At 40.1% G+C, this 122,308-nt stretch overlaps 1 protein-coding gene across 6 annotated transcripts; it reads left to right on the forward strand.

The window, feature by feature from the left end:
* The first annotated feature begins 1,471 nt into the window (after positions 1-1,471).
* On the forward strand, positions 1,472-117,961 carry runx1t1 (RUNX1 partner transcriptional co-repressor 1). 6 transcript variants are annotated; one of them, XM_055219773.2, is made up of 11 exons: positions 1,472-1,789; positions 79,581-79,718; positions 81,530-81,771; positions 84,598-84,687; positions 87,568-87,749; positions 94,327-94,577; positions 96,080-96,177; positions 96,796-96,997; positions 97,438-97,506; positions 111,766-111,956; positions 114,451-117,961. In XM_055219773.2, the coding sequence occupies exons 2-11, from the start codon at positions 79,604-79,606 to the stop codon at positions 114,727-114,729; spliced, it is 1,719 nt and encodes a 572-aa protein (XP_055075748.1). In that variant the 5' UTR covers positions 1,472-1,789; positions 79,581-79,603; the 3' UTR covers positions 114,730-117,961. The 6 variants fall into 6 exon arrangements, with proteins under 6 accessions (XP_055075748.1, XP_055075747.1, XP_055075744.1 ...); XM_055219772.2 differs by lacking the exon at positions 1,472-1,789 and adding an exon at positions 46,736-47,167; XM_055219769.2 differs by lacking the exon at positions 1,472-1,789 and adding an exon at positions 59,267-59,286 and having other exon boundaries at positions 111,769-111,956.
* Positions 117,962-122,308: the final 4,347 nt, after the last annotated feature.

The following is a 122,308-nucleotide window of genomic DNA, read 5'->3' on the forward strand; positions in this document are numbered from 1 at the left end:
CACCTTTCATTCTGTCATTTTTTTACTATTCTCCTAATTTCTGTATCAATTCTATTGGAAGCTGTCTCACCTTTTCTTCTGACTTCACATTTATAATTGGTTGGCTTTGCAAAACTACTGCTACGTACACACCAAACGCGGGGCATCGGTTTACTCGCTCTAGATTAGTCGCAGGATTTAACTTCATGTCATGCGAATTTTTTGCACAAGTTTTTATTTATTAACTTGGGCGAAGACGCGTTTGAGGCGAATAGTGCATGTTTTCGTGGTAAACAAAATCTACTTCACCGTGTAAAGTCCGCCCCAACGTTTCTGATTGGTGCCGCGATTTCGACGGATTAGAAATGGGCTTTGCCATACTTACTTGTAGAGCAAATCTAAATTTGCCGGAAGTTGTCTGGATTTTCCCAGGCTATCATTTTCAGCTCCTCTAGAGTTAAACATTTGATTTTTACCATTTTGAAATCCATTCAGCCGATCTTCGGGTCTGGCTGTACCACTTTTAGCATAGCTTATAGCATAATACATTGAATCTGATTAGACCATTAGCATCATGCTAAAAATAATCAAAGAGTTTCTATATTTTTCCTATTTAAAACTTGACTCTTCTGCAGTTAGATTGTGTACTAAGACCGACGGAAAATTAAAAGTTGCAATTTTTAGGCAGAAGTGGCTAGGAACTATACTCTCATTCTGGCGTAATAATCAAGGACTTTGCTGCTGTACCATGGCTGTAGTAGGTGCAATGATATGACGCAGTGCCCGAAAGTAGTCCCCTTGGTTACTTTCAATAGCAGGGGACTATAGAGGGTATGCACGTGACGTCAGCTTCAGTGAATTTGACTGCGGCTAAGCCCACTGAGTGGCAAAAGACAGAGCGGCAGAATGAGTGTACTGTGTGAAATCAGCAAAAACACAATGAAAACGCGTCGAAATGGAAAACAGCTGATGTGCGATAGACTGTACTAACAGACTAACAAGAATTTGGAGCTATAGTTTTACAGACTGCCAAAAAACACAGAAAGAAGAAATAAATTGATTGTTCATGCCAACGTCCACAGACCACAGGTGGGTTGACAAGTTGCTAGGGTCACTATCAAGCAGAGGTTTTACTTTCTACTAAAGTATTTGTATTTTATCTGTGTTTTTCTTTAGAAAACATACATTCCACCTCTGCTATCAAAACCAACTAAATTCAATTAAAGCTGATAATAGTCAGTTTTACTGGCATTTTGGCAGCAGTCGCTATGAAAACCAGCCATTTTGTTGAACGTTTGCCACTCAACAGGACGAGTTCCGGCACGGTCACGTGGAAAAGTGACGTCAATACATACCTTCTATTTTCAGGCACTGCGTAATATCATTGCAATTTATTTGTTAACATTAGTTAATGCATTAGCTAACATTCGTGTTAATTTCAGCATTTCATAAATTTATGATCATTTTATAAAGCTTCTTTCCTCAGATTTTGAAAAACATAAGGGTCGTTAAAAAAATTACTGTTGCTGTTTCTGTTTGCTGAATATTTGCTACCATTCCAGGACAAAATGATCCCTGTGTGGCAGAAGAGGCGGGTTTGCCAGCCCGATGAAGTAGCAGCCGTGACTTCAGTGCAGTGACATTGACCTCTAGAAAGTTCCTCTTTTGTCCCGGGCATCAACGGTGTGCCAAGGCTGCAGTCTGTGCCCTGTGAGCTGGCACCGCCAGCAGGCTGGAGATAGAAAAGGGTGGCACAAGCCATCTGGGATATCTCCAGGAGACGCACGGCAAGCCTCACACTCATCAGCAGGTTTGAATTTGCACCATAATCACAAACAGATGCTCTCTTCTTCCTCCACCGCCCTCCTTCTGCCTGCTTTCTTCTCTCGGTTTGGCTCAGTGTGAAACCTTTGACCTTCACCGTATTCAGAGGAAAGCCTGACCTGATCGAAGGAAGAGAGGCAGAACATTTTTTTATGTATTTCATGTATAAACCAACACAATCTATTTGATGTTATCTTTCTTTTTATCTCTCTGACCGTGCGACCCGCTTCCTATGTTAGTTTCATGTTTTAGTTTTATGTGTACCTTCAGTCCTCTTGATCTCATTCAGCTCTCATGCAGCTCTGAGGAAATTGTTTTTGTTTTTGGCCTGAGAAAGAAAAATGGTAAATAATACTGTAAAAATGGTCAAAGATGTACTTATTATTTACTTAGATGTGCTTTCTTCTTCTTAAAGTTGTTTTTATTTTATTTTCCTTTTTTTACTTGACATTTAACAACCTACAACATTTTTTCAATTATATGCCTCTTGCTTTCATGGTATACATTTGCATGTTGGATCTTCCATATAGGAAAGCACAAAACATTTTGTACCATGATATTGTCTACAGCATGTCAACAGTAGAATAATGTGTCTATCAGCTGAAGGCCATCTCATCGGCTGCATCCATTATTAAACCTAACTTTAATTAACATGGCAGTAATCTGGGTTTGTGGCTTTTGATACAGGCACAATGTTTTGACACTCAATACAAACTTCCCAGTGTGTCATATTGAAGGCCTGGTTTGGCTTAAGGGAACTCAAATTGGGGTTACCATGGTAACACATTCATATCCAAAGGCAAAATAAGAAGAAATATACAACAGATTTGGATATTTTTAAATATAAACACTCCGAAATGGTTTGCTTTATCCCAGTTTGCATACTTACAGTATGTTATGCCATAAAAGTAAGTACTGTTTATGTTATGGGAAAGAATATACATTTCAGTGCGTCGCAAAAGTAAGTACTGGGACATATCAACCCAATCTCACGGAAATTTGTGTTATAGTCACAAAACTTAGGATTAATTCATTCGTGCAATTGACATGAATTCTGCTGTGTTTGTGACCCTGGAACACTAATGTCTTTTTCGTGGCACACAGCACGAATTTTTAGAAAATGTTTTTATTTATAGTGTAATTTTACATCTTGTTTTCTCACCGCCTTGTCCCATGTTCTACCACCGTCGCTTAGGGTTAGGGTTATAATCACTTTCTACGACATCCTAAACCAAACCCCAACTCTAACCCTAACTCCAAGCGAGAATTTTTTAAAGTTTTAAAAGCGGATGAAAAACATGTAGAAACCAATGCAAAATTACATCATAACACAAACCCTGAATCTAACCCTAACCCTAAGCAACAATGATTTAAAAATAGGAAAAACAATGAGAAAAAAAAATAAAATGACACGATATAGAAAGCCAGAAATTCGTGCTGTTTGCCACAAAAAAGACATTCGTGCTCCAGGGGCACAAAAAACAGTGGAAATTTGTGTCAATAGCATGATTAAATTAATAAAAAATTTCATGACTATAAAACAACTTGTCGTGAGATAGGGTAGGACATATAATGTTGAATGATGACCACTGTTGACTACACTGCAAAAAATTATTTTCAAGAAAAACATGTCTTAGTATTTTTATCTTGTTTTCAGTAAAAATATCTAAAAATTCTTAAATTAAGATGCATTTTCTTGATGAGCAAAACGACCAAATAAAATAAATTTAAGCAAAAAAGTAAGCAAATTTTCATGAATTTAGTGTTTAAGAAAATGTTAAAGATTTTTTTCTTACCCCATTGGCAGATTATTTTGCTTGTTTTATGCACAAAATCAATTAAATTTGATATATTTGGACTAAAAACAAAAATTACTATCTTGGGACGTTTAGCACATAAAGAAAATGCATCCCAATTTAAGAATCATCACATATATTCACTGAAAACAAAACAAAAATACTAAGACATTTTTTTCTTGAAAATCATTTTTTGCAGAAGACATTGTGATCATTAACACATCAAAACATCAAAATACAACCACATCTTGTATTTCACCTTTTTTCTTAATTTAGTGTTTGTCATGTTTTATGTTCTAGCCTATATAATTTGACAAATAATGCTCAATGGGAGGGGCTTGCTCTACACAAAGTCATGTGACAAGTAATCTGTCCGCATGCGCATTAGCTAAAACGACCTTGAAATTTGATGTCTAATTGTTGGTCAGAAATATGTGCCAAATGTTGCAAACATGGCCGCCTAGTGAAGCGAATTCCCTTAATGGGCTTTGTTAACTTCAGGCGTTGACCTGCACTTCGAATTTTCACCAGGAATAGTCGACCATCTGGATACAGGAAACACATTTTAAAATACTACAATTTGAGACACACTCATTATAATTTCAAATACTATTTAGGATGAAAACTATGCAAATTGGGACACAGGGGTTGTGTGTGATTTCACACTTTAATAAATCAAAAAGATAAACTTCCACCAGACAATAAAAGGAGACTGCTGTTCAGTGACACTCACCTGCCATAAAATATGCAGAGTAAACACAGCTGCAAATTTGTTCGGTGTGCTTCCACGTCTCTTATTCAGCTTGTCTTTGCAATGTGACATTCATAATTTTGTATTCACGGTTTCCCTTTAGCTGTTAATTGGCGTAATAAGTTTTTGGATATTCTTTTTCGTATTTCCCATGTGATGATTGAAAAATATGGTAATTGGAGGTTTGATGTTCTTACAGTAGGTGGGCTGTATCTACTGTATAGACCAGACAAAATCTGACTTTATAATACATTTCCCATGCTAATTTCTATTTCTTAAATACTGTTGTTGCATGATACGCATTCAGAAGAGCCATGATGGCCACCAAAGCTCAATAAAGCCACTCAGCTATCTCGTGTGCCCCACCCTGCCAGCTACCGTAATCGTGTTAATTCACTTCTTCTAGCCTTATGTCCAGTCGCTCAGCCGTTGCCACATGGGTTTTATTGATCCAGCAACTTCTGTGGTCAATGTAGCAGCAAACCTGGCTGCCTGGCCGGCCTAATGCAGTCAATAATTGCCCGCGAAATGGCCGATGCAGTCGAGACAACTTCATCAGGCGTGGGGCCGAGGGGCTGTAGTGAGGTGAGGTCTGGAGGGATCGAGGAGGTGGAGAGGAGCTGGCACGTTTCAGCAAGGCACAGAACACCATCAGTGGCTCCCAGGGGCCAGGGATTAATGATTTGTGTCTTTCCGCTACAGTGGCACATTGTGCCGGCGCCACAGATAAAAATCCTCCCTCCCCCTCAACATCTGGCACCGACCCCGCCGTACTGCATTAGATGGGCTCGCAGTGGCAGCTCCTCTTCTTTCACCCGCTAGCTTTCCTTGCCAGGGCTGTGGTTAACCAGGCCATGCTCTGGAAGAGGGCACTTACCAGGAATGCACTCTGCTTATTTTTTCGCTGACTGGTTTCACAGACTTCTAGGGTACTATTAAGTGTATCTACTTAAATGCGCAGCAGATGTTGTCTAAAAAAATCGTAGTCTCATGTTTTCATCCTTTATTTATGTAATATAAATTATATATTTGGGCAGTGTTGGCGGTAACGCATTACAAGTAACGTGCATTACGTAATAATATTACTTTTCTAAAGTAACGAGTAAAGTAACGCATTACTTTATAAATGTACACATTAATATTTGAGCTACTTTTTTTGTGATGGAAATATGCAATTTCTGTCTTCTCAGTGATAAAAACACCTGCAAGGCCTAAAATAGATCAAGCCTCAGCCAAGTAAGAAAATGTAATGCAAAAGTAACTTAAAAGTAATGTACATATTCATTTCCATGAAATGTAACTAAGTAAAGCAATTAGTTACTTTTTTGTGGAGTATGTGATTTCCGGAGGACGCATGCGAAATCCTGGCCAGGACACGTCCAGCGAAAAGGCACGAACGGCCACCCTATAGTAGCCTACTTTAACATATTCTGAGTAAGGTCATGTCAAAGATTGAAATTAATGTAAAATCAATGACTCAAATCAAACTTGCTCCTAATCTCAGGGTCGCAAATACAAATACATTTCAAAAGCAAATAGTCATACTCCGTAGTACATGTCTGCCTCCAACAAGGACCGAGATTTCTGAAGCACTTCAAAGTCAAATCAAAACGTGATGAGACACTGCTTTTGTCGCCTGGTTATTCAAAAAGTGTTTAAGGTTACACCATGGGGCATTTTGTCCTTGTAAGACGTATCGATTCATTTCTCAGTTGCTTAGTAACCGCAGTAATAACATCTTTTAAGCAGCCAGCCAATTATTTTTCTGATTTCATGATGGCATGATGAAGAGGCTTGTTTACGAGTGGCATTGCTAAATTAAAAAGAAAGAAGAATAATTAATCACATTGAAAGAATTAAAGCTCACCATTTATGTTGATAAACACTTTAAAATGACTGTGAATGCACGTTGGCATGAGCATTCATTAATAAAGATGTAAAGGTCTGTTGCAGACAAACATTAAAGCTTCGGTATGTGAGGGTCAGATGGTGCTCTTGTATTAAAAATGAAAATATCAATAGAATTTGACTCTAAAACATCAGAATGTCCAAGAATGCCACAATTTATTTCTCTTTAATTCACAGCTAGTTTTGAACCTCCACATTTTAATTTGTCCATTTTGTTTAAATATATTTGCCACCTCTGCACTAAATATTTTCTTTTAATTTGTCATATTTTTGAGGAAAGGTAGAAAAACATTCCTAAAGTAGCGTGCAGTAAGTAGTCACTGCTAATGCAATGCTCTGTCAATTGAGCTGGAAGACTATATAGCCTAAATTTCTTAGAAACTCTGAATGAAACTGCACTGCAAAAAATTTGCTGTAATTATGCAGCTGGTTGCCAGTAACTTACTGTAGAAGATAAAGACTGATAATGTTTCATGCTCATTTAACTTTAAACAAACTGTTGCCAGTAAATAACATAAATGTAAAATCTACAGTAAGTTACTGGCAGCTAGTTGCCAGTAATACCCAGTAATACTGTAATTTCTACAGAAATGTTTTACAGTGTGAGTAACTTCCTGAGAAAAGGCAGTATTAGACTTTCACTAAGGGCTCTATCATACACCCGGCGCAATGTGCGACGCAAGTGTCTTTTGCTAGTTTCGACCGGCGCAATTATCATTTCCACGTTTAGCGCCACATTGTTTAAATAGCAATGCTTTTGCGTCCAATTGTGCGCTCATGGGCGTTCTGGTCTTAAAATGAGTTGTGTTCAGGCGCATTGTTGGCGCGTTGCTATTTTGAGGCAACTAAAATAGACTATGCCATTGACCAACAAAAACCTGCTCTAAAGTCAATGGCGCAATATTGTTTTCGTTATTTAATGAGCACGTTAGAAATATGCGCCTATAAACGGGACAACAACGCGGGTTTGCTTATCACACACTTGGATGCGCAGCAGCACAAAAACACTTTTAAATATGAGAAATTAAATGGATTAAAATGTAAAAGATTATTATTGAGTCTCTTGGACATAAATGAGGACCAATTATGAAACATTAGAAGGTGCTGCTTCACCGGTAGCCTGGAAAGTAAATACGTGCTTTGCTTTAAACATGCATCTATTTTAAATGTTTTTTTTAAATGCTATCACACTGATTTATTGTATATGATGACTTTGTACCTGTGTATATGTTGTGACGATAACCATATTTTAAAAAATGCTTTTATGCTTTAAAAAAACGGCTCTAAGCACGTTTGTAAATTCTTTATCTCTTGTTTGTTACAAATAAAGTTTTTTTAGAGTACAAACCTTTTCTTGCATATTTGCAAATTATTTTATGAGGTTACAATGATTATGTAGGATATCAATACATTTAAAGCAATTAAAAGCCTGCTATTTTTACTTCCATGGCTGAAGAAAACGGCTTTTAAAGGTTTTAATAAAAAAAAAAAAAAAAATTCAATACAAATAAAAACAACACAATTTTTTAACATTAATCTTAAACTGCTGGTCTTCTTCCTCCACTTAGTTTTTCGGTTCATTAATTCTGCTTTCTAAATAGGGATTAGGCATGGCGCCAGGCGCAACTTGCTTTTAAAGGGGATGAAAGTTGAGACTCTCATTGGTTTTTTGCATGTTACGCCCAAAACACACCCATTACTAATTACGAAAATAGGAACAACCCGTTTAGACCGTGCGTCGTACGCTTCAGACCATGGACTTAGATCATTAATAGGGCCCTATATGTTTATCATGACCAAAATAACTTAAAATAATACAAAAAATTAATTGTAATGTTGTGACCGGCCAATCAGAATTAAGCATTTTAGAGTGCCCTGTAAAAAAAGTGGAGAATTGTTTAATTGTTAATATTATTCACATTATCATCCTTCGAATTCACTCAATAAGTGGCTATAATATAAATTATATTTATATCTAGTGTAAAACTCTCTTGACAGTAAAAAAAACCTTGAGGAGGATGGGGGGTGCCACGGGTCTTCTGCGTCACGTGGAGCGTATGGGGTGGGGACGCTGCGCTCCATGAGCACGAGGTTCGGGGGTGATTAGTCTCCGGTGCATTCCCGTTGATACGCCGCGTTTGACAGATCTGCACCCGGCGCGCTATGGAGGAACGTGCCGCAGATGGCGTAATTAGAGGAAGCTGAGCCAGGGTGTGAAATTTATCTTTGATCAGCACCTTCTCGCCAGATTGTCATCTATGTTAATATGATGATAGCAGAGCTGAGATAGATGGAAACGCCTCGGCAGCCCGAGGTGGGAGTGTGTCCCTGCTCATCTCGATCGGATCTTAATTCTTTGTTCTCCACACGAAAAATAGCCTACAGCAATCCATTCAGACCTTAAGCTCTCCTTTAAAAGCCGTAACACTGTGATTATAGACACCTGTGCTTTTGAGTTGATACATCATTTGTAAAGTCGACTACGGCGCAACCGAGAATAAATACACTTTCGTTCTCTATTCAGTTCTGCTTGACTGAACTCACGCAAATAGTCTGTCAGGTATTGAGAAGAATATTAATAGCACAACAAAGACAATGTGTTTGCAAGACAGCGTTATTTAAACAGTTTTTCAATAGAGACAGAGACTTCTTTCATGCTTCGGGGCCATTTACACAACATTCATGTTTTTAAACAAAAAATAATTTTTTTAGTTTTGATCTTTCGGCTCGGTTGGGGCCTAAAAACGCAAATGCAAATATGTAGTAAAAGTGCAAGATTTGAAAGGATTTCATGCAAATGTGTTTTGTGTTCAGACATCGTGCGACTTTCTTTTTTTAGTTGGGAGCCCATGTCATAAGGAAACCTGTAGGTGAGGAGAGCAAAGGGGCTCTTGGAGATGTTTGGCCCCGGGCCCTGCTCGTTGGCCCATCAGGGAGTTGGGTGGGAGTCTGGGGAGCGGAGGAGAGAATGGTTTGAAGGACCAGGAAATGCAGCTTTAGGGTCCTGTCACAGATGAGGTCCACGCTCAGCTTTCATCTGAACGAGCCATTAAGTGTAATGACGTGTAGGTGTAATGGAATGTGCCTGTAACATCTGCGCTGAGAGAGAGAGAGAGACAGAGATAGAGAAGGAGAGAAAGGACAATGTTAATAGATTTGCAGATACACTGTAGGGAGAACAAAAGATTTTTTTCCTTCTTCTGCTTTATTGCTCCAAGGTCCATCTGGTGCCTGTGCAAGTGTGTGTTTTTGTATATGTGCAAGCGTTTGTGTGTGGATACTGTGTTTGTTGATTTCAGAGACTATACAAATCTATACAAATATTATTTACATGTTTGTAGATGTTTGTACTTGTTCAATACTGTATGTGCATTTGAAAAAATGTGGTTATTAAGATAACCTTTAATACTAAGGGTTAGGGAACAAAATTGTAACTATTTTATAAACAATAGTAATATAATATTCCTAAAAAGATTAGTTAAAGGAACAGTATATGTAAGAAATTTATATCAATGAATCATAAAATGGCCCTGATATGTCACTAAACATTAAGAAATCATTTTCATTTCAAATACGTATATCACTGACAACAGTGATCCGGCCAGGATATAGTCATTTAAAAAGTGGAGTTGCAGCCCTCAAATGATGTTTATGTTGTCATTTTGTGTATTGGCCACCAGTTGTGTGATTGCAGTACCAGTTTTGGCCACAATCCTACATACTGTTCCTTTAAAGCAATATTTCACTTAAATATAAAGATTTTCTCCTAATTTACTCCTACTTACTACCTCAATGGCCATCCTAGATGTATTTGACTTTATATTAAAATCCTGTCATTTTACAGTATGTTTTTTACATGGGCTCCAGTGTTTTTAAATAAATCCAACATGATCTCACAGAAAGTCGCGTTAAAGGTGCAGTGTGTAAATTATAGCAGCATCTAGTGGTGAGGTTGCGAATTGCAACCAATGGCTCAGTCCACTCAGTCCGCCTTGCTTTTGAAATGCATAGAGAAGCTAGGGTAGCCAACACCGGAAAAACATGTTATCGTTGGAAACAACTCAGTAAAAAAGTTTGTCCGTTAAGGGCTTCTGTAGAAACATGGCGTCACAAAATGGCGACTTCCACGTAAGGGGACCCTCTGTGTATGTAGATAATAACGTCTCATTCTAAGGTAATAAACACATAACGGTTCATTATAAAAAGGTCTTTATACACCCCTGATAATATAGTTTTGTATATTATTTTGCATTTCTGTCAAGAGATCCTTCTAAAAATTACACACTGTACCTTTAAAGTCACACATAATTTGTGTCCATGGCACGAAATTCATTTTTTTTTCATGCCTTGAGCACAAATGTCTTTTTTGTGACACTCGCACAAATTTCTATAAATAGTTTCTCGTGTGTGCGTCACGACTTTCTTTTTCGTGACATTTTATGTATTGTTTTCTCATATTTTTCCTATTTTTAAATCAGTTAGATTTGGGGTTTGGAGTAGGATAGACTTTTATGTATTGGTTTCTACATGTTTTCTTCCGCTTTTAAAACTATTAAAATTTTATTACATTTTGTGTGACTAGTCACAAGACATAAGATTCAAACCATTGAGATAGACAGTCAAATAGATTCAAAGTTACACCACCATATTTTAATTTACCAAGCCAATCTCTATGTTAACATACAGTATATGCAACATTGAATGCTAAATAAGCTTGAAATATAAATTATTTTCCCACACAAATTGTATTGTTTCGCTTCAGAAGACATATATTAACCCACTCTGGTATTTTTTCCTTTAATAATGAATTTTGGTGCATTTTGCAGCTTCGCCATATTGACGTCCGTATAGTGTAATTATGTATTTTTTATATAATATTGTAATATAATATATTTTAATATAATATTTTAATATAATATAAAATATTATATTATAATAATATAATGGTATTAAAGGAAGTCATATCTATTGTGAAATGGTATGAGGGTGAGTAAATAATGAATTTTCATATTTGGGTAAACTATCCCTTTAATTTTTTATCCAGCATTTATTTTTATATCATTTTCGAGTTACACCAAAAGGCTGCGACATGGTCTTCTCCACTCCTCCATGTTATCTGACGATAAGTAAATGTTGTGATGCTGAAGCACACTGACAGCTTGTTTAACGGCTCCTTGTGTTTGTGAATGCTCCGTATATACAAATCCAGCTCGCTCCCTGGTGTGTGCGCGTTTGAGCACTCACATGACCCCGCTCATCATTGAGATACTGGGCCGCAGCCAAAACGCCCACCCCGGAGCCAGCTCATAATAAGTAATAATGCGATATTTGCTTTCATGCCTTAAGCGGGTGGAATGTTTGGACCTCCCATTTAGACACAACAGGAATTTGGCACATAATGTGCACAGGTGCACTGAGAGCGAGAGAGGAAAAAAATCCATTTCAACATCTGTGTCAGTGGCTGTTGCTATCTCCCTAAAAACGGTGAGAAGCGGCTTTAAATAGCTACGAGAGTTGGTGCCCGGCCAAGCATGTGTGCCCTGATCGCAGAGGTTTAACAGGAAGCCGTGCAGGATTATATTTACCATAGCAGTTATTAGATTGCATTTAGGGGGGCTGCTTTTATCTCAGGCCGCCTTAAAATCTCAGATTAACTCATTTTTCAGCATGCTTAAAAGTGATCTAAAGACATTGAATGCAGTAAGATATCTAAGGTTTAAATCCTCCCTCTGCCACTCTAATACAGGACTTTAAAGTTTGTTACACTAAGTGTTAACCCAACAGCAATATTCGGAAAGCAGCGCTGCCTCACACACATATGCCACAGATGGTTTCTCCAATTCTTTATCTTTTATCTCAGCCCCCTTAAATTAACTTATTTTCGGCATACTTAAAAGTTTGTGATTTAAACCAGTAGTTCTCAAACTTTTTTGACGTGTACCCCCTTGTGTATGATGCCTCCCTTCATGCCCCCCCCCAAGTAAAAATTATGACATAAAATATTACAAAACTTAAAATTTCAATTAAATTAAACAAAACATATACAATGTAGTGCTGTTGGTTAGTTAGAATTTATAATAATTATGATCTAAACACATCGACTGCAGTAAGATATCTGAGGTGTAAATCCTCCCTTGCCAATCTAATACAGGACTTTAAAGTTTGTTACACTAAGTGTTATCCCAACAGAAATATTCGGAAAGCAGCGCAGCCAGCGTTGCTTCACACAAAGATGCCACAGATCTAATTCTCTTTATTTAATCTGAACACTTTCCAGGGGAAATTTCTATTGCTCAGATGTTGCTCTTTCATACCTCATGAGATTTGATGGAATTGTGTTTTAGTTGTGTTTCATTTAAGTATCAACTTAAGTCTTAGATGTTTTTTCTAAGATTGCTTGGGAGAAATAAAATAGTGACAAATAAAACAATTGTTAAAATACGTGTAGAGTATGAAGCTTTAAAATAAGCGTATACTGTATAGTAAAATCATGTGGATTTAGTTACGTTTGATGAGAAACTTTTGAGTTCATATTAAAATCTTCATTGATATTGCAGACTTCACAAATCTGAGCTTAATTTTGTTTAAAAAATCCAGATAATTTACTCACCACCATGTCATCCAAAATGTTGATGTCTTTCTTTGTTCAGTCGAGAGGAGATTGTGTTTTTTGGGGAGAACATTCCAGGATTTTTCTGGTTTTGGTGGACTTTAATGGACCCCAACACTTGAAAGATCTCAAAAGAGGCATAAGGGTCTTATCTAGCAAAACGATCGTCATTTTTGGCAAGAAAAATAAAAAATATGCCCTTTTAAACCCCAATTTCCCGTCTTTCTCAGGTCCTGTGACGGGCCAGCGTGACCTCACGTAATACGTCATCACGTCAAGAGGTCAAAGATGACATATCGAAACTACGCCCCAGTGTTTACAAGTGTGGAGAAAGAGGACCGTCCTGAAGTTGTTGTATGTGATATGATACTAATTAATGTCTTTGTGTCAGTTTATTGTTTAAAATGGTCAGCAAATGTGCATTTCATATATGTAACACGTGAGCTTTCACACAGCCAGAGGAAGAAGAGAATTTGTGGTTTAAAAGTGCATGTGTTTTATTTTTCTTGCCAAAAATGACAATCGTTTCGCTAGATAAGACCCTAATGCCTCGTTTGGGATCGTTTAGTTCATTGAAGCTGCGTTGAAACTGCAATTTTAAACTGCATTAAAACTGTTACGTGTTGGTGTCCATTAAAATGAAAAAAATCCTGGAATGCTTTCCTCAAAAAACATAATTTCCTCTAACCAGAACAAAGAAATACATCAACATTTTAGATGACATGGTGGTGAGTAAATTATCTGGATTTTTCCAGAAAATGTACTAATCCTATAAGGGTGGACATGCCCCCCACCCTCCGAATAATAAGAAACTTCGATTTTTTTATACATATAAATTTATAGCCGTGGATGTTTTGTTCCCCCCACAATGTTCAAGATGTGGTTACGGCCTTGATGATTTGTGACATTAAGATATCTTCTGAATCTCTAATGGAGGCTTTTTTTAGATTTCTGGCTTTTATCTCAGTAGAAATGTCTGAGAAGCAGGCGCGGAGCTATGGGCGGGCCGATTGACAGCTGGCCCGCCCAATCAGAAATGTAAAAAATACTACTCTGTATAGTTAGACATGTATACTACTTTATGTGGTGTAATTTATCTATTGCATGTTATGTTAAAAACAGTAAAATTATAAGTAAGCCTGATAACTATTTAAAAACTATTAAAGCAGTTGAATGTTGCGTTATAATGAAATATTCCCGAGCAGCTTTCAGCCATGATCTTGAGAACTTTTTTTGCAAGCAAGTAGAAAACGTATTTTGAATAACAACACGTTATAAATATGTGCTGCGCGCTTTCCTCTCAATAACATAAACACACAACAAATATGACAGCGGGGTAAAAAATAGAAAGAAAACATCTGATCATAGTGATGTTGTTTGATATAGCGATATAGCAGCACTATAAGTCACGCCACGTTTATTGCTACACTTTATAAAATATAGCCTATTGCTTTTAAGCAACAAATAGCCTATCATAACAACCTATAAGCCTACTGTGTATTTGAGACATTAATTTAAGAAATGCATTAAAGCAGAAAGACGTAGGCTGCGGAAATATAGTGGGTTCACTTCAATCCACACCACAGACGTTCTTGGTTTGCTTTTTATTTATTAAATCGAGGCAATTGTTTGATCAAACATTGATTAATATTAAGATACAATTTATACAAAACGAAATTCACTTTAAAGAAAGTCTTTCTACAAAACAAACCTCGCAAAATCGCTTGCCCGACGTCCATTACGGGCTATGGCGTATTCCTGTCGGGCTAAAAAAAATGATGCGCCTTGGCCGTCGGGCGGAGGAAAAAATATTGTAATGTGTTTGCATTCTCTCAGATTTAGTTAGGTAATTATGTTGTATGTAATTCGGCGTCATCTTGTTAGCCATTACTATCCTCACTAACAAGTGAAACTGTCAGGAAATGAAGTGAAAGCATTAAATCCATTATTCCTTTCGTTCACGTCTGATATGCGCGCTCCTCGACTCCGCTCTTCACGAGTAGGCTTGCTCTTGTGCTCATCAAAAAGTATATTAAATGTTTATTTATTTGTCATTTCGTTTAACCCCAGAGTCTAACATTATTCTAGCAATTCCCTTTTTCTTTCTTTATTTAGTAAGTTAACTTAAATATGTGAGAACGAAAATATATTTTTAGTGATTTGCATGAAGAGAATATGATGTTAGAAGCTTCATTTTAAGCATTTAGTAGCCGTATTTATTTAAACACTTTAATAGGTTATTTAAAAAAGTATAAGGTTTTTTTGGGTTCATTTATATTTCCTGTCACTGTGTGCAGGTTCTTTTTTGTAGGCTATGAGAGCCTAATATTTTTTTTACCAAAAAGGCTTAATAAATGTCACGTTGCATTACAATTTAAAGTATCAATAATGTCAAAAATGTGACGTGCAGTTCGGGTGTGTGTGTATGCTGTTTAAATTAGTGTTCTGAAGTTTTGACGAATTTTATAGACTTGTTATAGTTTCTTATTCAAAAGTGACACCCATAGATTCAGGCCCACCCGGACTTAATCCATGCCCACCCATATGTCACGTTCTGCATCCGCCACTGCTGAGAAGTAGGAGACTTAAGCAAAAAAATGTTGCTCTCCCGTTAATCTCATTGATGTTTAGGAAAATAATTGAGATTCTTAAGCGATCTCATCTGTGGTTTTCCTTTCTTTCACAATCACAACATAAATTGCAACCAAATGTGCTATTGTTATTGATAAAGTATATCTAATGACAAACATATTGTCAGTCGAGCAAGATTCTGACCTTTTTCACCTACGCCACATGAGCACAAACTCAGACAGAGTCTAAATCTTCAAATTTGCACTCTTTTTCCTCTCACTTTCTCTGTATATATCATCTTCTCCCATGCGACAGGGTTGCAGCTGAATCTAGACTGAAGCGTTGCCACGTTTAGACAGCAGTCTCTCTCTCTCTCTATTTCTTTCTTTTTCTCACCGCTGTGGATGTCCCTCTGTGAAGGTCCATATGCTCTGCAGCTGGTGTATAAGCATGTGTGCTTTGTGTGTGAATCAGTAAACTGTACTTTGTATGGAATGGGTAGACATTATGTTTTAGAAGAAAGTGTCATCACGTCTGAGAGATACCTAGTGTGATGTTTCCTTGGTATTTAAGTGTTTGACAACCTTTTGCACAAAGCTCCAGACGTGTTTCTTTGAATGCGACTTAGACTGTTCTTTTTGCTACTTTCAGCGATTATATGTGGTTTAGATCGAATAATTTACTTGGCTGTATTTCCGGTATGATCTCATTGCGTTTGCATAAAAAATGCACATATACGGTTTTGTACATTTGCGTGGGCACTGCATCGTGGCGTACCATAGCAATGTATCGCTAACAGTTAAACATTTTATGTTTAAGCAACATCATTTGTTTACAAATTAAAAGGTACGTTGATGAAAAGGACAGAATTAAAAAATTGAAGAGTATGGAGGCGGAGCCTATGGGGAAAGGTGTTTTTGATTGGACGGCTCACTGCAGAAACATGAATATTAATGTTCTCATATTATTATTTAGCAAATTGTTAATCTAATTTTTGTTTAAATCATCAAGGTAGGACTACTTTTGTAAGTGGAAGAATTTTTGTTACAGTAGGTGTAAAATATAAAATCTTTAAATATCACAAATCATGTAAAAATATGTTTATTTCACTGCTGTTAGGTTACCTAATAAAATTCCATAAATGTGTAATAAACGTTTTCCTATTTGTTTTTGCTAAAAAAATTCTTTTTAATGTAATTAAATGCATCCTATCAATAGTATTTGAGAAATATTTCTTTAATATTATGTTAGATGAATGTTTACCTTTTCATTCTCGCCTTCTTTTCTGTTAACATCCTCACATTTGCCAAGATGTATCAGACTGCTTATCGGTCATACCATTCATTAGACTGAGTTAAAAAAAAGACCATAAACCGTAGCTAAAAAGGTTTTGCTGAGCAAATGTTATGCGTGCCACTTCTTCCATCAAGGCTAGTTATTATTCAGCTTTCTGGCTAAGTGGCTGCCATTCTAAAAGCCCATCTTCACATGTAATGTATTACTGTAGAAAGCCAATCAGCCAATAAGAGAGGAGCGCTCATACGTCTCGTAGAAAGGTGTGATTTTTGAGTCGAAAATTGTGGCCTGTCAGTAAAAAAGGCTTTGCCGGGCTGTCGAGTCTTTGTGTTTTTGATTTTTGAAGCATTTGTTCCTTCACTGCAATGGAGGCTGCAGAACCGTCTTATGTTTCTGCAGCTTTCCCAGAGCCATAAATCTGCATAAACTCCACATCTTTAAAACTAGCTGTGTGAATAGCATTACTATTTGTTTAACCTTGAAATGATGTGCAGTAAACAACTGCATTTTTTAATCAAATGATATTAAATTAATCACTACATATAACTAAAGATTTACACCACAGAATTTATTACAGTACATCTGTATAGGTTAATTCTCCCATAATGCAGAATTGTTCTCTATGCACATACTGTGTGTATATAATATATAAACTCACCTAAAGGATTATTAGGAACACCATACTAATACTGTGTTTGACCCCCTTTCGCCTTCAGAACTGCCTTAATTCTAAGTGGCATTGATTTAACAAAGTACTGAAAGCATACTTTAGAAATGTTGGCCCATATTGATAGGATAGCATCTTACAGTTGATGGAATTTTGTGAGATGCACATCCAGGGCACGAAGCTCCTGTTCCACCACATCCCAAAAATGCTCTATTGGATTGAGATCTGGTGACTGTGGGGGCCATTTTAATACAGTGAATTCATTGTCATGTTCAAGAAACCAATTTGAAATGATTTGAGCTTTGTGACATGGTGCATTATCCTGCTAGAAATAGCCATCAGAGGATGGGTACATGGTGGTCATAAAGGGATGGACATGGTCAGAAACAATGCTCAGGTAGGCTGTGGCATTTAAACGATGCACAATTGGCACTAATGGGCCTAAAGTGTGCCAAGAAAACATCCCCCACACCATTACACCACCACCAGCAGCCTGCACAGTGGTAACAAGGCATGTTGGATCCATGTCCATCTGAATGTCTCAACAGAAATCGAGACTCATCAGACCAGGGAACATTTTTCCAGTCTTCAACTGTCCAATTTTGGTGAGCTCGTGCAAATTGTAGCTTCTTTTTCCTATTTGTAGTGGAGATGAGTGGTACCCGATGGGGTCTTCTGCTGTTGTAGCCCATCCGCCTCAAGGTTGTGCGTGTTGTGGCTTCACAAATGCTTTGCTGCATACCTCGGTTGTAACGAGTGGTTATTTCAGTCAAAGTTGCTCTTCTATCAGCTTGAATCAGTCGGGCCACTCTTCTCTGACCTCTAGCATTAACAAGGCATTTTCGCCCACATGACTGCCGCATACTGGATGTTTTTCCCTTTTCACCCCATTCTCTGTAAATCCTATAAATGGTTGTGCGTGAAAATCCCAGTAACTGAGCAGATTGTGAAATACTTAGACCGGCCCCATTGGCACCAACAACCATGCCACGCTCAAAATTGCTTAAATCATTTTTCTTTCCCATTCGAACATTCAGTTTGGAGTTCAGGAGATTGTCTTGACCAGGACCACACCCCTAAATGCATTGAAGCAACTGCCATGTGAGAGGCCCCCAGTGTGAGAACCACTGATTTAGTGGACACTCCAACTGAAGGGTGCAGCAATATCTACCAGGAGGTTGTTCAGGTTGTGTTTTTATTTTATTTACCATAATTTAAAAATTTTAAATGTAAGTCTTTTTTGGCATTTTTTAATTTAATAGCGAAAGACAGAACATAATTTGAGGACTGGACTAGAGTGATGATCACATGCACATTTCCAATTAAAATATATGTACTGTGTGCGATCTTCAGTGCACTTCAGGCCAGCGTCCAAACTGTGTTCTTATGTCTCCATGTGTTTGCTCAGCGTCCACAGGTGCTGGTGATGACCTTACATCTGTTTCCCCTTCCACTGCTCTATTTGGCACTCCCACTCTTCATAATACCATTAACCTGTCTGTCCTCACAGGGATCACTGTAATTTACTTTCTATTATTAAATTCTACTAATGCTAAGCAAAGGGGAACGAGCTTTGATTTTAATGAGGAAGCTGTTTTGAACGTGTCGGTTATATTCAGATATTTTCTTTTCTTCTTCAGGTTTTTCTCTCCTCTCAAGGCTGACGTGTATTAAAGCACGGCTCTTTTATATAGATTATTATGTTCACGGAGAATGAAAATATGAATTATGAAGATAAGGATTTGGAGGGAAATCATTTAACGTCACGGCACAAATGCGGAGCGAGGAAAGTTCTTCCAAACTAAGTATCCCAGTGAAGGCCAAATGTCACTCAGTATTTACGTGCGTGTGAAGTTAAAGAATTCGCCTGGGATAGCCTTGAATTACTCTAAGGTATTTTATATGTTGCTCGTGTATGAGGTGAGTTTAAAAGCGTGTGTGTATGAATTAATAAAGCTAAATTAAACCTGCGATTTCAAACACGAATAAAACTTCCACTTAACGCAAAATCGAAAGCAAAATATTAACAGTAAAATAAAACTTTGCTTTGTAAATCCGCTTGTTAACATGCATGCGCGTTGTCCCCTTCTTAACCAAACATCTCTTTTCAGAAACATCTGGTACACATTTAACGTTGTTCCTCCAGTGACACTAATAAAAACCACACACTACCATTCGTGCGCTTGCCAAGAAAAGGAGAAACTTTCAGATTATTTATTTGTTTTCCAAAGGAAACCAGCACTCACCAGTGTGGGGTCTGAGTCATGCCGCCTGTTTATTTGTAATGGGATCCTGTCTCAACACTGGATTAGATGTCATCTCTCCCAGTCCACAGTTCATCTGAGGAGTTGCATCACAAGAGCACATCATTGACACCGTTTACGGCATGCAGAGCGACTTGGAGACCAAAAACAAACACATCTATCTGAACCGATCCATAATAAAGCACCAACGACCCCCTCAAAAGCTGTTTTTCTTCTTGAAATCTGGTTTGTGTTACTCTCGCGTGGAACGACACAGAGAGAGTGTTATCTGCTTACAAGGGGATTCAAAGCCCAGCTGTTTTCTCTCCCTGTTTCAACTGCTTTTGGACGTCGTCTGAGGGAAAACATCTTGATCCGTTTTATTTTTCTGTTATTTATGGATGGTTCTGTTCACTTCCATTACGTTCTGTTGAAGGGGAGAAATAATGGAAAGCATGGTCCTGCTACCCAGGTCTTCCAGTACAGTAAGCTCATTGTATTAAAAAACACCGTCATAGGCATCTCTAGCGTGTACGGCTCCTTTCAGGTAATTGCTCTCCTATTAGTTTCTGCCCGGTGCATCTGACAGATATGAATTGGATCTTGCCATGCAACCTGCTGATTAATGACATTTAAAATGGGCTCTTAATTGTTGGGGAAAAGTGTGAGGTGAAAGAGAGGAGTGATGTTCCCATCGGCACACCTGTGATTAGAGAGCATGAGGTGCGTGTGTCTGCCCTCCTCCACGGATACAGGAGGACGACCCTGGGGGGAGTCACGGAGCTCCTTGCGACCAATGGGAGGCTTGTTTGTGTTGAAGGAATAGTTCACCACAAAATGAAAAATATTACTTTTCTCGCCCTCGTGTCATTTCAAACCCATATTAAATTTTTAACATTTCGATCTGTTTCTCACACGAAGATATCGAAAGAATTGAAATATAGAGTACATATAGTGCATGAGTCAGCCACTGTTCTAATTCACTTTCATTATATAGTCATGAGAAGCCTGGATTTTCTTCAAAACAGGGGTAGGTAAATAATGATGCAATTTTTACTTTTGAGCAAGGCCGTTTCTAGGTATATAGGCAAACTAGGCGGCACCACTAGCTGCAGGGGCCACCAAAGAGCACATATACAGTACTGTGCAAAAGTCTTAGGCAACCACCACTAGCTTTGATGTTTTAGCAAAGTTTTAATGTCCATCCATATTTATTTTTCACTATTTTTCTAAAATACAAACAGAAAATACAGGAAATATGTACACAAAATTATAAACAAAACAATTTTCAGAACTAAATGTCTTCTTCAAGAATCAGTCAGTATTTAGTGGGACCTCTGTTGGCACGAAACACATCTTTAGATTTTTTGAGAAGTCCTGAAGTCATTCGATTAGAATTAGAAATTAGGATTTAATTTCATTTAGGTTTAAGAGATCCTGCAGCTGCCTGCTATTGTTCAAGTTAAAGGGGAGTTTACCCTAAATACTTGACACTTCAGCTTATATTTTATATTGTTTTTATTACCACATACAACTTTCCTATATTTTCTGGTTGTATTGTAATAAAGAGATTGAAAAATGATTATATATGATCGTTATACAATTGCAAAAACAACAAATCTAATGGTGGCCTAAGACTTTTGCACAGTACTGTACATTTTGTTTCCGTGACTTGAATGAGCACTGCAACAAAATATTTCACCAGCATCAGACAAAAGTTTATATGTGTGATTTGCCCAAAAGTATTGTAGACCACAGCTTTGTTTTCCTCTACTTTCCTCTGATTTACCACATATTTTTCATAATTGATATGTAATAATTATCAAACAATGCACTTGTGGCAATTTGCCCTTAAGGGAGGGGGGTCAACAGTACTTCATGCATTCTGACTTATTAACACTGTTTAAGAGTTAGGGCCAATCTCATTTCTCTGTCTTACCCCTTCCCCTTTGTCTTCGTCTTCCTCTTGCCCCTCGAAACCGAGTAAAGGGGAAAGGGGTAAGACAGATCGTTCGTCTAAAAAATGAGACACCACTCGATTACCGTTTGCGTCACCTTCCCTTGCCGCTGACTGGCTGCTATGTAAACAGACAAGCATTGACAAACAAAGATGATGCCGTTGTCTCAGGTTGTGGTATCGATTGCCTGAGCGGAGCTCAACAAATAGCGCATAACTTAGCTGCTAGCTAGCGCCTTAACTAGCGATTCAAAACAAAAACATTACAATTAAAACCGATTGAACATTTTATTAAAAGTATCATAAAACATGAGTGTCATAATATAATCTCAATTAAACTGCAGAAAATAACGTTACTTTCATTTGTGCGACTCCTTGACAGTTCGAAGTTCATCAATAAAACATCTTGATGCTGGCTCTCCTGAGATAACGTTTATCCCTCTCTTTCAAGTGTGGTCTTTATCACACTTCGTTTCAAGGGCTATGTATCCCTACGCCTTGGCCCTAGCCCTTGATCAAACTGAGAATTGAGACACCACTTCGCCTCACATGAACGCGCAAAACCGAGGTGAAGGGGTAAGGGGAAGGGTTAAGACAGAGAAATGAGACTCACCCTTATTTCCTCATGCTAAAAAAATGCAAAGTGTCAAAAAAGCAGTTAGACGTGTTACATAGTATTTCTGTGTCGAATGCACTTCGCCAGGCTTCGTACAAGTTTTAGAAAGTTTTTTCAATTATTGGTCCAGCTGACGTTTTAGGGATAAGCTATATGATCACTTGAAGAGTTTCGTTGCAAAACGAGATAACCACCGGCAACAAGGCAACGAGGGGGCGGGGTCAAGACTTAAGACAGGAGAGCTTGAGGCACACAAACACAGGCCACGGGACTCTCCACGCAAAACAAGACAACAGTGAGGGCTGCCATGACCCTGTCACATGAAACACATAAGACATACAGGGCTGACAGGATCATGACAGTGCCATTGCTTTGAAGAATCTTTTGAGCACCTTTATTTTTAAGAGAGCATACATTTAGCATACCTTTTTCACTTTGTATACATTCATGAATTAGCTACCTCGTAAAATACTTAAGAATTCCTGGGAGATCAGGCTGGGTTTTTTAACGCACACATCTGCAGGGCACGGAGAAGGAGGAATTTTATTAGCATGCACACGCGCACACACACCCATAATTAACCTGATGCTATGCACAGCTGGCCACCTCTACTCCTGCACCGCGGTAAGCGTGGGTGGCACGGCAGCAGCGCTAAATCAATCTGTGCTAATTGCAATGCCCTTCTGCATTCTGCCCCAGTCCCGAACCGCCAGCGCTACGCCAGCGGCCGCGGTCAGATGGCCATATTTCACCACCTCACATCATTTGAATTACAAGTGGACCACCAGAACCCACGTGCACCAAGATGATTGACACATTACAGTCTGAAACTACGACTCCACCTCGGTTTCCTGGAAGGCCGAGCGGCTGTCACTTAGTCTAATGATCAACTGTGCCGGTTCAATCTGAAGCACACCCAGAGCCAGGAATGGTTTTGTCATCAATAACGCCGAAGCCAGAACCCTGCAGCGAGCTCGGCATTGATGTTTCAGTTAAGTTTCAATGAAGAAATGTTATCTAGCAGCACGTCTGAAAGTTTGCATGCTGCATGACTACGGTAATGTAATTTCCACAACCGCACTACCTGCGAATTCTCCGGCCGGCGTATTTACGCATTCATAAGTCATGAAATGAAAACACAACAGGAAGCGTGGAGAACAGATGTGCCAAACCTTGCCGCGTGAATCATCGACAGAATACATCACACCTATAGGGCGCAATTTGAGAAAGCATCACATGATTCATTCATTCGGGTACATCCTCTAACGTCAATGTGCAATCAAAGGATATGCTCCTTGAGACATTATAGCTCTCATAAAACCTCTCGTCTCATTAGCCCGTGCCGCTAACAGCACAGAATATTCATATACGTGATTTTATAGAGCGCACGTGATCGGAAAGCGAATCTTTTGCCATCAATCACTCTTCCCCCTAACATGGTGACATTGGACCTGACCTTCCCGTGAAAGTTTCTGCATTGACCGAGACTTTCAACGTTATTACCAAAAAGGCCTCGTTACCCATTATCCCAAGGGGAAGATGGGGGATGCGTTCTGGTACGTGGAGAAATAAAGACATTTGGTGGGGGCGACCCCTTCCTCGCATGCTTGTGATTGAGCTATGGATTAAACAGCTGGAGGGGGGTCTCTGGAGACCAGTGAGAAAGACACTCTGCACTATAGCAGTAAAAATCCATCACACGTATTTCAATTGGCCCGGCAGCATTAATAGACAACACTGTTCTTTAATATTTGATGAACTGGCTGGTCGGGCCATCTAACGGTGAGGAGAAAAGGGTAATCAAGCAAAAGCTAATAGAGGAGAAAGAGCGATCCTGCCATCAATTTTTACCCTGACGGTAGGGCTAAATAAAATGAAAAACACAGCTACACGCATGAATACATATTATTCACATTCTGGCACAGGCGCTTGTATTGTACATTCATGCTTATAGGTTTGGCAAAGTAGTCACCCAAATTAGGCAGGGCACACGTAATTTGAAAAAATTATATATTTATTTTAAAAAGTGCACCGTTTTCAAGATGACGAACGAGTACGCGGGTATAACAGTGAACAAAAATAAACTCGTAAAGGTGAATAAACTGAAAGATATTGTTGAGATAATTTCTATTTTTCTGAAGTCTAATAATTTCCATGTTTCTGTCACCGGAGCTGCCAAAGGGGGGCTTTTCTGTAACCGCTGCAATTAGGGGAAGAGCAAACAAGGTATTGGCGAGGACCTGTGTCTCCATATGGAACCCATTCTAGCCCTGTACCCCTGTGCCTGTACGCTTCACAAGTGCTTACGTCCATTTGGTGAAATTTGTCAAAACTAATACGAAATCAAATTGATTCAAATGCTAACACATGTTCAGGAGACCCAACCGGCTATAGCACACGGGCAAACAGTGGCTGAAATGGTGCAGTAATTGTAGACAGAGGAATGAAGCACGCGTTAGGGTTGTTTGTTCTTGACATTGAATGATGAAAAGCCTTTGACATTTTGAACCCTGCAGGAATTATCTTATGTGTGAAGTTCAGGTTTGCAGTTCTTACGCATGGAGAAAGAAGTATTTGTTTGAAATCCCCATCAAAACAAAATGATAGTTATGTTGCTTTTAGTTTGTGTGTTAGCATTGAGTTTGTGTGTTAGCATTGAGTTTGTGTGTTAGCATTGAGTTTGTGTGTTAGCATTGAGTTTGTCTATTGTAGCATACAGTATATGCTAGTGTACTCCAAAAGGGGAATCGCACACCGGCCGTGCAGCTCTGCGTCGCACCCAAGTGTGAAGCCAAAATGTCTCGATTGCCCGCCAGTGATTGGTCCCAGTCCCAGGGACTTGAGACCAACTAAAAAAATTAATTACACTTTAACTATCTTTTTTCCGAAGATGGTTTCTGTCATTTACTGTAGTTTTTATCACGCTGATGTAAATTCAAAGGTTTGTTTTTAAAATAAGTTTTTTTTTATTTAGTTATTATTTAATTATATAAAAACGGTGGTGTCACGTCATGATTGACAGATGTGATATCGTGTGATATGCGCATTCTGCGAGAGCGAGGGCGGGGTCTTTACTTCCTGCTCACTCCAGCGCAGGACTGGTCCTAAAATCGCTTCTGCGCAGACTCAAGACCCAAGATGTCAGCGCTGTATCAGGACACTGGCGGCTTCACTTTTCACCAATGGAAGAGAGCGAACAAGCTTCGTCCATCTTTTTTTACAGTTTTATGGTCGCGCCACATCAAGTCATGTCTACGACAACTCGGAGGTATCGTAAACCAGAAGTGCACATTAAATAGCGCGACCTTCGTCAGATAGCGTCTACTTCAAAATGCTAACTATACGTTAGCTGCCAATGTTAATTGTTAGTGATTTTGGACAAATATGATGTTATTTAATGTTAAACTATGTGAGTGGTGCTGTGTGGCGCGACAGGGATTTGAGTAACTTCCTGAATCAAAGCTGGGCGGCACGGACAGGCGCCACCTGGCGGCGCCGGTGTGCGTATACTCATAGAAAGTGTGCGTATAGTACTCATAGAAAACAATGTGTTCGATTTTTTTAGAACTGCGCGGCGCTGAGCTGCGCGGCCGGTGTGCGACCCCCTTAAAGGTTGACGTCAAATTGTATGGAGGCTTGGATCCGGAAACCGAATTCCTTACGTCATGACTCAACAAGCAGATTGTTTCCCCAACCAAACTTTTGAAAAAACGATTTAAATAAAAGTTTGCGTTTCATTAAACACATGTGTGTGTGTGCTAAATGGATACAGTTGTTATTGCATCAGTATATCATTTTGTGACTGGAGGCTTGAGGTCTTGCTTAGTCTCCCGCAGCGAGTATCTGAGATTCAGCCCTGCCTTTAGGAGAAATCCACAGCATCGTCCTTTCAGGGAGTGTTTATGTAAACCAGGGCAAATTATTTCACCAATTACGGGGTCGCCGGGGTCAGCACAGCTTGGAAGGGAGGAAGGGAATCCAGGCCAGTTCGGGCCGCACGGAGAGGGGTTCAAAACATCTGCTGCAAAGGCAAAACGTGGATGAGGATCTGGAAAGCGAAACAGTCAAGCCACAAAAAGATACTTGCATTTTTAACTGATAAATCAAAGCAGAGGAGGATCTGCCAGCGGTACACAAAACGAACTGATTTTGATTCCAGGTGAGAGTGGGAGGAACAAAGGAAGAAGACAAGAAGCACAGTTAAAAAGTGAATTTTCCAGAAGAGTCGTTTTTCACTGTAATGAAATCAAGTTGACAAAACTAAAATGAAATCAGTACAATTACTGAGAAGTTTTATTCATTTATGCTTTTCTAAACATATTTTCTATGAAAAATATGTGCCATATAGAATTAAGAGTTAAAATATTGACAATGCCACACATAGACCTCAACGCTTTGTATATATCAATGATATGGAACAAATGCATCCCATCACTAGACTATAAGTTGCTAAACATAACAACAAAATCAACAACAGCAGTGTAAACAAAACTGGCAAACAGTCAACAATGCATCCGTATAAATTATTCATGCCGCAGTGGATGCTGGGAAGAGGGCGAATGGGACTGAACCACAAAACCTTTTTTCAGTGCAGGACTATTTGAACAAAGAAACCCATTAATCCTCGCCTGCTAAAGATAAACATTAAATGATAATAGAAAAGCAGCATAAATATAGATGTTCTGCAAAAAAAACCTGGAAAGCATTTTATACAAAGCAACTTACTGCTGTCAAGTTATACATCATGGCGTCTTACTTAGGAACAGTGGCGGCTCGTGACTGCTCATCCGAGGGGCGCAAATTTAAAACATGTTCGGAGTGTCATGTGTGATGCTTGCATAGACTGTAAAAAAAGATGGACGTAGTGTCCGTGACGTCACCCATTGGTTTCTGAGGTTCGTTTTTGAAGCTTAAGGAAGGCGTGGCCTGTCGTCGTCATCTTGTTTGTGCGTCATCGCGCATCACTCCCGGATATCCGAAAATGGGTAAAGAGGCGGGACCTGAGTGAAGCTAAGGTCACTGGTTGCTAAACCACGCCCCCCTAGCTCATTTCTAGTGGCTGCAGTGGCTGTTCATCCCTTACTAAAGTGGCCACGCCCTTAAATATGCAGAACTTTAAAGCTTAATATAATTTAAACGGATGAGTTACAAAAAAATTCACCCCCCTCACAGTTGTCATAAAGAGCAAACTTAGCTTTACAGACCAAAAACTATTTTTGTACCAGGCTGTAAACATATTTTTTTCTACTGTAAAGTTGGCCATTTTATCATAGGGGTCTATGGGAATTCACTCAGTTTTGGAGCCTGCCTCTAGTGGCCAGTCGATGAATTGCAGTTTAAGTCACTTCCGTATTGGCTTCATCAGAGAGATCGGAAGGTTGCCCCTCGGTTGCTTGTGTTTTCAAAATATGTGTTTGTTGCGTCATGTGAACCATGTACATCACGTGTTTTGTCAGAATAAGTGCCTGCTGCACATGCGTCAAAACAGTTTATGATAAAAGAGACACGCAAGACACTCCCTTAACAGTAAACTCTGATTACGCATGAGATTATGTGAGTATCTTGCAAACGCAGGCGTCTTTTTTATCATAAACCCAATAGATGCGTATGCAGCAGGCACTTATTTTGACGCGACACGTGATGCACATAAGTTCACTCGAAATTTTGAAATTACGTACCACACACATGTTGGGCTACATACATACTTCGCATCGAGCGACCCCCAAAAAAAAGAAGTTACCGGCTGCCACTGCTTAGGAATCGAACCCATGATCATGACATGATAGCACCATGCCTTTCATCTGAGCTATAGAAACATGGCTATTTTTTATGATTATTTAATGGTCTAAGGATTTTTTTCAAAGTGAGGTTGAACAAGATGGGGGTGGTGCGAGAACACAGAATAATACTCACTTCAAGTGGAATGATTGGTTTCTTGCCGCTTCAATGATCATATCCTTCCCTTTCTCTCTTCTGCTCCCTCTCAGCGGCGCTCGGAGAAAATGTGAGAACCAGATGTGGAGTCTTGACTGCAGATGTGCTCGCTTAGAGGCCAAGAAAACGCTAATCTCAGGACCTCGGAAACACGCACTCACGTGAACACACAAACACTTACAAACACAGATTTCTGAAGTCATCCCTCATTTTGAATTATTCATTTCGGAAATGATAATAGCACCACGCTTCAGTCTAATAAAGAGCGTCAGTCTTTCTGTAAAACCAGATTGTGCTCGCCACATTTTAGCTGCTTCCAGGAATCACAGGATTGGAAGACGCTGTGCGCTCCTTTATTTACTTAGCAGATGATAACCTCTTACCACACATACTCTCAACAGAGTTAAAAACATGCTCTTCTCTCTCCCGCAAACAGCCTAATGGGTTTAAATGCTCTCAAATATTAATGCGTGTCCTTCAGACGCTACAAGCCAAACCCATTATTATAACAAGCAGTGGCCTTGTGGACTGGGACAGTGCAGAAAGAGAACTCAATATTAATGAAATGAGTGCGAACGGTAGTTATAATGTTTAAGAGCATTGCTTTCAGATGACTATAGCTGTGCATTAAAAAAACAATGTGTTTCCCACTATATCCACTGGTGAAGTTATTACTGTTTGAGCATAAAACAAAGTGCTTCATGGGTAAAATGTAGAAGTTATACTGTACTGTACGACTTGCATTTTATATTCTGCTTTCATTCTATTTTCACTTATAACCCTGCACTTCACCAATTTGTGATGAAAACAGTACAGTATGAAAGGCAAAAGCGAAAAAATTAAATAAGATTTATTTTCCACAAACAGCTGTAAAATAAAAGAGAGGATAAGAAAAAGGGAAAATTGAGCTTTCCACACGGTTCTTCTCCTTCATTAGCATTCTATTCATTCTAATAAGTATTGATTGGGACACATTTGGCATGCAGTGTGCACCTTATGGTGCCTGGTGTGTGTGCGTATGTTTATAAGTGAGTCTTGATGTGCGCATGTTTGCGTGCGCGTGTGTCAGATTTGTGGCAGCTGTCAGCTGGTGTCTCCCCAGGATGAGCTCAGTACAGCACATCCCATCTCCAGGACCCTCTGACCCCTGCATTCTCACCAGGGACCAATAACACGTCTCTTGATTTAGTGCAGGGAGGTTACATAGTACTTATGTTTAATAAGCGGCACGCAGAGCTGAGCCTCCCTAGCAGGACTTTGGGGGTAATCACCTCATATTCATCTTAGGCTGGTTTGGGAAGGGAGGATCCACACATGCCTGGTAACATGCAGCCTATGGTGAGGAAACAAGCTCTTTACGTTATTGGATGTTTTATGATTTTGGTTGAAGAAAGTGATTGATGATCAATTACGGAAATGTGATTAATCAGATTTCATTCTTCATTTCCATGTGAGAGAAGGGTCTTTGAAATATACGCGTGCATGTGATTTGGATTTCTTTATTCTGTTAAACTGTTAAAAATGATAAATGATGGTATGCACACAGTTGACCATACCCTTTTACTTCCATAGTATGTATTTTTCCTACTATGGAAGTCAGTGAGTACTATTAACTGTGTGCTTACCATCATTTATCAAAATATCATCTTTTGTGTTATACAGAAAAACACTCATACAGGTTTAGAACACCATGACGGTGAATAAATAATGTTTGGGTGAACTATACCTTTATTGTGTAAATTAAGACTTAAACATTATTAATTTTTTATAAAATGCTTTAAAGTCCCAGTCAGACCCAGTATCGAAAATTACGATTTGTGCAGTGTCAAGTAGTTGTCCATCAATGTAAACAATGTGCAAAGTTGTTAACCCAATGTGGACTTTCGGTCTCGTGGCCTTAAATTGCGCGCACTCACTTAGTCTACGAGTCTGTAGGGTGTCCCATCTGTCATTTTTAAGCTTCGAAGTATGCTCATCAGCGCCCCCTTGATGCGGTCTTCGGCAAAGCTACATGCATGATTTCATCAAAGAATACAATATTAGAAAGCTTACTGTGGGTTCACACCATAGACTGTAAAAAAAGATGGACGACGACTGTTCGCTGTCTTCCATTGGTGAAAAGTGAAGCCGCCAGTTTCCCGATACGGTGCTGAAATCTTGGGTCTTGAGTCTGCGCAGTAGCGATTTTGGGAGCAGTCCTGCGCAGTAGTGAGCAGGAAGTAAAGCCGCGAAAGCAAGGCTCCGCCCTCGCAGAATGCGCATATCACACGATATCACAGCTGTCAATCATGACGTGACACCACCTTTTTTATATCATTAAATAACTAACTAAAAACAAACTTATTTTAAAAACAAACATTTGAATTTACATCAGCGTGATAAAGACTACAGTAAATGACAAAAAACAGCTTCGGAAAAAAAGATAATTGAAGTATAATTAAATTGTTTAGTTGGTCTCAAGTCCCAATGAATAACATGGGGAGGCGGGGTTTATGACCTATACTGGGATCAGTCACTGGGGGGCGAACGAGACATTTTGGCTTCACTTTTCAGGGCTTGCGCGGCACGCTTGGTTCACACCAGCCGCGTTTGAGTCGTCAAATTTGTGTCTACTGCGTCTAGTTTGCTGCTTGAACATTTTTTGTTTACTCGCTTCAAATTCTAGTCTTCGAGACATTTGCGCGGAAATTCGCGTTATGGGAGGGGCTTCTGCGACTCTGCTCGCTTCCTGTAATCATGTAACTACTAGAGCAAGCTCCTGCTTGGATAACGTGGCACGTTTTTCTGCCAAAGTTCAAAATTTTCAACTCGAGCGTTTTCGCGGCAACGCTCAATTAGTGCCATTCACGCGAACTGGACGCGCGAATTAGGCTGAATCGCGTCTACCGCGCTAAACGCCTCATTCAAGCCGCGAGACCTCCAGATGCGCGTCATCGCGTCTTCACATTGACTTAACATTAAAATCACTCGAGCTTGATGCCTCTACCGAGACTGGTGTGAATGCAGCATTAGAAATTTGGTCTGACGGGCACTTTAAAAGTTCTCAAAGACTTAATATGGCTAAAATCTGGTAGAAATGTAAACCTGAGAGGTTTGCTTGATTTTTATTATCAATTTAAAACTAAACTCTCTTAATAAATACATTACATTCTGCCTACATTATACAAAAATCAAACTATTAAATATTTTTCAGGCCTAAGGTCTTACTTATGTAATATAAGCAGTAATACATTCATAATGTAGCTTCATAAACATTACTAACCACCTGGTAGCACATGAAAATGTTGTAGATTCCCTCATCAGGTGTTGTCAAATGCAAAGACACATGTACATGCTTGTGTATCAGCTCTGCTGCCCCATGAAAACTCCCAAAGTCACCTTTCCCTGAAGCCCACGACAGAGAGGTGCAGGCTGATATGAGTGGTTGTCATACACTGGACAGTTTTGTACCGGTCACCTTGTCGCTCTTTTCAGGGAACATTTTCTTTATCCATGAGTGCTTGTGTTTGGCCTCAGGGAAACCTAATGATCCTCTGTCTCTTCTGGTCTGTCATGTCTACACCTCTCCAGAAACCACACATTCAATTCACCATTTCCAGTCTTCATGCTACAAAATCTCCTGACCTCTCCATGCCCTTGAAAAACATGGCATGTATGACAATGGCGAAGTACAGTACATTAAAAACTGCACTAAAGTAATTCCATTAAAAAAATATGTAATCTGTAATGATATTTTCTGTGATATATCTTGTGAATAAAAATCCAATTTCACTGTATGCCGAGAAAGAGAGACTTTTTTAGCTTTCTTTATTCTTTTCTTTTTTGTGTGGAGACAAAGAATAGTAAATGGGTAAGTGCCTTGAATTGCCGTTGTTAGCAGAGCTCAAATATGCAGATTTAAATGTGGTTATTACTACCATTCTGCTCATTTCAACTGTCGCTAACTGCACTTAATTAAATCAGATTGATTAGACCTTTTCTAGACGTCCCCCACAATCAAGTCATTATGACAAATACAGGAGTGGGTACAAACTCAGGGTCTCAGGACTTCTTTTACAGCAAATGTGCAGTCCTGGTGTCACCTTGTGCCACGGCAGACGAGACAAGCAAATGGGTACTTTCTTCTTTTGCCAGAAAAGATCCATAAACTGTCAAAAAAATGGTCCCTATAGCTGTCACTGGGGCGGTACACCTTTGAGTTCATGTTACATTCTAAAAAATGCTGGGTTATTTTTAACCCAGCATTGGGTCAAGAAGGGGACAAGCCCAGCAGCTGGGTTACAGTTATCCCCCCAAAAAATTATATTTGATGCAACAATGGGTTAAAATGACCCAGCATTTTGGGTTGAAACAACCCAGCATGTGTTAAATTACAACCCAGCATGCTGGGATCATCCCTTTTTGACCTATTATAGTATACCTATACAGTATATCTGTAGCTGTATGTATATTCTGTTAGATAAGATTTGCTAGATAAGATTTTAACCATGTCTTACTCTGTGTTCAGACTTTATATCCAAGTATTAAAAGAAAGATATTTCTGTGTAAATTTAAACATTTCTCCTATGATTTTCTCATATCTAAAGATCTGAATTATGTTTCCATAACTTAATAGCTCAATTTTCTTACTGTACCTGTGAACAGTTTGCATACATTTTTTCACAGTTAATCCTTAATCCACAGTTAAAACTTAATAGAGATAAAATCTAAATTGTGCAATTTTTTGCACTCTAAAAAATGCTGGGTTGTCTTAACCCATGGTTGGGTGAAAAGTAGACAATTTGGTTTAAATTAAAGGATTACTAAATTTTCCTAAAAAACAAATCCTAAAAATGTACCCACCCAATGTCACCCCCTTCAAAGGGCTCTAAATGATCCCAACCGAGGCATGAGGGTCTTATCTAGCAAAAATATGCACTTTTAAACCACAGCTTCTTGTCTTGCACCAGCCGTGTGTGGCACCAGCACGACCTCACGTAATGCGTCATCACGTCAAAAGGTCACGCATGACGTAATATTCGAAACTACCGCCCCAGTGTTTATAAATGTGGAGAAAGAGTGTGATGTTGTTGTATGTGAAATGATACATGAGACACCACATGTCTTTGTGTAAGTTTATTGTTTAAAATGATCTATAAATGTGAGTTTTACATATGTGACCTTATACGGTCACACGGCTGGTGCAAGACGAGAAGTTGTGGTTTAAAAGTGCATATTTTGTATTTTTCTTGCCAAAAATTACAATTGTTTTGCTTGATAAGACCCTTATGCCTTATTGGGGATCATTTAGAGTCCTTTGAAGCTGCGTTGAAACTGCAATTTTAAACTGCATTGAAACTGTAAATTGTTGGGGTCTAATAAAGTCTATTAAACTGAGAAACGTAATTTTTTCCCGACTGAACAAAGAAAAACATCAACATTTTGGATGACATGGGGGTTAGTAAATTATCAGGATTTATTTTTTTAAAGTGGAGTAATCATTTAACCTGGAAACTATTATTTTTTGACCAAACTACGTGCTGAAACATCCCAGCATTTTTTTTTTAATACTAATTCTTCCTCACCAACTGCTTGTCATAAGGAGACCACACCCAGCTTTTATCACCATTCATAAATTTCAGTTTATGTTATTGCATATTCTGTTTTATGAGGAAATTTGTGGTGTATCTGAAGAGCTCGCATGCAAAAGCCGCTAAATTCAGAAATACCAGTTTGTTGGCAGAATCGGTTAAACACCACAAAGATTTTTCGGCAAAGTGCACGAAAGAAGAATTGGATAAACAATGGTGCATGTACATCCGACGTTTACCAAAATATATTAGGATTTGACTGAATTTTTGAGACTTTTACCTTGATTCAGAAAAGACATTCCCTAAAAGTGAAATTACTGAATCTAAACATATGGCTGATAAAAAATGCTAATTTACAAGAAAACATGTCAGATGCACTTAGAGGGTTTTGCATCTGAACTCTTCATCTGTTCCTATAGCTTAACTGGTAGAGCATTGCATAGCAGAGCAAAGGTTGTTTGATTCTCAAGGAATACAAATACTATTAAATTAATAGTAAAGATTAAAGTTGCTTTAGATAAAAGCCTCTGCCAAATGTGTAAATGTAAATGCCTTTTATGTTGACTTAATGCATACAGACTGTCTGTCTACTGTATGACTTCATATGTAGACAAAATTCAGATCTTTTAAAAATTATTTTTATAAAAAAGCAAGCAATAAGAAAAAGCATTGTCTTCTGTGAAGTACATAACCTCAATATACACTGTATGATGAGTTTCACGTCTCCGAAATTAAGCTACTCTATACAATGCGTCAAATGCTTTCAAAGCGTGATAAAAATATAACATTTCTTATCTTATTTTCAAAAATGCATTCATTGTTATTTTCATGTAATCATAATGATTGCACGGGGCCATTTCAATACTTCGTTCTGAGCACTTTCGATGCAAACTGTTATTTTTGCACTAAGAGACTTTGAAGGACGTTTATTGTTCCCAAAATGAAAAACTCCCTCTGTTTCGGCATCCTTTCGAATTTATGATTAAACGTTAATGGTGAGGATATTGACAGGGCACTTTCAACAACAGCACGAAAGAAATGATGGGTTGGCTGATGCAGAGGGATAACAAAAATTCCCCCCTAGGAGTCGTTGAGTTAATATTGTTGCTGAAGTGTTTCTTTAGCTTTGATTGCAATTTTGAGAGGAAATTATCTCACTGGGAGGGTGGCATTGTCCAACTGTGAGTAGCGTTCACATTAATACAATCTCAGTCTCTCGCTGCCTCTTTCTTATGTTTTGTCCTATAGTCAGACTCTGATAACATCCAGTGTTGATGCCACTAGCTGTTGCATGCCTCGGATATTGACCGCATTCATAAATTGGGCTCTTTGTAGAAGCTCTTCCCTTATCTCCCTACTGCACAGCTCTTCGCCGCATGAAATGGCTTGATCTGCCAGACCAGAGAAAAAAAGCTATCAGATAAGAGTCAGAATGCTTCTCTCTTAATTCATTTATCTTGTATACCCAAAGCAATGTATGACTTCATTGTTTTTGTATATATGTGGGTGTACGCTTTCGTTGCCGAGAGTTGTGCTGTGCACTCAGTGTCATTGCAACCTTGGTCCGTAATGAACCTAAAGGCCTCAGTTGACAAGACCTTGCTTTATGATTAGGAATTCATTATTCACTCCTTTCTGCCCACCCTCCACTGCTTGGACAATAAAAGAGCGATCTATTTGTAAAAACGACTCTCTCAAAAGTGGCACGGACACTTGGCATTCATATTCATTTAATTACCGAGTGCATTATTACCTTCAAAGCATTTTCCACCCTTCTAACGTAATGGCTTTTCACTGATTCCCATGACATTTCCTTTCATAGACGGCTGCACCTCCAGAAATTGCTCAGTCTGTCTTTGACAGCTCCAGTCTCTTTGCTCACATGCCCGATCAGACAAATCATCCGTGTCTTAATTGCAACACTATCATGCTGACACAACCCGGCCGTACCACACCACCAGCAAAACCTTTTCACAGCATCACCTTCAGTTTTTGAGCTCTAAAACGATAACGTCACACGTCGTAGGCTTTGTGATAGCGGTCGCGTCACTAAAAGAACAATGCAAATCGGGAAACTTTATTGGTGTTGTATGCCATTAATCCACCATTCCAGCACAGTCATTTGAAATGAGTCACCTTTGTTGACTAGTACTTCATACTGCAGTCAGTGATGGTAATAAAAAAAGGACCCCGTGTATAAACAGTGCCCATTGGTCTTGTTAACACCAATAATAGTTTATAGCGTATTTTTCTCACAAATCAGTCTTTCTGTCCTCTTTTTAGCTGTTTTCAAATCCATTTTATAAAAGTGGGGGGAAGGTAAAGAGTGTGCAAATATAAACTATTTTTCCACCAGACAAGAGGCAGAAGATAAAGGCGTGTGATGGGCTAGAGATGAAGCATTTGTAAAGGTTAAGAAATGATCCGTGACAAAAAAGCTCTTCTCTACACAGTTAAAGCTTGACATTGGTTAATGGAGGAACAAGGACAGGAAGAAACATGCGGCTGCGGTTAGTAGCCCCATTTCTGAAAGCAAAATTTGCTTTTAACATTAGCATATAAAAATCGAATTTTGCTCTCATTGTAATTAATGCGGTATTTATGTAGCTTTGATGTAAGGGGTTTTGAAGAGTTTGATAGCACGAATTAAAGACTATGTCGTGTTCAAAGCTGATCAAATAAGTTATTAAGCAATCGCATGTACCAAAAATGGTTACTATATATCCGTATACATGCTATTAATCGCAGTTTTTAAATAACAGTACTTACTAATTAGTTAAGACACTCGTTTGATTTGTAGACATTGTTGCTCCTAGACACTTGAAGTGATGCCAAGCTTAAGTGGCTAAACAAATCCACATTCAAATCAAACAAAAGTTTGAATCTTCCACACATGGTAGTTACCATAGTTACAGCAACCGCTATCTTTATGACCCCATTCACACAGCATGTTAATCCCATAAAATTGCCAGCGTGCCTTCTGTGTGAACGCAAACACGTCCTGTAATTGTTTCTGGGATCGCTCCCGTAAAGGGAACCGTACGCGTACTGTGTGAATGAAAGAATGCCGGGGGTCTTGTAGTGAGGACACGTGTGTCATCGCAACAAAAAGTTGCTTTCAGGTGATATCATTCAGTTCTTTTGGGATTTTAAATGCAGATTAACATTCACAACAAAAATATGTCTCCAAACTGGAATGAGATTAGGAAGTTACTTAAGGTTACATTTTCACATGGGTCTTAATGAGCGTTTTACACTTTACGCGGCAACCGCAAGTGTTTTGTTCTTTATCAAAAAGAGACGTGCGGAAAGCGGCAAAACGGGGTTGGTTACAGAGCTCTGCTAAAAAACCAATAGACACCATAACAGAAATTCTATTGGTTTTATTGGTTCTAATGGAATATGGCCCAAAACACACTACAGTGTAGTGGTTTTAATGGTAAAAGCTAATGGTCCCTATTGGTATTTTAATGGAACCCATTAGAATTTTCTGTAATGGTTTTATTGTTTTTTTCAGCAGGGAGGTGAGGCGGAGTTGGTCCACACGCCTTGCCTGTGCACCCAAAAAAAAAACTGTCCCTAAGGACAGAGCACTTCACGGCAGGCGGCGTTGAAGATAAACATATTTGCACTAAATGCTGCACAAAACGCTTCCACTACACAAGAAAAGCTGTAGCCGTGCAGCGTTTCCGGCGCTTGCTGTGTACCGCGTGAAACGGCCTTACAGTACATTCACACGGGGCGTAAGCGTTAATGCTTCCCATTCACTTTCAATGGGTGACGTCATGCGTTGCCAACCTGAATTGTGGATCCGTCGACACCGCGTCACTGCCGTTGCTTGAAGCTGAAGTTTAACATTTCTCAACTTTTCAAGCAGCAATGCGTGCGTCAGCTAACTTTTCAGCAAATGCTTTCGCCCCAGGTGAATGTACCATTAAGCATTAACGCTTGACGAAAGGAGTGTCTGAAGCGTGGCCAACAGCCAATCACAGTGGCCGCAACAAATGCTTCGTTCTTCCATAAACGTAATTGGCTGACTCTGCCTTGGTTATTTGCATAAGGCGATCTGATTGGCTGACGCTCATGTTGACGCTTGAAAAGTTGAGAAATGTTCAACTTCTGCCGCGAGTTACAGCAATGCATGACATCACCCATTCAAAGTAAATAAGAAGCGTTAGCGCTTACGCCCCGTGTGAATATACCGTTACTATCCATGCTGAAACTGAGATTGACCAGCAACTTAATAGAACAGCATGTCATGGTCTCCTTTATAATCAAACAAGAAACGAAAAATGCATGCGCATAGTTTCTCGAGAGAGAAATTGTGACTAATAAGCAAATTTAAGACGTTGCGGATAAAATTCAGCAAATGCATGATTGCAAATACAAATCACGTCACGTCTTTAAAGCATCTTTACGGGATGTGTGTGAACGCACACACAGATTCCGAAAAAATCAAACATTGGCAGTGCGAATTAACCAAAATGAAATGATTCATGGATGATTTCCAGAGACATTTTCCTCTAATTTCTGTAATTTCTATGTGAAAATGGATTATTAGGTATTAACTAAAACCTGACTGAGCTATCACAAAATTTTTTGGATTACTCATTGATGAGAAACCCCAGATGCACAAAATCATGCCTTGAACCTTTATTGTGAACCATTCTGGTACCAAAGAGTGCAAATTAGTACATAAAATGTACATATTAATACCAAATGTATACATATCTGTACATAAATGGTCCTTTTAAAAGAGTACTGCCCCAGGGACAGCTAGGGACCATTTTTGACCATTTTATTCTGACAGTGTACATGTAATACAAGAAGTATAAAGAAACATTAAATACGTAGAATAATACTTAAAAAATGTATTTAAGTGATATAGATAAATATGTAAGTGGAAGAGTTAAAGGGAAATTCTGTCATAATTTTCTCATCCTCATGTTGTTTTTAACCTGTATTTTTTTATTTTTATTATTATTTATTTATTTATTTTGATGAACACAAAAGAAGATATTTGAATAAATGATGGTTAAGCAGACAGCTGTTTGTAACCATTGACTTCCATAGTAGGAAAAATAATTAAGATGGAATTCAATGGTGTACCATCAACTGTGTGCTTACGGTACCATAATTTATAAAAATATCTTCTTTTATGTTCATCAAAATAAACTGATACAGGTTTAAAACAACATGAGGGCGGGTAAATGATAACAGAATTTTTATTTTCGGGTTAACTATCCCTTTAAGTACAGATGTGCACATTACTGTAAGTTCTGTTAAGGGAAGGTTTGTGTTTATGTAGCGGGGTGGGAGTCTGGAACCTGAGTGGTGCCATGATGACCTTTTCCTTGCCACTTTTAGTGTTGTGACTTGACTGTGCTCATTAAAACCAGTGTAACGGACCATTCCCCCTAATTGTTTCTGTTGACAAATTAGTACTTGGGAGTCGGGCTGGAAGCTTCCAGCTAATGAGAGATCCATGGTATGACTATTTTACTGCAATTTGTGATGGAGAGAGAGATGCTTTGTTCTTACTGAGCTGCCCATGAATGGCACTTTTTAAGCCATTTTGACATAAAGATTGTTCCACTAGGAAGCCATTTTTATTATGCTTTTAGAAATAGTTCATTTTAGCCAATTTATTATATTAAGATGGTGGACAAAACAAGTAAATGTTGATTACTTAAATAAAGAACTAGTTGACCAAATATGAAAATCGTCATAGTTTATTCACCTTCATCTCATATAAGATGTATATGATATTTTATCTTCAGTTAAATACAGATGAATACATTTATATTAAAATGCGGTCATGTTACCTTATATAGGAGCCAGCAATTAAAGAAAAACACCACCGTTTTTCAATATTTTACTATGTTCTTACCTCAACTTAGATTAATTAATACATACCTATCTTTTTTCATTGCATGCACTTTTAATCTTTGTACAGCGCCTCATGAATGTGTTAGCATTTAGCCTAGCCCCATTTATTCCTATGGCTCCAAACAGGGATGAATTTATAAGCCACCAAACACTTCCATGTTTTCCCTATTTAAAAACAGTAGACTATCCTTGAACTTTATGGATACTCATTTTAACATACTATGATTTGGGACATACTAATTCAAATTTTTGTCCTCTATAGGTGAATGGTAAATATTTGTGTAGACGTGGTGCTCTTCAGATATTAGATTCATTGGTATTCAACACAGAAACCCTCATCTCTGCTTCTGCCGTGCCCTCACTCCGCTATACGCATGAAGTCACTCTGTCTTTCTCTCTCTCACATCCACCTGTTCTATGGTCCAGTGGAGGGCTGTGAATGCTATCAGGGGAGAGCGGGTGCGGTGCAACCCGCCTGGCTCTAGTCCATCACGGGTGCACTCAGGCTACTTTCCAAGCCTGCCAGAGCCCCGCCGCATCAGGGTCCCAGCTGCAGACCCAACTGCCGCATTACAGCATGACGGATGGCTTCATATCAGGTGTTTAAACCGATTGGCCGCTCCATCTGCTGAAGGATTTGGGAAGTCTGGAGTTCCCGAGTGATGAATGGCAAGAAGCGATGCTGCCAATCAGCCCTACCTTTGGCAGTGTCGTTTTTCTGCTCTTTCTCTTCCTCCTACCAAACAAGTGTTTAATTTTCCTTTTCATTGTTTTTATAAAACTCGTCTGTCTACCAGCAGGAAAAGCACTACAGTATGGTGAGTTTAATAGTAAAGTGTGGGAAGTCTCCAGATAGCAGCAGTCGGCTTGAGTGTCTGAACTGCACATGAATAATCTGCAAAGCTCATTTTATCCCAACGGCTACTGTGCATAACCACCATCACATTAAAGTCAGCCAGGGCTAGTTCTGCCTTACAGCCTTACATTAAATTACCATTTATCTTCTTAGCAGAGACTTTCTTACAAGTACTGCATGTAGACTTACACTGTTTAGATGGATATAGAACCAGATAAAATATGTGAAGGCTCTGTTTACACCTGGTAATAAGATGCGTTTTGGTCGACCGGATCACAAGTGAACTCTTTTGTCCACTTACGACCGCTTCTGTCCTGATTACTTCGAGGGGATGGTCTATGGACGAGTTGTTAAAACATGAGTGGGAGAAATGATGGGTTTACGTTGGCACGCACTAATATTCTGTCTGAGTCCGCTGCTTGTGCTGTTAATAAACATGCTGCACAATGTTTTGTACAAGTTTTTGTAAGGGCTGCTCTGAATTCTTAAATATTTCAGAGCAGCTGATGAAATAAGCTCGCACAACTTTCACACGCTTGCAAAATGAAACAAAAATAAAAAGTGGTGAGCCATCACTTTAGTTTTATCAATGATAGCCTAAATACCACTCAGAACATTGTGGGTTCGCGTTGGAAGTCAGGACCGATGGAAAAACATCACACATTGGGTCAGTAGGCGGATAGTAAATGACAGACTGATATCACGAAAAGTCGTGTTATAGTCACGTGTAATTTGATTATGTATTTGTGTCCATGGCACGAAATGCAGCTTTTTCTTTTTCGTGACACGCGCACAAATTTCTACAAATAGTTTCTTGTGTTTGTGGCACAACTTTCTTTTTCGTTTCATTTTATGTATTGTTTTCTCATTGCTTGGGGTTGGGGTTAGAATTACTTTTTTTTTTACATTTTTAGACATCCAAACCCGAACTCTAACCCCAACTCCAGGCAAGAATAGTTTTAAAAGTGGAAGAAAAACATGTAGAAACAAATACATAAAAGTAAATTCTAACCCAAACCCCAAATCTAACCCCAACCCCATGCGACAATGATCTAAAAATGGGGGGGGGGGAAACGAGAAAACAATAAATAAAATGAAACGAAAAATGAAGTCGTGCCACACATGAAAAAAAATTTATAGAAATTTGTGAGAGTGACACGAAAAAGACATTTGTGCTCAAGGCACAAAAAAAGCTGCATTTCGTGCCATGGACATGACTAAATTAATACAATTTTGCGTGACTATAACATGACTTTCCATGAAATCATGTTGGTAAATGGTCTTTTGTAGCGGTCCAAACAAATTCAATCATTTTAGCATTTAGCATCTACACCACAAAAGCAGTCCAGCTGAATACGTGTTTGACTACCACTGACAAGCTCAAAACATTTTACCTCCAATTTAAACCTCATTCACCCGTCCTCAAAAATAAAAGTTCAGTCTTTATTTCTTAACCCTCATGTCATTCAAAGCCTGTATGACATTCATTCTTCATAACAAGATATTTTGAGAAATGTCTCAGTGGTTTTGTGTCCATACAGCGGAGGTCAACAGTGGCCAATATTGTTTGGTTACCAAAATTATTCTTACTTTGTGTCCCACAAAAAAGAAAGTTATAGAGGATGATAATGATGAATGTTTCAAACTATACATTTCATACATGTCAATGATAATTTTTGTATGTGAACTTGGTCTGATACTAAGACTAAAAACTTTCCTTTCAATTATCTTTACTATACATACCCGTCTCTCCAACGACCTGACTTCATTCTGGCTAAAGTTTTGGAGTCTGGTTGGCTCTGCCCTGCTGAAAGGTGCTATAATTTTCTTGATCCAAAGAGCATCTCTCTTCACGATTGCCATTCAAAAGTAGCTTTATATTCTGCTGAATGTGCATTGCTTGCAATACATTTTATTATATATCACAGGGTGATTCTGTGCCAGCAACCCAGCAAGCCATTTTGCATTTAAAAGATGTCTAATAGCCTTCAAAACACAGCCCAGATATTTAGGCTAAAACAAAATCTGTAGCAAAATTGTCCTCAAATAAAGCAAAATTTAGGCACTCAGTGAACATTTAATAGACGTCTAACCATAGAGCAAAATTAAATAAACAAATGGAAACAAACGCTCCCTAATCAATGTTGACTTTGCTTACATGATGGAATATCATGCATGCCGCGAGTTATGCCGGCAAAAACAAATGTAAACCAAAGTTTATTTTGGCTAAGCAAGCTACTCATAGCCAGACTATATCGGGTCTACAGTAAACCCAGACTGTGAAATGATGGCAAATGCTCACTGGGAATTAACAATAAGTCACCACTGGTTTACAGTTTGGTCTACGTATTCACTTCATGAAATGTAACAACCACTTTTTACAATCCAGTGTTGAAAATACATCAGATTACAGATGTAAAAATGTTTTAATTTGAAAAAAAAAGTTATGAGATTAAAGCTGGCCAAGCCTGTAAACACAAGCTTAAAATGCTCCCTTGTTATAAAATTTTCAGGTTATTTACTTATATCCCTTTTCACAGTGCTGATGCATTTTTTATGTTGATGTCTTCTCCTGATGTAAACAAACACCTCTGTTCCAACAGTGGACTCTGGCTACCTTAATATTTGTCTAATTTGTGTGTGTTAGTGTGCACCGGGTGTCCTCATACGTACTTTGTGCCAGAGCGTGTGTGCGCTGCTGTTTATGCTCTCTCTGGCTCCTTAATTTGCCTTCTTTATAGACAGTAGGCTTCTCATGATGTGTGGGAAATCCATTTGACTGATAGCACTTCCAGTTGTTGAAACAAGACAGGTCCGGGTAAATCAATACACCGTCTTTCCTTCTCGTGGCACAGCAATGGGGACATATTTCAAAGTGCACGGTTCAAAAGACAGCGTAGAGTTGTGTGTGCGAGTTTTCGTATGTGTGTTTGTATATCTGTGACTGACAGGCAGGGCAACGTTACACTTCATATGTCTTGTCTGTCAGCTTTTATTGCCGATGGGAGTGGGGCTGGTGGAAGGCAGCGAGATGTGTTTTTCGCATGTGCACACTTCAAAAAGGATCGTACAGAGACCAGCACCCAGAGGACACCACTGATCCCACCAACTCTGGTTTTGAGAGACTTTTATATGTGCCACTTTGGACCGAACCTTACAGTAATCCCATGGGTATAATTGCTTGAATCTTGCTTCTCTTCCATATTTTCATTTACACAAAGAGGGGTCTGTTGCTTGACTTATTTGAGGAATTGCCTGTGGGAGTTTTAAAAAACAAGCAGTACATGTAACGACGAGAGCAGTGTGATTTATTGATTCATGTCGGGGCGGAGAAATGGGAAGGTGTGAAAAATCATTCGGTAATATACGGCCTTCTGACAAGAACTTGGTTGGAGAATGAGACAAAGCTTTGGAGAACAGCCCACCAATTACATTATCGCAAGGGAAGAAACGTTGTAGAAGAATGTCAGTTTCTTTCCACTTAGATTTTCCTCTTAAATTCAATAATATGCCGAGTAAACTGCCTGCTCCACTGCGGACCTGTGCAACCTCTTATTTAATGTTGTTGGTAGCTAAAAATACTGAATCGTATTTGAAAACAAGTCTAGTTTGGCAAGATCAGAGTATGTTGTAACTGGTTTAATGGAGTACTTTTTGTCCACCCACCTCATTTTAATGCTACCAGATAGTAACTTGATTGTTATTGTGTGAGCGTGTGTTTGCATGTATGCCACAGGTGGCTGACCGGTAGGTGGGGAAATGCAGGAAGTCTGCGTGGCCGTCTGTGTGTCAGTCCCAGCATGTTTTTCCCTCAGCCGAGGCGAGGTATCCTGTGTGTGTGCGGCCCATCGGCCAATGCGGCCAACTTTCAGGAACCCCAGCGGCAAAAACAGCACTGTGTGTTTCCTGGACTCTTGTGCTGTTATCAGTGGACACGACACCCGCTCGTGCCCCTGCAGGTTTCCTAAACCACCATCCTTTTGCCTCCGGTGTCAAGATGTTGCCCTGTGATTGCCACAAGAAGTGTTTCTCTAACACACACTGGGCACAAAAGAAATTGCATTGAATCATTGTGATAACAGAGGGTAGGTCTGTTTGTGCTGATTTGAGACGAACGTGTTTCATTCCAGTCAGCAGCTCGTAGACTCTTAAGTTGAGAGGAGTCACTGAGTTGTCTTTGTCTGAGAGGAACAAAGAGTCTGACCTGCACACCAAGAATTTTCTTAAAGGGATAGTTCGGCCAAAAATTATATTTAACCCATGATTTACTCACCCTCAAGCCGTCTGAGATGCATATGTTTATAATTTTTCAGACATTTTCACTTATTTTAGAAAATGTCCTAGATCTTTCAGTTTATAAAATATAAAGATATGGGGTCCACCTCCTTCAACTCCAAAACGTGCATCCATCCTTCGCCAAAGTAATCCATACAGCTCCAGGGTAATCTGTGCGGTTTTGTCATTTAAAACTTTATAATGAAAATAACTAGCTTAACGCCACCATCTTAGATGCCTCACCGTAGTGTGTGCACTTTTCATAGTGACGTATGACAAATGCGGAGGGCATTTATTTAATAAACTGAAAATGTGTTCGTCTAAAAATGTTGGACATGTGCATCTTGGAGGGCTTGAGGGTGAGTAAATCATGGGTTTAATATCATTTTGAGATATTTTGAGGCTCTTGGGAAAGGATGGTCCTGGGCTCCAGGTCCAGTGTTGGAGATTTGAAGTTGGTTGGCTGTCACTTTGTTTATTGAACCAGTTCTGTCACTAACGTTCATTGATCATGTGCATGCATTTTTATGCCTTTAGTACCAAAATATTTGCCTTTTTGAGCTGTATTACAGTAAACGCTGTTGTTCATTCTGATTATTTTAATATCTCAAAGTTACCTTTACTTAGCATGCAATAAAGGTTTGTAAAAGTGCAGTACTGTGCAAAAGTCTTAGGCCACCATGCCAGAATTAGATTTGTTGTTTTTGCAATGTTATAGTGATCATATATAATTGTTTTTCAGTCTCTTTAATACATTCAGAAAATACAGGAAATGTGTATATAGTATTAAAAACTGGAAGCATTGGTTTATGTATATTGTTGTGTTCCTGAAAAGTGTTGATTTGTATTTACAGCTGCCATCAAGTTACATTACAGCCCTGGCGTTTTCAGTATAAAGCTGTTACTGCAAATAATAACAAACCTAACAAATTATTTTTGATTTTGTACTGATAACTTCTTATTAAAGTAAAAATATGAATGTATTTTTTCAGAACACAAATATTTCTGTAGTGGGGCCAGTAATGTTAACCAGGCAAGTAAAAATCTAGTTGGATCAGCTGAAACAAATTCCTGTCTGTGTTCCAGATAGATGGACATCCTTCAATTGAACTATTCAAATGAGAACTTAAATTATGCTCAGTCTTTGCAACTGCATGAAAAAACATTTCATTTAAATGCCTGAAATAAGAGGAAAACATTGTTAAAGACATCATATTTTGGGATCGGGCCAAATTCATGTTCGTTGCCAGAATGATTTCATAATCGTGATCTTGTTGCAAATCCTTAGTGTAAAGTAAAATAAACCCCTTTGTAATAAACATAATATCTCACTTTAAGCATACAATTTATGGGTTGGGATGGGGTTAAAAGCTAGGTTGAAGAGAGGGAGTCTGCAACGCATTAACTTCATGAACGGCGTCTGTGTGTGAAAGAGGCTGTTATCATCGGGCTGTAAACGATGCTTCTGCTTTTCCTGGCTCGGCGGGCTGAGATGAAGTCCAGATGGTAGGGGAAGTGTTTGCCTTGAGTCACTGCAGGCTGAGAGAGAGATAGAGAGAGAGAGGGAGAGGGAGGAAAAGAGTGGAGAGAGAGAGAGAAAGAGAGAGGAAGGGAGTAGATAGATAGATAGATAGATAGATAGATAGATAGATAGATAGATATAGATAGATAGATAGATAGATAGATAGATAGATATAGATAGATAGATAGATAGATAGATAGATAGATAGATAGATAGATAGATAGATAGATAGATAGATAGATAGATAGATAGATAGATAGATAGATAGAGATAGAGATAGAGCAAAGCATTAAAACACTACGACAAACCGTCCCTGTTATTGAGATTGTCCTCTTCTCTCTAGTCTACAGAGCTTATTCCACATATCCACAAACCTGCACATGTTCAAACCCAGATGCCTGTTATCTTAATCCCCACCCACTTCTAGAACAAGCCCCGCCCACTCGGCACCTGGGTTTCCCGCCGAAGCTCGCCGACTAGAGGCAAAGTACCACAGCTTCTCCAGGCAACCGGGCGGACGTTAGAGGTTCTCCAGGAAAACAAACAGTCTTTATCTACCCTTCTCTATTCTCTCTAAATATTTCTGACTCTCGAAGCACTCCAGGATCAAACGTTTGATTTGTGTCGCATTGATTTTTTGTGACAGTTAAAGAGGAACGGAGCAGTAAATGAGTTGAGCTCGAGACACAGCATCCTCTCCGTCAGGTTGAGCTCACTGCCCTTCAGACGGGAGGTTTTCTGCGGCTCTGCACTGGAGTTTCACGGACACATTTTCTTCTTGGAAGTACACACAATAGACTGAGAATTTATTCATATATTTAATCGATCAGAGTCGAGGACAGGAAATTAATATTTCTCACACAACGCCGTTACGCATGGTGGGAATTTCTACTTCTTTTCAGTGTAAGTCGCTCACTTACTATCTTTCTTTTTTGATCGCAGATGTATTATGCTTAGATGTACTTTATGTAGTTCAGCTAAGTTATGCCTAGACATTTTATTAGGATGTTTAATTGCACATTCCGTGAATGACAAACATGTGCTATTTTCTTTCTTTCCTCTGCGAAAGAAAAAATATCACATGTAACTCGTTTATTTGCATATTGCTTATGATAATATTAACAACTTAAAGCAAATATCTCCAAGGATAGACATTTGAATAAAAAATACGTTTATACCTATAGATGTCTCATTTAGTCATTATTAGTTATGTGTTGTACTCTTATTGACGTACATGACGAAATACAGTTCAGACTATTTAACTTCTTTAATTTGTAAACAATGAAAATTAAACTTCTATGCAATGCGAGGTTTTATTACTTTTCTCTTATGTTCCGCGTATTTCATTTTCTCTGGGTTATCGTGTTATATAAAATCTTTCTCTTTTACAATTATCTGTCGTTTATTTTTCCTTCTAACGAAATAAACATATTGCGTCAGAGTAGTAATATTTAAGTCACACTTTGCCGTTGACTATAATACGCAAATTATTTGATATTTGATGTGTTTTTTTGAATTTGGTGGATAGTGGCTTAATTCACGTGTTCAGTAAAGTCTTAAGTGATTTTAAGTGATGCCGCGTCTTAAATTCACTATTTTATCTAAAATTAGGCTACTATAATTCATCGTTAAATTTATAGTTTATAGCCTAAAGTCTAGTCGTGGTTGAAGGTAAAACAAATATTTACATACAATCTTAATGTCATTTGTTGTCCGTGTTCAGTATCATTGCAGTTAAAACACGACAGTAATAGGGATTATTATACCGGTAGTTTAGATTTTACATTTAAAGTTGTAAACACATGTAAACATTTGTGAGGTGGGCAGAAAACCGTGACAGTTGTGACATAATAATGTACTTAGAACATCATCGTTGATTCATTCTTTGAGATTGTGACATCAAAATATATCGCAAAGATGTCAGTGACGTCACAGAGGATAAAGAATATGCTTTTAAAAACTGTGACGTCTCAAGTGACAAGACCATTTGACAGGTGTCACACTTGCTACAATAGATCGAGAAGCGTTTGATATTTATGACATCCAGATGGATCAAGAAGAATAGTTTAACAATTGTGACAGATCAGCTATTTCTATAAAGATTTTGTATTTGACCACTCTCCTGACAGGAGACTTAAGTCTTAAAAATTGTATGAGATTTTTGTGTATGTGTGTGTGCTGGGTGGGTAGATTTTTATTTCTCTTGTTCTCAGCGGTAGTCAGTATGTGTTTTTCAGACAACAAACCCTGAGGGATTTTGGAGAACTGCTGTTCTCTCTTTCTCGTGGCTTGTGTCGAGGAAGCAATGCCTGTGTCACATTAATGCAATTTGTTTATAATCAGTCATAGCTGATTCTAACACTAACATTCTCGTAAACAGATGTCCCTGTTTTAAAAAAGCCACCTTTCCTGTTATCGTCATAATGCAGTGCAGCTTTTCAATATGACCCTTATTCTTTTATGATAATATATATTTGCATAATTCAAAGTACTAGTCTTGCACTCATAAAATGGAGGCAAACATACACATCAGCAACGACACGCCAATAACCTATTAAACTGTCTGCTATGATCTGGTCATCATCTCAAGGTCTGTGCCCCACTGTCAACATGACATTTGAACCAAAAAGCAAGCGAGACTGCAGGTAGTGATTGTACCTTGATTAAAGGCAAGCATGGTGCATGATGGCTGGAGGTGAGGGTTGGGTGAGCCATAAGCATTGTGTTTATGTGTGAAGCCAGCATTAGCAGGCAGCAGCATCCTCTGGTTGTGGCCATCTGTGCAGCCACCAGCCTGCCTGCCTCACACCTGTTCCCCTCATCTCCTCTCCCACTGGCCTCACACGGGTCAAACGCATGAAACCAGACACTGCCACAGCATAATGAAGAGATGACTCGGCTACCCACACTAATACGCACAGCTGTGTGTGAGAGAGATATGGAAATGCTCATCCATTATTTTTCAGTTTACCAGGAAGGTGTTCGATTTTATTCATCTTATTAATTTCCTGTCATAGGATGTTTACTCGCATTGCTCCTCGCTTTCGTGCTAATGAAAATATTCTGTCTGTTATAGAGACGGCCTATAAATTCTTATTCTCATGCATCACTAGAAATTAAGCGTGACATGATAATAACCACGCGAGGGGAAATATGAATCTGTTTCTGTCACATTCATGAAAGACAATCGTTGCGTGTTTCCCTAATGGTTAATGTGTTTCTCATTTACCTGATACGCAGAGCAGCGTAAAACATTTGTAGTTAAGTGCTTATTGTGTATTTTAAATGATGAACAGCAGACGTTCTGGCCGAAAGCCAAGTGTGTTATCACGGCAGTATGTAACTCGTTTCATTAGTAATGACATTAACCTCATACATAAACTGGCAGATATTCTCACAAGGCACTTTCTGAAATACCCAGCATGTTTTCACAATGACTCTTTTTGCATGTTTAAAGCAAATAACAGCGATGCAGAATTCTTGCAGTAAGCAACTATTTGCCTATGTGCGCTAGAAAGGTATCAATTAACAGACAATATTTTTTAATGCATAAATTATATATATAACATAAAGCTATATATATATATATATATATATATATATATATATATATATATAATAAAACAGATAAAATTAAGAGGTACATATTCAAAATTACATATTGTTGTTATTTTAATTCCTTTCCATTGTAATATATATATATATATATATATATATATATATATATATATATATATATATATATATATATATATAATATTTAATGAGGGCGGCTGCTACATGCATACACACTCAGTATCTGGCTATAAAAAAGCAACATAAGTTTTTGGGGCTTTGTCTGGGCTGTAGATTTGACTCAACATGATTCTCCGCGAAGAACCGGCTAAATGATTGAGATGGCCGCCATCTCCCAGAATCTGCGCTTCAGATCGATAGGGGGCATAATGGCTACAAATTTTTCAACGAGAGGAATTTAGCGTGTGGTTATTGGATTTCATAAAGCATGCAAGCATAATGTGAGAGTGGAGGATGAGTGGTTTTTATTGTATTGTGGGGCTGGACTCATAATGAGATAATATAATGTCGAGCAGGGTGTGTAAGAATTTAAGGGGGACTTTTTTAGCCAAGACTAAAAGATTTTTGGTTATTAAATATGTGATCATTTAAAAGAATGTAGTCAGGTGTTGCTGATAGGGAAATTACTTTGTATCATGCAAATGCAATGGTTTAACTCCCTGCAACTGATGAATAATAAAAGAAATATGAATAAAGCAAAAAGTATTCAGGGCATGCAATCTTCAACAGCAGAATGCACTTGGCAAGCATTTGCTCAGAATTGAAGAATCTGTTTGAACCTGAGGAGTCATTGTGGTCCAGATCAGGGTTAACTAAACAAACCGCTTCACCAGCTGACAGGTGTCCAAGCTGCACAGCCTTGCTCACTATCTGCCTTGCTCTTTCTCTCTCTCTCTTTCACTTTCTAATCCCGAATTCACTTGCCAATTAACTTCTCTTTCTCTGCCTCTGTCTAACTCCAACACAGACTCTTTTGGATTCACATCCATCAGCCGCACACATACACACATAGTCACGCACACACTAAACTACCTCTCTGTCTTCTGTCTTTCTCACTGTGCTCGCTCACTCTCTCTCTCTTTCTCCCTCTGTTTATTTTCCTGCCTCCATCTGGACTAGGCTGATATTGTAATCGCCCTAATGCACATTGCCTTCCCCTTAGACACACACACAATGTGCCATCCTGACAAGCTCCTTTATATTTCAGATAAGCCGGGGATGTGTGTTTAATGAATACAAAGCCGCGGTGTGTCGCCGTGCACTCTGCCAGAAGGTAATCTTATTGAATAGGTGCTTTTCAGTGATGCAGAAGACGATAGCGGCTCGGGAGTGAAGATGTAACCTGTTATCTCGCGCCTCCTCTATTTTCCCGTCACAGAATTTACATTTAAAGATTAGCTGTAAAAGGGTAAAAGATTCAGGGTGGTGAAGGTGTCAGGATGAGTGTGTGTACGTTGAAGTGGGGGGGGGAGCGTGACTTTAGCAGGAAGAAGTGAAGGAGACAAAAAAAACAGGGTCTGTCATACAGGCTGTATCTGGCCTGCGTTTCAGCCTCGCGGCTGCACTATCTCTCTCCAGCCGCTCCCTGGGAACAGAGATTAGCACGTTGTTATCTGTAATTGGGTTTTGTCTGTGGATCCAGGGGCTGCCTTTTTGCCAAGGAGAAGGTGAGAATGGCACATGACCAACATTATGTATTGGCATATCAGTGTAAAGGCATGATTGATGGAGAATATGGAGTGTGTAATGGCTTCATTAGGGTTTACTTCTCTTTATGAGGTAACAATTGCTGAGGGATGGACTCAACCCTTGCAAGAAGTCTATAAAAGTCCTCCATAAAAAGGGGGCTTTGTGCTTGTGCAGCGGTCAATGACGAACTGCAAAAGAGACATCAGAAACGTTCTTTTGAGTGACATTTATTTCCCTTTTGTTAAGTTTATAGTTGCTGGTGGGTGGGTGTTATGATCGGAATCATATATCACTGGAGGCCTAGTATCTATATATCACCGTAATGCTATATATCATGATATAGACATGAAAAGACCTAGTTAGATACTTTACAGATTCTTAAAGGGGACATGTCACAATAATTTTTTAAGATTTCAAATAAATCTTTGGTGTCCCCAGAGCACATATATGAAGTTTTAGCTCAATATACCATATGGATAATTTATTATAGCATGTTAACATTGCCACTTTGTAGGTGTGTGCAAAAATGTGCCGTTTTGGGTGTGTCCTTTAAAACGCAAATGAGCAGATGAAGTGCAAACACTGATCACAATGATGGTGGTTTGATGCAATTCAAACCCAATTGTGCTGTGAATTATTTTCTCTCTTTCTTTCTCTCTGCACTAAATGGCAGTGCTGTGGTTGGATAGTGCAGATTAAGTGGGGTGGCCATTCGTGCCAGTTCTGCCAGACGCGTCCCGAACATGTTTTCGGTGCATTCTCCGGAGGTCGCGTTGCTCGACCGCATACGTCATCGAGGTTCTCACATTTCAGTTAAAATACATTAGAAAATTAAGATTTATTTCTTTTAAGACATACAACCATTTTAGTTTCATTCTTACCTTGAAATGTAACTGTTGCTTTTCTGAAATTGAACCTGAAATATTAAACCTTGATGACGTATGCTGTCGACCAACGCGACTTCCGGAGAATGCACCGAAAACATGGGAACTGGGATGAATGGCCACTCTAAGATTAAGGGGCGGTATTATTATAATAAGAGCTCCTTACGACATTATAAGGAGAGACAAATTTCAAATACCTATTTTTTCACGTGCTTGTAGAGAGTTGTAGAGAAAGTTACTGGGTTGATCTTTTTCACATTTTCTAGGTTAATAAAAGCACTGGGAACCCAATTATAGCACTTAAACATGGAAAACGTCAGATTTTCATGCCATTGCAAAAACTTCCTTTAACACTTGAGTTTTTTCTAACAAAATTTTAGATGACATGTGTTCAGGGTCCTGGTTGTTGAATTTTTAATGCACACCTATGCAAAGCAAACAGCATTTACATATAGCACTGACACTGTAAAGACAAACTGTTTTTGTAATTTATAGGATCGGAGTGGGAATCTGTCAGCCATATCTGTTCAGCGACTACATTTGATTCATGGTCCGCTCACGTCCATTAATTTTGATTTATGGATTCTGATATGTATTTATGAAAAGGGCACCCACTCGAGTGCAGTCTCTGCGGCCCAGTAAAGAGGAGTGTAATTAAGATTTGTTTTGAGCCTAGAGGCTCGACTTCTTCAAGGGCTATGGATCAATAGGCAGAGACAGTAGACCCCTGTGTGTTCACTACACATATTGACACGCTTAGTCAATTAGAGCTCCTGAGAAAAGGAGAAAGCAAGCATGCAGAAAGAACAAGATGGATTGGGAAGACTGTACTCGTGACTCACACATAAATGAAAAATAAGCTAGTATACCATTGTGTAACGCAGTGATTTTCCAAAGCACACAATGCCATATGGCGTGCATTCATTATAAAGTCTATAGATTCTTACACCGCTAGAGAAAATAACACCTGGTATTCTTCATAAACTGACTTTTTAAAAAAGCATACGTGTGTGTGTGTTTTATGTCTTTGAATTCGTTTAAATTGTATTGAGGCTATAGTTTGGGCTTCCTGTTGTTGGCAGTTAGTGTCACAGACACTGTGGTGGGACAATAGCTCTGTGGTGTAGCACGCTAGAAGATTGTGTTGTAGCTGAACGATCAGCAGGTGCCTTCGAGATAAACGCTCAGTGTCAATTATTTCTAGAAGAGGTGATTCATAAGTGCAGAAGTGGAGGAAGACAGAACGTTGGGAAGCAGGTAGAGAGAAACACGGACCGGGGCGGATGAACCTCTTGTTTTCAATGCGGCTTCACATAAAAGAGTCATTTTGTTAAACGTCCGTTGCATCTAAGCTTTTGTAAGCGATGAATGGAAGGGGCACCCCTGGCGCATTAAAAGTGTTTGTAGCTGCAAAACGAATGGAGAATTGCGCTGAATTACTTGACATTATCTCCCCATGTTACCATCATCATCATTTTGAAAGACCAAAGGAATCATTTTAACACAAAATATATGAATATATGAACACTGGAAACACCATAGAACAAGATGATAATGCACCGATTACTCGATTCATTCTTTAACAATAACCCCTGAATTAATAGAGCATCATTATAGGAAATCCAAAGTTAAGTTCTCCCCCCTGGGCATTTGTTTGCAGACTTTATAGAAGGTTCAAAATTAGCATGAACCTTGTCTCAGATCCTGTTTATAACCGAATGGATGCAAGCGTTTTTTTTTTACAGTTGGAAAGGAATTCACCCTGCCAGGAGCCATTCCTGGTCACTCAGGACTTCCTCCATTAGCAACAAGGCTCCACTGCACGCACATGACCACCGAATGAACCCACAATGGGCACTTTTGTAGACCTTAAGGTCTTCAGCTCCCTGTGAAATGAGATACTAAAAAGTGAAAAATCATCACATCTTCTCCAGGTCCAACGTAAAGGTTGAGTCTGGGTGATGCAGCATGGTTATTATGTGTTCTGCAAGAGTGGATCATTATGGATCGATAGGGTCTGATTTGAGGGGTCAGGAGAGAAAAGCAGTGATCTGTGTCACTTCGATTTTTGCACAGCATTTGTGTATCATTACATTTTTAATCTAAAAAATGAAATTCGCATGACGCCTGAGTTAAAAGAATATCAAATGATATGGAAAGGTTATATAGGTAGACAGTATATGCCAGAGTTGTGTAATGTCTTGTAATTGCACTCTGTAGTTGGTTAGCATAAATTCCTAATGAGGTTCAATTTGGCAGAGCCATTGTCACGTTGAAAAATGGCTGCCTAATGTATTTAAACGTATAAAGAGTATGGTATGGATTGAAATGGCACTGCGGTATTTCATTGCACTGTGGTTTCTTTCTGATTTATTCTTTCCAAAATACATTTCAGCGCCAGAGTTTTAAATAACTCCACATTGTGGCGAGAGGCGCAGCTATGGCAAGATCGAGACCACTCTTAAAATGGGAAGGGGTCTCATGGAGCAATAAAATGGCAGGGCGTATAAATCCATCTTGCCTTATAAGGTCACAACTGTTTTATGTTGTTTCTGGACAGTTGTGTGCCAGTAATTGTTCTCCCATCTGTATTAATGTGTCTTTATCAACATCTGGTTTTGTAAACTTCAGTAACAAGTATCTGTTATGTGTCAAGGGTTCCCGGTCCTGCTAGCCAGATTAGCCTAGCCTTGACTACCGCTCCGAGTGAACTGCCACATATGCTTGCCATTACTCCATACCATTCACAAAATGTAATAACTTTTCATGGGGAAAGATGTGTATGTGAATGTTTTTCTTCTCTTCACATTTTCCATAACTGTAAAGAATTATTTCGGTCTGGTTTTAATGTTCCCCCAGTGACTGGACAAATTACTGGCTCACAGGCCGTTCAGGGGTGCCCGAGTGAAACAGGAGTGGCTCCTCTCCCTTAGCGCAGCCCAGTGTGCACGTACCTTACAAAAACATTGCAAGTGTCGACACACGTAACGGACCGCTCACCTTCTGCAAAGCTCAGGGAAAGGCCTAGAAATGCTCGCACACTTGGCAACGATGCAAAATATGATCCTAATCTGCTATTTCCTCTTTGGCGGTATTAAATTGTCCACATAATAATTCACAGCTGCATTGGGATCAAATATAATAGTGCAGCTGCAGTTGGCGAATTTTAACTCTTTTTCACCATCTCTCCGTTGTTCAACCCCCACCTCTTCCCAGCACCATATGGGAGATGTCTCCACAGTCAGATGAAGGGGGTTTTGCGCGTCAGATATCGCACAGGGGTGTGTGTACTTGAAGCCACCTCGATGGATGGATTGTGTTGCAGTTGTCGTGTCCTCTCTCAATAGAGGGATTAGGAGCTTGTCACGGTTTCTTTCCCCTAAGACACATAATTCCAAACATTTCATTCCCCGGAGGCCTTATCGCAGCTAGGATCTGCATTGGCCAGGTCACGTCTGAGCGCTCACCCTTGTATAGACACATACAGCGCTAACACTAGGATCCAAAGACATCCTGAAGTGGTTTGCTACCATCAACGTGCGCAGCATGCTAGCGAGGAAGATAGCGCTAGTCACTGACAAGGGGCTTCATCCGGACACAGCCTCCCCAAGCACTTATTGCCAAAGAGATGATTTGTCATGCACAGCCTCGGGCTATTGCCTTTAATGACAGCGTAAATGGAAAGTCAGTGGCTGATTAGAGAGCATGCACACACACAGCATGCTTATTCAGATCTCACTTTCAGCTCCCGTCTGGTGCTCCCTGTCACTCCGCGCCAAGCACGACTCTCTTAAAAGGCCTCTTGCATCAGCTGAGCGCTGGAGGCGCCTGTATGTGTGTGCACAAGATGGATTAATGCTATAAACAGAGAGTTGGATTTATCTGCGATTGGCACCACATTTTTCTCCACGCAGGATTTGGAGCCCGAGAGGAGGAGAGAGCGGAGAATGCCTTTATTCTAAACAACTGTTTGTGAGTAATTAACATATGAAAGGAAGCTTACAGTCTGGCAAATCCCTGCACTTGTTTTCAATTATTTATCCACATTCTGGGAGGAGGGAGGTGGAGGTGGGTGTCGATCACAGGGGAAAGGTGGGGAGGGGGGTGGACTATCCAGAGCCATGAAAAGAGAAGTGATTTTTTCCCTAACACAACCAGAAGGGCCTCTGGGAATTTGGTATGAGACATGATGAGATGAAAATGGAGTTAAGCCGTCGAGTGGATTATGGGTAACACAGAGGGTCGATGACGGGCAGACAGTGAAACGGATTAAGAGTGGACCAGAATTCCAATGCCAGAAGCACACACAAAGTTCAGCACGATTATTGGATACATCTCAGCTTGTGTTTGCTATCACCCCGAGAGGACAATAGATTGATCTGACAGAATCGTACAGTAAAGTGATAAGTTTAAGCAGCAATACAATGGACCAGGGGCTACCTTAGCTGCTCTGACCAGGGTGGTTTACTGTAGCAAGGGAGGACAGACGCAGAAGAAAAAAAATAAAATTGGGATGGAATGAACTTTTCACAGGCATTTATCAAGGTGGGGCCTTCCTCTGTTCATCGATGCCACAGGCCTGAGATTGATGGGCAGGGCTTTGGTCCAAGAGGGTATCAGCACAGAGCAGGACCAGGTCTGGACACAAAAGAGGAAACCAGAAGGAGAAGGAAACCTGGGCGTCCCGTAAACGGGGAGAGAGAGGGAAGATTGAAAATGTTTCTGTGAGAGAGATTGAAATGCAGAGCTATTGAACAGACGTAAAGTCACTGTTCCAGATGCCACAAAATATAAAAGCATGAAGAAGTGAAGAAGAAAAACAAGGAATGAAACAGAAGGAGTCTGGCGCAGAAGTCTGAATAGATGCAAATCAGAAGGATCTTATTGTAGTGTAATGTAATGTGCAGATTTGCTTCAAATATGCATCGAGTAGATGAGCTGTACTGTTCACCCATAATCACCAGCTTTATTTATAAAAGGATTTGGGAAAATGGCATTATCACCTCATTTATGAGTAATGCAGCCTGTAATGTTTATAACATCAACATATTTTTTTTTTGTGTGTGTTAGCAATATATCCGCCTCAATAGGCTAGATTTCAGTAGACTAAAGCTTGGAGTATAGTCTGTTTTTACGTGTACGCGAACGTACGCACATGCATAGCCTTGCCAAGTATAGTTTATAGTTTAATTTGACAATGCGCATTGCAACAAGCAATGCATCTCCTGGGCGACATACTATATTGTGCTGTAGGCGCATGTGCGCCGTGTCTACGCGGGTTTTTAAAAAATCTGGCGGTGCACATACCGCCTAATCGGGATGAGGAAAATTGCGTCACGCACACTGTACACAGACCCTTGCGTACACATAAAAAAATGATTTAGTCATAGAAATGTAAAATTTGTAGTAGCACCATGTCGTTTTTCTTGCGTTCGATTTACTCCCGTTGTCCTCATTCTTGCAGATCTTTCTCGTTCAAAGCTTCTGCCTCTGTGAATCCTGTTCATTTCAAACTGCAACTTTGAAACGCCTGCCATTGATCTGTTCTCTGCATCTTGATCTCTTGAGTTTCGGCACAGCGTGTGCAGAAGAAATCAGATTTGTTTGATTTTTGTTTTTGTTCTTTTTCTGTAAAACAAGGATTGACGGTACACCAGCCACAGAATCTTTAATGCTTTCTATCACACAGGAATAATTGCGTTCATGTGGAATTACATTCACATGCGGCATTCCCATCACATGTCTGTGGTTGTCGTGTATACTGATTTGCTTTACTGCTGATGCAAGGGACAAGATGACTATCGAACATGAAACATTTAGGAGCTAAATTACTTTTGTAGATGCAGAATCATAGAAAAATTATTAAGTGGTGCAAAATGTTACCAGTGGCTTTAAGATTGTTGCAATTTTTTGTTGTTGTTGTCGCATTTGTAATGCAATCGGGAGCCATGCTAATGATGATGGGTTAAAATACAGATAAAGGCATATGTGAAATACAATGATATGAAATCAAATTAAATTAGTCTCTCATTAAATAATTGCTCAAATTAAATGTACATAAAATTGACAATAATTGACAATCACAAAATTGTCAAGTTATTTGGTAGATTTTGGAAATAATGCATAAAGAAACCACTATTATGTACACATATAGTCTTTCAAGTGTAACCTACAATACAGTAAATATATAAAGTAAACCCTCTTTTCCTCTCTTTTCATTTGATTATTTGCATTTCTTTTGTTAGATGGAAAGGGTGTTATATCCCTGGCTTTCCTCGGTTGATGGGAATGTGAAACCTGAATTGAGTCTCTGAGCCCCTGTTCTTCATTCTACCCCTTTTTCCTCCCGTCTCAATCTTTATGCCATCTGTGGATTTGATTTAGAGGCTAAGAGGCTTTCTGTGCAATGGACAAGTGATGTTAATAGTGCACATATGCCAGATGCCTGTTTAGGTTTTACGGCTCTGACATGAAACGATTTTGATTCGGGCGTTATTTCAGGCATAATTCATCCTCCATCAGTCGTTGTATATTTTATTAATAGTGCCGAGTTACTCTTCTCACACGCCGTCGTTTGTATCTCTCTATTTCTGTTCGTTTCTCATTCTCGTAGTGGTGGTAACTTTATTTAGCATGTACTACACACACACACACAATGCTCGTCGCTCTGCGCGCCTCTGCAGTTTGACAGGGCTGCTCACCTCTCAACATATCTGCAGTGTCCGTTGCCATGGCAACTGCAGCGGGCTGCTGGCGGTGCTCTGTGGTCGGAGGTGTGCTGAAGTAGAGCAGTGCTGACCGGAGGGATGCTCAGGGTCTGCATGGGACACACGGGGTCAGCGCTCCACAAAATTACTGCCCTTTGCCAGACAGGTGAATATTTCATGAGGGTGCTAGGGGTGTTTTCGCCATCTTATTCATGAGTGCAGAGTGTGGCTCATTAACTGGAGAACATTTGTGAAATTTGTGGCACTAGTACTCCTCAAGGGACTTTGTAATGTTTAGGAGATAGATGTAAGTGGATTTAGTGGACTTCCTGTAAACGTGTGCCTCTGAATAGGGATGAATGTACTGACTGATAACAATATTGGCTAGGATTATTTAGCTACTTGTCTTTTTTGTGTTGTATTTTTGCCTGAGGTTTGTTTTGGCAATTTTTATTAAACAGTTTCTGCCATTATATATGTGCGCGATGCGTAGTTGCATTTAATTTGAGCAGCATTATTTCATCCACCCTGCTTTTTAGATAACGTCATTTGTAACTGCTGCTTTGCTGAACTCAGATCAGTTATTGTGCCCGTTGGTTGTTTGTCATTGAGGTGCAAGAGTGTCGTGATTTGATGTTGTTGATGCCCTAGCCTGAGCTTGCGGAAGTCTGATAGTGGGACCAGCCACTCGACCAGGACAGTGGAGGTCAGACCGAAAGACCCCAACCCCCCCTCCGGGGCTTCCTACTTTAATTACCTGAGAAGCAAAACATCCCGACCCGCTGGTGGGGGGAGAGTGTGTGAACACGGGATATCTGTGCCGCACAGTCCCGCGGCAGCGACATCCTGCCCGGGGAGGCCGGGCCCTGTCCGTCCTGGTTCCTGACAGTAGGCTATCTCTGCCGGGCCCATGGTTCCTTCCATTCTAAAGGCCATTGTGTGGAGAAGGGCTGGGCCAGGAACGACTGGTTCCTGTTGGGCTCGATCTCTCGCTCAGCCAGCTCCGGTCTCACTGACAGATTCCTCCTGTTTTGTTTTGTTCCTCCTCTCTTTTTTGTGTTATTCAGTCACGAGGACATGGAAAGTAATAACAGAGTTGAGAAGAACTTGATTGTGTTTTTTTTTAGGTTTTTCTGTATTCCATCTACAATATGTTTGCATTACATAATTTAACATAAGCCGGGACAGCTGGCGTCCTCCCTCTCGAAAAAATAGATGAAACAGTTCTAAAGCAGTAACATAATTTTTTCCTTCAATGTGCTAGTGAATCTGTCAGTGCGCATCTGGACTTGCCTCCAAAAACCGAACGGCTCTCAATCAAGATTTAGAAACGTGCTAGACGGAGACGTAGGTGTGCGGGCGTTTTTGTTCGTTATCTAAATGCAAGACAGACACAATGAATCTGTCACTCTGTTTTTTGTATGTGTGTGTGTAAAGATGTATGAACTGAAGTATGTATTACTAGCACCACCTAGTGTGCAAACACTAAAGGATGAGCATCTGAAACTTCACATCCATCTCTCAGTTATTTCTAAGATGATGTTGTGTTAACAATCACTACAGTACATGCAGTATGTGCTTAATGAAACAGGCTCGTGTTTTCTGCAGCGAGGACAAACGGCTCAGTTGTCAGACAGGGGCAGGACCGAGCTGAGAGCAGAACTTGGTTACTGTCCAAATGAGGGGGCTGATTTGTGACCGACGACATGCTTTTCATGAATCAGCACAACTGTTGTGTCACTTTACTGCAATACAACTCAAACAAGCCACAAATTCAACAGCCCAATGGTAGTTATTCTTCACTGAAGGACATAACGTCCCACACAGCTTTTATAAGAGGGGATCATTCTGCCGTTGTGGGGTGCAGCGAAATAGGGACTCTTCAGACTTGGCAGTCATGATTAAGCTTGACTGGTGTTCGCTTTTGGAGCAGGCGTGCTGAAAAGGTGGAGTGGGAAAGTCATGAATAGCTGCAGAACACAGATCTGGCCTCAGCCCTTAGCCACAGCTTGCCCGGGGACTCAGGGACAGCAGAATGGACAGATGGCTCGGGAGTGGAGACACACACACACACACACACACACACACACACACACTTGTTTTGCCTTTTGCTCTTCTTTTTATGCAGGTCCATAACACTAAAGTACCTAAAAGCTACATGCATTGCCAACATTAATTCACATACCGTACACACACAGACATTGTCGAATAAATATTGATACATTTATTGATTTACATTTATGCATTTATAATATGCTTTTATTTAAATGTATATTCCTTATCAGCATGAATAATACCTGGGAATCAAACTTTGTGCTACTAGCCTAATACTATACCAGCTTGCCTACCTTTCAACTAACCACTTATTTGTTTGAACAAATACACTTACAATTGAGGATGACTTTTACTCTTCACATACTGTATGTTTATTAGTACTACTGTATGTGGTCTGCTATTTCAAAGTATTTTGCTGTGACTTTAGATATAAATAACAGACTGATCTCACGGAAAGTCGTGTTATAGTCGTGCAAAATTTGATTAATTTATTCATGTCCATTGCATGAAATTCAGCTTTTTTCATGCCTTGAGCATATGTCTTTTTCGTGTCACTCACACAAATTTCTATAAATAGTTTTCGTGTCCGTTGCACAACTTTCTTTTTCGTTTCATTTTATGTTCTTTTTTTATGTTTTTTTTTTCATTTTGTGTTCTTATTGTTTTTTCTTATTTTCTTACCATTGTCGCTTGGGTTAGGGATTATTATCACTTTCTGTTACATTTTTAGACATCCTAACCCAAACCCCAAATCTATCCCCATCCGACAATGATTTAAAAATAAGGGGGAAAAAAGAGAAAATAATACATAAAATGACACGAAAAAGAAAGTTTTTATAGATGGCTTCAGCAGTAACAACATAAACAAGCGGCTTTCGTGGTCAACACGTAACTTTCTGTAAACTACGGTAAGAATAAATAACAACAAACTACTTTAAACATAGTTTATTTATGTAATAAGCAAAATAAACAACACAGATTACATAGGAAACTAAAACATTTGTTATTTTCGATGAGGTATTTGTTAAAGAGTTCAGTTTAGCAACTAGTCAGACCATTAAAAGTCAGACCACGCATATCGTGTCAACGCACGTGCGTCCGATGAAACCGTCTATAGAGTGACACAAAAAAGACATTTGCGCTCAAGATGCGAAATAAGCTGAATTTCGTGCCATGGACACGAATAAATTAATCAAATTTTTGGTGACTATAACATGACTTTCCGTAAGATCATATTGATAAATAAATATGGCTATCAATGACAGCACAAGCATGGGAAAGAATTGATCCAAAGAAAATGTATTGCATTTTTTAATTTTCGGCATGTCAACCATGATCACACTGAACATGACATGAAAACATGACCACTCACTAAAGCTTAACTACTAACACAAAGTGAGTTGATTGCTTCCTCTATGTACGCTGCATGTGTTTGGAGCATCCTCATATGTTTTATGCTCTGTCTTCTTTTTCATGTTGTTACAAGGCGATTCATACTCTATTTTAGCAGCTGTGCCCTTTGGGGTTTCTGTCACAGACAACAACATACCGGCAGGTCTAATGACCATCTCTCTTTTCACAGTTCTTCTCTTCATCATTTTTCCTCTTTCTTTATTTCTTTCTGTCATATTGCTACCTCAGCCACCATGCGTATGAGTGGATCATCAGAAAGCTCTAATGGCTTCCAGCTGTGTGGAAAATCAGACCCTTTGGGTTGGGTTGAGCAGCAGACAATGCACAAAAAAACAGACTAATTTGGGCCTTTTTTGCTGCGTCAGAGGACCACAAAAGATACCGATCCAACGGTGTCACCCCCCAACATAGGTCAAGTGTGACTGAGTGCGTAAGGACACTACGTGTGTTCCCATTGGGACCCTAGCGTGGCATGAAAAGATCCTGCCAAAGTGGTACCTGCATCATTCATGAAGATTATAAGGCCAACATAAACAAGTCTGATATTACTAGTCCCTGGCTAGCTAAACTCTTGTGCCAGTGGATTTACCTCAACTCCCTGTTTCCTTCAACGGTATTGTCTTCTTCCAGCTTTTTCAGTCTGTTAATGCAGCCAACTCTTAAATCAGGTCTTTATCAGGCAAGGTTGGAAGTATAGTCAAGTATGGAAAAGACATAAACCTAAACATTTATTTGCAATGGTGCCAATAAAAGCAGCTATTTAGATGTACAGTTTAAAGACTGGTCATGATTCAATGAGTGGTCATGAAAATGTTGAGCTGACCATATAGTGGAAAATTTTCCTGCACACGTTATTGCAAAATATAAATAAAGCGAAGCAATCCTATTGTATGTGCTGATCTTGGATTTGTATACATTTCTGAAATAGTGGTGGTGGGCGTCAGTCGTGAGGTGTTTGAAAGAGGTGACTATCGTGTTGTTTTTCCCTATACCGCATAGTACAATTTGCCTTTTATGTGCTTGATAACTTCACCGCATTTTACTCTAGTATTTAAACCTGCAGGAACAAAGCAAATGAGGAAATTTAGCATTGTTACAGATTTGGTAATGTGTGTGATTCACAAGTGAATGCAACTGCCTCCAATTAAAATAAAATCACGTTCCAGTAGGTATTCCTTATTGTAGGTGGACGTTAAAGCATTCATTCTTGTTAGCTGGTGACTGAACATTTGAGGTACAATTATCCCAAGTACTGTGTTATTCCCATCATTGTCGGGATAGTGAATCTTAAAAACTGCCTTTGCCATTGAAATGCTTTCTTGCCAGCATTGTTTATCTCAGACTCGTATTTTATGCAACCCCCAGCGTGGAGAGACAGCCTACGCAGAAACAGAGACAAGGTAGAGCGTTAAAAAGAGAAAGAAAGAAAAATCTCTCTCTCTCCACCCCTCGTCGTCATCCTTCTGCTTTCCTCTCCCGAGTGTGTCCTCCACATGGAGCTCATCTGCTGTTTAAGGCGGCTGGGAGAAATGCCTTCAAGCTGACAGGGGCTGAAAGCCCAGACATATGTTAATCACATGCAGTGATGGCAGTCTGGGAGAGGAGAGAAAGAGAAAAACGGCAAATCTGAGAAAGGGAGCAAAAAAAAAAACGAGTGGTGGGTGGGGGAGCAGCACTCTAGAGACTTAAAACACAGCAGCCAAGGCAGATGCATGCCTTTGTTTGGACTCTCCAAATTGATTTTTCTTGTGTTTAATGAGGTTGTTCTCACCGCTGCTTGCAAAAAGAGGGTGGAGGGGCTGATGGATGCAGGCAGGACTGCGTGTGCCGTTGTTTTAAATGGAAAGCGGTCTAAATATATACATGACGTGGTTTTCTGATTGATGAATCGGGAGGGCTGATCATCTGGATATCTCGAACATGGGCAAAATGCTGTTCACCTCAGATCTATATTTTCATTTCATAGAAATGATGTAGGAAACTATGAACTGAATCTGGTTAAGCAGAAGCAGATGTGCGTGAACACAGATTGGCCGGGTGGCCGTAAGTGGGTTGTTTTTGTAAGACTGCTCTTAATTCAAAGCATATGAGTGGCTATAGATTTGGCGCACATTGACCTAAACTGCATATCTATCTATAGTATCTATCTATCTATCTATCTATCTATCTATCTATCTATCTATCTATCTATCTATCTATCTATCTATCTATCTATCTATCTATCTATCTATCTCCCATATCCCTCGCTCTCTTTCTCTCTCAAGCGCGCTGTTTTGTGTGGCTGCCGCACGTCAGCTGGGAGGGGTCAGCGGAGGAGGCGCGTGTTTCGCTTCTGCTCTAGCTGTCATTGTCTCAGTCCGCGGGTTCAGGGAGTGAGTGTGTGCGAGATAGTGCGAGGCCGCGGTGGCCACATGTGCCCTTTTAGTGCAGGGCATCCCTGGAAGCAGAGCGAGAGCCTGGTCTCTTTCTGTCCCACCAAGACTCTGAAAGGAGGCGGACAGGCAGCTTGACTCCCCAGGGTCCCGTGCCACCCCAGTGCCCCTCAAAAATCGACGGGAGCAAAGATTACAGGGAAACATACTGAAATAGAGAGATACCCTGGATTCTTTGATGTCCAAAGTGGCCCCATCGTCCTTGATGCCAGGTGAGATTGGCAAGCTTTGAATGTGTGTGACAGTGCCGTATGTACTGCATGACTGCACATAGCTGCACTCAACTTTAACTGTTGAAATAATTTGTTTGTTTTTTTGCTTGTTTGAATTGGTAAATTGATGAGTTATGTGTATGCCGAGTTAAAGAAAACTCATGCAGCCAGTCCATTCTGCACATACCTTGCATGCTTATTAAATCTTTTGTAGTACTTTATATCGTACTCTCGGGTCTGCTTAACACATTTTACCACAAATGTGTTAAACAAATTTCACCCAAAATCAGGACATTGTAAATATATGATATGTGTGAAATCTGGATACAGCTAAGGGCCTCTCTCTGATTGGCTAGTTGAATGGTACCTCTACTCGTCAGGTGTTTTCTACAGACAAATAAGTCAGATTAAGCTTATACAGAAACATTGTAAAGGATAAACAGGACAGGATCATGGAAGTGAAGCAGACTGAAAGAGAAGAAAATGAGAGAGGACAGTTGCAGAGGGCAGCTGGCGTGCTGTGTGCATGCAGGCTGCAGGGAGATCTCAGTGCTGCTCCTCACAGATGGTGTTGTGAGACAAGCTCTGTTGGCTCTGCTGCTCTCCTGTGTGCCATGGCCACTACATCTCTGCCAGCCAACCCGTCTGGTGCCACCTCTCCATATATGTACTCTCAAATCCTCGGTTGCTTTTTCTTTAAACTTACAAGTGTAACACAATGCTGTGGTGTGTTACAGCCGTAAACTCTCTGAGTTATCAAATTCAACTGACTTTTTACCTGTATGCATTTGGCAGGTGCTTTATTCTGAAATGAATAACATACAATATGTCTGTTCGCTGGGAATCAAACCCATGCACTGCTAACACAGTACTCTTCCAATTGAGCTACAGGAATACAATTACGTTCACTTCATACACTTTATCAATACATGTGTTCCCTGGGAATCGAACCCATGGCCTTGGCATGCTCTATGGATTGTTATAGATGATTGTATGTCTATTTGCATCTTAAATTGTGTTTGTTAATGTTGGCTTTTGTCTAAAGCACACGTTTATGAATCGTGTGTGCATGTGTAGAGTTGTTCTGGGAAGCTTTGGAGGAAGCAGCTGTAAGCGGGCGCGTGTGCCAGGTCAGGGACACTTGAGCAGAACTGACACTGGGTTATTTCGGACACCCATCTGCACTGGAGCTACCGTTCCTCCAGGCCGGCGCCACGGACAATCTGTTCACTCGCTGGCAGCGTGCCAAACACAGTGCCGTCCATCTGTGGCAGGGACCGAGGCTCCCGATGCTGAGCAGAGCCTGGCTCCTTCCTCCCCGCCTGTTGTTTTGTAGCTTTTTTGTATTGTTTTTGTACTGTATCTATAATGGGCTTGTTGCAGTACGCAGTATTTCACTGTGCTACTATGCTAATGTAATGAGATAAGGGTGTCTCAATAGTTTTGTAGCATTTTTGAGTATCTTTCTAATGCACTTTCTCCATTAGCAATATTCTGCCTGCGGGTTATACTACTGTAATGAGATAAAGGTCGCTTTCTTGTTAGCGAGAGTGTTTTCTTACAATACGTTTTATGTTCACAGTTCTCGATATTTTGCTGGCAGGTTATGGTACTGTAACAAGATAAAGGTCGTTCTCATGGGTAGTATGGAAACCTTTTGACCCGAGCTTAAGCATTAAAGACGGCCTCTCCAGAGTGTATTTAGTCATTAAGGAGCCACTCAGTGATGGCAGCCAATCGGTTGAGGGTGCAGGCATTGCCTGGAGCTACGCCTTAGTTCCCTGTACTGAAAGCCATTAGCAACTGTGGCCGATTCCACAGTCGTGCGCACACACTTACACGCGCACCGAAAAGCGTTCAGGGTGGAAGTGCCCTGACGTTAGGTCATACACCACCATCTCCTGCCTGCCAGATGTGACTCAAACCATTTTTAAGGTCTTGCGGAGGGAGAGAGACACATGGAGAGACAGTTTTTGTGTGTGTTTGCACGGTAATTGGAAAAGGGAGGTAGTTGTTTTCGGAATCTGGTTCTACTTAGCAATTCTCCATCCAGGACTGCGTTTCATAAATTGTCGACATATTTTTCTGCGCAGCAGACTTAACTCTCTCTAATTTTGAACACATGGCTTCTGTCATGTGATATTTTCAAAACACTTGCAGACAGAGGTCCCAACAGAAATAAACCGCCATTCTGCCGCCGGCTTTTTCTTTTTTCTCGAACCCACCCCCTTCCCACAGTTCCTGTCAGTTATTCTTTTATCACCGTGTTTTCAGTTGGCGAGGGGCAATATATTATTAGCTCACATTTTTGAGTGTAGTAAAATAGCGTTTTGTTGATGTAAAAAATGAGCCTCTTTATTATCTGTTGAAAATTGATTTGCCATCTATCGCCATTGGCTCGACTCGTCCTAGCATCAGAAACCTCGTCGCTCAATTGTTGCCAAGATGTCCTTTCTTTGCTGCTGTAGCCAGTAAGAATAAGTGGCTAAAATGAATAAAGTGAATAAGTGGATAAAGGCCTGCAATTTGCAGGTTCGAGTGGTGCTGAGGGCAATGAGCGGTGTGCACAGGTAATTGCGGTGTGCTTGTGCTGCAAGAGAGGGCTGGAGCTGTATATGGATATTGATGAAGCATCCAACATAAGTTCTCTATGTTCACTCTGGTTAGTGCTTTTTTGTCGGGGTGGTTAAGAAATGGGTGTTGGCATTTAAGTGAAGTGTTTTTAGTAAGCACCTTACTGTATGAAGTGCCAGATTTTTTTATGGTTTAAAGTTATGTTATGAATATTGATGCAAGTTGTCAAGGCCCAACTAGCAATGGTGCTAATGTGATCATTTCTAGTACAGTTAGATCATAAAAATTGCATGTTTTTGAAAATTCACTTTTAAAAACTCTAATAATCGTTTTTCGTTAACTTTTTAACTCTTTCGCCGCCAGCGTTTTTTTTTTTAAAGTTGCCAGCCAGCGCCAGCGTTTTTCATGATTTTCACAAACGTTTAAGGCCTTCCAGAAAATGTTCTTCTTTAAATATATAAACATACAATATACCAAATGAAAGAACAGACCCTCTGCTTTAAAAAAAAAAACAAAAAGCAGAGATAATTAATTTTTTGTGACGGACTTTTCATAGAGATCCCATTCAGAGTGATCTTTAAAACAGACACGGACATGCAGCCGCTTGCCATAGGGCAATACATCCGGGTTTAAAAAGTTGCGGAAGGGCGCCGATAATAGCAGTATTGCGGAAAGCCGGAAATACTCGTCATTGGCAGGGAAGCGTTTCTCCCAATCAAGAGAAAACCCTTCCCCGCCAATGACGAGTATTTCCGTATTTCCGCAATACCGCTATTATCCACCAGGCCCTTCCACAACTTTTTAAACCCTGAAGTATTGCCTTATGGCAAGCAGCTGCCTGTCCGTGTCTGTTTTAAAGATCGCTCTGAATGGGAACTCTATGAAAAGTCCGTCACAAAAATGGAATGATCTCTGCTTTTTGCTCAAAATGTGGTGTTTGTGCAGAAACCTACCCATATTCAAAAGCTGATTACAAAAGAACCACTGAAGGTAAAATGAAACGGGTTTTTTTGTTTGTTTGAAAGCAGAGGGTCTGTTCTTTCATTTGATATATTGTATGTTTATATATTTAAAGAAGAAAATTTTCTGGAAGGCATTAAACTTTGGTGAAAATCATGAAAAACTCTGGCGCTGGCTGGCAACTCGTCAATGGCAGAGAAAGAGTTAAAAAAAAGTCTGTAAAGTAAATACAGAATTTCTGTTACAGTTTTATAACATTTCTGAGATCAGGATTTTGGGGGCGGGCCTTAACTCATGGCTCGATGATGCACTGGAGCGACTGACCATGGCCCCGCCAATAACATAACAACTAGAGTGCCTTAGCATCAGTGGTTCGCCCGCTCAATCGCAAGCATCCATTTAAGTTTTAAAAGTATTTGAAAGTTGAAAGAGACTGCAACCTTCCCACAAGTGGGCGTGGTTTCAGCGCAGCCGCAGACTGTGGACACGCCCCTAGCATTTGAGAGCAAAGAACGTATATAACTTTATTTATTGCCTTTTGTATCATTTAAATTTGGCTGGTGGATAATAACACATTTTTCTGTGGTGTGACAAATATTTAATATTGCTTTATGCTGACTTTTATAAATAAAAAAACTATATATTTTCTTAAATTCTTCTTATGAAATGCTTTGAATGTCTAAATCGCTAAGCAATGCTATTCAGTAAGCAATGCAGCGATTTTCTCATTCTTTCATAGGCATTTTAGGCGAACCATAGTTGATAAATTAAAAAGCCATGAGCTATAAAAGTGCAACATTTACGCAATAAATCCATCGTTAGTTAGTTCTGAACGGCTTCTATGTAACATTCTGTTTATGTGAAGTTGTTTTCAGCAAACAAACTTTATTCAATGACAGAGTGTTTCTCATAGACCAAGTGCAAATCCCACGAGGATGCGTATGACTTTAACCTACACGCTGCTAATGAGGGACACAGTGAAAAACACAGCAGCGCTGGTGGAGAGCCAGTTAAAGCCATGTGTCTAGGTGCTGAGCCATATTGCATGTGCCGCCTTGCTCTGTTTCTCGCTCTCTTTCTTCCCACTTTTCAGCTGGCATCTGCTCATGCCAGGAAGCTGAGTGAGTCATTGACTTGAGAGTTGGACGAGTTTCATACTAGTGTTTGAGAGCTCTAATCTCAGTATGAAAGGCCTTTTATTGAAAAATGCTCTAATTCTGCCTCTCCAGATGAGAAGTTAGTAAATAATTATTTACTTTTTGTTCTGAGGATGCTGGAAATTGCTGTTACACTGCCAGTGTAATTGCACTGTTCCTTCAATTATGATCATCTGTTTGTGGATGAGGCAGGAGACTTTACAAGACATTACAAGTGTTTTTATGATTATTTTTTATATACGTTACTAGTGAGATTCCCTGTGAGGTCTTAAACTCTCGCAGCCTTCGAGGATTTATTATTTTCCTCATTTCTTTTTTCCCAATCTGGCAACAAGATGCAGCACAAATCTCTCTGATTTCAACGGATGCGCAATGACAACGTGAATCACTTTTATTGTTCTCCTACACTTGTTTTCTTCCTCTGTGCTTCATGTCAGTAGGGTCTTATTTCAACAGATGGTTAAAACAGACGTTGAGATAAATCCATTTCGAAGAAGAGGATGGAAAAAAGAAGGACTTCCACTCTTAAACGCTACATCTGTTTTATTGGTCAGTCCTTTTTTTCTTGAAGCAAGATCGTATTTTGAAATGGATCAGCAGATGGCTCCTGGGCCTTTCTATTTACTGCAGAAATGTTCTGTGTGCCCGCATTGGGAACAAGTTATATCACATTATGGTGCAAAGGTAAAACTAACAGTAACAGTGCCCACTCGTCAGTGTCCACTTAAGCTTGTATGACCGCCATCAGAGTGGGTAGATACAGTGTAGTGCGAAATCGCTTTCTGTTAAATGTTCCTGCTGTTGGTAACCGATGATGGCATTTACAGGTACATTTAAGAGGTGGAATGATTCATAAGTCTGTTGTAATCCAGGAATAACATCTCGTCTGGGCTAGGTGAGGAAAGAGCTGTAGGAAATGTGAAATCTCTTTAAATATCGTAGTGCACAGGTTGCTGGATGGATGGATGGGTTGGTTGTTAACTCTTGAGTAAGCACAGACTGATGCAGGTCCCTTCAGTGCCCGTCATTTGATGGGATGGAATGGAACGCTGGCACACCACCTGGCGCCGACCAAGTGGGGCTCGAGAAATAAACGCGCCTGGGGAGAGGCCTCGGAAACGGGGCTCGGAGAAAGAGAGAAGCGAGAAAGTCCGGTGGGAAGGGCTTTGTTGCAGGTAGAATGAGCAGAATAAATGTTGGGAATGAGTTTCAGAAAGGTGGGGGGCATCCATACATCTTCCCTGACAAGCAGGCGGGTTTCATGGGCCAAGCTCCTGCACCGTTCCATCTGGCAGAGATGATTGCATGGTGCATCGGCGTGCGCAAGTTCATAATGTATTCATACCACTACAGAGCTTTCTCCCCCAGTTCACCCTAAGCCTCGGATACCTGAGACGGCTTATGAATTCCAATTATCCGAGAAGTCTATGTGCTCTCTCTCTCTCTATGTCTCTTATGTTCTCCATTTTTAATGCACAGCAGGTCTGAAGCGCAGCATCTGGTTGTAATGCCACTGTCGTCATGTCTGTTCATCTCTCCCACAAGACATATTTGGTGAAAGGTGCTCTCTGTCTTTACTTCGTGACCCCGGTCTGATGAGCCAGAAGATTCACAGACGCCCCTCGGGTCAGACTAAAAGCAGCCATCTCTTTAGCATTAGCATGCATGGCTTCCCGTGTCTTTAGCACGTTAGTGGGCATGGCTTTTCTCTAAGGAGCAAAATGTATATCTTCTCACTTTAAAGCATATTCCTGTGGGGGAACTATCTCTGAACTTCCTGCAAGCACGTTACAGAAATAGTTTGATATAAGACTGAATCGTCTCAGCAGATTAGATCCCACGAAGCTTCTAAACTAACTCACTAAGTGAATAAGCAACTCTATCTCCTGTGTGGGAATGAATCTAGTTTCAGCTTTGCCATCTCACAATGACACAAAGCTAAGATGCATCACCGTGATCCGGATATTAAATTCATAACACATTTGCATGTGGGGAGAGGTGTATGAAAAAACATCCCGCGGGGAATCTAATACGCAACGTGAAAATGAATTAGATTATTCGTGACCTTATTTTCCTCGTGTGCTGCTTGTGTATATAGATGGTTATTTTAACCAGCCTGAAATGAGCTGAACATTATTGCCTGTGCAGTGAGTGATGTAATGGATATGTAAGACAAGCGCCTGCTTCAAACAGATATGGACGTGACAGACAATTTCAGGCACTTATGGTCACATTTGCACTGGAGAAGGTTTAAGCCATAGCGCATTTATGAAAGGAAGTGAACAGGCTAGTGCCAAAAAGATATGGGTTTTTGTATAACATGGGTTATGTTAATATGTACGGAGCCCCTAAGGGGACATGGAGCAAAAATTAAATAAAGTTTCGCGTGAAACTATCGTGTGCACACGTGAAACTATCGCATGCGCACGTGAAACTATCAAGTTTAGTTTCGCACGCGATAGTTTCACGTGAGCACACGAAACTAAACTTAGGGGCTCGGTAAATATGTGATTACGGGTGTTTTATTATAATATTACACCAGCCAAATATGTATTTATACTCTGATTCTCATTGCAGTTTAGCCTATATTCACTAGGGCTGAACGATACATTGAATTTTCATTGTCATCGCGATATGAACTTGCACGATGAACACATCGCAACAGACAGCCTTGACGCGATGAATGAAGGGAAAACGGTAAGCGCATGTAATAAACATTTGACCTATCACGTTTAGTCCTGAAGACATGGTTTGCGCGTTCATGCTATTAGGCCAGTCAGGGGAACCCCCAAGTCAGCTACGCTCAGATTGATTTGTGAGGTGTCAGTTGCGATGCTGTGCCTGTTAGCAAAAACGATGGCGGATGAAGGAGAGAAGAGTGAGGAAAATGTGTTGTCAGACGAAGACCTTGTGGTGAAAAGCAACAGCACTTCAGCTATATCATGGAATTATTTTGGATTTAGGAGAGATGACGCCGCAAACACAGGTACTGTGGAAGCGGTGATACACAAATTGCGTCTATTGCGCGCCCAAGTTCATTATTTCAAATGTAGGCGCGCCGTACAGTATGTGCGCTCTGGAAGCGCCGGGGTCGCGACTCGCACGCGGTGCGACGCGCTCGTTTTCCCCAGGCTTTTCAAAAACATTTTAACTTTTCAGAATGATTTATCGCAACTCACATCGTCATCGCAACATTAAACAATGTCACCGCACATCGCAATTTTTCCTCACATCGTGCAGCCCTAATATTCACTGTTAAGAAAAGTGATAAGTTTAGCCTGCTTGAAAACAACAGAGCAAAAACATAGTTGAAGACTAAAAATAATAATTTAATGTCTTTATACATTACTTTGTGAATACAACAGGTGCGTTCGGTCTTACTTGACTTCTGTGTCTGTGAGTGATACAGGGAGACCCAGGTACGTTCTGGCAAGATATTCACTACCACTGTCAGGTCATGAAAAATGACCAGGCGTGGAGTGAAGATGAGCGAGTCGGTGCTTTCTAATGCTCAGTTTGGCGTGCCGTTTAATGGCGATCCATATTACTCGAGAGCTCTTTTGAAAAGCAATAAAAGACCTTGCCGAACAGGAAAATGGAAAGCACTTCATCGTCCTTCCTGGGAGCCACATTAAATCTCTTGCTGCATCAATATCCATGGTGGCCCGCCTAATATTCATCTGTGCCGCCAGTCCGCCAATTTCCCGCTATGAAAGGCAAGGCAACTGCCAAACAAATGCACTCTGTGCGTTAACTCTGTACCGATTAACTTTATAAAATCAGGGTAGGATACATTTTCACAGTACGTTTTTGAGCCTGTTTAAAATGCAAAACTGCCACTTTTTCTGCACAGAGAAACTCATTTGAATTGAGTTATGAGTTATTTTTCCATTGCGTACAGTAAATGCACAGCCTATTGGGTTTAATGCTCTTGCTCAGTGTAATTTTAGTGGTGATGCTTTTGGCTTGGCTAATAGGAAATAAAATACATAAAAATTTTGACACGAGAGTATGTACCCTACTCAGCATACTACTGTATGTATGTAATACCTAGTTTTATTGTTATACTGGAACATAAATGAAGTGAGATTGCAATATAAAGAATAGAGAACAATACATTAGTCTTTCTTTTCTTCACAGCCAAAGATTTTATTTTGTGTGGAATTCATTCATCATGGTATAAAAGTGAGATGTATTACGGTGATTATTATTTCACTCAAACGCAGGATGTCATGCACTCTGGAAATGCAATGCTTTTAAGTCGTCCGCTATGTAATATTACAGCTGTAAGTAGTACTGAGAGGAATATAGAGTATAATGGATCTGTCATTGCTGTCCATGTGTGCTGCTGACAGATCCTAATGGAGGACCTTCCTAATTCATGCCATCTTTTCATATTTCATTTTGTTTCCTCGAGGCAGAATCTCTGCGTATAAGCCTTCATGACCATGTGTACAAGCCAACTTACACCTTTATTATTTATTTCTGTTTGTCAGGTAACAAGTGAGGATGATGTTTGCATGCTTCAGGGTTTTTTCTCTTTACTTGAGTCCCAGTCCAATCCCAAAAACATTGTATCCACATGTAAAATCACAAGTTGGTTTTATGCCGAGTCTGAGACCACAGTTGAATCAAAAGTCTGTTCCGTGGACCTTATCCATCTCAAACAATTAATATAATTTTCATATCAGTAAGTGATATTTTTCAATTATAACAAATTGACAGGCATATTGGTTTACAATAGATATTGCACTAAGGCTAGGGCTATTTTATTCATTTCAGACTCTTGCTGTGGCTCTTGTGAATTATAGTGCCTGGGCTTGTCACGTTGTTAACATTTAAAGGTAATAGCTGGCCCCATACTGAGATTTTTAATATTGAGCCAATCTACGTTGCTCAGTCTCGTCTCTTTCACCGGCTGGAGAATCTTTCCTTTTATCATTATATATTTGAAATGATATCATAGACAGAACACTGTATATAACAAAAATGATTATATGTCACCCTTTGACATCACCAGCATTGATTTACATTCTGGTCCTCTTATAATTAGTTCATTGGGATGCTGTTTATATATAGAAGAGTTCACCAGGAAAGATTTTTCAGTAATCAGAGAAAATAATAAGCTAATAGCTAAAGTTTGGTTGTGTGGCTCTGTGGCTGGGTAATTTAGGAAAGACTTCCAGAGTTTTTCTTTGTAGTGTGGGCCCTGGCTGCCCGTTTGGGTCTGTGGTTAATTGCGGAGATGATTGAAAGTGAGTGCATGGGGAAGCGGGAATGGGTCGGATTAAGCCTGCGCTGTTACATATGTTTAGGTTCTGGGACTTGCACGCATAAAGCCACAGTGGTCCCTAAGCCCATTCAACTTTTTTTTTATTTTATTTATTTATTTATACAAACTCCTCACTAGTCAAGAAAGTTGAAATGACTTGATAATTAAAAAAACAAAAATAGGTGCAGTAAGGAATTTTTTACAGTGTAGGAAAGGGGAGATATGCAGAGTAGAAATTTGTCTTCTCGGCATTCATGGTCAGATATGGCGAAACCACAGAGATCGTCTTTAAAAGGATAATTCACACAAAAAACTTCAGTGTTCAGCAAAACAAAAAAATGTGTTCAACATCCTGAAAGTAAGTAAATCATGACATAATTAAAATTTTTGGGTAACTATTCTTTTAAGAGCTTTAGATTAGTGGGACATCACCGTTGCTATTGTACATACACTTAAGGTTGATTTAAACAAACCATGTATCCTAAGTATCACTTTTGGCATAAAACACATCCTGCATCAGTTACGCTACAAATATAAATGATGCTTCAAATCACGTCGCTTATTGAGGACGGGTGCGCTATCACTTTTCTAAGCACTCAGATTTTCACCTGGCAGACAAATAAATGGGTAAAAAAATTGGTTTTTCATCTCTTGAGTAAAAATATAGTTACTATTGCTAATTCCAGGATATTTTACTTACTACTACAGTGCTTAATGAATAAAATAATTACAGGCAATATAAAGACTTGAAGGACCCTATTTTAACGATTTAAGTGCAGGGTCTAAAAGTCCACTTTTGCTAATTTAACGATGGGAAAATGGTTTGTGCGCCTAGCGCAGTCTAAAAGGGTTGTTTCTATTCTCGTAATGAGTAATGTAGGGCCCTATAAAACCCGTTTTATTTTTTCCCAACTTCCGTTTTATTTTTTCCCAAATTCCGTTTTCTCTATTTAAATTTTTCCAAATTCCATTTTATCCGTTTTAATTTTTGGAAATTATATTTTTTACCCTTTACTTTTATTTTAGTTATAAAAAGAGTGTGCCTTTAATGTTAATGATTAAAATGTAAATGATTTGGGGGAAAAACTGGATAACAGAATTACTTAATGACTATAAAAGATGCATTTACACATGCACATACACACGCACACGCGCGCACGCACACACACAACTCAATTCAATGCATTGTTTTTTAGTGTTGTTGCAGGAGGCTACAACAAGGTGTCAAAGCAGTGGTGCCTTCAGAAGTGCCTTAAACACATCAATCCAGCGGATCGCGATCCATATTTTATACACAATCGCTTGAAATGCATATAACTTTACAAACATACACAGGATAGTGGTCTGACTTAGGACAGCATGAGCACGCAGCTCATTGCACGGGCGAGCGAAAGAGAGACAGAGAGCGGCGCCATGATGCAGATGATTATATTTTAAATGCGAGGGATAGTTAGTTTGCCTCAGCTCGCTTGAAATGCATAAAACTGAACAAATACATGAGGATTTGTGTTCGCACTTCGGACAGATGCGTGAGCGCGGGCAAGTGAGAGGTACAGTGATGATCACAGACATGGATGAGAGAGTGCATGTATCTTTGCGCTCACCGTGAACAGAGTGTTGACTAAACTTCCAAAATAACAGTTCTACGGTCACATAAAAGTCATGTGAGACCTGCTCGGAACTAAGTGCTTAGCGTCGAATTTTTTAATTTTTTCGCTGACGAAAGCAGAGTCGTGGAGAGCCGCTTCACCATGGTTTCAGTGTTTTGGAGGGGGTCTGAAATGACGGGAGGGGGCGTGTTGCCCAGATTTACTTCCCCCGGTCTGCATTTCCCCCAGACATACGTTCGTCTCCCACACAAAAACATAATTTTATTCAAAATATGTAAAATTCCGCAAAATTCCGCGTTAATACTAGATTCCGTGTTAATTAGCCAATTCTGCGATTCCGTCCGCGATTCCGTGATCGCGGAAATTATAGGGCCCTAGTAATGGGTGTGTTTTGGGCGTAACGTGCAATAAACCGATGAGAGTTTCATCTCTCATCCCCTTTAAAAGCCAGTTACACTCGCGCCAAGGGCGGATTGCTTATTTACATGGCGGAGTTTGTAAGCGGAAAAACTGTAAGCAGAGGAAGAAGACCACAGTTTAAGATTGATGTAAAAAAATGCGTTGTGTTTTATTTATTGAAATGGTTTTATTTGTAATTATAGCTTTGTTTCTCTTTAAACGTCGTTAATTCAGTAATGAAGTAATAAGTAAAATAAGCAGTGTTTTAATTGCTGGTAAAGTATGATGCATGACCACTGTAATCTCAAATTTTTTATAAAAATAATTTACAAATATGCAAAAAAGGGGTTGCATAAGCAAAAATACTTTATTTGTAACAAACAGGAGATTTCAGCACTCGGACAGCGCCCTTGGTGTTTTATAAAATATTACTTAAAAATGGTTCTCATCTCACCATATCAAAAGGTACAAAGACATCATGCACAATAAATCCGAGCGGTAACATTTAAAAAAACGAAACAAATGCAATATTAGCACTTTTTAAAAGTAAAAAAAAACCTCTAAAAACCTCTGCTTACCTTCTGCTTAAAGCAGCTCTTCACGCCTTCAAAAGTCCTGTTAACTGTCCTAATTGATGTCCAAAAGACTCAATAATAATCTTTTACATTTTAATCCTTTAATTTTTCATATTTACAAACATTTGTGTGCTGCTTCGCATCCATGCGTGTAAAAAGCAAATGCGCGTTGTTGTCCCGCACATATTACTAACGCGCTCATTAAAAAGGTAACAAAAACAATATTGCGCCATTGACTTTAGACTTTAGAGCAGGTTTTAGTTGGTCAATGGGCTAGTCTAGTTAAGTTGTCTCAAAATAGCAACGCGCCAACAATGCGTCTGAACACACCTCGTTTTCAGACCAGAACGGGCATGGGCTTACAAATGGGCACAAATGCATTTGCTATTCAAACACGTGACGCTGAACATGAAAATTATAACTGCGCCGGGCTAAAACTAGCAATAAACACTTTGCGCTAAGTGTATGTTAGGGCCCTTAAAAGAGAGACCGTGGCTGTCATTTGCTGTTTTAAATAATCAGTCTGTTCTTGTCCAAATATTAATGCTGTCGACCCAGCATCTTATTACTAATCTTCTGATCAGCGTCTCTGGTCTGTTAAAGTGGCCACTGTTTTAGATGCAGAGGTCTGTAAGATGTCACTCATATGCTTCAAATGTGGTCTAGTGTAGCAATCTGCTCACTTCTGTCTTATTGATTTAGAGAGCGTCAGAGTCAGGTCAGAAGTCAAGAACAGGGTCAAAAGTCCTAAATATGACAGCCCACAACATTACACATTGACAATGGGGGCTCCTGAAGGACATGACTGATGCTGGGGTCACCGTGGCAGGGCGAGTAGCTGCCCTGTGTCTGGGACGTACACCTTGACTTTCCTGATTACAGATGTCCTGGGTGTCCCCTTGACTCTGATAGCAGCAGGGGCTCGTACTGTACTTTCATCTCTATCCCTATCTGTCTTCCTCGTTTCCCAGCCTTTTTTACATCTCATGTGGATGTTAAGTACAGCCACTTGATAATACCAGTCGCACTCGCAAGGGTCAATTTTTTTTGGTTAAGATTCCACTATTTGAAAATCTGAAATCTGAGGGTGCAAAAAAGAAACGATTTTATGCATTTGGCAGGCACTTTTATCCAAAGCACTTGCAATGCATTACAAAGTATACATTTTATTAGTATGTGTGTTCCCTGCGCTGCTAACGCAATGCTCTACCACTGAGATATACAGGAACGTGATTTTGTATTGATATTAGTGTTTTTTCCCAAGGAAATCATAAATTTTACTATTGTTCATACTTTAAAAAAGCTCTAACCCCAAGTGTTTAGACTGCATTATATGTGCTATAGACATACAGTATAATAATGCATCAGTTAATGGGTATTGTTGAGGAGGGTTGTGTTATTATTTGTCTATGTAATAAGATTTACAATTTTGATAAATTGGGCGTGGGCTGTGTAGCAAGGCCCTGGTAACCACCATGCAAGTCTTGCATAGGAAAGCACCACTCACAATTTCTTCAGATGCTATAACATTGTACATTAGACAGTACACCTTTGTTTGGATATCTCTGTGGTGTTACTTTAGATTACCAAAACGATTTTTAATGAGAGTACCGCTGGTCTCTTTGATCAGTAGGGAAATGGTCATGACAGCTGGAATTTGACGGCTGTTACTATCTATGAACTCTCTAAAGGCATGAAATGTGTATGTAGGTATGAGTGTGTGAGCTCAGGTGCTACATAAAGGCAGCTGTTGGACTATCGCTGAAGTCTCACAAGAACTGTTCCACTTTTTCTCCCGTAGATCGCAGTGAGAAGCGCTCCACCATGCCCGACTCACCTGCTGATGTGAAAACACAGTCCAGGTTAACTCCGCCCACCATGCCTCCTCCCCCCACAACGCAGGGAGCTCCCCGGACAAGCTCCTTCACCCCTACTGCATGTAAGTACTCCATGCACACGGCCTATACACCAAAAATACGGGGGTAGGAGAGCATATGGGTGATTCATACAAAATCCAGATTTAGAAGGTGTCCAGCATCGTTTTTTTTTCTTTTCTTTTTTTTGCACATATAAGATTAACGTCTGAACTTACTACATTCATTATTTTTAGAGGATTTAAAAAATATTTTCTATAGAATTTTTTACATTTTTTAGATTATCATTATCAAAAATTATCATTACTGCAACATGCTATTTAATACATGAATTTACAAACTCATGTTTCGGTAATGAGAACTAAAAAGTTGTCTGATACTATGACAAACAAAATTTTAACTTTTATCTGGAGAGAAAAAATAAGAACTGCTTACCTGGTAGCCATCTTAAGTGTCACAGTCAATTATGTCCCTTCCAACAAATTTTGTTTTTTGAAAATGTTAGTTCATTGAAGGCTTAAACAATGATTGAAAATTGTTGCGGAGGATGAGAAAATTGGTATTGGACACATTTATATTCCTTATTATTGTCTCTACATTTACCAATAATCACCAAATACCACATGTTTCTTTACTGTAAATGTTCATAGTATAACATGCACTGAAGCTTTTTATTTTTTTGATTTTTTAATTATAAATTTTCCATGTCAAAGAACCCAAATTCAGTCATAGACACGTTGCGGTAATGAAAATGTTCCCCTTAAATGTGGAAAAAACAACAACATTGGTTTGTATGTCATTTGAAATCATGTGCTAAATAGTACATAAAGAGATGTTTTAGCAAAATGTTTCATGACATCTCATAAGTCTAATTTTGCGAGAATCACCCATATGTGCATCTTTATCAGGCTTAAGGGTGACCTAGGATTACTGTTGTGTTTCACATCATGGTCCATCCTACAAGTTTCAACATTGACATCATAAATCAGCAAGGACATTCCTGCAGGTCCAAGCTGAGCGGGAAGATACTTTAGGTTTATCTTTAAAGAGATCCATTTCTTTAAGTTCACTTCAATGTATGTTATAGTTAACATACCCTACATTTTCTCATATTCATCTGGGCACTGCGGTGTCCAACCTTTTAGATGTTTCAGTGTGTACGCTAGCTGATGCCACCACAAGCTTCACACATGCCAGCCCAGGAGACCTTACTATCAAAGCCATGCATGTTACAGCCGCCCAGCACCATGTCAGCGTAATTGAGCAGCGGTGCGCTGTCAACAACAGTAACACGATTTTTTCTCAGATGTTACGTCCCTAAAAACAGATCGCTCGGACTCTGCAATTAGCGCTTATGAAAAAAAGACAAAAAAGCAAGCTGGGTCTGAAGCAATCCGGAGCCTTTTTAAAGGCAGACTCTAATTATACATTTTGAAGGTTTAACAAAGCAAGCGCTTTGATTTCCCCTCCATGTAATTGTTACCAGATGCGGCTCAAGTATCTCGTTTCTGTTGGGTTGGAGGGAGGCCAGGCAAACGAGGCTATCACGCAGCCTAATCTCATTAGAGAGACGTCGAGTCCGAGCTGCATCCCTCCGCCACGTATGTTTCTCATCGTGGCGTGGGGGGCGCTCGACCGCACATTTTCTCCTCCCCTGGACTTAATACGTCTGATGTATGGAAGCAAGAACGCTTGGTTTCCGTCTCAAAGCTGCCGTGGCTGATTCAAAACAAATGTTTCGCTGTCACGAGAGCCTTGTTGAAGCACTGAAACTGCGATGTCATTTTTGACAGAGGCTCAAGTTGCATTTATTGCATTTAGAGATTTTGGGTTACAAAAATTATTACATAGTTAATAGAAATTCTGCTTCCTTTAGTAACCAACGGCACCAGTCACTCTCCCACTGCGCTTAACGGAGCTCCATCTCCGCCCAATGGCTTCAGCAACGGGCCTTCGTCTTCATCTTCCTCCTCGCTGGCCAATCAGCAGCTCCCACCAGCCTGCGGCGCGAGGCAACTCAGCAAGCTTAAACGTTTCCTTACGACGCTGCAACAGTTTGGCAATGACATCTCACCCGAGATAGGAGAGCGAGTGCGGACGCTGGTGTTGGGCCTTGTGGTAAGTTAGCAATTACAAAACCTGTTATTTATTGCTATTATGACGAAAATGTTATTTTTGTTGATTTTAATTGCACATTTCTGTACAATTGCATGTTGTGAAAATAGTAACTTCAATGGGATGGATTTCCTAATATAGTGTAGCACAAATATATCTTGAATAGTGCCGGGAGATCGCTGATTATTGTGTCTGCTGCCCGTACAGACAGTAGAACTGTATTTGTTTTGCGTTCCTGCCACTGAAAAGGATCTTGTTTGGCCTTCATCAAAAAGCTCTTGGGAAAATAAAGCCTTGTCCAACACCTATTAAATTGGATACATCTGTAGCTACAAGTCTAGCTACATGTAGAAACACTCAAATCTAAAAGACGAGATGCGCTCCATTACCCGCAGTACAGCGCTATTTTCGTTAATATGTAGTTATGGAATAAACAATGGCGAAATAGCTGGCTGTTCTAGAGGAGGGCTGCTTTAATTAGGCATTTCAAACCCAAGCTCTTTTTGCGGCGGGCATTTGTTTATTTTTTGCTGTGTCTACACGCAGAGGCTTCCTCGTGTCCCCTTGGCTTCCGTGGCTCTTTTTAATGCGCTCCCCACTCTGCCTTATTGAAAAGAGTGACACACTTAATTAGCGCCACCGATGCCGGAGAAAAGCTCAGGAGGCTTTCTGGCTGTCAAACAGGCCGCTGCAATCTGGATGAACAGATGTAAGCCTAATGTAACAAAATTCAGGTCTGGGAAATGAGGGGGAAAAAAGCCTGCGTATTTTTCTCAAATGTATGACTCCACGCTCTTATTTCTGTCTTCCCTCGTGCTAGCTCGCTCAGAAATAACATCAAGAAAATTGAAAATAGTGTTGGCGTCCTATCTGTCTGTTAAAAGGAGAATAAAGCAGAAGCAGGAGAGATAGAAATTAGTCATTGCTTTTTACACTACAGGGAGACCAGATATGTGGCGTTTCAGTAGCGAACATGGACGGTTTTTAAACCGTATATTTTCCGTCGTCGCTTACTGCGTTTAATATATAGGGGAGAGCGGGGCACAACTTAACGCTTTTTGGTTTTGGGTCAATCATGAAAAATATTTGAGTTTGATTAATTATAGCAACACATCTCTGCTACAAATGACCATTTGAAGTTTGATTCTAGTACTTACCATTCCTGGACAATTACACCAAACGTGACAGAAGTGCAAACGTTACAACTTACCCCATAGGTGGGGTTAATTGTAACCGGCAGGGGGTTAGTTGTAACACTTGCTAAAAATGAAGTTTGCATGCAAATATTTCAATACTATTTTGTCTGTATACTTGAAGTGGATATTGTTTATATATCTGTCTAGACAGGTATCCACACTGTATTCATTCATTCAGCCCTTTTCTAACAATAGTTCAATTATAAATGGATACAAATGTCTAAATATGTGAGAAAAAAAGCACAATTATGACAAAGCATTTTTTATATGTGACCCAATCTGTAACCATACTACAGTTTCAAAATCAAATTCTGAGATAATGAGCATCAAAGTCTGATTTTAACCATTCATTTCATGATGATTTCAATCTTTGACGTGACCTTATTAAATATATGAACAAAAATAAATTTGACACATGATTTTTTATAAAACAGGCACATTTATTTTGTTGGCAACCAACAATCATTTGTGTGTAGCCTATTTAAAACAACGGCAAGAATTGCGCTAACGTTCGCGGTTTTCATATCGTAAGTGCTGAGGAGTTAGTTGTAACACAGCGTTATGCTGCGTTTACACCAACCACGCTAGAGGCAGCAAAAACGTGCTATTCGCGCATAGTTGGACGCTTGAACATTTGAGTTTACTCGCTTCATTTGCGCGTGAAAGCCGCGCGTGAAATTCTAGTCATTCGAGACATTCACGCGGAAATTCGCGTCATGGGAGGGGCTTCTGCGACTCAGCTGAGACTCCACCACTCAACTCGCTTTCTGTAATCACGTCACTACTACAGCAAGGTCCTGATTGGTTAACGCTGCGCGGAAATCCGACGAAATTCAGATTTTTCAACTCTCGCGTTTACCGCGGCAACGCTCAATTTGCGCGTTCCGCGCTTACCGCGTGTAACGCAACGCAGGATGCCTTATCACATCTTCGCATTTACTTAACATGTAAATCACCCGCGCTTGCCGCCTCTACCGCGGTTGGTGTAAACGCAGCATTACAATTAACCCCCACTGGGTCAAAATATTTTTTCAAGCCCACCAAAAAAGTTGCTAAGAGCTGCAGACATATTTCAAAACGATGCTATGTTTTAGTCAACAAGACACTGATTAATATGAGATTTGATATTTTACACACCCAACTTAAAAAACGCAAAAACATATAATGAAAAAATTACTTACATGCCACCAAAACCCTCGTTCATCAATAACTCTGTAAAAACATTTTACATTTCCAATAATTTGCGGAAGATCGTCTTTTGACAGCGTGAAAAAAGACCAGAAAAACAAAACGCTCAACCTTGTGCAACAATGTAAACAGTCCGTGTTACAACTAACCCCGCGCCTCGCACACCCCTATGCATGTTGTTATATTATCCATGTGTTTGCATTCATGTGTATTCACTAAAGCAACGATGATGTGGTCAGCGTTCGCACATGTAAAAGCCACCAGATCAAACTTCCCCATACGTGGACTTTCACCACAGCCGTCCACATGCCTCCCATTAAAGCCTTCAAATCATTCAATCTCCAGCAGGATATAGTTTTGCCTCCAATAAGTAATATTATCGCATAATGTTTTCCACATGTATTCGTGCGTTTTCTTCTCACCCGTTCTTTTTCTCTCCCTGCAGAACTCCACTTTAACCATTGAGGAATTCCACTCCAAACTGCAAGAAGCGACCAACTTCCCACTCCGACCTTTTGTCATCCCGTTTCTGAAGGTATTGCACAAGCGAGCGATCTGGAAGACATTAAAACAACCGAGACACAGATGTGCATATTTCATCCATTAGCTCTCAATGTTTTCATCCCTCACTTCTAACGCAGGAACAAGGCTTTAAATGGATACACGAGCAGAAAAGCATTGGGTTTCCTGCTCAATGGGATGTCTTTTGTAAATATTTTAAAAAGTGCGAATATGATGTGCACTGTACGGCTTTGTCCCCAAGCACGATGCGTCTATTTAGGGATACTTGCTGAAGTTGGTGTTCTCACACTAAATTTCAGAGAGCACATCTGAAACCATTACCACAGTGAGACAAGCTGTTGTAAGCATATGGGAGAGCATCAACCTTTGGCCCCTCTGCCGCCCATTTGTCACCGTGCTTCTTATTTTAGTTAGATGTGTTTATGTTGGAGCACATAACCCAGATGTTCAAATAAGCACACAGTGCATATTATTCTTTCAACTAAGGACATTATATTTGAATTATACATTGCATATTTTCATTATCTTGTTTGAGATTGAAATTGTTGCTTGGTGACTGAATATATAATTTTTAAATTTTTGCCATTTAGAGAAACGGACACATGTTTGAGATTCAATTCTCATGAGCTTTGATCCATATGGTAACTGGTGTATCTGTCCACCCTCGATCGTTAGCCATTCATTTTCATCTGCTCATAAATGACAGCTATTATGCGTTGCACTCTAGCCTTCTTGTTTTCCACCCTTTTTATCTACCCCCATTGTTCCCTTGTGCATTGACTCTCTCCATATTCCTTTTCGTAATTATGAAATAAGCGATGGATCCAATCTGTGTTGTTTACTACGTTTGATGCGGCACTCGCCGTTCACAGGCATTTCATCTTGTCCACTGCTTGTTCCGGGCATCTGCATGTCTAGAAATTGGGCTCAAGCCGGTCGATGACGGATGTAGAAGAGCGTACAGGGACACTTCCCTGGCTCTCTCTCTCCCCGCAACTCCGCACCATATGGTTACTGTATCATCCAGTCAGGAGGGGTGTTATCAAAGATGCAACTTGTGTTTTTTTCTCGCTCCCTTTCTCCCTTTCGTCTAATTTTAGTGGTTTTCCTCAAAGGAGCCTTTAATGACAAATACCATATGGCTGTGGGAACAGGGGCTTTTATAAGTGTGCAGAAGCGCAGCTGCAACAATGTGCATTAGCAGCGTTTTTTCATTAGGCTAATGTCGTCTAGCGACCCTCCCGTCAGAGCCGGGTTTGCGCGGGAGCGTTTACAGGAAGGGCAGAGCGCATCATGTTAATGATGTAATTCGGACTCGGTGCCAGATGATGGCCTTTGTGTCGATTGCTTTTGTTTGTCTCTCTAAATGGATTTGGATAAATTTGGCCGACGTTTCGTTTAGCAGGCTCCATAAAGCCCGTAAGCACGCGTGTTCCTCTGCGGATCCGCGGCTCATTGCTCAGGGACGTACTCAGCGTGACAGAGTCGACGCTTCGCCACATGCTAGCTAGCAGTGGAGAGGAAGCGAGGATTACACATACGTGGCAAACTGCTTTGCGGCTTGCGTTTGATATGCTAGTTTCCAACTAGCTGTGCGCTAATAGACCACACAGCAGCAGAGGGCTGGAAAACACCCTTTGACATAACCAAACCCAACGCTTTGTTCGATTGTCAAATCGCTGCAAGTGTTTATACACCTATAAACATGAATACAGAGTTGTGTTTACGGTATTGCATCATAAAAACATTGGGTCTCCGTTACAAATCAATCAAACTCATTTCTGTGTAAATTGTTCGCAGTGCAACTCTTGCCAAATGTGTTGTTTTCACTTCGTGTAAGAACACATTTTTTTATGAATTATTCATATAATAATTTTTTTTACTATTAAGATAATTGTATTCTCTCTATACAAAGTCGATCATCACTTAAATTGGATTGTTTGATGTTGTTCATCTTAAAATACATTATTCACAGCACGACATGTGAACTGTCACTTACTATGAGGACTTTCATTCAATGAAAGTCCGAGGTCACAAAAGGTCAAAGCAATTTTACTGTCCTCTGGTAATTATCATTGCAAACCCCGACCAGACCTTATACAGCTAGAGACCAGGATGTTCCTTATAAACAATCTCCACTATCAACATTAACATTTATCTAAATAATATTTTTTCTTTTTAATCTGCGTATGCCGCACTTCATGTACGAACGTTCGTTCAGCATTCAATCAAAGCACTCGTCCTAATTTTAGACACTACATCACTGAAATGGCACACTGTGGGAGAGCGCCGAAGAATATTTCAGAGCTGAAAACACGTCTGATTATAGTCTTAGATCGAAGTCACAGGCCAGAGAGAAAGAAAGAAAACAAAGAAACGGAGACAGAGAAGCACAAAGAGACAAAATAGGCATCATCCTCTACTATCACCTTGTGCTGTTTGGATGCAGAAATAGTCCGACTGTTCCTGTATGGGGGTTCGGGAAAACCTTTCATCTGCTGTGAAAATGGTCCTCCGCATGTCTTTGAAGTGGCGAGGCCTCCGAGTGCTTTCGGAGAAAGCCAAACCAGCTAGCAATCACGACTAAGACGTGGCGGAAATGAGTTAGAGTCAGAAAGCGAACGTTGCTCCCCCCAAACCATCTGCTTTGAAGATGTCACTTTCCATGTTGACCGTGATTGCTTATATCAAGGGGCCGGGGCACTAATGCATGTTTCGGGTCACAATAGAGTGCTGCTTGAAACTGCACAAGAGTGTCTTTATTTCAAAAGAGTGTACCTGTAATGATAATAATGAGTAAACAAAAATGGTCTTTAAAGCCTTGTGGACAAGTTTGTGATTATTCTGCAAGTCTGTCTCTTTACCACAGCCTGATCGCTATCTCCCCCTACAGGCCAACCTGCCACTACTACAGAGGGAGCTTGTGCACTGTGCACGGCTGGCCAAGCAGAACCCAGCTCAATATCTCGCCCAACACGAGCAGCTCCTGCTGGACACCAGCACCACCTCACCTGTTGACTCATCTGAACTTCTGATGGATGTGAATGAGAACGGCAAGAGGAGGACGCCTGACAGGTGAGCCTTCACCATAAACTCATATCATTACTCATATCATTCCCATTTGATTGTAAGGCAGGTCAAATGAATAATGACAAGCTCAAACAGTAGTAGTTCAGTAGTTAAAACTACTAGACTAGACTGTTTTGTGATTCCAGGCCTGGGAAACCATCTGAATAGAAATGACTATAGACGGTTTCAGCAGCAACAAAATAAACAAACTGGGTTTTGCGGACTAAACGCAACCTTCACATAGAATTAACATCAACAGAGCCGTTTTACAGTAGTGTATTTCTGATAACAGTAAAAATAAATGACAAGTAAATTACCTTTATATATTATTCCTAACGCGTATCAGCCATTATACTGAGCTATTGATATTGTGTAAAATGAATGTATATAATGGCATTCCGTGGCATTCTGACGGATCTCCGCATTTTTCTGTGGCCCTGCCGTGGACTTTCTTTTCCGTGGCATTCTCACGGATTTTGGTTGAGTTGGTTACTCAACTGCTTTTTCCTATTTTTAAACCATTGACGCTTCGGTTTAGGGTTAGATTTGGTGTTTGCGTTAGGATGTCACTGTAAGTATTGGTTTATAGTATTTTACAGATTTTTTTCTTTTATATATTTTCTAAACTTTAAACAATTGTTGCCTGGCGTTGGGGTTAGAGTTGGGTTTGGGTAAGGATGTCATTTTATGTTAATCTAACCCTAAACCAAAGCGACAATGGAAAGAAAACTGGACAAAACAGTTGAGTAACCACTCCGTGAGAATGCCACGGAAAAATTAGCAAAAAATTATGTGACTATCCCACGGAAATTCGCGAGATCAGGTTGGTTTAGCCAATAGCCAGACCGATAAAAAAATACAGACCGGAAGTTTACTTTGGTTCAAGCGTGTAACTGAGACAACATGCGCGCATGAAATCATCTATAGTGAATATTTTATTAGTTATGCTAAAAAAGTCTAAGGGGCGGTTTCCCGGAAAGGGTTTAGGTTAATCCAGGAATAGGCCTTATCTATATTATGTTTTTTTACAAACATACCTTATAAGAAACACTACAGGTGTGCATCTTAAGACAAAACAATGTCAACAAAATACATTAAAATTAAACAGGACAAATTTTTTGTAAATTAAAACAGCTTAAACATGCATTTTAGTCCCGGACTAGGGTAAGCCCTGTCTGGGAAACCACCCCTAAAAGTTTAAAATATTTTTCTTCAGAGTTCCATTTCTGCAAAAATGGCACCAAACCTGTTTCCTGTTACTTTCCAGTACGCTGCTGAAAAAGTGTTTACATCTAGCTTAGATGGTTTGTTTAGTCTGGTTAGATTGGTCTCCTTCAATAACCTGTAAACTGCATAAACCTAAATAATAAAAAATAAAATATACTTGAAATAGATACTTTTAAAAACAGCTGGAGGCAAATAGAAATGTGTCAGCAGGTTACGAGTGTCTATATTGTCATGCACCATTTGAAAAGTCGACGGTTCCCTTTAATGGAGCAGAACCTGAAGGAACCAGACACATCTGGAGAATAAAGATACTTCAGAGATAGACAGATAATATGTTATTCTTTTAGGAAAGTGACTTGCCGTTCCTCACTTAGATGAAATGACTAAGGGTTAGCACCAGAAACCCAGAGCAAAGTAGAGGAAAAAGCTTTTATATGTCAACCAAAAGCTCCAAAATATAAAATTTAATATAACATTAATATCAGCTCAGCTTATTAAAGCCTTATATTCTGTACTTTATTCTTTTTATTTTTTAAATCTGTCTATTCTGTTATTTTAATAACAGCACATTTTTCATGATCTCTAATGCATGGCTGGGTGAGTCTGGGGACATAGTTGATAACACATACAGATGAAAGTCAGCTCAGATACGGCTGGCTAAGCGATTCTGTTTCTGCTTAGCTCGGCTCAGCGCGCTCACAATAAGGAGGTGAAAGAGAGCGCAATATTGGAATTTGAAAGGGAACTATGCTGTCCTTAATCACAGAGCACAATGTACGGTCACTTCAGTCTAATTAATATCAAAGGATTGGGAAAATACGGCTAGAATGCACCCGAGAAAGCGCTGGTGGTGCGGTGCTCCTCATTTAGAAGAGAAATGTGTGCAGAGACTTATTTGAATAAAATATTCCATTGTGCTTTGCAACCCCTATACATTTAGTATAGTAAAAAAAATGTATTTAAAATGAGGTTCAGATTCAGTTCACAGACTACGGTGAACCACAGATGTTTAGATATCTAATTGTGTTTTGTCATAAGAAAGAGATCACAGAGTGATACATACATACATGAAACTAGTACAGCTATTTTGAGCTATTTTGCAAATTGGTTGCTTGCTACACTGTTAATTATACAGTTAGTTGTCACTATACAAAAATGTAAGCGTAATAAAATTACATTTAGAAATTGTAAATAAAATAAATGTATTTTAAAATGTTAAATTTTAAAATGTATTTACCTAGGCATAGATGAATAATAAGAGTTCTGTACATGGTAATGACATATTGTGAGCTTCAAACGCTATTGTTTCCTCATTCTTACACTCGGAGGATGTAAGAAAGGATGAGATCATTTTTTTCACATCTTTGTGTTATGTTATTTAAAGGGAACCGATTTCATTGCTAAAAACATTGCTTGTTATTTGGTATAATGCAATGTGTTTGCATGGTTTATGCACGCATGGTTTTTGTAGGGGTATGTACCTTTTGCATATTGTTAACGTACTAACGCATACTTACACACCAAAGGAAATGTTAAAGGCGGAGTCCACGATGTTTGAAAAGCGCTTTGGAAATGGAGACGGGCCGACTACCAAAACACACTTATAGCCAATCAGCAGTAAGGAGCGTGTCTACTAACCGACATCCTTGCCGGGTTGCGTATGTGTGGGGCGGGTCTATCAACAGAAGGTCCAGATTCTATTGGGGAAGAGGCGTGTTTGTTTAGGTGATTTCATATCAACATTGGCTTTCAAACATCATGGAGTCCGCCTTTAAAATCGTGAATCGGACCATAGGTGCCCTTTAACACATTATGGGTCATTTTAACACATTATGGGTCATTTTGTGTTCAAATAAATAAAAGGGACAACACAAGATGTGTTAAAACAATATAAAAAGTTGTTTCAATAATAACACAGAGATGTGTCTAGATAGGGACGTTTTAAGAGTGTATGTAAACCTTGTGCATGCAAAAGACCGCTGGAAAACAGGCCGATCTCAACACAGGGTTCCCACGGGTCCTTGAAATCCTTGAAAGTTTGTGAATCTGGGCGGGGAATTCAAGGCCCTGGGAAGTTTTTGAAATATATACATACATAGATACAGGTCATTGAAAGTGCTTGAATCTATTTTATGCGAGCTGTTTTTTGGAAAAAAATCCATATTATTCTCTGTGTAGTGTAGGATAATATCATAAAATTCTAGCCTTTTAAGCACACGTGCTAAACTGTTTACATGCTAAATGCTTATATATTCTGTATGCGAATGTTGATTCATACCAAAATGCTTTTTGTATAGTTGTGTTTGACAAATGAAAACGTCTCGGGTTACGTATGTAACGGTTGTTCCCTGAGGGAACGAGACGCTGCGTCTCCCTTGCCATACTTCCTGCGTCCCTGTAAGGCCATTTTTGGCAATATTTCAGATAGCGATATACTTCCGGGCTCCGGCGTCACCCTATCTTTATCGTTAAGTCTCACCATTGGTTGAATTTGATATACACATTCAGACGCACTTACCCCTGGAGGCGTCCCCGAAGTGTCACCGCAGGGACGCAGCGCTAGTTCCCTCGAAAGGGAACTGTAACAATGTACTTTAAAAGGTAACACGATGTAACCTTGCTCTCACTTAAAATGTGTCCCCACATTTCAACCCAGTCTCACCCCATGTCGTCAATATTTGACGACACTTGACCATTTGTCAATATGTGACGCGGAGGGTATACCTTTCGCGTCATTTTTTGACGAACTGGGGACTTCAATACTATTACGTCCGTTGCATTCTCTTCTCCTATTTTCTTACCATTTTCGCGTCGGTTTAGGGTTAGATTTACATAATGACATCCCTACCTAAACCTAACTCTAACCCCAACGCCAGGTGACAACTGTTTCTAACTCCAACGCCAGGTGACAACTGTTTAATTTCGCGTACACTGTTTAATTTCGCGTACACTGTTTAATTTTGCGTAATCTAACACTAAACCGACGCGAAAATGGTAAGAAAATAGGAGAAGAGAATGCAACGGACGTAATAGTATTGAAGTCCCCAGTTCGTCAAAAAATGACGCGAAAGGTATACCCTCCGCGTCACATATTGATGAATGGTCAAGTGTCGTCAAATATTGACGACATGGGGTGAGACTGTGTTACCCATTTAGTCCTTGAATTTGAGGGTATTGGACCTGGAAAGTCTTTGAAAGGTCCTTGAATTTGGAGTTAACTAAGGTGTGGGAACCCTGTCAACATACTGTGACATTATAGTCGTGATGTACCCTTCAACATTAAATTAACATTAAATTCATTACAATGTAGTTACAATGCTAAAAACAAAGTTGTGACTGCTGAGTTAGGGCTATATGCTAGTTAATGCTAACGATTAGGCGGACGTTTGAGGTTACAGTTACTTTTTGCTGGTCCAATGAAAAAACACAAACTTACCACTCAGAAACGTTCATTTTCAATCTCAGAATAATTGATTATTCCTCAAAATCTGCATCTTCGTCTGATACAGACTCAAACATAAGATCTTTTACATGCACTCAGAGCTACTGAACTAAACTGCTCTGAGAAACAGCCAATCAGAGCAGAGCTCAACATTATTATTCATGACTCTTTCAAATAAGATAATAATAGACCATTTCTTTCTAAGGGCAAATCTTAGGGTTGTAAATGGACATGTAAAAACATTTTTCTTAATCAAACCACATACCTTCTATGTAGATATCAGAGAACAATTTAAAATATTATTCCAATGCATTCGTTGGCACCTTTAACTTAAATGCGCATTTACAGTATGCAGTGCGTTCAGGCTGTACATTTTTGCAGACTATGCATTACCTGGGAATCCAACCCATCCTTCATTCTCTACCTACCAGTCTAGCTACAGGAAAGCCTGTGATTTTTTTTCAATTGAAAAATGCAAAAATAAAAGACATCTACTGTGCCTGACACATGATAGTGATGAAAACACTTGAAAAACCCACCAAGCTCTTACCCGAATCAGAAGCACGAGTTCGCAAAGAATGGACAGAATTAGAATTGGCATTAAAATGCATGAGACGGGGGTAAAATAAATGCAGCTGTGTTGTAGAGGTGTGGGTGGAGGAGAGAGGTTGCTTTGAGGAGCATATGGACGGTGATTGATGCGCATTAGCAGCTCATAAAAGCGGCTCATTAGGAAGTTCGGTCTCTTTTAGAGGCAACCGAAGGCCGACTACCTCCCGGCACACATGGAGCGACTCACACAAGCATATCCACAGAAGTGTTGGTGTCTATGAATACCTGGTCTTGTGACACATGAAAGTGAAGGGCAGAGCGATGTGAGCAACATGATCTCACAAAGTTCCGTGGGATAGTCACGGAATTTTGTGCTCATTTTTCCGTGACATTCTCACGGATCTCCGCATATTTCCGTGGCCCTGCCACGGACTTTCTTTTCCGTGGCATTCTCACGGATTGGTTACTTAACTGCTTTTTCCTATTTTCAAACCATTGTCGCTTCGGTTTAGGGTTAGATTTGGTGCTTGCGTTACTTTGTCACTGTAAGTATTGGTTTATACAATTTTTTCTGATGTATTCTTTTATATTTTCTAAACTTTAATCAATTGTCACCTGGCATTGGGGTTAGAGTTGGGTTTGGGTAGGGATGTCATTTTATGTAAATCTAACCCTAAACCGAAGCGACAATGGCAAGAAAACAGGACAAAACAGTTGAGTAACCAATCCGTGAGAATGCCACGGAAAAGAAAGTCCGTGGCAGGGCCACGGAAATATGCGGAGATCCGTGAGAATGTCACGGAAAAATGAGCACAAAATTCCGCGACCATGCCACGGAAATTCGTGAGATCAGGTTGATGTGAGACCCCAGGGGGTTGCGGCGCTGACTGGCTTCTGTAAGCACAGATCTCTTATGTGGGCTCAGTCAGGACCTCCCTTTACTGACAACAAGGTGCTTAGCGGAGACTTTGTAACTGCTTTTCAGAAGATGACTCTGACTGCCACAGGAGCAGTTTCACATTGTATGACCACAGTGGAGGAAAGTACAGTACATTACAGTAGCACCGAAAAGTCATTTTTGAGAATCAATTCATTTGAAATGTTGATTTTAATACACTTGCAAAAACAATGTGGTTCAAAAAACTAGAATTCTTTAGTCATAAAAATCATTTTGTATAAAACAATTGTTTATCACTTGCAATACCGGCTGTCCTCTAAAGATGCTAAACCCAAGAATCAATTAAATCCAAACAAAATCAGTACATTACAGGGATTAATGCATTGCCCCCCAAAAATGCATTCATTCAAAGCATTTTTATCTCTTGTGCTTTAAATCATTCTGGATGTTTCTCTCCGATCTAGAACCAAAGAGAACGGCTTTGAGCGGGAGCCTCTCCACCCCGAGCACCCCAGCAAGAGGCCCTGCACTATCAGCCCTGGGCAGCGCTTCAGTCCCTCCAACGGGCTCTCCTACCAGCCCAACGGCCTGCCTCACCCCACACCGCCCCCTCCGCAGCACTACCGCCTGGATGACATGGCCATCGCACACCACTACAGAGACTCTTACCGCCACCCCAACCACCGTGAGATCCGTGACCGGCCTCGACCTCTGGGTAAGAGAGGGTGGTTTATGATTATTCAGCCTGATCTCACGAGAGTTCTTACATATTTTACAAGTTAGCTAATTCGTATAAATTCATACAGAGTTAATTATGCAAAAATGTACAAAAAATCTAAACCTAACTCCGCACCTAACCCCAACGTCACATTGGTCAAGGCAAATCGTACCAAAACTTACGAATGTGGTCGTGAATGAATACGAATTAGCCAATATGTACGAATTCTCGTGAGATAGCGCTGGATTGTTAGAGCCATAAATGTCCAAAAGTTCTTACATTTTCCATAGCTGTCTGTTTGTCTGTCTGTCTCTCTATCTAATCTTTCGTGAGATGCCACATTAATAAACCATGCAGTGAAAGCCGCGCATGAAATTCTAGTCATCGAGACATTCACGCGAAAAAATTCGCGTCATGGGAGGGGCTTCTGCGACTCCGCTTGTTTTTTGCAATCACGTCACTACTAGAGCAAGCTCCTGATTGGTTAACGCGGCACGTTTTTCCGCCAAAGTTTAAAAATTTCAACTCGCGCGTTCAATTCGTGTGAACTAAATGCACGAATGAGGCGGAATTGCGTCCACCGGGCCGCACTTAACGCAACATTCGCGCCGCGAGACCTCCAGACGCGCGTCAACGCGTCTTCACATTGACTTAACATTTAAAATCACTCACGCTTGACGCCTCTACCACGGCTGGTCTGAACACAGCATTAGAAGTTAAATCAGGCAAGTCTTAAGCCCAGGATACACTGCACGATTATTGGCTGTCCCAGACGAAAGATTGCCATTGTGAAACAATCGTCACGATTTCTGTGATCGTGGCTCTTCATCTGTGTTCCTATGTCATACAGTGAGAGAGGTTCAAAGACGGTCTTGCATCCAAAGATAGCCTACGATAGTTTTCTGAAAGTGTGATTGCTGCTACGACCTGCATACAGGTATTTGTTTACCATGCTGGTGACGTTGAGCTAACGTGTGACGCAGCCGCCGAAGCTTCCATGTCATCATCGTACAGTCTACATGCCTGTTGTACCAAAGTTTAAACGATCCATGTCGCACAGTGTGATAAGGAAAAGATCTTATATGAGTGCAAAAATCCTGCAGGCTTTAGTCAGATCAGGAACATAAACTCTTTATAAAATTATTTGAGGTTTACATAAAAGCAGCAAGCTATATCGGGCTTAAATGTGCTAAAAATACTCAGGCGCGTTAGGAGGTGATATATGCAGGAGATATACGTGAGCCCGTCAGCTCTGTTTGGTACCGCATGGGGAGAGGGTGCGAGCGTGCCCGCAGGCACCACGGGTGATCCGAGTGAAGGATGAGGGCGTGAGAGGAATGAGGAGCGCATGAGCGATGGAGGATGTCAGGGAGCGAGTGAGCTATGGCTGAGAAACAGACGGGCACGACACGGCACTGAGGGCAAGCAAGAGAAATGAAGAATCAGGGCTCAAATAGTAACACGTTTAACATGCTCTGTCTCTCTGTGCTCTGTCTCAGGGATGCACGGCAGTACACGGCAAGAGGAAGTCATAGATCACAGACTCACAGACAGAGAATGGGCAGAAGAGTGGAAGCACCTTGACCATGTAAGAAAAGTAATAACATTTTTATTACTATCCAGTACGTGTGTGTGTGTGTGTGCGTGTGTGCATGTAAGAGAGAACGAGGAATGAAAACATGACATGAAAAGTGTGGAAACAAAATGAAAAATGTGTTTGCCAGTGCATTTCTGTGTGCTTGCATGTTTATTCCCTTAGGGAAGAAAAATCACAAAGGGATGAGATTCTGCTAAGGCATCTTTACACAGCTGAGTTAAGGCTGCTCTGAGCTACCACCTCTCAGATGTTTCTCGACTTTAGGAAGCTTGAACACCTCAACAATGTCACCAACTATCAGTTTTGCAGATATCAAAGTCTGTAAAGTGAAAGATTTCAATATGAACATTTTTGATTTTGATGATGTTATGCTTTCTTACCATATTTTAGGAGAAACATCTGAGACGGTGTTGATATATTAAGAAAAGACACAGCCAAAATCTGTTAAGCTATTAAAGGGCAACCTCTAAGCTATTGTATTTTCATCTGGGTGTGTTTTAGTGACTATAAACATAATCACTATTCAGTCTTAACCGTCTGGTATTTTATATCTAAATTAGTCTGTTTAGTTTAGAGTAATGACATGTTTGTAACACTGTACGTGTGTCTCCCCCACAGCTCCTGAACTGCATCATGGATATGGTGGAGAAGACACGTCGCTCCCTGACAGTTTTGCGGAGGTGTCAGGAGGCAGACAGGGAGGAGCTCAACTACTGGATCCGTCGTTACAGCGATGCTGAAGACCTGAAGAAGACCAGCAGCTCCAGCAGCAGTCAGTCCAGACAGCAGAGCCCCGCCAGTCAAGAAAGCAACAATTTAGGTACATAACATGTTCAAAAAAGGAAGTGCATCAATAATCTCTGCAGCACATGTTGACAGAGAATCACATTTTATACAATATTTGTGTATATGTTGTGTAAAAGCCGCTTAGCGCCACCTCCATCAAAAATTAGATAATAATTTCAATCGATCTGAAGCACCATTCACTTCCATAATATTCTTTTGTCCTACTATGGAAGACAATGGTGCTGCTGATTGATTTGGTTAGGGTCTTTCCTCAAAATATCTTGTAGCAACATGCGAGTGAGTAAATGATGATAGAATTTTTATTAGGGAGTTGAACTTGCCCTTTAAAGCCACATCCGATCAGCACCCCTAGATTTTTTTAAATGATTGACGCTCTGCATGTCAAACCGCTTATCAGCGGTCTGGTTTAAGAATTGACATCAAAACCTGACTCCATCTTTTTCTCTTTTCCAGACATTCACAGGGAGCTTCTTCACAGGCCTGTATCTGGATACGTACCCGAAGAGATCTGGAAGAAAGCTGGTTAGCATGCTCTCTTTATTGCTTCTTTTAAACATGCACACATAAGCACAGGTGGAAAATCAAAACTAAATCATTCAAAAAGAGCTTTTTCAAATGCTGACTATGATTTACAAGCTGTCTGAAATGTAATCAGTAAGTCAGTTAACTGTGTATGTGTATGCAGGACTGCAGAGTCAAATACAAAAGACACAAAACTTTGTAATACTTTTGAATATGGTTGTATTTGAAGAGTTTGGTTTCGTAACGTGATAAATGCCATTTAAAAAAAAGAGTTACCACCAAAATCAGTATTGTATCAGATCAGTATTAAAAAGTAAATCCTTAATTTTATGCAAAATCCGATATCCTCCGTGTTATTCTGTCATCTTTCTTTGTTTTTTCCTTAAAGGGATAGTTTGGCCAAAAACAATATTAAACCCATGATTTACTCACCCCCAAGCTGTCCGAGTTGCATATGTCCATTGTTTTTCAGACAAACACATTTTCGGATATTTTAGAAAATATTTTAGATCTTTCTGTTGATTAAATGTAATGTTACGGGGTCCAGCAATAGTCCACGACCTTCAAGTCCAAAAAAAGTGCGTCCATCCTTCACAAATTAAATCCAAACGGCTCCAGGATGATAAACAAAGGTCTTCTGAGGGTAATCCGTGCGGTGTTGTTGTAGAAATCTCCATATTTAAAATGTTATTAACGTAATTAACAACCTTCCGGTAGCGCCGCCATCTTAGAGTCATCCGCATTCAGGATGAGCGCTTACGCAGCATACAGCGGTTTCTCTGCTGCTGCTCTGTCCCCCGCCCTCCGAATTTGTCATACGTCACTAAGAAAAGTGCGTACACTACGCTAATACTCTCTCCTGAGTCTAAGATGGCGGCGCTACCGGAAGCTAGTTAATTACGCTTATACAATTTTAAATATGGATATTTCTACAACAACACCGCACGGATTACCCTCAGAAGACCTTTGTTTATCATCCTGGAGCCGTTTGGATTTAATTTGTGAAGGATGGACGCACTTTTTTTGGACTTGAAGGTCGTGGACTATTGCTGGACCCCGTAACATTACATTTAATCAACAGAAAGATCTAAAATATTTTCTAAAATATCCGAAAATGTGTTTGTCTGAAAAACAATGGACATGTGCAACTTGGACGGCTTTGGGGTGAGTAAATAATGGGTTTAATATCGTTTTTGGCCGAACTATCCGTTTAAACGCGACAAACGCCAGTCCTTCTTCTCTGCAGAATGCAATAAATCCGCTCAACAAATCACAGCGCACCATTCCACGTATTGTAAACAACAGTGGTGGCGCGTTGAATACACACAGAGAATCCTAGTTTTCCTCATCTACTTTGTACTTTGTGATCAACAAACAAACAAAAACAAAATAATCATTTTGATGGCATTGATAAACCTCGGGTGACTGAAAAATGCCGGCTGTTGCTTGTTCTCACACGACAGCATCAAGCTTCTGTCATGCTAACACATTGACCGCAGAGGATCTTATGAAAAACTTTCAATTATTTTATTCGAAGTCAACGAAAATAGAGCAGGACCAAACATTTTCTAGCTGATCGTTGTGAAAAAAGTTAAGCGACGACGTCCCAAGGATGACAGCAGCAATGACAGTGTTCTTAATATGACAAAGTAAGTGTTTTGATTAATGCCTTTCATATTTATTTTTTAAATCAGTGTATACCACTAGTCAACTAAATGAATATAACATGGCAAAGATGAATGCACATTTATATTATCTGGATGGAGAGAGCTTCACAACAACATTTAACTAGACCGAGATTCTGATCCTGCTTGTGTTTTACGCGATGGGTGAGTTGTTTTGATTCGTAACCCTTCAAAAAACGTATGCTATTATATTAATCACAACATTAGTGTGTAGATTGTAATCAGCGCGTCTTCCCGCGGAGGATATGCACATCAAAAGGTATTGTACAGCAATATAAATGGTAATTTTAAGACACTTCACAATAAGATTTGTACTGTCAATACATTATGTGAAAAATCATTGTAGATTGTAAGTTGAAAACTTAATTCTGAGCTGTGTTTACCATCGAATTTGGACTAATACTGTAATATCAATATGACTAACAATTTCGTTTTGAACATCACATATAAACTTACATAATCAAATAAACGATGTCATCAAACGCAACATTTATAAGACTTGATTACCTTATCCATCAATGTGATTTCTCGTTCTCGTCTGATATGGCTAAAGTTAAAGACTACAAATCCCACAATTCCACGCTGCTCCAGAGCGTCAGTAAACAACATCATTGTTTTTGTTTGATCTGGCGCCATCTTTCGGCGTGTGAAGTAGTGAGATCCCTCACGTCCTTCACCGCTGCAAGCGACAGCACTGGCACACATACGCACACACACACACACATCCACACACACACACACATACCCTTACTTACCCGTAGATGCCGCTCTTGGAGTTGCGGGTGCACACGCATTCCCAGTAGTGTTCAGTTTTCATCCAACATTCATACTTCCCCTCTGTTGTTTATACTGGATAAATCACACATACCCTTCGTCTATTTGTCTTGTTTTATTGTGAATTATTGTATTGTTTGTTGGTGTAATCGGGTTGCTGGCAGCTAGACGGGCGAACTCGAGCCATGGGAAGGCGATCGCTTATGACGTCATCAGTCAGCGCCGCGCCGGCGCAGTGAGCCAGAACCCGGTGAAACCATTTGTGTTTTTGTGTAGGGGTGCCCAGAAATTGAGATTTGGAAGAGAGAACAATAATTGTTATGTTATTATTGTTTTGATCATTATTTATGATCGGGGGTTTGTTTTGTTGTTATGTTATTATTATGTTGGTATTATGTTATTATTAAGTGATCTTAAAGTGGAAGATGAAGGAAATGTAATACCTACCTGGGCTATAATGAGGTAGCCCGAAAAAGGGGCGGAGTCTGGCCTTTATAAGCTGCAGCCAGACTCCAGTACAGGGCTTGTTTACCAAGTCGAGCGAGCGTGCTACTGCGGTGCCGTGAGCAAAACCTACCTGTATATAGTGGATACTGAGAGTGACTGTAAATATATTTGTACAGTGAATAGCGTTTTTACCTAAGTTTATTTTGTTTATTATTTTTGTCATCATTGTTTTGGTACTTTGGGTTATTCTTTTTGAGTCACTGTATATATATACCTCACTGCTGGAATACTTTGGTGCACGTATAAATAAACACCACCTTACTCTGAAGAGTACTTACGGGTTGAGCCATCATTTACCATCATTTTTTTGAATCATTACAAGTCCGATATATCACATTTGGTGTCAGAAGTGGGATGGCTACCCGTAAGAAAGCACCAAAGGGAAAGAGGCCGGGTCTGCGTTCACACGCAAGAACGGAGGCTAAGGAGGACAAAGCTTGGGACAGCATGACATCAGGGGGAGAAGAGGCCTCAGAGGGGTCAATAGCTGAGCTCCCTGGAGCGCCTAGCAAACCCAGCGAGTCCCGCGGCCCTTTCACAGCAAGCCTGGCGGGTCTGATGAGGGAATTCCTCGACGCACAGCAAGCCAGGGAGGAAAGGTATGTGTCAGAGCTACAGGGGCTTCGAGAGAGCATCCAGCATACAGTCAGAACAGCCCTATCCCCGAGTGATGGTGGGAGTTTGCGGATGGATCTACCGACCCCTGGATTTCGGAGAGTATCCGCAAATGCAACCAGACAACACCCACAGCCAAGCTCGCCTATACGCAGAACGGAGACACCGGTGCCTGCCCTACAGCCAGGGGACGACATCGAGAGCTATCTGCGGCGATTTGAGCGACTGGCCCGAACATGGCAGTGGCCTAGAGAGGAGTGGAGTTGTCGGCTGGTGCCATTACTGACAGGTCAGGCACTTGAGGCTTACCTCGCTATGGATGAGGACCTCGCGGATGACTATGATCACCTGAAGGATGCATTGCTGGAAAAATTCAACATCTCAGCAGAAACGTATCGGCAACGGTTCCGGGCAACAACGGTACCAGAGGGTGAGTCTCCAGCAGAAACCTATCATCGTCTGCGGAATCTTTTCAACCGATGGGTACGCCCAGATCTGCATACGCCAGAGGAAGTCGGTGAGCTGATCATCTTGGAGCAGCTGCTTCGAGTACTTCCTTATGACAGCCGTACCTGGGTGAAGGAACACGAACCGGACTCAGGACTGGCAGCGGCAAAGTTGGCGCAGCAGTACATGAATGCCCATCACTCTGGCCCACGCACCCAACCAGCTAAAGGTAAAGCACGTTTCTCATACTCTGATAAGCTGCAGACTGAACCTAAGACTGTAACATCACTTGAACCTAAGACTGTAACATCACAAAAACTGATTTGCTTCTCATGTCAGCAGCCGGGGCACAAAGCTGCGGTGTGCCCGGCACGTAAATCAAAGCTAACAGGGTTTTGTTATGCTCCCAGAGAGGAGAACACTGAAATAGACACTGATATGAGTCAAAATAACAACATGCTTTTGGACATTACAGTAAATGGACATTCATTGAAAGCAATGCTGGACACTGGTAGTGTACTTTCATTGATTAAATCATGCCATGTTTCAAATGTTGACTATGCTAATACCACTGATGTACAATGTGTTCATGGGGATGTAAAGAGGTATCCCAAAGCAGAAGTGTTAGTGGGGGTACAAGAGCAAATGTATCTGATGAATGTAGCAGTAGTTACAACCTTACCAGCAGACATGATTTTGGGGAGAGACCTCCCAATTTTAAGTGAACTGGTTGTTGATCAGGGAAACCGGGACACTGATGATATGATTGTGAATACTATGCCACCAGTTGGTTCATTTTCTGTATTAACCAGGGCCCAAGCTAAGGCAGGTCTGCAACCACTGCCAGACTTGGATGGTAGTCTGTTGCAGGGTGGGACCAAAGGCCCAAGAAAAACACGTCGGCAGCGACGAATGTTGAAATGTCTGGGTACCCCAGTCCCCAAACCTAATACCGAGGGACTTAATGTTACTGATTGGCAGGTTCCAGAAAACATAGCTAAGCTACAAAGGGAAGATGTGACCTTAAAATCACTGTTTGCAAAAGCTGAAGGGCAACAAAAGCCTAGTGTGGGTGAAGATGAATGTGTCATTCATGATGATATTTTGTATGTTCAAACTAATGATGTTTTACGTCTGGTGTTACCATTGTGTTGTAGACCTCTTGTCTTACAGCTTGCACATACCATTCCATGGGCAGGACATCTGGCACAGCAAAAGACATACACTCGCATTAGTTCACGCTTTTACTGGCCTTCCATGTATACTGATGTACAAACATACTGCACTACATGCTACACATGCCAAAAGACCAGTGCTGGGCGTCAGCGGGGTAAAGCCCCCTTACACCCATTACCTATCATAACCACCCCTTTCCGCCGCATTGCCATGGACATTGTGGGGCCACTGGAGAAAAGCAGTGCAGGACATAGGTACATTCTGGTCATCTGTGACTATGCCACACGTTACCCCGAAGCCTTCCCACTCCGCACCATCACCACACCAAAAATTATACATTCTCTCACCCAGCTGTTTTCCAGGGTAGGCATCCCAGACGAGATCCTCACGGACCAAGGGACGAATTTCACCTCTAGCCTGATGAAACAGCTACATCGGCAGTTGGGCATCACGGCGATAAGGACCAGTCCCTATCACCCACAGACAGATGGACTGGTGGAACGCTTTAACCAGACGATGAAGAACATGTTACGGAAGTTCGTAGCAGACACAGGTCGTGACTGGGATAAGTGGCTACCCTTTGTTCTATTTGCTTACAGGGAAGTACCTCAAGCTTCAACTGGCTTTTCACCATTCGAACTACTGTATGGCTGGCAAGTTCAAGGACCACTGGACATCCTAAAAAAAGCCTGGACAAAGTCTACAGCTGATTCGGAAGAGAGAAGCATTGTGCGGTTCATCCTGGAGATGAGGGATCGGCTAGAAAAGTATGGAGAACAAGCCAGAGAGAATCTTCAGGAAGCACAAGCAGCCCAGAAACGGTGGTATGACCAGCAGGCCAGGATGCGTCAGTTCCAACCTGGACAAAAGGTGTTGCTGTTGTTACCGACTTCGACGAACAAGCTTCTCGCCAAGTGGCAAGGACCATACACCATTGTGAGGAAGATGGGGCCTGTAACATATGAGGTACTTCACCCTGACAAAAGACGATCACACCAGACCTACCATGTGAATCTCCTTAAAGAGTGGAAGGAGGTAAAACCCCCAGTTACATCACTGATGGTAAGAAGTGTGAACGAAGAGGAGGAGGAAGCTGTACCAGACATGAGGCCACAGCGAGACCCGGCAGTGGTAACTTTAAACCATTTGGAAGGACCAATGCAGACTGAATTACAAGATCTTCTGGACAAGTTCCCGTCATTGTTTCAAGCAAGGCCTGGACGAACGGAGCTTGTGCAGCACACCATCCACCTCACGAACACTACACCATCCAGACAACGACCTTATCGGATTCCAGAAAGGCTGCTAAACCCCTTAAAGAAAGAAGTCGAAATGATGAAGGAGTTGGGTGTCATTGAAGCATCGACAAGTGAGTGGAGCAGCCCACTGGTCATTGTGCCAAAGAAGGACGGGTCATTGCGTGTCTGTGTCGACTTCCGTAAGGTAAATGCTCAGTCAAAGTTTGATGCCTACCCTATGCCCAGGATTGACGATCTGTTGGAACAGATAGGACAGGCACGCTACATCACCACACTGGACCTGTGTAAGGGGTACTGGCAGGTGCCCCTTGATCCAAGTTCCAGACCCATTACTGCCTTCCGAACACCTACTGGACTGTACCATTTCACAGTCCTCCCCTTTGGCCTGCATGGAGCACCAGCCACTTTTCAACGTCTGATGGACCGAGTTCTCCAGGGCTGTGAAGCATGGGCGGCTGCCTACTTGGATGACGTGGTCATCTACAGCCACAGCTGGACGGAGCACCTGGACCATCTGAGACAGACCCTGGAGAAAATCCACGCAGCGGGGCTGTCCTTAAACGTCACTAAGTGCGAGTGGGCAAGGCGGGAGACCAACTATTTAGGGTATCATCTGGGCAATGGTGAACTGCGACCACAGGTATGCAAGGTAGAAGCAATACGGCGTAGTCCTAGGCCTAGGACGAAGAAGGAGGTTCGATCCTTTCTTGGGCTCGTGGGCTGGTACCGCCGATTCATCCCAGACTTTGCTACTCTGGCAGCACCATTAACGGACTTACTTACAAAAGCAGGGAAGAACCCGGTGGAGTGGACCGAGGCCTGCGATGGGGCATTCAGTGCCTTGAAAGAGAAGATGTGCTCTGAGCCGGTGTTGCAGAGCCCTAATTTTAATCAGCGATTTCTAGTGCAGGTGGATGCATCGGACAAGGGAATTGGTGCGGTATTGGCCCAAGGGCCTACTGGAGCAGAGAAACCTGTGGTTTACCTGAGCAGGAAGCTGCTGCCTAGAGAAACCAGGTACTCCACCATTGAGAAGGAGTGTCTCGCCATAAAGTGGGCACTGGAAAGCCTACATTACTACCTCCTGGGCCGGGAATTCGATATGGAGACAGACCATCGGGCACTCACCTGGATCCACACCATGAAAGACCACAATGCACGGATTACCCGATGGTACCTAGCCCTCCAACCATACACCTTCCAAATCCGACATTGCCCTGGAAGGAGAAACCTTGTGGCCGACTACCTGTCTAGGTTCTCAGACAGTACGCGGCCTGGAGAGGGGGGAAATAATGTGAAGTAGTGAGATCCCTCACGTCCTTCACCGCTGCAAGCGACAGCACTGGCACACATACGCACACACACACACACATCCACACACACACACACATACCCTTACTTACCCGTAGATGCCGCTCTTGGAGTTGCGGGTGCACACGCATTCCCAGTAGTGTTCAGTTTTCATCCAACATTCATACTTCCCCTCTGTTGTTTATACTGGATAAATCACACATACCCTTCGTCTATTTGTCTTGTTTTATTGTGAATTATTGTATTGTTTGTTGGTGTAATCGGGTTGCTGGCAGCTAGACGGGCGAACTCGAGCCATGGGAAGGCGATCGCTTATGACGTCATCAGTCAGCGCCGCGCCGGCGCAGTGAGCCAGAACCCGGTGAAACCATTTGTGTTTTTGTGTAGGGGTGCCCAGAAATTGAGATTTGGAAGAGAGAACAATAATTGTTATGTTATTATTGTTTTGATCATTATTTATGATCGGGGGTTTGTTTTGTTGTTATGTTATTATTATGTTGGTATTATGTTATTATTAAGTGATCTTAAAGTGGAAGATGAAGGAAATGTAATACCTACCTGGGCTATAATGAGGTAGCCCGAAAAAGGGGCGGAGTCTGGCCTTTATAAGCTGCAGCCAGACTCCAGTACAGGGCTTGTTTACCAAGTCGAGCGAGCGTGCTACTGCGGTGCCGTGAGCAAAACCTACCTGTATATAGTGGATACTGAGAGTGACTGTAAATATATTTGTACAGTGAATAGCGTTTTTACCTAAGTTTATTTTGTTTATTATTTTTGTCATCATTGTTTTGGTACTTTGGGTTATTCTTTTTGAGTCACTGTATATATATACCTCACTGCTGGAATACTTTGGTGCACGTATAAATAAACACCACCTTACTCTGAAGAGTACTTACGGGTTGAGCCATCATTTACCATCATTTTTTTGAATCATTACAAGTCCGATATATCACACGGCGCATTTTACAAATTGTATCTTTAATAGATTTATAGCATTTTGAAAAAAATAAAAAAAATTATCAGTTTTTATAATAAATATTTGAAAATCAAATTATGGATTTGAATTTTTAATGTTATTATAAAGATGCTATGTGAAAGTTTGTAACAGAAAATAGTGGTTTTCATCTTGTCACTTTCTTGGTATAGAAAACACTATTTCACCGAAATTAGTCAAAATGGATTTATTGCGTTTTGAAACCAAACTCTTAATTTGTTAACATTAGTAAATGCATAGACTAACGTGAGCAGTACCATTAATCAGCATTTATTAATCTCTGTTAAACCCCTTAAACTCTAGGATTCCACAAAATTGGAAATCGGGTCCAAAATTTAAATCGATTTTTTTATCAGTTTACTCTAAAGTGTATGTGGGTCTTTCAAATTCAGGCATGCCCAATTCTGCAAAAAATAAATTATACTGCATTAGTAGTTTGCGTGTACAGTTATTCATGTTAGTTTATTGTGCATAAACTAATATTAACAGATACAACTTTTGATTTAAAAAATTTATTAGTAAATGCTTAAATTAACATGAACTAAGATTAATAAATGCTGTTGAAGTATTGTTCTTTGTTAGTTGATGTTAGCTAATGCATTAACTAATATTAACAAATACAACATCATTGTAAAGTGATAACCAAAACTAGGGGTGTGACGAGATCTCGTGCGACGAGATCTCGCGAGATTTCTTGTGGAGGTGAAATGCTGGCCGTTTCCCAAATAAAAGACAGCATCCTTCGGAGGTCGCATTTTTAAACTGCATTTACTTCATAAAGACTGTCGTCTTAGAGACTATTAACAATTCTAAAGTTTACTAATTATTTAGTTAATCGCAAATTGTTGTAATATGCTCACGACTTGCGAATGTAATGCTCAGTTAATGATCTGAAATAAACCTTGATGACGTATGCAGCCTGCATATGCGACCTCCGGAGGATACAGCTTTCTGTTTGACCCTTTTACAGTGCATGCATTATATTTGTCTTTTACTGCGTTTGCTTTTTTGTTTGGGTTTCCAATAATGTTCGTTTGGGAGCTCGTGTGAAGTCTGAGACACGTTGTGTTTGTCTGTTGATCAGTGTCAGATGTGAAGTCTCAGCAGATTAAACCCTCACAGTTTACATGATTTAATGTCTGCATGTTCTTGCTCAAAAATAACAGTAGCTGTATCATTTCTATTGTAAAGAAATGGACATATATTAAATATTCAAATGGATTTAAACCTTGTTTGGCTAAAAATAAGCGTTTCTCTCCGTCTAAAGTGAAAGTGAAGATAGCGTCCGCAAGACGAGTCCACTATCGCCCCCTGCAGGCATTTGTTATAATACATACATAATGCTTTTTATTTAAAGACCACAAATGTTATGTTTGTTAATGTAATGTTGTTTAATGTAACTTTTAATCTAAGTTTTAATACTTTATTAGAGCCAATTATTATTGCATCTTCGTTATGATGTAATTTTAAATGTTACTGCTCACTTGGGTCTTTTTTATTACCCAAAAATAACAAATTACCTTATTATCAGTTAGCAAAATAATTGTTAGGGCCAGTCCTTGATTAGTTAAAACATTAAAAAATAACGTGATTTCAGTTTCTTATTCATTTATTTTATCATTGAGGGTTTCTTAAAAAGTGTACAAATATTGCCTCGTCTCGTTCTCGTGAATCCAATCTCGTGTCTCGTCTCGTCTCGTGGATTAAGTGTCTCGTCACACCCCTACCCAAAACTGATTCTAGATTATTCGGGGCACCTTGCTGTTGTGTTTGCTTGGGTCATAAATCTTCTCCACATTTTCAAATATGCAATTTAAAGCCTAAAAAAGCCATTCACTATTATTATTTTTCTTTTCCTCCGTATTTCCTCCGTATTTACGTAGTTGGAACTTTTTGGTGAAAAACTGAGACACTAAGCAAATTTCACAGGCAAGGCTTGAAATTTTCACAAAATAAACATCAGTACAGCAGTATAATAATAAATGAAAAAGGATGTCTTTTAGATCTCTACTATAAATATCAGTTATGAAAAATTAACCACCATTAACAAAAAAGATTCAGCATTCCTACCGTCCAACCACAAAAATATGACTTTTCCAGACTCCCCTACAATGACAAACGTATGTCTGTGTTTGTGTAATGTTGTGTAAGCCTTGCGATGGGCAGTTTAGCGGTTGGCTTTCACTGTAAGCGCCTCCACACATTCCAGCAGTGATGTCAGATCATAAAGCTCTTTTATTGCTCTGGCTGAACAGGACACATAAGTGCTTCCAGCCTTTCCAGCACTTTAGCACTTCTGCCATTAACCGTGCAACAGGAGCCGCCCTGCTCTCCACGGCACTCTGTTTTATCACAGCGGAGGAGCTGGTTAAAAGACGGATAAAGATATTAAAAGGCTTTGTTTAAAGAGCAGCTGATCTGTGTGAAATATGACAAGTGATGGATTTTGTAACAGCAGATTGTTTATCTTGGCCTCTGCCCGCTATTACGCGACAGACGCATCTGTTAAGGCAGCCTGTCCTTGCTGTGTGGTCTTAATAAGAGCAAACAAACCTTTTCACCGGGAATATTCAGCCATTGCAGCACCACCATAAACAGATTGAAAATCCATCTGAAGATCCAAATAGAAATGCAGTTAAATGTATCAGGGACGTGTTGCATTTTCCGTGACCTCAGCTCGCAAAGAAGAGCGAATTTGTGCACCAAACCGCTGTGGTTTCAAAATTCAGTCCAATTCTGATGAAATGCGCCTGGCTTTATAATCCTCTGTATTTAAGACTAGGGTGGAGGGTCTGTGTGACCACCACCATCCGTTTCTGCAGATCGAGGAGCTGAAGCATTATCGGACATGACGGTTAAGTCTATTATGCGGCATCGTATGTCTCTAGCGATGGTCGCGCTAACCGAGAGCAAAATAATGACACGTTTGTTATTGCAGAAAATTCATTTGCAATGTAGTAAAAGGTGAATGGCCTTTTTTCAGAAAGACTGTGTACAGTAGGTGATGAATATTCAAGCCTCTTTCTTGCACAGTGCCATATCCTGATCTGCATGGGCCTTTGGGGCGCAATTGAAATGCATAATTTAAATATAAATTGCCCGATTTGCATATGCAATTAGTCAGGCTGCAGCCCTGAACAATGAAAACAAACAAACACAAAATAATGCCCTAGTCTGCTCTTAAGTTTTTAAGCCAGAAGTATTTACGGTTAATGGGATAACAATGTAAAATGTATAGATAAAGTACAAGTACACAGAAATTCATTTGTACTTCAGAGAGAGAAATATCAAGGATTATCTGTAATCTGTTCTGTGCATTTCTGTCAAGTTGGTGCTTTGATGTGAAACAAAGCATTTTGCTTGTTTATTTCTATTCAACTAACCCAACTAAAGCCTATTCAGATATAAATTGATGTTTCTAATGAATCCCCGGATTAATTTGAACAAAATATTTCAATAGGATCAATTAAACATGGTAAAATCATTATGAAAATGCCAGAATTATCAATTTAGTACTTTCTTTTTAGCCTGTTGGGTATGGATGAATAAAAATCTCTTATTGTTGTTTTAACTGATAATTCTGGCACATTTAATACTGAATTACTGTATAGTGGATCAGCGAATCGTAAGGCTACAAAGCTTGGGGCTAATTTATTTTTTGCAAGAAATAAATTGTCAAATATAAGCTGATTATATACTTTTTGGTCACAGTGCTATGCAGTTAGTTGACAATTATATTTTTAAGTTTTAATACACTGTAAAAATGACTCTTAAAAAGGGACTTGAATGGTGTAATGTAGGTGAGCAGGATCATTGAAATCAAATGTATACTCTCTGATTTGAGTCTAAATATAGAGACAGTTATAGCAGCCTGATCTCACCGGAATTCGTACATATTTTACAGGTTGGCTAATTCGTATGAATTCGTACTAAGTAAATCGTACAAAAACGTATGATTATCTTAAAAAAACACCTTTCACTGCCTCTAATCCTAACGTAACAGGATTGAACGCAAATTGTACAGTGTGGTCGTACATATTCATACGAATTAAAATAAAAAATAAAATGTTTACGAACTGCCATGAAAATGTGTTGGTTATAGATAAGCTATTTAAAACCACATTTTTTACGATTTGCTTTGCCACGTGACGTTGAGGCTGGGACGGAGTGTAATAATTTTATTTTCTAATAATAATACGTTTTTATACCATTCACTTCGTACAAATTCATATGAATTAATTAACTTGTAAAATACATAGAGTACGAACTTCTGTGAGATCAGGCTGGAAATATCAGTATGCCTAACCATTGGCAAACAGAATTTTTTTTTTTAAATGTACTTCATGTAACATTTATGGGTCAATGGCGTGACGTTAATTATTTTGTGTCCGTATGGTTAAATTAAATGTGAAAAGGGTTAAAATTTCAAAATAAATTTGCAGATTACTTGCATACATTCTCTTTTTTGAGGACCAAGTCTAAAATTTCTGAATATTTAAGAATATTTGGGGGATAATTGCAAAAATGTCAATGTGGTGTAACCGTGCCGTGTCAATTGGTGTAACTAGTATTTTTTAAATGAAAATATAAATATATTCATAAAAAATGTGGAATAAAATACAATCATCTAGTTAAGTGTAATATGTTTTTTACATACATTTTTACATCATTTTTCAAAGATTATTTAGAAAACAGAGCTGTTTTTAGCATATGTCAGAACAAATATTACAAAAATGCATTAAAATTTACATTTACATGATATTAAATTTTTTATGATTAAGCTATACATGCCATCAAGATGGATACAATATTTAATATTTTTAATTCTTTGGCACAATTGGCGGTTACACCATTTGACATTTGCAGGTCCATTCAGTAAAAATTATGCAAATGTAATTTTTTATTGCATAAAATTAACATAAATACACTATGGGGTGGTTTCCCGGACAGGGATTAGACTGGCCCTAGACTAAAACATTTTTAAGAGCTGTCCAAATTAAAAACAACTTGCACTGGCATACCTTTAAATACATCAGTGCCCTTTGCTTTGCCTCAAAATACACACAGGTAATGTTTTTAGTATGGCATGTTTATTAAAACTAGTTATATTTCCTAAATAAGCTAATCCCTGTCCGGGAAACCGCCCCTATGTGCATTGAAATAAACCTGATGCGTGCTTTTAAAACAAGTTTTTTTTTTTAAGATTTTTGAATTTCTTATCTTGCCAAACCATTTTTGTCACTGACCCTTATACTAAATGGTTTCATTGAAAGCTGTGAGCTGTGAAATATCTGTGACCACTAATGTCTCCAACAGAATAGCAAAAAGAGTTTTTTGATGAACCCACCTCTTTGAATTTTCTATTATTTAATATTTAAGCTTCCAGTTAAATTTTTATTTAGATGCTGCATAAAGCATGTTTTAAGTTACCTGAGAAAACTTGTAGTCTGTGCTTTCGGGCACCTAAAATTGAATTGCATTTTCTCTTCAGAAGAAGCTGTGAATGAGGTGAAGAGGCAGGCCATGTCCGAACTGCAGAAAGCCGTGTCGGAGGCGGAGCGCAAGGCCCATGAGATGATCAGCACCGAGCGAGCCAAGATGGAGCGCACGGTGGCCGAGGCCAAAAGGCAGGCGGCGGAGGACGCGCTGTCAGTCATCAACCAGCAGGAGGATTCGAGTGAGGTAACAGCTTGTACGCCTACCGCACATCATTATTTTGTTACTGAACAGCTGCAGTGTTCAAATGCTGCACAATGAATCATTTGGATGGTAATGTATTCCATAATTTATTATATTTTGCATTAGATATCATCTTTGGGATTGATGGATCCTCTTTATTTTATAACTGTTAAATCCTAGACATGATTTCTCGTCCTAGTTTGTCAGCTTGTTTTATTTCCACGACTTGTGTTTGATCTCAATATGGAAACATGGTTGGAAATTTGTATAGAAAAGGTGTCCCACGTAATTTCTCATGTAGGCCTGTGTCTCGCAGAGCTGTGGGATATAACATTGCATTTATCACCTCAGGCAAGAGTCGAGGTTTTCCTACTCTAAATGAAACATGTGGACATTTAAGGTGGTTCTGATTTGGATGGGGAAATTGGGAAGGGAGCGGCGAGTGTCTGGGCACAGCGGGGGGACGACTCGTTTAATCAGTTAGCAGAGAAAGGCGGCACGCATCTGAGTTTAATTGCACGAGCCGTGTTTACGCACACTTCTCCCCAGAGGATTGCGTCGGTAGCCGATTTTAACTCCGGCTTTCCGTCTCTGGTACGCATTCAGGACTTTGTGATAATTGCACTTCTGTGGCCTGGAGACAAACACAAAGAGGCCACACTGGTAACCTGAGAGCCTGCGCCATCTCCGAGCGATGTAGTTAACCTGTTACAAATGTGTCCTCACGTAGCTCCATGTGGAACTGGGTAAAATGACTCCGTTTTACTTTTTTCCCCGAGCTTGCTCATTATTTCCATGTTTTCAAAGCAGGGAGATCCAAAGAAAAATAAACCAGAATTCTCTGTTTAGACGTACACTCAAATGGGAAATGTTTGCTGTTAATGAGCCGAGACTTCCACTTGGTTTTCTCAAAGGTCTATGCATCTATTATTTCCTAATTGGGATAATACCCATGGAATAGAGAGCCCAGATTGGGAATGATATTTATTTGAGTGGTGAGAGTCAACAGGGACCCGGATATATGATATCTGGTTCATGATTCGATAATATTGTAATTCTTCTATTGTTAACTTCTCAAGTCATATCTTTTTAGTAAGGGGGCGTGCACACCAAAGATTTTTTACACGGCTGAAACGCCCGACGGACAGCTTTATTTCAGCCGACTGCCTGCTTTCTTCAGCTGAGCGCTTTGGTTGCTGTGATACTTCTGCTTTGTTTATAATGCGGCTTTCACATAGGGTGCGGTGCGCACTGCGCTATGAAATCCATTCATTTCAATGGCTTGCGCCGAGCGAGGGTGGTTTGTTGTTGCGTCGAGCAAAGTGCGAGCGCAGCGGAGGCAACTTGCGCTCACGTCGCGGTCAAAGTTCAAAATAGTTTAACGTTTGCGCTCTGTGAAGATTACCCGCGCAGCCAATAGAAACTGGGCATTCAAACAAAATGGACGAAAAGCTTATTCTCGGAATTCCTGGAGCTTCTACAGAGTCATTGGAAGGAAAGCCGTATCATGGAAACACGTAGCAATTCAAGTTGGCATGTCATGTGTGTTTTAAGTCAAGTAGTTCGTTGTAGGTAGGCAGCTTAAAGTTACGTGAAATGGAGACGGGCAAAATCAGTCTCTGTATTCCTCATCCACTATTTAACCCAATTACAAACACTGAAGTAATTTATTGAAAACCCCGCCTACTTTGGTCTGGCCAGCAGAGCACAAATCGCTTGGCTGCGCTGATCCCAGCGGCGAGCGCAGCGCACACCGCTTCCTATGTGAAAGCCGCATCAGTCGTTGTACGATGCGCCAGTTGGTTGTTTTGATATTTGTCACCAAAAGTTGAATATTTTTCAACTCTCAGCCTGAAAAAAAAAATGCCAGCTGCTGGCTTTTTTTAAAAAACTGCGCTTCCATTGGAAACAATTGAAAACATACGCCGCCCCAGCATAAAAGATTTGGTGTGACGCCCCCTAATGCAGGGTTTACACCAGACGCGGCAAGTGTGAGTGATTTACATCAATGCAAAGACGCGATTAGGCATCTTGCGGCGCGGTATACGCGGTAAGCGCGGCGGTAATTAAGCGTTGACGCGGGAAAGTAGAAAAATCTGAACTTCAGCGGATTTCCGCACCGCGTTAATCAGGACCTTGCTGTAGTAGTGACGTGATTACAGGAAGAGAGCGGAGTGGCGGAGTCGCAGAAGCCCCTTCTATGATGCGAATTTCCGCGTGAATTTCTTGAATTACTACAATTTCACGTGCGGCTTTCATGCGCGAATGACGCGAGTGAACCAAAATGTTCAAGCGTCCAACTACGCGCAAATAGCGTGTTTTTGCCGCCTCTACCGCGGCTGGTGGGAATGTCCATAAAGCTTTTAACTTGTAATTTACTTTATTTCTTGATCTGAATGGTGATAGCTAAAAATAACAATTATTTATGTAAAAATATCAGTACTGCAAGTTACAATATTATGTAATTTAACCTTCACCCTTTTCTATTTGTGCACAGAGCTGCTGGAATTGTGGACGCAAAGCGAGCGAGACCTGCAGCGGCTGCAACACAGCGCGATACTGCGGTTCCTTCTGCCAGCACAAGGACTGGGAAAAGCACCACCACGTATGCGGTCAGACCCTGCAGGCACAGCAGCAAGGAGAGGCCCCCGCCACCGTCAGCTCCTCAGCCACCCCCAGCAGCGGGGCCGGCAGCCCTGCAGACACGCCCTCCGCCGCCACCCCGCGCTCTGCCACGCCCGGCACGCCCTCCGCCATAGAGACCACGCCCCGCTAAAGTCTGAGCGAAACTGACTCTGATGCCTCAGCCTGCCGGGGACTGACTCACCTGCCTCACTCGCTCAAATATGCTAACGCTAGCACGCTAACAAAGAGAGAAAAGACTATTCTTAGGGCGATCACCTACAGGAGGTCCATTTCAGGTCATATTGACTTGCCATGATAGAGAACGCAAAGATATTCTTTGTTTTAAATTCTCCTCGTTCTTTATTGTTACTACATTTATTATCAATTCTTGTCGGTGATGTCGTTTATTGTTGTTGTGGCTCTCGTATACGTTCATGTAAATAAGATGAGAAAATAGACAGCTGGGACCTCCCTTTTTTCTTTCTTTACGTTCTCAAAGCTCTCTATCCAGTAGCTGGGAAACTATTTGACCTCATTCAAAGACACTTTAAACAAAGAAAAACCAAGGAGATACTTCATATTTGATGTAAGCGATTCGAAAACAAACAGCATTGAGGAATAAACACGGCACGCATGGCATCTGCGTCGTACGTGGTGGAGTAAACGTTGGACGGCGTTTCCGGCTCACTAGCTGAACTCCGCAGATGTGCAGCAGGAACGCAGATGTTCATCCCTCTTCTGCAAGATCATATCCAGGTCAATGGTCTGAGAAATATAAAAAGCTGGAATGTGAGGGCGAACCAGATCAGATTCTTGCTGGATGTCGAACACCACACAGCGTAATGAACGATGCGCTCTTGCACTCCAAACAGGAAGTGAAGTCATCAGCCCACCAGAGCAGGACTGTCACGTCCTCACTACATGACAGCCGCCGGAGAAACAAAGGGCTGAGAAATTACCCATAAATCACGGCCCGATCCCGCCCTGCCTATCTCTAACCCTTCCATCAATCCTTGTTTTTGCTTCTTCTAGATCTCATTGTGTTAAACACTCGTGTCCTGTGCCGTCTCCGATGGTTATTTATTGTACATGTGCTGGACAATTGTGACGACGCATAATAGTTTAAACCACAGTCACAACTTTTCGATTCACCTTTCTAGGCTTTCTAGGTGCGAAACATCTTTTCTCTTGTTTTCTCTCTCGCAAGCTGCTTTTCTATTCGTGTGTGTTCGTGGTAGTCCCCTTGTAGTTCTCTTAAAAGAAGACGAACGCTTTTCCCGTTGTCCTCGAAAGACAAACGCTATCTCAGTGCTGCTACTTCAGTATCATTCGAATCTTTTTTCTGAGATCTAGCATGTTACATGGAATGCTAACATAAATGTTTTTGTACATGGGACGTACATAAATGTATTTGCACTGTCACGATTTCTCTTGGCATGCTTCTTTTGGCAGTTTTTCCCGTCACTTCACGGTTTATCTTTGGAGTGCTTGGTTACATATCTGTGATTTTGATTTATTTCTTGTTAAAAAACAAAAGAAAAACGACAAAACAGAGGTATCGCAATCTGCTTTCACTGACATTTTTTTCCTAACATAATGGCAACGTTCGCTTTGAATAGGACAGCGCATGCACATGCATACTGAACGCTATGGTATATGTTGTTTTGTTTTATACAAAAATGAAAAAATGCACAAAAAAAACACTAACTTTCCAAATGCAGAGGTAAACAGACAGCTTTAACACTGCAGAGCACCAGGATACACAGTATTAGAATTAACATGGAAGACAGCCAAAGACAGACATGAAGGACCAAAACCTGATTTTATCCAAACGAACAACAAATATTCACTCTTTTATTGAAGCATTAAGCAGGTTTTAAATACCATCCGAAAACCTTTAATTCTCCCCGTCCGGTTCAGCTCGCATGGGAGAAGACGCCACACAAAACCATGTAGCAGTTCTTGAGGCAAGAGGGTTCACGTACGTACGAGACGGTCTGAATGATTGAGCAATAATCCAAAAGTCGACAACAATTTCATCTTTGATGTTTTCCCTTCCGTGACTCTTCGCGAAAAGGCGACGCACTCGAAATAGCCCGGCCGAAGCTGTTCGCATTCATAAACGACGCATGCAACCAAACGTTCAAGTGTTTCAGCTCATGATATAAAGCCATGTTAGATAGAAACAGTTTGTTTCTAAAACTAAACAAACAAGACAAAACCTCCAAAATGGCTTGAGAGGAAGCGAGGACTATATAAGCACTTCGACAGCTCTCGCCCCAAAACCATGGTGCTAAACGCTGCCTATTTGACCTCTCGGGAGGAGACTCCTGCTATACAGTACATGCTATGGTTAAATAATCCAAAAAGTAAGGTGTAAGACACCTGTCCGAAACTTCACAAAAGCTGCGTATTTGAGAAAAACGTATATATATAGTGAAGTGATCAGGGGCGACCTGAATAAAAAAATAAGCACGGGCAAAGCGGACGCCTCCTTCTCCTTCCCACGCTAGTACGTCTGTTTTGCTACGACCTTTTTCCTCGGTGGCAAAAAGTCTCACTCTACCTCTGACAGCATGTTAGGAGCACCAGTCGCCGAGCGGACGCTGGTCTAGTCAAACCAAATGGGCACTTGAGAACAAGACTTAAACCCAAAGGTAAAGCTCATACAGCTGTAAACCATATCACTACTTGGTAACAATGCAGACCTCATGAGAAAAAAACGTAAGATGAATAGAATACGTAAGATAAAAATAACAAAAAAAACTTTTTTTACGTTCCTTACGTCGTACAGATCGCTTTGAGTTTGTAAATACGGCAACTCAAAGTAAAAAAGATGACTCCATTTGATATACACTTTAAGATGAGAAATGTGATAATCGCCCTCCTTTTCACCTGCACCCCCCCTCTTCCCGTTTCTGTCCTCTGTTGTGAGACACGCTATAGGCCGCTCGTAGGTTCATGTTTATGGGAGTTCACGCAGTGAACAATCTTCGCTTGCCGGTGCGTGAGGTGTTTTCAACTTTAGGTTAAAAAGGGACGGTGGAAACACAAAGTGAAGTGGTGGGTGGGTTCAGGGATGGGCAGTCGTAGGGTTCTTGGAAATCTTTATTGTGAAAAAAACTCATGAAAGTCGTTGTGCAATACTTAACGGAAACATGAACCACAGGTGAAGGTGGACTGGGAGGCTGCGGCCTCTCGGTATACTCTTGGGTTTTTGAGTCTACTGTGTCAGAACTGTGGTTTCTTGTTGAATCTGTTTTCTTTATTTTATTCTCTCATTTTGGGGGGCTGTAGTAAATGGTCTGTCAGTCTGTGAATCTTTGCAGTATGATTCTGGTATTGTTGTACTCTTTACTGTGTAATAAATATGTTCATACCTGCATTGCCAACTGTGGATTTTTTCTTGTCTTTTGTCATCAGAAAAGATCAGATGACCGACAGTGCCTAATAGGAGAGATTTATGGGGTTCCCATGATCATGGAAAATTAGGACATTTTTAAACAGCTTTTCAGACCTAGAAAACTTCTAGGTAATAATTCAGCCCTAATGCATTTTATATATATATATATATATATATATATATATATATATATATATATATATATATATATATATATATATATATATATATATATATATATATTAAACACTTTTGACTTTTGAAATTCAAGTCCCGCCCTACCTTTTTCTCGTTTCAGAAGCCATTTTAATCAGATATACCTCATGAATGGAAAAATTAGGCAATCGCCATACTTTTTATTTCATTGTGACTAATGTTTTAAAGTTTTAAATTATTTTTGTATACACTTCCATAAACAATGGCAAAAATGTGTACCCCAGCTGTCACTGGAGCTGTGCCCTTTCATAAAGTACTGCTTTGCACTTCATATTAGTACCTTGGCACCAAATATATACTTGGCACATTAATGGGTACTGCCCATAGACTGTAAAATAATATGGACGTAGTGTCTGTGACGTCACCCATTGGTTTGTGAATAACTTTTTTGAAGCTTAAAGTTGGAGGTGTCTGCCGTCACCATCTTAGTCACCGCGCATCACTCGCGGATAACCGAAAATGGGTAAAGAGGCGGGATGTGGGTGAAGCTGAAGTGGCTTGTTGCTAAACCCACTCCCCCATAGCTCGAGTCTAGTGACAGCAGTGGCTGTTCAACCGTCACTCAAGTGGCCACACCCTTAATAATGCAGAACTTTAAGGCTTAATACATTTTTTTATGGATAAGTTACAAAAAATTTACCCCCTCACAGTTGTCATGAAGGGCAAAATTAGCTATACAGACCAAAAACACATTTTGTACCAGGCTGTTAACACATTATTTTCTACTGTAAAGTTGGGCATTTTAACATGGAGGTCTATGGGAATTGAATTCTTAATCTTAAAATTATTTTTGAAACAGCTGAGTTATATCAAATTGATGAAGAGAAGCATTTTAATATTGTTTCAAAGTCATCTCAGGTTGCGACCTCAATAGGCTGCTTGAAAGAAGAGTATGGCTGCGTCCGAAACCGCATACTGTATAGTAGGTACTGAATTAGATGAAGTACCTACTTACTTGGCGTTAAAACAGTAGGTACTGTACAGTATGAATCCTGGTAGTATGAATGAGATTCGGACGTACTACATCCGCCATGTTGTTACATCACATGACATACGTCGTCATCACGTCGTGTCATTTCAGCGCGAAAACAGCCGCGTGCCTCTTCTTCTTCGTTGGATAACTCCTCGTCCGGGGCATCATGGGATAGTGAAGCGTCCATCGTATGCACACTGCAAAATCTAACCGGAAGTAGTAGGTCATCCGGGTACTTTTCGCATACTGTTTTTCGAATACTATGTTTTCGGACATACTACTCGCCTCGCCTACTGCTTTTCGCATACTATACAGTATGTAGTAGGCGGTTTCGGACGCAGCATATGATTTTGCAGACAGATTATAGGCGAGGGTGGTTACCTTGAAGATGCTAATATGTGAGCATGGACCACAAAGCCAGTCACAAGGGTCATTTTTTTAATTGAGATTCATCCATCATATGAAAGCTAAGGTGATAGCCATTTAATATAATAAATAACTTTGGTAACACTTTACTTGAAGGAGTGTTCATAACACTGACATAAAATCTTCATAATCTTGACATGACATGTGTGATGAACACGAAGGAGATTTTATGCACGTTTATGACAAGTGTCATTTGTTCAGTTATGTCATTTTTAATGCAAAGATGACATTGTTTAAGATGTCTTTGTTATGACAACTTGACATAAACCAATACATCATAACCTGTCATAAACATGACATAGCAGAATAATCATCAAACTTAAGAAACTTTCTAGCCTTATGGGTATTTAAATGTCATTAAGTGTTAATACTATGTCAAATAATTTTAAATACCTTAACAAAATGCAACAGGCACATCAAAATATTATACTTAACTTTATGTATGTGCACAATACATAAAAAAACTGACAACTAACAGAACTTGTTCTTCCTCACACAGAGAATCCTGAAATTTTCTGATATAGAAGAAAAAACAAACAAAACATTTAATCAATTTAATTTAATGTTAATAACTTTGCAGCGATATGCGCTGCATGGCTTAACCCATTATTATACTGTTGGTCTCCAAATGCAATAAAATATAATTTAATCAAATTTAATTATTATTATTATTGAATGATTGATTTTATTTGTTAAACACATGGAGGAAACTTAAAAAACCATTATGAACTGAAGAATATTCATGATGTTGTTATAAAACTATTTGACAGAGTATTAACACTTAATGACATTTTAATGACACATTATATTTTTATCACTGTAGTTGAGGTCAAGAAAAATATTCATGACGCTGTTATAAAACTATTTGACAAAGTAGTAACACTTAATGATTTTAATGACAAATTCAATTCGTATCACTGGTAAAAAGTGGTCAGTTATGTTGTCTTGATAATGTCAAGTTGTCATGACAACTTATGATGTATTGGTTTATGTCAAGTTGTCATAACAAAGACATCTCAAACAATGTCATCTTTGCTTTAAAAATGACATAATTGAACGAATGACACTTAATGACAGTTGTCATAAACATGCATAAGGTCTCCTTCATGAGGAGTGTGTGTTTATGGCATTTGTCATGTCAGTCTTATGAACACCCCTTCAAGTAAAGTGTTACCAAAAAGGAATTTATATATGGTTTGTTAGGACAGGACAATAGCCTCTACAAACTATTTGAAAATCTGGAATCTGAAGGTGCAAAAAAATCTAAATATTGAGAAAACCGCCTTTAAAGTTGTCCAAATGAAGTCCTTAGCAACACATATTACTAATGATGAATACATTTTTGATATATTTATGGTAGGAAATTTACAAAATTGAACATAATCTTTAGTATCCTAATGATTTTGGCATAAAAGAAAAATCATCAATTTTGATCCATACAATGTATTTTTGGCTATTGTTACAAAATATACACGTGCTACTTGTGGTCCGGGCAGGGTTACATTACATGTTTCTATTTATTTTGTATGTCTTTAGTTGCAACATTATTCCTTTAGTGAAATTTGATTTTTTTTTTAAACATCTTTACCCAGTAATTGCAAATAACTTAAAAAATTATGGAAATGTAATCAACACTATAGGGGCGGTTTCCCAGACAGGTCTTATCCTAAAATGCATGTTTAAGCTGCCTTAAAGGAATATTCCATTTTCTTAAAAGAAAAATCCAGATAATTTACTCACCACCATGTCATCCAAAATGTTGATGTCTTTCTTTGTTCGGTCGGGGGGAGGTTGTGTTTTTTGAGGAGAGCATTCCATGATTTTTCTCGTTTTGATGGACTTCAATAGAGCCCAACATTTAATACTCAACACTTAACAGCTTTCTTCAACGGAGCTTCAAAGGACTCTAAGAGGCTGTTTACACTTGGCATTAACATGTGTTTTCGTCGATCGGATCACAAGTGGATGACGTTAATGCCAGGTGTAAACGGTGTTCAAAACGTTTTGAGCTCGTCCACTTTCGACCACTTTTAACCACATCCAGAGGTGGTCGAAACCACTTTCGATCGGATCGCTTTGGAGTTGTGGAACGCACATGTGGTTGAATGCGTTCGAACAGCCACGCGCGACCGCCTTCTCTCCGCCCATTTATCTAATCTGAGGTATTAAACACAAGTTTTACGTCTTTTTTGACTTCTGGCGTGAACATTCGGTGAACAGCGCTATTTTTAGCCTTTCATTGATAAAACTAAGCGGCTGATCTCCGTAGTTTCGTTTTGAAAGCGTGTGAAAGTTGCGCGATCCTATTTCATCAACTGCGCTGAAAATTCAAAGAAAGCTCTTACATACTCATGTACAAAACACTGTGCAGCATGTTTACTTGCTAAACAAGCAGTGCACTCCGACATAATATTAGTTTGCGTCCATATAAACTCATAATTACTCCCGCTCGGGTTTGAATGACAGCAGAGAGACTCGCCCACCGTCTCACAGACCACCCCCTCATAGTATTCAGCACAGAAGCGGTCGAAAGTGGACAAAAGAGACGGATTTAAATACCAGGTGTAAACGTAATGTGTCTCTCTCGTCCACTTGTGATCCGATCGATGAAAACACATCTTAATACCAAGTGTAAACAGCCCCTAAACGATCCCAAACGAGGCACTAGGGTCTTATCTAGTGAAACGATTGTCATTTTTAACAAGAAAAATA

Source organism: Misgurnus anguillicaudatus, chromosome 20 (assembly GCF_027580225.2).
Source record: "Misgurnus anguillicaudatus chromosome 20, ASM2758022v2, whole genome shotgun sequence".
Lineage (NCBI taxonomy): Eukaryota > Metazoa > Chordata > Actinopteri > Cypriniformes > Cobitidae > Misgurnus > Misgurnus anguillicaudatus.

Excerpts from the sequence above, each read along its gene's own strand:
- runx1t1 (XM_055219771.2), top strand. The coding sequence starts at position 65,199 with ATGTCCAAAGTGGCCCCATCGTCCTTGATGCCAG. Across the intron at positions 65,233-79,580 it reads CCCATCGTCCTTGATGCCAG|ATCGCAGTGAGAAGCGCTCC; the intron begins GTGAGATTGGCA and ends TTTCTCCCGTAG. Across the intron at positions 97,507-111,765 it reads AGAGATCTGGAAGAAAGCTG|AAGAAGCTGTGAATGAGGTG; the intron begins GTTAGCATGCTC and ends TTTTCTCTTCAG.